General features: G+C 38.0%; 4 protein-coding genes, 2 long non-coding RNA genes and 1 pseudogene across 7 annotated transcripts; 3 read left to right on the forward strand and 4 right to left on the reverse strand.

The window, feature by feature from the left end:
* Positions 1-32,066: 32,066 nt before the first annotated feature.
* Positions 32,067-32,765, forward strand: LOC140877858 (uncharacterized). The gene is made up of 2 exons (XM_073281450.1): positions 32,067-32,274; positions 32,485-32,765. Exons 1-2 carry the CDS (start codon positions 32,067-32,069, stop codon positions 32,763-32,765), a joined length of 489 nt encoding a protein of 162 aa, XP_073137551.1.
* Positions 32,766-53,749: 20,984 nt separating this feature from the next.
* LOC140879929 (uncharacterized) lies at positions 53,750-57,636 on the forward strand. Its single transcript, XM_073283911.1, has 6 exons — positions 53,750-54,487; positions 55,623-55,674; positions 56,420-56,509; positions 56,979-57,043; positions 57,130-57,285; positions 57,365-57,636. The coding sequence occupies exons 1-6, from the start codon at positions 53,867-53,869 to the stop codon at positions 57,413-57,415; spliced, it is 1,035 nt and encodes a 344-aa protein (XP_073140012.1). The 5' UTR covers positions 53,750-53,866; the 3' UTR covers positions 57,416-57,636.
* Positions 57,637-57,744: 108 nt separating this feature from the next.
* LOC140879928 (pyridoxine/pyridoxamine 5'-phosphate oxidase 1, chloroplastic-like) lies at positions 57,745-63,800 on the reverse strand. 2 transcript variants are annotated; one of them, XM_073283910.1, is made up of 14 exons: positions 63,630-63,800; positions 63,356-63,544; positions 63,228-63,266; positions 62,836-63,003; positions 62,656-62,761; positions 61,062-61,225; positions 60,726-60,968; positions 60,516-60,604; positions 59,679-59,729; positions 59,492-59,582; positions 58,706-58,810; positions 58,532-58,602; positions 58,256-58,351; positions 57,745-57,998 (listed from the first exon to the last, which is right to left on the reverse strand). In XM_073283910.1, exons 1-14 carry the CDS (start codon positions 63,768-63,770, stop codon positions 57,932-57,934), a joined length of 1,620 nt encoding a protein of 539 aa, XP_073140011.1. In that variant the 5' UTR covers positions 63,771-63,800; the 3' UTR covers positions 57,745-57,931. The 2 variants fall into 2 exon arrangements, with proteins under 2 accessions (XP_073140011.1, XP_073140010.1); XM_073283909.1 differs by having other exon boundaries at positions 61,062-61,234.
* A 4,990-nt stretch (positions 63,801-68,790) lies between these two features.
* LOC140885177 (uncharacterized) lies at positions 68,791-69,656 on the reverse strand. The gene is made up of 2 exons (XR_012150828.1): positions 69,537-69,656; positions 68,791-69,432 (listed from the first exon to the last, which is right to left on the reverse strand). It is a non-coding gene; the product is annotated as an uncharacterized lncRNA (long non-coding RNA).
* Positions 69,657-75,301: 5,645 nt separating this feature from the next.
* On the reverse strand, positions 75,302-81,048 carry LOC140879555 (aminoaldehyde dehydrogenase 2, peroxisomal-like). Its single transcript, XM_073283314.1, has 15 exons — positions 80,874-81,048; positions 80,423-80,565; positions 79,553-79,633; positions 79,324-79,472; positions 79,002-79,094; positions 78,790-78,913; positions 78,632-78,697; positions 78,482-78,548; positions 78,182-78,258; positions 76,688-76,801; positions 76,248-76,325; positions 76,016-76,167; positions 75,871-75,931; positions 75,574-75,680; positions 75,302-75,493 (listed from the first exon to the last, which is right to left on the reverse strand). Exons 1-15 carry the CDS (start codon positions 80,980-80,982, stop codon positions 75,403-75,405), a joined length of 1,512 nt encoding a protein of 503 aa, XP_073139415.1. The 5' UTR covers positions 80,983-81,048; the 3' UTR covers positions 75,302-75,402.
* A 13,225-nt stretch (positions 81,049-94,273) lies between these two features.
* On the forward strand, positions 94,274-96,287 carry LOC140884159 (uncharacterized). The gene is made up of 2 exons (XR_012150570.1): positions 94,274-94,388; positions 94,581-96,287. It is a non-coding gene; the product is annotated as an uncharacterized lncRNA (long non-coding RNA).
* A 6,382-nt stretch (positions 96,288-102,669) lies between these two features.
* On the reverse strand, positions 102,670-107,471 carry LOC140877859 (alpha-mannosidase I MNS5-like; annotated as a pseudogene).
* Positions 107,472-144,179: the final 36,708 nt, after the last annotated feature.

Consider the following 144,179-nt stretch of genomic DNA (forward strand, 5'->3'; position numbering starts at 1 on the left):
TTAGACAAAATTGTGTGAATCCGACAAGCATACAAAAATTTTAAAAAATGATGAGACAAATTTTCAAAAATAAAATCCCTCATTTTAAATATGATTTAAAATTGATATCAAGATAAATAAAGGAAATTTAAATTTGTTTAAATGTTCCTACCTTCCATCAACGATCAATGTATGAGATGCTACCCGCGGATACGGTCCGACTCATATTATTGGGGGGGCCCGTTCGTCGGAAAGCTGTACATTGGATCGACACATGTTGTAAGTTGGGTGGAACTCCCATGGGATCGGCTCATATTATTGGGGGATCCACATGTCGACCGTCCATCACAACTTAATATTGATGGGTCATCTTGACATGTCACAATAAACGGCGTCATATTATTGGGCCCTTATTGGACATGAGGTAAAAACGTGGAGGTTGCTTTGGAAGCAATTGGGCTCTACCTTTTGAAAATTATGGTTGACTGATATTATTCGGGACCATAAGTTTGTCAATTGGACTCCATGTTCTCATTAAGGAAAGCATTTTCCCGTTTTCACTAGAGGGTAGTGAAATCGTTAAAATAGTGGGAGTGAGATTCATAAAATAAATTTTGCCTATTTTATGTCTTAGTAAATTAATTAAACAATCATCGATAATTGTCTGTTTCATCTCAGTATTTCATTATGATGAATCTTCGTAATCCACATGTCTCAATTCTCCAACAAAACATACTTACTGGCGCAAACAATACGGAATGGTTCCATAAGTTAAGATTGTCCTGAGTTCGGAAAATATTTTCTAAGTGTTAGAAAAGGCTTCTCCGAAAACAGCCCCGGCTGATGTAACTGCCGAAAGGTTGGCCGAACTAGAGAAATGGTTGGACCATGATCTCAAGGCCAAATGTTACATGCAAAATTGGACAAGTCTAAACAAGTTTGTCATCACTGCAAGAAACCCGGTCATTGGAAACGTAACTGCAAGGAATACCTCGAGCAGTTGCGAACTGAAAAGGGTATGTTTTACATTGAAATAAATGTTTTTCTTAATACTACTTCTTGGGTATTGGATACCAGATGTAGATCTCATATTTGCAATGAGTTGCAAATGATGACAAGAAGTAATAAGCTTAGAATGGGTGAGACCCAGCTGAGGCTCGGAAATGGTTCCAGAGTTGAAGCTAAAGCTGTTGGAGATATTTATTTAATTTTGCAGAACGGTTTTAAGTTACTTTTGAGAGATGTTTTATTTGTTCCGGATTTGATTAAAAACATTATTTCTGTTTCTATGCTTGATAGAGATGGCTATTCTTGCAATTTTGTGAATGGGATTTGCAATATTTACAAGAATGAATGTTTGATTGGACATGGACAACTTGAAAATGATCTATATAACTTAAAACTAAAAGACGTTCCAATAAATTATGTTGATAAACCGGCAACAACAAACAAAAGGAAAATCAATAGTCAAAACCCGGCAAACCTTTGGCATGCTAGGCTAGGTCATATTTCCTCAAGGAGGATGAACAAGCTAGTGGGAGAGGGCATGTTTGATATGTCTGATATTAACTCTCTACCTACTTGTGAATCCTGCCTGAAAGGAAAAATGACTAAATCTCCTTTTTAAGGGGAAACCTGAGCGTAGTCAAAATCTGTTGGATTTGATCCATACAGATGTTTGTGGTCCATTTAGAGTTGGTACTCAATATGGCCACACCTACTTCATTACCTTTACTGATGATTATTCTAGGTATGGGTATTTATATTTAATGAAATATAAGTCTGAAGCATTTGAAAAGTTCAAAGAATTCAAGGCTGAAGTAGAAAACAAGCTAGGTAAAAGTATTAAAGCACTTCGATCGGATCGAGGTGGAGAATACTTGAGTACCGAGTTTTTGGACTATCTAAAAGAGAATGGGATTCTCTCTCAGTGGACTTCTCCTATGACACCACAGCTGAATGGTGTATCGGAGCGTCGTAATCGAACTTTGTTGGACATGGTTTGATCCATGATGAGCTTCACTGAGCTTCCACCTTCGTTTTGGGGCTATGCGCTTGAAACGGCGGTATTGTTGTTGAACAACGTCCACACTAAAGCAGTGGACAAAACACCATACGAGTTATGGAATGGCAAAGCTCCTAAGTATTCGTACTTGAGGATTTGGGGATATCCTGCTTACGTGAAGCGGACAGTGGGAGATAAGTTGGATAGTCGATCCAGCTTATGTTATTTTGTAGGGTATCCGAAGAATTCAATCGGATATTATTTCTATTATCCTGCTGAAACAAAGGTGTTTGTTTCAAGGAATGCCACCTTCTTGGAGAAGGAGTTCTTATTGGATAAGAAAGGCGAGATGATGGAACTTGAAGAAATTCGAGAAGAACCCGAAATACAAAATAACGATCCTACACCTCAGGAACCATTGATAGACACGCCTGTACCTAGAAGATCCGAGAGGACTTCTAGACCTCCTATTCGATATGGTCTTCTTCTTGAAGGGGATCAAGATGAACCCGATGTTGGATGTGATCCAAGAAACTTCAAGGAAGCAATTTCTGATGCGGATTCAAATTTATGGCTTGAAGCTATGCAGTCGGAAATAGATTCAATGCATACAAACCAAGTTTGGTCTTTAGTAGATCCTCCCGATGGAATTGTTCCAATAGGGTGTAAATGGATCTACAAGAGAAAGCTTGGGCCTGATGGTAAGGTATTGACCTACAAGGCGCGATTGGTGGCGAAAGGTTATACTCAAAGACAAGGAGTTGACTATGATGAAACCTTTTCACTAGTTGCAATGTTCAAGTCCATAAGAATCCTTATTGCCATAGCTGCTTGGTATGACTATGAGATATGGCAAATGGATGTGAAAACTGCTTTTCTTAATGGAGACATTAAGGAAGAAATCTATATGAAGCAGCCTGAGGGGTACACATCCATGGGAAGCGAGCATAAGGTATGCAAGCTTCAGAGATCAATTTATGGTCTAAAACAAGCATCAAGAAGTTGGAACCAGAAATTTGATGAAACAATAAAGGATTTTGGTTTCATCAAGAACCCGGAGGAACCATGCGTGTACAAGAAAGTAGTTAAGGATGTTGTGACATTCTTAGTACTTTATGTTGATGACATCCTACTCATTGGGAATGACGTAGGGATGTTGCAGTCAACAAAGATATGGTTATCAGGTAGATTCTCGATGAAGGATTTGGGTGAGGCATCCTATATTCTAGGGATACAGATCTATAGAGATAGATCTAAGAGAATGATAGGACTCACTCAATCAACCTACATCGACACCATATTGAAACGGTTTTCAATGGATGGGTCCAAGAGAGGACATCTACCCATGTGTCATGGAGTTTCTCTATCCAAGTCTATGTGTCCCAAGACTGATGAAGAGATAGAGAAAATGACACATGTACCATATGCGTCAGCCATAGGTAGTATCATGTATGGGATGATATCTACCAGACCGGATGTAGCATTTGCTCTGAGTGTCACGAGCAGATATCAAGCTAATCCCGGTCAAATGCATTGGAAAGCCGTGAAGGACATTCTCAAATACTTACGAAGGACTAAGAATATGTTCATGGTATATGGAGGAAGAGAACTAAAATTGGAAGGCTATACCGACTCTAGCTTCCAAAGTGACGTGGATGACTCGAAGTCAACCTCTGGATTTGTGTTCATGCTCAATGGCGGTGCTGTCTCTTGGAAGAGTTCCAAGCAGGACACCACAGCGGATTCCACCACTGAGGCAGAATACATTGCAGCATCAGCTGCTGCTAAAGAGGCCGTTTGGATGAGGAATTTCGTCCAAGAGTTGGGCGTCATTCCTGAAGTTGTTGGTCCAGTCCCGGTGTACTGTGACAACACGGGTGTCGTTGCTCAGGCAAAGGAACCAAGGTCTCATCAAAGATCCAAACACGTACTGAGGAAATACCACATCATCCGGGAGATTGTGGAAAGAGGAGACATCACTGTCGAAAGAGTGGCCTCTGCAGACAATATCGCTGATCCACTTACTAAGCCCTTGCCAGGACCATTATTTGACAAACATCGCGAAGCAATGGGTCTACGTAGTATGACTAGTTGGCTATAGGGAAAGTGGGAGATTGAAAGAGTGGGTGCCCAGTGAGCCAACTTGTGGCTAAGGGCTTTGATGACTCTTTGTATAAACAATCTTTTGTTTAATATAATTTACACTTTTATTAATGGCAATGACTTTATCTTTCTTCATATTGTTATATTGTGATATACTATTGTTGTTTTGATAAAGACCTTGAATATACTATAGTGTATGTAAGATGTGGTAGAACATGGAGATGTCTATCATGAAACACATCTTATAGTCACTGTATATTCTAAACTGTTCCTAGTTGATTGAGCCGTCCGAAAATAAGGATAAGGATCGCTCGAGTTTGAGACTAGCATTTGCGATGCAGAGTACCACGTTTCATTGGTAAGGAACATAGAGATGTTCGAAGCATGCAAATGGATATTCATACGATGAATGATCGAACTACCCTATCCGGACTTTCCAAGTGGTTATCACTTATCGAGTGGATAAAGTCCGCGGTTTTGGTTGTACACCATTAGTCCTTACTACTTGAAACATCATTGAGACTCTATATGCTAGTACTGTGCTTTGACTCGTTTACCGAATCTATTGGGGTCATCAGGTGTCGGGATTGGGTACAGTTACAACACATATAGGATTCGATGCTTTGTTGTCAAGGATTCACCACATACTTGCGAGTGTGGATATCCTATGCGATCTGAGGAGATATTAGTGTGACGAATCTCTGGCCAGAGTACATGATGTGATTTAAGAAATGGTTTCTTAGTAGCACATGCGATGTCACTATTTGATCTTCAAGATGTATTGCATAGTTATCGAATCTCGAACGACTCTCGATATACCAATGGTTGTTGATTCGATCGGGATATATGGATGAAGGGACCGTACTGTACGCTAACCAAAATCTATTGGTTCTTGCAGGCACTATCAGTGATACCTAGGGAATCATGGGGCGATGTTGCTAGGCGCTCTTACCATGATTCGATTGGCAAGTCGGAAATTGTTGTTCCGAGTTACAAGGAGTTGTGAGCCCACGGCTAGCTGTATCCCTGAACCATTGAGGGTCACACAGAGTAATGGATTTTTAATCCCCGTTGAGATAGTTAAATTTAAAGAGTTAAATTTAATGAACGAAGAAGTTGGACTTCTTATTTAAGAGTAGAGGAGTATGATTTCCTAAAATGACATAGGGATGGGCATTTTTGGAAACCACTGAATTCGGATTCAAAAAAATTTATCTTGACTTTAAAAGGTGCAGAAATGGTTTCTGTACACATTGGTGAAATCGGTTTATCAATCGGAGTCATGATGAATTTTATATTAATTTCTGAACATGCGGGCTTTGCTTGTCGGGCTTGAACTTATGACTAATGGGCCCTAAGCTGTTAGCGGCCTACATTATAAATAAGTTATTGCAGTACAGAAATTACATACAGAACAGGTCACAAATTTTCGAAAACTCTAGTATTTTTCTCTAACAGTGGCCGCCCCCCTCCCCTCTGCTCGGTAAAATCCAGTCTGTGAATTTTGAATTACAGTCTGGTTTAAAGGATCAATTTCGTTAATTCTCTTCGTAGAAACTTCTGATAGATTTTCTAGTGCAATCTATCAGAGGGATTAAATATCCGTTCGTGGACCTGATTGAAGAACAGTTCGTCCATCAGTTTCAGGGATATACAACAAGAGCAGAGCAATCTGTTTGTGTCCATAATCTCGCTTCGAGATTGGAGGTAAAAATTTATAATTGTTATTTAATTTTTACACACACAATTTAATCGTTAAGTTTTGATACCCATTATGGAATCGTTCCATATAAAATTTTTAAACTTCCGCTGCACCGGGTATCAATTCTGATTGATCTGATCGCCACGTTCTCCAACAGTAATTCTAATCAAATTTGAATGCATAACGAACTGTGAAAATTCAGTAAACACCTAAACCTCATAATGAAACCGAATTCTATTTCTATCCAGTTTTACACTATGTTGAAAATCAAAGTGATCGAATTCAAACCCTCCTATGTCGACTTGGAATCGATTAACAAGCAAACAAATAACTGGCCAAGAAATTTGTAAGACAAATATAAATTCGATAATCAATAAAATCAATCAAGTCTGAAAATCTTAAATAAACAAACGAGTTTTATACATAAATTGTCTGGCCCAATCACGTGGCCTTGATCGAAAGAGAAAACTACTCAATAAATAAATTCATGATCAAACAAGGTTTTTAATCATGAAAAGTAAAAATAAAATAAAAGAAAGAATAAGAAATCTTCTCCCAAGCGTGTAGCCTGTAGCCGCCTCTGAAAATCTGAAACTGGAACCCTTATTCTGATGCTAAAAAATATATTTATAGGTCCCAAATATTAAAAAGATAAAATCCTTCCCGAGCAAGAATTTTCCAAAAATAAAACTTTGGTCCCGCGGCTCGCTCGAGCGAGCATAGGGTCTCGCTCGAGCGAGCACTCTTCTGCTCCGAGGATTTGAAATCACGTCTCGCTCGCTCGAGCGAGCATCAACTCTCGCTCGAGAAAAACTCACGCACAAACTTCATGCGTGGTTCCCTTCTTCCTCTTGCGCGTTAGCGCTCATTCATGCGCTAAACTCCCTTTCCTTAGTGCGATAGCGCCTCCACCATTTCTTGTTAGCGCCAAACACAAGGGCAAACGCGCTACACACTCACCATCAGCGCAACTTTCAACCTACTCCGAGCGACAATTTTTAAGAATTCATATCTTGAGTTCTAGCCGTCGGATCGAGCTGAAATTTGGACATCAGCTTCAAAAATCTTGAACTTCATTCTGATTGGTAGAGATCGGATTTGGATCTTTCTAAAATTAAATATGATTTTTAGATCAAGGCTGCTCCATAATTAACTCTTCAAAAATCCATTTTCCTACAAAATCAACCCGAGGAGTGAAATACACACACATGCACTTAAAACACATAAAAATACATAAAAACAAAATGAATGCACATAAAATAGACATAAAAATATCACAAATTAATGCATACAAAATGTAGTTATCAACACCCCCATACTTAACTTTTGCTCGCCCTCGAGCAAGACATGCAAAAAAGAATGCAAACAAAAACATAAGTAAGGACGATTCATAAATGTGCAAAGCCTCCAAGAAGTTCAATCACAAAACCAAAAACACAGACATGCTCTCAACTTTTCATAATACACTTTCAATTTAACGTGAACGTGTGTGTGTGAAATATCATTCCAGTTTCATACAACTCAGACCGAATTCGTCTTAAATCTGCTTAGCAACCTATAACAAATCAGTGCAAGTTTCACTTTTCAAGTGCACATTCCTTCCAACGACCTCTAGACATACCCACCTCCCTTGAGATAATGAATTACACACCTCCGGATTTTGCACCCGGTATTGCTTTATCCCCAATAATTACCCGTTGACTTAGCTATAACTGGCTAGGATACGAAAAATTATTCTATTTTTTTCTTTCTAATCCCCTCATCTATAGCCCGGATGGAGCATCAATCCCATTTAATCTGCATACTTAGCCTTAAATTTAATTTTTATAGGATTTTAATCCTATCAAGGCTCGGATGGAATTGTATAAAAAAAAAATTTCTAGGTGAGCCCAAGATCATAAGTGTCTTACTACAACCTCATCAAAATTCATAGAACACAATCAAGATCCACAAACTACCTATTGCCGTGCAATGTGCTGGAAAACCGTGTTCAGATCAATTGAATCGATACCCGGTGCAGCGGAAGTTTAAAAATTTTAATTTTTCTTTGATATGAAACAATTTCATATCATGGGTATCAAAACGTTTAACGATTAAATCACACAAGTAAAATAAATAATAATTAATTAAATATTTTACCTCCAATCTCGAAGCGAGATTATGGACACCAACAGAATTTAATCTGCTCTTCTTGTATATCCCGGGAACCGATGGCGTCACGATCAATCACCGGAATAAGGTCCACGAACAGAAAACAGAAACCCTCTGATTGACTGCACTAGAAATCAATCAGAAGTTTTGCGTAGAGAATAAACAGATATGATCTCTTAATTCAGAATTGTAATTTTTCACAAAAATCACAAGTCTTAATTTTCTCCGGGAGGGACAAGGATTTCGAAAAACCCTTAGAATATTTAGAGTGTAATTTCGAAAATTATAAGACACAAAGTGTTTGATTTTCGAACCCAACACCTCTATTTATAGATAATTTCTAGTTATAATTGTATCAGGACTCTAACTCCTTAAAGCCCACAATCCATAACTTAAGCCCAACAAGCCAAGCCCGTTGTTATAGAAATTAATATAAAATTCATCATGACTCCGATTGATAAACTGATTTCACCAATGTGCACAGAAACCATTTCTGCATCTTTTAGAGTCAAGATAATTTTTCTGAATCCGAATTCAGTGATTTCCAAAAATGCCCATCACTATGTCATTTTAGGAAATTTCACTCCCTTTAGTTGAGAAATCCAATTTCTCTTTCATTAAATTTAACTCTTTAAATTTAACTATCTCTACGGGGTTTTAGTAATCCATTACTTGTGTAACTCTCAATGGTTCAGGAATACAGCTAGCCGTGGGCTCACAACTCCTTGTGACTCGGAACAATAATTTCCGACTTACCCAACGAATCATGGTAAGAGCGTCTAGCAACATCGCCCCATGATTCCATAGGTATTACTGATAGTGCCTGCAAGAACCAGTAGATTTTGGTTAGCGTACAGTACGGTCCCTTCAACCAAATATCCCAATCGAATCAACAACCATTGGTGCATCGAGAGTCGTTCGAGATTCGATAACTATGCACAACATCTTGGAGATCTATTAGTGACATCGCATGTATTACTAGGATAACCATTAACCTAAAACACATCATGTACTCTGGCCAGAGATTCGTCACACTAATATCTCCTCAGATCGCATAGGATATCCACACTCGCAAGTATGTGGTGAATCCTTGACAACAAAGCATTGACTCCTATATGCGTCGTAACTGTACCCAATCCCAACACCTGATGACCCCCATAGAGTCGGTAAACGAGTCAAAGCACAGTACTAGCATATAGAGTCTCAATGATGTTTCAAGTAATAAGGACTAATGGTGTACAACCAAAAACGCGGACTTTATCCACTCGATAAGTGATAACCACTTGGAAAGTCCGAATAGGGTAGTTCGATCATTCATCATATGAATATCCATTTGCATGCTTCGAACATCTCTATGTTCCCTACCAATGAAACGTGGTACTCTGCATCGCAAATGCTAGTCTCAAACTCGAGCGATCCTTATCCTTATTTTCGGACGGCTCAATCGACTAGGAACTGTTTAGAATATACAGTGACTATAAGATGTGTTTCATGATAGTCATCCCCATGTACTACCACATCTTACATACACTATAGTATATTCAAGGTCTTTATGAAAACAACAATAATATATCACAATATAACAATATGAAGAAATATAAAGTCATTGCCATTAATAAAATGTAAATTATATTAAACAAAGATTGTTTACACAAAGAGTCATAAAAACCCTTAGCCACAAGTTGGCTATCCGGGCACCCACTCTTTCACAATGGTCAAACAGACAGAAACTTCATCAAATCTTTCGCTACAATTCACTGGTCTAACACAAGTGCTTATAAATATTCACGATTCAACCTACAGTTTCTCATGTCAAGTCAAGAGCAAAATTTTTCAAAAATAAATTTTTTTCAACATAAACTTCATCATCATTGGCTATTATGACTCATCCCACTCATTCAAGACAATACAAACAAACAAAAATAAACAATATGAAAACAAACATGAAACATGACAAATGCAAAACAAACACACAAATGCAAAACTAGTCTACCCCCTCCCCCCCCCCCCCCCCCCATACTTATCCAAAGCATTGCCCTCAATGCTCCAGAACAATGAACAGAATGCAAACAAACACACAATGCAATGAAAAACAAAAACACAAAGAAAACAAAAATAACACTCCCTGGTTTTCGATTCATTCTCTTCCTTCTTGACAGAATCCTTCGGGACCGTATCAGCATTCTAGAATATCGGCAGGCACGACCAACTGGCATGGGACAAAAAACAAAACTCAAATAAAAACAAAACAAAAACAAAATAAAAAACAAAAGCAAAAACACTTGGTTGCCTCCCACTCAGCGCTAAATTTATAGTCTATAGCCCGACTTTACTCCTCTTTGAGCGGCGAAATTCAAGGTGTTTTATCCACCGTCTGTGACAAACTCAAATCAGTCCTGCACTTGCATGCTACACCATTAAAGAATTTGTGCACTTGACCAATTCCTGCAGACAACTGCACTTGCTGACATGCATCACCAACAACATCAAGCATATCAATCAAACGAATAACAGAACAAGCTTTCAAACTTGGGCTCTCAGTAGCCGACTTAGACATAGTAAAAACTACTTGTTCATCGTTCAGTCTCAACACCAACTCTCCTCTCTCAACATCAATCAACGCACTACTAGCAGCAAGAAAAGGACGTCCTAAAATCAGGGGAACCTCTAAATCCTCTACCATGTCAAGGATAACAAACTCTACAGGATAAATTAAATTATCAATCTTGACTAGGACATTCTCTACAATCCCTCTCGGATATTTAATAGAACCATCAGCAAATTTGAGAGATATAGCAGCAGGTTCAATATTTTCTATTCCTAGTTTTCGAGCAATAGAATATGGCATTAAATTTATGCTCGACCCTAGATCACATAGCACATTATCAAAAGACAGACTTCCAATATGACAGGGTATAGAAAAACTCCCTGGATCTTGAAATTTTGTTGGAAGCTTCTTTTGCAGCACTGCCGAGCACTCCTCATTCACTGTAACCTGCATAAGATCAGTCAATTTTTTCTTATTTTTCAGCAAGTCTTTCAAAAACTTTGCATATCTCGGCATCTGAGCTAATTCATCTGCAAAAGGAATGTTAATATGCAGTTTCTTGAAAATTTCAGGGGGAAAGGTAAAGTAGATAAATCAACATTTTCATTAACTTCAAATTTTAAAGTCTTACCTTTCTTACCTGTCGTGGAGGATTTTTCTGCACGCACCTCCTCTTTTTCTTCATCAATTTTCGGCCCTTCCATAGCCTTCTTTTCTTCCGCTTGCTTCTCAGACTGTTCAGATTGTGATCTCGTCACTACCATAATTGCATTCACGCCTTTGGGATTTGGTTCAGTGTTTCTCGGCAGAACTCCAACAGGACGTGTGGACAATTGGGTTGCAATCTGGCCCATATGAATTTCCAGCTTCTGCAGCATGCTCTTCTGATTCTGCAAGCGAGCCTCAGTACCCGCCACGTACTTCATCATGATCTCCTCAAAACTCGGCTTTTTCTCCTCTTTCTTGGGCTGCCAGTTCTGACTGTATCTGTTGTTGGAGTTGTATGGCTGCCTTCCTTGATTGCCCATAAAATTAACAACCTCTACTTCAAATAATTGCTGGTCTTGTTGCATATTCCCTTGTGCTTGATTGACCGGCGCTATTTTCATGAGTGCCACTTGGTGTGTCAGCGCATCAATCTTTGCATTCAGGGCCATTAAAGCATCGACCTCTAGAACTCCGGATTTCTTTTCTTTCTTCACATCCGGCCACCCAATATTGCTCTCTGCCATATTACCGATGATCTCCCAGGCAGTTGCCGGCGTTTTCCTGAACAAGCATCCATAAGCAGCAGCATCCAGCATAGATCGAACCGACTGATCGGCTCCATTATAGAATGTTTGGGTCTGCTGGCTTTGAGTAAGATTATGCTGAGGACATGTCCTCAACATCTTTTTGAACCTGGTTCATGCTACATGTAGAGATTCTCCCTCCTTTTGCTTGAATGATATAATATCAGAGAACAACTTAGCCATCTTCGTAGGAGGGAAGTATTTCTTTAGGAATTCTTGGACAAGCTCCGTCCAAGTAGTAATAGAACCAGTCGGCAGGTCATCAAGCCACTCCAAGGCTTCGCACTGTAAAGAGAATGGGAATAACCGCAGTCGCACTGCATTAGATGTTACCTCATTCACCTTGAACGTGTCACAGATTGAAAGAAAACGCTCCAGATGAGCGTAGGGGTCTTTAACAGATGTGCCCCCAAATCTAGCTTGCAATTGTATTAGCTGAATAGTAGAGGGTTTCAGCTCAAAATTGTTTGCCTCAACAGCGGGGCAAACGATGCTAGATCCATAGCCTTCAACTGGCGGCCTAATAATATCCCAAACAGTACGGTTGTCCGCCATGTCTTCTTCTGATTCAGATTCTGCTTCAAGTACTAGATTAAGATTCTTCCTTGCTTTCCGGATCTTGCTGAGCGTGCGTTCGATCTCCAAATCAAGTGGTAGAAGTTCCTTAGATCGAATGTTATGCATGCACAACAAGCTAGTACCTGAAAATCATAAAGAATAGAAGAAAATTCAGAATTTTTAATAAAATAAAAAAACAGTCTAATCTCAAGCGAAATAAAAATTCTGATATCAAAACAGTCCCCGGCAACGGCGCCAAAAACTTGACCGGCTAAATCGGTGTGATTAAAAATCAACTGGCAAGCATACCAGGTCAAATTATAGATAGTGAATAAAATTCGAATGTCGAACCCACAGGGACTGTATAATTATGATTACCAGAATATATTTATTTCTACTTAATCTAGACTAATCAAAAGAGCAAATTCAGATTTTTAACTAATAAATAAAATTTCAAATAAAATAAAATTAAATAAAACGCAGCAGAAAACTTTGGATTAATTCAAATATGGGAAAAGTTCGATCAAGGACTCACGTAGGTACCAGACAATTCAGGTAACAAGCAGTAGATATAAGACATCAGACTTAATCTTAATTCACGGGAATTTTCTTAATTTGTTCAAAGGACTATTTCTAGAACAATCAAACCTATTCAAATATTGATGAACTAATCTTTCGTAATTTTAATCAAATTTGAATGCATAACGAACTGTGAAAATTCAGTAAACACCTAAACCGCATAATGAAACCGAATTCTATTTCTAGTCAGTTTTACACTATGTTGAAAATCAAAGTGATCGAATTCGAACCCTCCTCTGTCGACTTGGAATAGATTAACAAGCAAACAAATAACTGGCCAAGAAATTTGTAAGACCAATATAAATTCGATAATCAATAAAATCAATCAAGTCTGAAAATCTCAAATAAACAAACGAGTTTTATACATAAATTGTCTGGCCCAATCACGTGGCCTTGATCGAAAGAAAAAACTACTCAATAATTAAATTCATAATCAAACAAGGTTTTTAATCATGAAAAGTAAAAATAAAATAAAAGAAAGAATAAGAAATCTTCTCCCAAGCGTGTAGCCTGTAGCCGCCTCTGAAAATCTGGAACTGGAACCCTTATTCTGATGCTAAAAATTATATTTATAGGTCCCAAATATTAAAAGATAAAATCCTTCCCGAGAAAGAATTTTCCAAAAATAAAACTCTGGTCCCGCGGCTCGCTCGAGCGAGCATAGGGTCTCGCTCGAGCGAGCACTCTTTTGCTCCAAGGATTTGAAATCACGTCTCGCTCGCTCGAGCGAACATCAACTCTCGCTCGAGAAAAACTCACGCACAGACTTCATGCGCGGTTCCCTTCTTCCTCTTGCGCGTTAGCGCTCATTCATGCGCTAAACTCCATTTCCTTAGCGCGATAGCGCCTCCACCATTTCTTGTTAGCGCCAAACACAAGGGCAAACGCGCTACACACTCACCATAAGCGCAACTTTCAACCTACTCCGAGCGATAATTTTTAAAAATTCATATCTTGAGTTCTAGCCGTCGGATCGAGCTGAAATTTGGACATCAGCTTCAAAACATCTTGAATTTAATAAGATTGGTGGAGATCGGATTTAGATCTTTCTAAAATTAAATATGATTTTTAGATAAAGGCTACTCCATAATTAACTCTTCAAAAATCTATTTTCCTACAAAATCAATTCGAGGAGTGAAATACACACACATGCACTTAAAATACATAAAAACAAAATGAATGCACATAAAATAAACATAAAAATATCACAAATTAATGCATACAAAATGTAATTATCAACACCCCATACTTAACTTTTGCTCGCCCTCAAGCAAGACATGCAAAACAAAATGCAAACAAAAACTTAAAGCCTCCGAGAAGTTCAATCACAAAACCAAAAACACAGACATGCTCTCAACTTTTCATAATACACTTTTGATTTAATGTGAACATGTGTGTGTGAAATGTCATTCCTGTTTCATACAACTCAGATCGAATTCGTCTCAAATCTGCTTAGCGACCTATAACAAATCAGGCACATTCCTTCCAACGACCTCTAGATATACCCACCTCCCTTGAGATAATGAATTACACACCTCCGGATTTTGCACCCGGTATTGCTTTATCCCCAATAATTACCCGCTGACTTAGCTATAACTGGCTAGGATACGAAAAATCATTCTATTTTTTTCTTTCTAATCCCCTCGTCTATAGCCCGGATGGAGCATCAATCCCATTTAATCCGCATACTTAGCCTTAAATTTAATTTTTATAGGATTTTAATCCTATCAAGGCTCGGATGGAATTGTATAAAAAAAAATTTTCTAGGTGCGCCCAAGATCATAAGTGTCTTACTAGAGCCTCATCGAAATTCATAGAACACAATCAAGATCCACAAACCACCTATTGTCGTGTAATGGTCAAAAAGACAGAAATTTCATCAAATCTTTTGCTACAATTCACTGGTCTAACACAAGTGCTTATAAATATTCACGATTCAACCTACAGTTTCTCATGTCAAGTCAAGAGCAAAATTTTTCAAAAATAAATTTTTTTCAACATAACTTCATCATCATTGGCTATTATGACTCATCCCACTCATGCAAGACAACACAAACAAACAAAAATAAACAATATGAAAACAAACATGAAACATGACAGATGCAAAACAAACACAAAAATTCAAAACTATTCTACCCCCCATACTTATCCAAAGCATTGCCCTCAATGCTCCAGAACAATGAACAGAATGCAAACAAACACACAATGCAATGAAAAACAAAAACACAAAGAAAACAAAAATAACACTCCCCTGGTTTTCGATTCATTCTCTTCCTTCTTGACAGAATCCTTCGGGACGGTATCAGTGTAGTGACACTTACCTGGATCACCTACTAAACAGAACTTATGCATGCAATTAACTTAATTAAACAGATATCAGAATAAAACTGCGGAATCCATAAATAAAATATACAATCCCAAGAAAAGGAATCTGTAATTTATCCAATAATATACAACCAAATCGAATAGCTGTATAAACCCAAACAACAGTAATAAAACCTAAGCGAAGCTCCAGCTGGCCAACCACTGACTAGCCCCTCCTGGATCCACCCTCCTCGTCCAATCGCAAACCTGCCCCATGGAATAGGGTGTCCAGAAAATACAGAGTACGAGACGTGAGAATAAAACGCTCAGTGCGAGAGTATGAGTATACATGCATGCAAAGTGAACTCCCTATAGACTCGAGGTCAAGGATCAGATAACAGAGACAGACCGGGCCCTGGTATGTAGCACGCTGTGCCGTCGCTTCAGGAGGTGGCTCCCATACCGAGATAACCGTGGATACGCCGGACCCAAATCGATGGAAGTCCATCCACAACAGAATAGGGTACAACCCTACTAACAGACATCTCGAAAAAGATACAGCAAGATGCAAATGAATGCAGCATAATATCATGGCATATAAATCATGCAGTCACATAATACATGCATACTCAGTCAGGATATCTCGAACAGTACTTTCGTACCTCAAAATAGAGAAGCTCTACCAACTCTAGGTCCACGCCTATAGTCTGCTCTACACTGTCAAATGATACTACTATCATTAAAATGCTCTAAAAGCCTTAACTAAGCTATTGCATACTCCCAAATATTTATAGGAAGCAAAAGCTATACCTTCGTACGTCGTTAGCCCTTTGATGTCGATGCCTCCAGAACTTGGGCACAACTCCGCTACGACTACCGAACGCCTCGCCGACCTCCGGACCAAGCCTAAGAAGACTAAAACAGCTCCAAAAGGCTAGAAAGGAAAGGAGAACTCGGAATTGGCAAATGAAAGTGAAGCCTCGGCCTTCTATTTATAGACAACGATCGGAACTTCCGATCCTTGATCGAAACGTCCGAACCTCGATCGGAACGTCCGATCCTACCATCGGAGCTTCCGAAGATCCTGATCTGCCACGTGTCAAAATATCACTTGTTGACTCCGGATAGGGGTGATCGGAGCTTCCGGTCCTGATCGGAGCTTCCGATCTTGCCACACGTCATGCTTGACGTAATACCGATCGGAGCTTCCGATCCTGTTCGGAGCTTCCGATCCTGATCGGAGCTTCCGAACTCACCTTCGGAGCTTCCGAACTCTACCCAAGTAATTATGATTAATCCCTTAATTACTGATTTTGGTTACGGGCTACTACATTCTCCCCCACTTAAGATATTTCGTCCTCGAAATCAGATCTTAAGTACCGAATGCAAATACAGAAATCAGAAACATTCTTTATTCAAATCAAACGTTTACAGAGTTTGCAACTGAATATAACTTTAAAGAATGAAATCAAAACAACTCAGGATGGTCTTTGCGCATCCTGTCCTCGAGCTCCCAAGTAGCTTCCTCAGTGCCTCGGCGCTGCCACTGAACTAAAACCAAATGAATGACTTTGTTCCGTAAAACCTTATCCTTATAATCCAGGATACGAAGAGGTTTCTCAACATAAGTCAAATCCTTGTCTACCTGAACCTCAGACCGCTGCAGAATATGAGATTTATCCGCCACATTCCTTCTCAACAGAGATACGTGGAACACGTCGTGAATACTGGATAGATGCGGTGGCAAAGCTAATCGATAAGCCAAATCGCCAATGCTCTCCAAGATCTCAAACGGACCGATAAATTTGGGAGACAACTTGCCCTTAAGGCCAAATCTGAGAATCTTGCGGAAAGGTGACACTCTCAGAAACACTTTCTCCCCGACCTCGAACTGCAAGGGCCTACGCTTGATATTAGCATAGCTGGCCTGACGATCCTGTGCAGTCTTAATCCGTTTCTTGATTTGATCAACAATATCTATCGCCTGCTGGATAAACTCCGGTCCCTTAGCCTGTCTCTCCCCCACTTCTTCCCAGAAGAGTGGACTACGACAACGTCGCCCGTACAACGCCTCAAAAGGTGCCATCCCAATACTAGTATGATAGCTATTGTTGTAAGCGAACTCGATCAACGGCAAATGATCCTGCCAGGCTGAACCAAAATCCATGACGCACGCTCTAAGCATATCCTCTAAAGTACGGATAGTGCGCTCTGACTGACCATCAGTCTCCGGATGATAGGCTGTACTCAAACTAAGAGTAGTACCCATCGCACGCTGAACACTCCCCCAGAATCTAGAAGTAAACCTGGGGTCCCGATCGCTGACAATGCTCACAGGCACTCCATGAAGTCGGACGATCTCCTGAATGTACATCCGTGCCATGCGATCCATAGAGTACTCTCGGCTATAGGCAAGGAAATGCGCTGACTTGGTGAGTCGGTCCACCATAACCCAGATAGCATCACAGTTCTTCGGGGATACTGGCAAATGGGTCACAAAGTCCATAGTGATAAACTCCCATTTCCATTCAGGAATAGGCAGACTGTGAAGCAATCCTCTAGGTCGTCGGTGCTCTGCCTTGACCTGTTGACACACCAAACATCTCGAAACAAACTGATAGACACTGCGTTTCATTCCCTTCCACCAGAAACGAGTACGTAGATCCTTGTACATCTTGTTGCTCCCAGGATGAATACTCAACTTAGTGCGATGCGCCTGAGACAAAATCTCCTCTCGCAACTCTTCATCCTGCGGAATCACAAGCCTACCAGACAAACACAGAAATCCATTTGACTGATAATGAAATCCAGACGAGCTACCCTCATTAGCTAGATGATCTAAACGCTGGGTCTTCGAATCAGACATCTGAGCATCTCGGATCCGCGAATACAAGGCTGGCTCAGATAATATCGCAAACATCTGGATACTCTGCATACCTTTCTTATGCTTGAAGGTAAAACCTGAAGTACAACAGTCACTGATCGCACTAGACATCGAACAAGTCTGAAGTGCGGATAGTCGCACCTTGCGACTCAAAGCATCAGCGGTGAGATTAGCAGCTCCCGAATGGTACTTAATCTCGCAATCATAGTCCTTAAGCAAGTCCATCCAACGTATCTGCCTCATGTTCAACTCTGCCTGAGTGAACAAATACTTGAGACTCTTATGGTCGGTGAAGATCTCAAATTTCTCGCCATACAGATAATGACGCCAGATCTTCAAAGCGAACACAATAGCTGTTAACTCCAAATCATGGACTGGGTAGTTTTCCTCGTGAAGCTTCAGCTGTCTAGAATCGTATGCGATCACATGCCCATTCTGAGTCAGGACACAACCCAACCCCTGAAGAGAAGCATCCGTGTAAACTACATACCCTCCAGATCCTGACGGTAATGCCAACACCGACGCAGAAGTCAACCGCCGTCGAAGCTCACGAAAATTCTCCTCGCACTCGGAGGACCACTCGAAATCCACACCCTTGCGGGTAAGCTGCGTCAACGGTCGAGCTAACTGAGAGAAGTTCAGAATGAAGCGACGATAATACCCTGCTAGACCCAGAAAACTACGGATCTCAGCAACTGTCGTCGGACGCGACCAATTAAGTACTGCTTCAATCTTGCTTGGATCAACAGAAATCCTTTCCCTGGATATGATATGGCCAAGAAAGACCACTCTATCCATCCAGAACTCACACTTGCCCAGCTTGGCGTACAACTGCTCATCTCAAAGAGTCTGTAATACCATCCGCAAGTGAGAAACATGCTCTTCCGTATTACGCGAATAAACCAAGATGTCGTCAATGAAGACCACGACAAACTTGTCCAAGTACTCCCTGAAGACACGGTTCATCAACCATGAATATAGCCGGCGCATTAGTCAAACCAAATGGCATCACTAGGAACTCGTAATGCCCATAGCGAGTACGGAATGCAGTCTTGGCTACGTCCTGATCACGGACTCTCAACTGATGATACCCAGATCTCAAGTCAATCTTGGAGTAGACTGACGTGCCCTGCAGCTGATCGAACAAGTCATCAATACGAGGCAAAGGATACTTGTTCTTCACAGTGACTCGATTCAGCTGCCGATAGTCAATGCACAGCCGCATCGACCCATCCTTCTTTTTCACGAAGAGAACGGGAGCTCCCCAAGGAGACACACTAGGACGAATGTACCCCTTGTCCAAAAGATCCTGTAGCTGATTCTTCAACTCACGCATCTCTGACGGAGCCAGACGATACGGTGCTCTAGAAATAGGCGAAGTACCCGGCATCAACTCTATGCCAAACTCGACTTCCCTAGCAGGAGGAAAACCCGGAATCTCATCAGGAAATACATCTGGAAATTCATCCACAACAGGAATGCTCTCTATCCCAAAACTCTCAGCGGACAAATCAACTGCATAGATAAGGTAGCCTTTCCCGCCAGACTCCAGAGCTCGACAGGCTCTCAAAGATGATACCAAAGGCATCGGGGGTCGCGCTCCCTCACCATAGAAAAACCAGCTCTCACTCTCCTTCGGATGAAAGCGTACTAATCTCTGATAGCAGTCCACTGAAGCTCGATAGGTAGTCAACATATCTATTCCCAGAATGCAATCAAAGTCGTCCATCGCCAGGACCATGAGATTCGCTAACAGAATGTTCCCTTCGAACTCTAAAGGGCAACCCATCACTAGACGCTTAGCCAAAGCAGATTGGCCCGTCGGAGTAGAAACAGACATCACTACGTCTAGTGCAATGCATGGTAACTTATGCCTCTTAACAAAACGTGCAGAAATGAAGGAATGAGATGCACCAGTGTCAATAAGTACAAGAGCAGGTATACCATAAAGCAAAAATGTACCTGCGATGACTTTCTCATTCTCCTCCACAGCCTGATCATGTCTCAGGGCAAACACCTGGCCAGAAGCTCGTGGCCTCAAATGAGAACTCCCAGCAGACTGTCCCTGCGACCTCTGCTGAACGGTGGCCTGAGAACCCGATCCTGAACAAGAACCAGAACCGCCTCCCCCAGACAGTGGACAATCCCTCCGGATATGACCAGTTTCTCCACAATGGAAACAAGCTCCAGAAGCTCTACGATACTTGTCGGATGGATGGTTCTTCCCACAGTGATCACACTTGTCCTTCTTACCGTAACGGACAACACCTCCAGAACCAGAGAAAGAAGAAGATCCAGACTTCTTGAAAGTTTGGGCACGGGGACCCAAAGAACTAGCAGGTCTCGACTGAGAGAAAGACTTGTTCCGCCGAATGCTGTCCTCCGCCTGGTGACAACGGCTCACCAAACCCTCGTAGGACATGTCGTCGCCAACCGCCACACGGTCATGGATCTCAGGGTTAAGTCCCTGAAGGAACAGATTATACTTCATCTCTGAGCTATCAGCAATCTCGGGGCAATAGGATAACAGGTCAAAGAACCTCTGCTGATACTCATCGATAGACATGGCTCCCTGTCGCAGACTCAGTAGCTCGCCTGCCTTCGACTGACGGAGTGCCGGAGGAAAATACCGCTTTTGGAAAGCTGTGCGGAACTCGGCCCAGGTGGCCACTCCTCTCGCCGCAACAAAAGGTGCAGAAGTAAACCTCCACCACCTGCGCGCACGCCCATCCAGAAGATAGCCAAGGGTCTCCACCTTCTGCTCCTCGGTGCATTGGAAAGTCTGAAAAGTCGTCTCCATGCGGTCTAACCAGTTCTCCGCATCCTCCGGAGACTCACCTCCAACTAAGGGCTTAGGACCCATAGCCAAGAATCGACGCACAGTGAAATGCTCGTCGTCATGGTGATGATGACGCCGTTCTCGACGAGGCTCCCGGTCGGCATCACCCCAACGCCCACCAACACTGCCATGAGAACTCCGGTCGTCACGATTTGACATCTACAAAAATACCTCAAGATGAGACTAAATCCCAAGAATTTTTTTGCATGCTCTGATACCATAAATGTAGTGACCCTTACCTGGATCACCTACTAAACAGAACTTATGCATGCAATTAACTTAATTAAACAGATATCAGAATAAAACTGCGGAATCCATAAATAAAATATACAATCCCAAGAAAAGGAATCTGTAATTTATCCAATAATATACAACCAAATCGAATAGCTGTATAAACCCAAACAACAGTAATAAAACCTAAGCGAAGCTCCAGCTGGCCAACCACTGACTAGCCCCTCCTGGATCCACCCTCCTCGTCCAATCGCAAACCTGCCCCATGGAATAGGGTGTCTAGAAAATACAGAGTACGAGACGTGAGCATAAAACGCTCAGTGCGAGAGTATGAATATACATGCATGCAAAGTGAACTCCCTATAGACTCGAGGTCAAGGATCAGATAACAGAGACAGACCGGGCCCTGGTATGTAGCACGTTGTGCCATCGCTTCAGGAGGTGGCTCCCATACCGAGATAACCGTGGATACGCCGGACCCAAATCGATGGAAGTCCATCCACAACAGAATAGGGTACAACCCTACTAACAGACATCTCGAAAGAGATACAGCAAGATGCAAATGAATGCAGCATAATATCATGGCATATAAATCATGCAGTCACATAATACATGCATACTCAGTCAGGATATCTCGAACAGTACTTTCGTACCTCAAAATAGAGCAAGCTCTACCAACTCTAGGTCCACGCCTATAGTCTGCTCTACACTGCCAAATGATACTACTATCATTAAAATGCTCTAAAAGCCTTAACTAAGCTATTGCATACTCCCAAATATTTATAGGAAGCAAAAGCTATACCTTCGTCCGTCGTTAGCCCTTTGATGTCGATGCCTCCAGAACTTGGGCACAACTCCGCTACGACTACCGAACGCCTCGCCGACCTCCGGACCAAGCCTAAGAAGACTAAAACAGCTCCAAAAGGACTAGAAAGGAAAGGAGAACTCGGAATTGGCAAATGAAAGTGAAGCCTCGGCCTTCTATTTATAGACAACGATCGGAACTTCCTATCCTTGATCGGAACGTCCGATCCTACCATCGGAGCTTCCGAAGATCCTGATCTGCCACGTGTCAAAATATCACTTGTTGACTCCGGATAGGGGTGATCGGAGCTTCCGATCTTGCCACACGTCATGCCTGACGTAATACCGATCGGAGCTTCCGATCCTGTTCGGAGCTTCCGATCCTGATCGGAGCTTCCGAACTCACCTTCGAAGCTTCCAAACTCTACCCAAGTAATTATGATTAATCCCTTAATTACTGATTTTGGTTACGAGCTACTACAATCAGCATTCTAGAATATCGGCAGGCACGATCAACTGGCATGGGACAAAAAACAAAACTCAAATAAAAACAAAATAAAAAACAAAAGCAAAAATACTGGGTTGCCTCCCACTCAGCGCTAAATTTATAGTCTATAGCCCGACTTTACTCCTCTCTGAGCGACGAAATTCAAGGTGGTTTATCCACCGTCTGTGATAAACTCAAATCAGTCCTGCAGTACTTGCATGCTACACCATTAAAGAATTTGTGCACTTGACCAATTCCTGCAGACAAATGCACTTGCTAACATGCATCACCAACAACATCAAGCATATCAATCAAACGAATAGCAGAACAAGCTTTCAAACTTGGGCTCTCAGTAGCCGACTTAGACATAGTAAAAACTACTTGTTCATCGTTCAGCCTCAACACCAACTCTCCTCTCTCAACATCAACCAACGCACTACTAGCAGCAAGAAAAGAACGTCCTAAAATCATGGGAACCTCTAAATCCTCTACCATGTCAAGGATAACAAACTCTACAGGATAAATTAAATTATCAATCTTGACTAGGACATTCTCTACAATCCCTCTCGGATATTTAATAGAACCATTAACAAATTTGAGAGATATAGCAGCAGGTTCAATATTTTCTATTCCTAGTTTTCGAGCAATAGAATATGGCATTAAATTTATGCTCGACCCTAGATCACACAGCACATTATCAAAATACAGACTTCCAATAAGACAGGGTATAGAAAAACTCCCTGGATCTTGAAATTTTTTTGGAAGCTTCTTTTGCAGCACTGCCGAGCACTCCTCATTCACTGTAACCTGCGTAAGATCAGTCAATTTTTTCTTATTTTTCAGCAAGTCTTTCAAAAACTTTGCATATCTCGGAATCTGAGCTAATGCATCTGCAAAAGGAATGTTAATATGCAGTTTCTTGAAAATTTTAATAAACTTTTTAAATTGAGAATCAAACAGCAGTTGCTTAGATCTATGGGGGAAAGGTAAAGTAGATAAATCAACATTTTCATTAACTTCAAATTTTAAAGTCTTACCTTTCTTACCTGTCGTGGAGGATTTTTCTGCACGCACCTCCTCTTTTTATTCATCAATTTTCGGCCCTTCCATAGCCTTCTCTTCTTCCGCTTGCTTCTCAGACTGTTTAGATTATGATCTCGTCACTACCATAATTGCATTCACGCCTTTGGGATTTGGTTCAGTGTTGCTCGGCAGAACTCCAACAGGACGTGTGGACAATTGGGTTGCAATCTGGCCCATCTGAATTTCCAGCTTCTGCAGCATGCTCTCCTGATTCTGCAAGCGAGCCTTAGTACCCGCCACGTACTTCATCATGATCTCCTCAAAACTCGGCTTTTTCTCCTCTTGCTTGGGCTTCCAGTTCTGACTGTAGCTGTTGTTGGAGTTGTATGGCTTCCTTCCTTGATTGCCCATAAAATTAACAACCTCTTCTTCAAATAACTGTTGGTCTTGTTGCATATTCCCTTGTGCTTGATTGACTGGCGTTGTTTTCATGAGTGCCACTTGGTGTGTCAGCGCATCAATCTTTTCATTCAGGGCCATTAAAGGATCGACCTCTAGAACTCCGAATTTCTTTTCTTTCTTCACATCCGGCCACCCAATATTGCTCTCTGCCATATTACCGATGATCTCCCAGGCATTTGTCGGTGTTTTCCTAAACAAGCATCCATTAGCAGCAGCATCCAGCATAGATCGAACCGACTGATTGGCTCCATTATAGAATGTTTGGGTCTGCTGTCTTTGAGTAAGATTATGCTGAGGACATGTCCTCAACATCTTTTTGAACCTGGTCCATGCCGCATGTAGAGATTCTCCCTCCTTTTGCTTGAATGATATAATATCAGAGAACAACTTAGCCATCTTCGTATGAGGGAAGTATTTCTTTAGGAATTCTTGGACAAGCTCCATCCAAGTAGTAATAGAACCAGTCGGCAGGTCATCAAGCCACTCCAAGGCTTCGCACTGTAAAGAGAATGGGAATAACCGTAGTCGCACTGCATTAGATGTTACCCCATTCACCTTGAACGTGTCACAGATTGAAAGAAAACGCTCCAGATGAGCGTAGGGGTCTTTAACAGATGTGCCCCCAAATCTAGCTTGCAATTGTATTAGCTGAATAGTAGAGGATTTCAGCTCAAAATTGTTTGCCTCAACAGCAGGGCGAACGATGCTAGATCCATAGCCTTCAACTGGCGGCCTAATAATATCCCAAACAGTACGGTTGTCCGCCATGTCTTCTTCTGATTCAGATTCTGTTTCAAGTACTAGATTAAGATTCTTCCTTGCTTTCCGGATCTTGCTGAGCGTGCGTTCGATCTCCAAATCAAGTGGTAGAAGTTCCTTAGATCGAATGTTATGCATGCACAACAAGCTAGTACCTGAAAATCACAAAGAACAGAAGAAAATTCAGAATTTTTAATAAAATAAAAAAAAAACAGTCTAATCTCAAGCGAAATAAAAATTCTGATATCAAAACAGTCCCCGGCAACGGCGCCAAAAACTTGACCGGCTAAATCGGTGTGATTAAAAATCAACTGGCAAGCATACCAGGTCAAATTATAGATAGTGAATAAAATTCGAATGTCGAACCCACAGGGACTGTATAATTATGATTACCAGAATATATTTATTTCTACTTAATCTAGACTAATCAAAAGAGCAAATTCAGATTTTTAACTAATAAATAAAATTGCAAATAAAATAAAATTAATTAAAACGCAGCAGAAAACTTTGGATTAATTCAAATATGGGAAAAGTTCGATCAAGGACTCACGTAGGTACTAGACAATTCATGTAACAAGCAGTAGATATAAGACATCAGACTTAATCTTAATTCACGGGAATTTTTCTAATTTGTTCAAAGGACTATTTCTAGAACAATCAAACCTATTCAAATATTGATGAACTAATCTTTCGTAATTCTAATCAAATTTGAATGCATAACGAACTGTGAAAATTCAGTAAACACCTAAATCGCATAATGAAACCGAATTCTATTTCTAGTCAGTTTTACACTATGTTGAAAATCAAAGTGATCGAATTCAAACCCTCCTCTGTCGACTTGGAATCGATTAACAAACAAACAAATAACTGGCCAAGAAATTTTTAAGACAAATATAAATTCGATAATCAATAAAATCAATCAAGTCTGAAAATCTCAAATAAACAAACGAGTTTTATACATAAATTGTCTGCCCAATCACGTGGCCTTGATCGAAAGAGAAAACTACTCAATAAATAAATTCATGATCAAACAAGGTTTTTAATCATGAAAAGTAAAAATAAAATAAAAGAAAGAATAAGAAATCTTCTCCCAAGTGTGTAGCCTGTAGCCGCCTCTGAAAATCTGGAACTGGAACACTTATTCTGATGCTAAAAAATATATTTATAGGTCCCAAATATTAAAAAGATAAAATCCTTCCCGAGCAAGAATTTTCCAAAAATAAAACTCTGGTCCCGCGGCTCGCTCGAGCGAGCACTTTTCTGCTCCGAGGATTTGAAATCACGTCTTGCTCGCTCGAGCGAGCATCAACTCTCGCTCGAGAAAAACTCACGCACAGACTTCATGCGCGGTTTCCTTCTTCCTCTTGCGCGTTAGCGCTCATTCATGTGCTAAACTCTCTTTCCTTAGCGCGATAGCACCTCCACCATTTCTTGTTAGCGCCAAACACAAGGGCAAATGCGCTACACACTCACCATCAGCGCAACTTTCAACCTGCTCCGAGCGACAAGTTTGAAAAATTCATATCTTGAGTTCTAGCCGTCGGATCGAGCTAAAATTTGGACATCAGCTTCAAAATTTCTTAAACTTTATTGTGATCGGTGGAGATCGGATTTGGATCTTTCTAAAATTAAATATGATTTTTAGATCAAGGCTGCTCCATAATTAACTCTTCAAAAATTCAGTTTCCTACAAAATCAACCCGATGAGTGAAATACAAACACATGCACTTAAAACACATAAAAATACATAAAAACAAAATGAATGCACATAAAATAAACATAAAAATATCACAAATTAATGCATACAAAATGTAGTTATCAGTTGTTCAACATAGATTTTTTCTTTCAACATACCATTTAAGAAATCTTTTTAAAATCTATCTGGAATACTTTAAAATCTTTGTAACCAACATAAGCAAACCAGAGCAAAAGTTTGATCAAAATCTATATCTTCTTCCTGTCTGTAACCTTGAGCAACTAATCTGGTCTTATTTCTAACCACAGTGCCATCTTTATTAAGTTTATTTCTAAATACCCATCTAGTTCCAATAACACACTGATTAGAAGGTTTAGTAACTAAGTGCAATACTTTGCTACGTTCAAACTGGTTTAATTATTCCTACATAGCATCTATCCAATTACTATCAGCCAAATCCTCATCGACTGTAGTAACCCGCACCTCGTTTAATTAGATTAAATGATAAAACATGATTAAGGAACTATAATACTAATTGACCAAGTGTTTAATCGGATCGAAAATGGGAAAATATGACTTTATAACCACCGAGGAGTTCGGATCTCATAAGATCCAAACTAGTTCGGAGGTACTGTTCAAGTTTTGAAGCTAAGGGTGTAATTCGGAAGATCCGAAATATAGTGACCCGTATCCAAAATTAATGATTAATGGATAATTAATCAATTGATCATGTTTAGATTTAGTAAAAAATGATTAAGGGGTCTCCAAAAGGGTCTAAGGAGTTCAAAAATGGGTCTAGAACACTCGAAAATGGTCGATAAGGTTCGGAGGGTTCGGAGGCTCCGAAACAGGTTAGGAGGCTCCGAACGGGTTCAGAGGATCCGAACTTGGATCGGAGGCTCCAAAGATATTACGTCATTGGTGACGTCTCTGATGGGACTTCGAAGTCAGGATCGGAGGCTCCGAAGGCAAGAACGGAGGATCCGAACCGGATCGGAGGCTCCGAAGTCGAGTTCGGAGGCTCCGAACTTCGCCTATAAATGGAGGGTCCTAGAGCTCATTTCACTCGCACCTCTCCTCACTTCTCTCTCTATTCCTAGGCCTTCTAACTCAGATATAGGGAGATCAAGACGTCCTATGGGTAATCCGGAAGCGGCATAGCGATCCAGGCGTCGTAGCGAAGCTATGGCATAGTTTTGAGGCAAGCGGCAGCAAAGGGCTGAAGACGGACGCAGGTATAGCTCTGGTCTCCTAAAATTATTTAGGAATATGGAATAGCTTAGTTAAGGCTTTTAGAGCTTATTTAATGAAGCATGGATGTTTGCATTGTAGACACCTTGGTGTGGACTTGTAGGCGTGGGATCTAGACCAGTGGTGCTAGGATTTGCCTGCAATTGTTAGAGGTACGTAAGTACTGACCGAGATAGCTGGCATGATATATATGCTTATATGTTGCATGAGTATGTGATATGTGTTTTACCATGTTTTATGGCTTTAGCACATGCATGTTTTTATGAAGACTGCATCTGGTATGATGTGAGTCATGACAGTTTCCATCGGTGATGAGTTACTCCGTATGGATTCGTGTCTGGGGACACTCAGCCCCTGGTTTTGCTATCACTAGGAGCGACCACAACGGTGGAGTAGACACTATAGTGGATATGAGAATATACGAGTACCCCGCGGAGTCGCTCTCTTAGCACGGTACAGTATATTCATGGCGCCCTCAGTAGACTGTTTTAACCAGTATTTTAAAGTCATTTGCTTGCAGCATATTAGTCTATATATCATTGCTTTCGTATTGAGCGTTGTCTCTCATGTCCCTGTGTTGGTTTCTTTTTGGATTCCTTGTGGTGGGGCAGGTTTGAGGCTGGACGGTCCAGGTGACTCGCAGCAGGGTTGAGGTTGTCACCTGTTGCAGCGAGGTTTTAGTGGTAGGGTTTGTTACCCTAAGACTTTGATTTGGTTGTATATGAGTATTTATACACTATTTTTGTCGTCGGTTGTATTCTGCCGATTAGATTTGTTGTAGGATTGGAGGCTGCTGAGGCGAGACCCCGGAGGCTGCTGAGGACTGGCTAGAGAGGATGGAGCATTGCTTCAGAGAGTTCCATTTCACAGATGCGGAAAAGATGGAGACTCTTGGTTTTCTGCTAAAGGGTCGAGCGAGGAAGTGGTGGAGATCTACTTCCGCACCGTTTGTATCAGCGAGAGGAGCAGCTACTTGGATTGAGTTTTGTACTGCTTTCCAGATATTGTATTTTCCTTCAGCCCTTAGTCAGACGAAATCTAGTGAGTTGCTTGGACTGCGACAGGGGACGATGACTATTGAGGAGTATCAGCAGAAGTTCTTTGATCTTCTTTCTTATTTCCCGCATATCGCTGAGAGTTCCGTAGCCAAGTATGTTCATTTTCTTTAGGTTCTGAACCCTGAGATTCACCAGATGGTTGCTGTTGGGAGTGACATGACCTATGAAGGTTTGGTGGACCGTTGTCACCAGGCAGAGGAAAGTCTTAGAAGGAACTGGTCTATGATTCCTTCCTTTTCATCTAGACCGACTAGTTATTTGGGTCCGAGGGGCCAGTCTTTTAAGAAGCAAGGTGGTATTTCTTCTTCTTCTTCTGGATCTGGCGGAGTACAGCGTTTCGGTAGCCAGGGGATGAGCCGTTGTCATCAGTGTAGGCGTAAGCATCCACAGGCCCGTGTCCTCGATCGACTGGAGCGTGTTTTCAGTGTGGACAGGAGGGGCACATGAAGAGGGATTCTCCTACTCTTCTGGGAGGAGCTAGTGGTTCTGGAGGATCTCAGGCTTCAGTACAGCAGCACTTTTAGCAGCAGCCTTCTCATCAGCAGCGCCAGCAGTCGCAGCCATCGCAGTGACAGACTTCTTCCCGAGGTCATTCTTCTTTGCGGCCACGTGTTCAGGGGCAGGTCTTCGCACTTAACCAGGAGCAGGCAGAGGCAGACAGTGACCGTATGATTGCAGGTACCTGTAGTTTATGTGGTTTTCCTGCATATGTTTTTATTGATACGGGTGCGTCACACTCATTCATCTCAGCACGTTTTGCTAAGAAGTATAAATTGTCGTTTATTCCTTTAGACGTGTTGTTAGTGGTTTCTACTCCGATGGGTAGCGAGGTCTTAGTTAAGCGTCTAGTGGTTGATTGCTCTTTGGATTTCGAGGGGTATCAGCTTAGTGCTAACCTAATGATCCTAGCTAAGGAGGATTTCGACTGCATTATTGGGATTGATCTCTTTACTACCTGCCAAGCGATAGTGGATTGATCTCAGCGGTTTATTCAGTTTCGTTTTGAGGATGGAGAGGCATGGTACTTCTACGGTGAGAAAGCACGACCCCCGATGCCAGTGGTTTCTGCTCTAAAATTTCGGCGTGCTTTAGAGTCTGGCAGGGAAGGCTACCTTATCTACGCCATCGATGCATCCTTGTAGGGACCAGACATCCAGGAGATACCCGTAGTCCGTGAGTTTCCCGATGTGTTTCCGGAGGAGATTCCAGGCTTGCCACTAGTGAGGGAGATCGAGTTTTGCATTGAGCTAGTGCCAGGGACAACACCGATTTCCAGAGCTCCATATCGATTAGCACCGTCTGAGATGATAGAGTTGCAGAGTCAACTTCAGGATCTTCTTGATAAGGGTTACATTCGGCCGAGTGTTTCTCCATGGGGAGCCCCAGTCCTTTTTGTTAAGAATAAAGATGGGTCGATGCGTCTTTGCATAGACTATCGACAGCTTAACCAAGCGACGGTGAAGAATAAGTATCCTCTTCCGCGGATAGATGATCTGTTCGATCAGTTACATGATACTTATGTTTATTCGAAGATTGATTTGCGGTCGGGATACCATTAGTTGAGGGTTAGAGATGAGGACATCTCTAAAACAAAATTTTGTACGCGGTATGGTCACTACGAGTTCTTAGTGATGCCGTTCGGATTGACGAATGCTCCAGCAGTCTTCATGGATTTGATGAACAGAGTATTTCGTGACTTTCTGGATAATTTCGTGGTAGTGTCCATCGACGATATCCTGGTGTATTCTTGTAGCGTTGACGAGCACGTGTTCCATCTCCATACAGTACTGCAGATCTGAGAGAGAGGCAATTGTACGCTAAGTTGAGAAAGTGTGAATTCTGGATTGATCGAGTTATCTTTCTTGGTCATGTGATTTCACGAGACGCTGTTTTCGTTGATCCTAGTAAGACGGAAGCCATTTTGAATTGGTTGCACCCGACGACAGTTCCGGAGATTCGTAGTTTTCTTGGGATGGCAGGCTACTACTGTAGATTCGTGGAGAACTTTTCTCAGATTGCTAAGCCTTTGACGCAGTTGACGAGAAAGGATGTACCTTTCGTTTGGACGTCGGAGTGCGAGAAGAGTTTTCACAAGTTGCGACGCCGTCTGACTACAGATCCAGTGTTGGCTTTACCGTCTGGATCAGGTGGCTTTATAGTTCACACCGATGCTTCTCTCCAGGGGTTGGGATGTGTGTTATTGCAGAGAGGTGATGTGATTGCCTATTCCTCGAGGCAATTTAAGACTCACGAGGAGAACTATCCCGTACACGATTTAGAGCTTGCAGCCATCGTCTTTGCTCTTAAGATATGGCATCATTATTTGTACGATGAGAAGTTTGAAATCTTCACTGATCATAAAAGTTTGAAGTACTTGTTCACTCAGGCTGAGTTGAACATGAAGTAGCGTCATTGGATGGATTTGCTGAAGGACTACGATTGTGAGATCAAGTACCATCCAGACACTTCTAATCCAGTTGGGGATGCTCTTAGCCACAAAGTATACATGAGTTCACTTCGTACCAGCTCAGTTGCGCGAGTGGTAGAGGAGTGTTGTTCCTTGGGTTTCACTTTTTGACATAAGAAGGAATAGCAGGGAGTTCGCGTTTCATTAGTAGTTGCCAAACAGCCTTGTATACTCGTATACGTGAGTCGTAGGCCGTTGATCTGAGGACGCAAAAGTTAGCCCGTTTGGCTCAGGATGAGAATACTTCTGGTTTTCAATTTCAGAATGATGGTCTGTTGTGTCTTTCTGGACATGTGGTAGTTCCTGATGATTCCACCTTACGAGAGGAGATTCTGTCTCAAGATCACCGTAGTAGATTTTTTGTACATCCTGGTAGCATGAAAATGTACAAGGATCTACGTACGAGGTTCTGGTGGAAAGGAATGACTGTTTACCAGTTTGTATCTCGATGCCTTGTATGCCAGCAGGTCAAGGCAGAGTTTCGACGACCTGGTGGTTTGCTTCACAGCTTAGAGATTCCAGAATGGAAGTGGGAGCATGTGACGATGGATTTTGTCACCCACTTGCCAATGTCTTCCAGGAATTGTGATGCTATCTGGGTTATTGTTGATCGATTTTCGAAGTCCGCGCATTTCTTGCCTTATAATTGGGACTATACTTTCGATCGGATGACACGTCTCTATGTGCAAGAGTTTCTTCGTTTGCATGGAATTCCGTTGAGTATTGTCAGCGACAGATATCCAAGGTTTACCTCTAGGTTTTGGGGTAGCTTCCAGCGAGCTCTTGGCACTACTCTGAGTTTGAGTACAGCTTACCACCCGGAGACCGACAAGCAGAGTGAGAGGACTATCCGTACTCTCGAGGATATGCTTTGAGCTACAGTCATGGATTTTGGTCCAGCATGGCATGACCACTTGGCGTTAGTGGAATTTGCTTATAACAGCAGTTACCATAGCAACATTGGCATGACACCATTCGAGGCTTTATACGGACGCCGCTGTCGTTCACCTTTGTTTTGGGACAAAGTTGGCGAACGTCAAGTTGAAGGTCCACAAATGATTCAGCAGAGGACCGATGCAGTGGAGATGATCCGTAAGAGGATTAAGGCAGCCCAGGATCGACAGGCTAGCTATGCTAACACTCACCGCAGACCGTTACATTTTGAGGTAGGGGAACATGCGTTCCTGCGAGTGTCACCTTTTCGGAAGGTGATGAGATTTGGACTCAAAGTCAAGTTGTCACCAAGATTTATTGGTCCGTTTGAGATTCTTGAGAAAGTTGGAGACGTGGCTTATCGTTTAGCCTTGCCACCATATCTTTCCAGTATCCATGATGTGTTTCACGTGTCTTTGTTGAGGCAGTACGTGGCGGATGAGTCGCACATCTTGCATCTTACTGAGGTGCAATTGGATCAGGATTTGTCCTATGTGGAGAGACCTCTCAGGATTCTTGACAGGAAGGACAAGATGCTTCGCAATAAGAGCATACCTCTAGTGATGGTGCAGTGGCAGCGTAGAGGAACTGAAGAAGCAACTTGGGAGTTAGAGAGCCGGATGCGAGCTGAGCATCCAGAGTTGATTTGATCTTTTGTACTTTTCTTTGTAAAAAAAATATTTGTATATTGTAATGTTCAGTTGTAATAAAGAAAAATTGTTGACTTTTCGTGTTTTTCCTCTAGACTTAAATTTTGAGGACGAAATTTTTTAAGTGGGGGAGAATGCAGTGACCCGTATCCAGAATTAATGATTAATGGGTAATTAATCAAGTGATCATGTTTAGATTTAGTAAAACAAGATTAAGGGGTTTCCAAAAGGGTCTAGGGAGTTCAAAATGGGTCCAGAACACTCGAAAATGGTCGAGAAGGTTCCGAGGGTTCGGAGGCTCCAAACCAGGTTAGGAGGCTCCGAACGGGTTCGGAGGATCCGAACTTGGATCGGAGGCTCTGAAGATATTACGTCATTGGTGACATCTCTGATGGGACTTCGAAGGATCCGAAGTCAGGATCGGAGGCTCCGAAGGCAAGAACGGAGGATCCGAACCGGATCGAAGGCTCCGAAGTCGAGTTTGGAGGCTCCGAACTTTGCCTATAAATGCAGGGTCCGAGAGCTCATTTCACTCGCACCTCTCCTCTCTTCTCTCTCCATTCCTAGGCCTTCTAACTCAGATCTAGGGAGATCTAGACGTCCTATGGGAAATCCGGAAGCGGCATAGCGATCCAGGCGTCGTAGCGAAGCTGTGGCCTAGTTTTGAGGCAAGCGGCAGAAAAGGGCTGACGACGGATGCAGGTATAGATCTGGCCTCCTAAAAATATTTATGAGTATGAAATAGCTTAGATAAAACTTTTAGATCTTATTTAATGAAGCATGGATGTTTGCATTGTAGAGACCTTAGTGTGGACTTGTAGGCGTGGGATCTAGACCAGTGGTGCTAGGATTTGCCTACAATTGTTTGAGGTACGTAAGTACTGACCGAGATAGCCGACATGATATATATGTTTATATGTTGCATGAGTATGTGTTATGTGTTTTACCATGTTTTACGGCTTTAGCACATGCATGTTTTTACGGAGACTGAATCTGGTATGATGTGAGTCATGACAGTTTCCATCGGTGATGAGTTACTCCTTATGGATTCGTGTTTGGGGACACTCAGCCCCTGGTTTTGCTATCACTAGGAGCGACCACGACGGTGGAGTAGACGCTATAGTGGATAGGAGAATAGTACCCCGCGGAGTCGTTCTCTTAGCATTGTACTGTATATTCATGGCGCCCTGAGTAGACTATTTTAACCAGTATTTTAAAGTCATTTGCTTGCTGCATATTAGTCTATATATCATTAATTTCATACTAAGCGTTGTCTCTCACGCCCCTGTGTTGGTTTCTTTTTGGATTCCTTGTGGCGGAGCAGGTTTGAGGCTGGACGGGCCAGGTGACTCGCAGCAGGGTTGAGGTTGTCACCTATTGCAGCGAGGTTTTAGTGGTAGATTTTGTTACCCTAAGACTTCGATTTGGTTGTATAAGAGTATTTATACACTATTTTTGTCGTCGGTTGTATTCTGCTGATTGGATTTGTTGTATTTTAAATATTCCGCTTCTTACGCTTTTAATATTAATGCATGCGCGAATTAAACTCTGATTAGTTAGTGGATCCGGGTAGGGTCGCTACACGAAACATGATCATAACGTCTGATCAGAGTTAGACCATACAAATAGTGAGGTGTCAACCACGCAGTGACACGTTGGAGTTCGGAAGCTTTGAACTAGGGTTCAGAAGGTTCGAACTCAAACCACTTAGGTTTGAAGAGGCTTTAGACACGTTGATACATGCATGGGATCGAAATATCCGAAGTAGAGATCGGAGTTTCCGAAGTGGCCAAGTCGGAACGTGACATGCATGCAAAGATCGGAGTTTTCAATCGGGGATCAGAGCTTCCGATCGTCACCCATAAATAAGCCATTCAAGCCACATTTTCAAGTGCCAATTCACAAATATCTCCTTTCATCTTGGTTTGTTCTTGGGGAATTTCTAGCCATTTAATCAAGATTCGGGCAGTAGCGAGGTGTTTTTGGAGTAGTTGAGGAGCGGTGCTCAGGAGTTTGGGCCTTCGACAGCAAAGGGATGACGACGGACGTAAGTATAGTCTGTGATCCCTAGTAGTATTAGAGAATATCTATTAGCTTAGTTTAGGCTTTTAAACCAGCTTTAGTGATATGATAATTACTGGCTTGTAGGTTTGGACCCTATAATTGAACAGCTAGAACTGCCTTAGAGAGGTACATAAATTACTTATTGAGATATCCAACGAGTATAAATGCTTATATGTTACATTTTATATGTCATTATCCATGTTTTACTGCTTTATATATTATGTTGTCTGTGCATATTCGTGTAGAGCCAAATATCCTTCGAGATAGTCATTTGGGTAAGGTCGCTCAGCTCTACATTCTTGTTATATTATCGGACACTGGGAAACGCCGTGATGACGAAGACTGACGTTATGGTGATCCTGTCGAGTGTGTGGATGTACCCACCGGAATTGACCCCATATGGTACTATACACTCATTGGCGCCTAAACTGAGCAGGACTTGAGAGTTGACCAGTACCCCGTTATTTGCATGCATCATATTAGGTTTGTATACTCGTGATTTACGTTCTGAGCATAGTTTGCTCATGTCCATTATGTTGTGTTTCCTTGGTCACTCTATTCTACAGGGCAGGACTCGGATTAGACAAGACAGGTGGATCGAGGCAGGGCTGAGACCAGGTTTAGTGGTTGCTGCGAGGTGTTTTTCTGTGTTTCAGAAATTTGTTTCAGTGGTCAAATACTGATTTTTGATGTGGTTTTATAACACTATTCTACTTTGGGTTTTAGTCACTGGTTCTATACTGCCGGTTTGGGTTGCAAACTCGTTATCTTTCTGTTGCTTTGATTATTGTATTAGGTTTATCTTATTGTATGCTTAATATTTAATAAGTTAACTAGTAAGTGATCCGGATCGGGCCCCTACATCAACCTTCTTAGGTTCCAACTGAGAAATAAATGTAGCATGCAAGAATTAATTAATCATCTGACCTCTGGTTCTCAAAGGTGCAGATGAGTTACCTATCACCACATTGGGAGGATGATACTTAGTCCACTTGTAATTTGGTCCAAGATGATATGTATCAGCATGTTGCTCTGGAGTCTCGATCTGATCTGGATTGGGAGGATGTTCTTCATTAATTGGAGGTGCATCTGGAATCCCTTGTTCTTGATTTTGATCATTTTCAAACTAAACTGGTTCAACTAGATGTTCTGGTTCACAAGGTACTTTTGTGTTCCTTTTGATCTGAATTATGTATCTAATTTTGAGTCTTCTAACCTGTTGCTTATATCATTGATACTATAAGATTTATCAGCAACAGTTTTCTCCTCAAATACTACATGAATAGACTCCTCAACAGTGAGAGTTTTAGTATTAAGTACTCTATATGCTTTACTTACATATGAGTATCCAATAAACAAACCAGAATTTGATCTAGCAACCAGTGTAGTTAGATGATTCTTACCATTGTTGTAAATGAAACATTTTCAACCGAATACTTTGAAGTATGAAACCACAGGTACTTTGCCATACCAGATCTCATAAGTTGTTTTTCCATGTTTCTTACTAATTATCGATCTGTTCTGAGTATAACATGCAGTGTTTATTTCTTCAGCCCAAAAAGTTTGAAAAATACTAGAATCATCAAGAATTGTTATAGCAGCATTTTTAAACGTTCGATTCTTTTTCTCAGCTACTCCATTTTGCTGAGGTGTTCTGGCTACAGAGAACTCATGCCTGATTCCATGGCTTTTTAGATAGGAAGATAGTGTTTGGTTTGAAAACTCAGTGCCTCTGTCACTCCTTATTTTATCAATCTTTTGAGACTTTTAATTTTGAAAAACTTTGATCAATTGGGTGGCAGTTTGATCTTTGTATTTGAGAAAAATCACCCAAGTAAATCTGAAAATCATCAACAATAACCAAAGAGTACTTCATTCCCCTTAATCTCATTACAAGTATTGGACCAAAAATATCCATATGCAGTAATTCTAAGCTTCTATTATAAGAATTACAACCCTTGTTTTGGAAAGTTGATCTAATATGCTTTCCAAACTTGCAGGCAGTGCAAATCTTATATTTTGAAAAATCAATTTTGGGCGATTAGTAAAAAGATCATGTTTGCTCGGATTGAAAATGTTTTGAAGTTTAGGTGATTGAATCTCTTGTAACACAACCAATTTTTTTTCATGTTCGAGGCAAACAGACAGATAGTATCACTTGGTTGGATAGACTAATTCACTTTATAAGTGTTTCCACTTCTTTCTCTTGTCCTAATTTTCAGTCCAGATTGATCTTTAACCAGATAAGTATGCTTTTTAAATTCCACCAGATAACCATGATCACATAATTGACTTATACTAATCAGACTACATTAAAATTTTCTACTAATAGAACATCTCTAATCACACTATTGCCATGCATAAGTTTACTTATCCCCAGTTTTATACTTTGAGTTATCTCCAAAAAGTGATCTTTGGTCCGGAACCATGTGTGAATTCAGATAGCATCTTGACTTCTCCTGTCATATGTCTAAAGCAGTCACTGTCCAGAATTTGATCTAGCATCCAGTATAGTTAGATGATTCTTAATTACCATTGTTGTGAATGAAGAATATGCAACCGAATACTATGAAGTATAAAACCACAGGAACTTTGCCATACCAGATCTCATAAGTTGTTTTTCCATGTTTCTTACTAATTATTGATCTGTTCTGAATATAACATGCAGTTTTTACTGCTTCAGCCCAAAAAAATGAGAAATACCAGAATCATCAAGAATTGTTCTAGCAGAATTTTTAAAAGTTCGATTCCTTCTCTCACTACTCCATTTCCTGATGTGTTCTAGCTGCAGAGAACTCATGCCTGATTCCATGCCTTTCTAGATAGGAAGATAGTGTTTGGTTGAAAACTCAGTGCCTCTGTCTCTCTTTATTTTATCAATCTTTTGAGACTTTTAATTTTGAAAAACTTTGATCAATTGGATGGCAGTTTGATCTTTGGATTTGAGAAAAATCACCCAAGTGAATCTTGAAAAATCATCAAAAATAACAAAAGTGTACTTCATTCCCCCTAATATCATTACAAGTATTGGACCAAAAAGATCCATATGAAGTAATTCTAAGCTTCTGGAATAAGAATTACAACCCTTGTTTTTGAAAGTTGATCTAACCTGCTTTCCAAACTTTCAAGCAGTGCAAATCTTATATTTTGAAAACTCAATTTTGGGCGATCAGTAAAAAGATCATGTTTACTCGGATTGAAAATTTCTTTGAAGTTTAGGTGGTTGAATCTCTTGTCACACAACCAATTTTCGTTCATGTTCGAGGCAACCAGACATATTGTATCACTTGGTTGGATAGACCAATTCACTTTATAGATGTTGCGGGATTACCTCCAGCCAGAGAGGTTTAGTTTGGAATAGGGTTGGTACCTGGAACCACGCCAGTATCCAAGGCGCCGTACAGGTTAGCACCGACTGAGATGCAATAATTGAAAGATCAGTTACAAGATACTGCTGGATAAGGGATTCATCAGACCGAGTGTGTCACCTTGAGGTACACCGGTGTTGTTTGTACGGAATAAGGATGGGTCAATGAGGTTGTGCATTGACTATAGAGAACTGAATCGAGTTACGGTGAAGAACAGGTATCCACTACCGAGGATAGATGATTTTTTTGATCAGTTGAAAGGGGCAGTGTTGTTCTCTTAAATCGATTTGCGATCAGGCTACCATCAGTTGAATGTGAAAGATGAATATGTGCAAAAAACGGCTTTTAGGACTCGATATGGACACTACGAGTTTTTGGTCATGTCGTTTGGGTTGACCAATGCACCAATTATGTTCATGGATTTGATGAACAGGATGTTCCAGCATTTCTTGGATAAGTTTGTCATAGTCTTCATAGATGACATACTGATCTACTCTCGTAGTTTGGATGGGCATCGTCAGTATTTTACGACGGTTTTACAGATTCTGAAAGAGAAGAATTTATTTGCTAAGTTCAATAAGTGTGATTTTTGGTTGGAGCAGATTACATTTTTGGGCCATCTAGTTTCAACGAGAAGAATCGAAGTTGATATATCTAAGGTAGAAGCGATTCGAAGTTGGTTGCTCCGAAGAATGCTACGAAAATACGGAGTTTCTTGTGTTTAGCGGGTTACTATCGGAGACTCATCCAGGATTTCTCCAATATAGCTCTACCACTGACGTCATTGACCAGAAATCGAGTGAAGTTCGAATGGTCGGAACAGTGTGAGAAGAGTTTTGTTTAGTTGAAGGAAATATTGATGACAACGCCAGTGCTAGTGATTCTAGAAGGCACCGGTCATTTTGTAGTATTTACAGATGCTTCCAAGAGTGGTTTAGGGGTTGTTTTGATGCAAGATGACAAGGTGATAGCTTATGCAACCTGACTGCTGAAAGTTCATGAGAGAAACTACCCGACTCGTGATTTTGATTTGGCAGCAGTTGTGTTTGCCTTGATGTTGTGGAGGCATTATCTGTATGGAGAGAAGTGTCAGATCTTCACCGACCATAAGAGCCTAGAGTAATTATTCACTCAAAATGAGTTAAATATGAGACATAGGAGATGGTTGGAATTAGTGAAGGATTACGACTGTGACATTAGCTACCATCCGGGTAACGCTAATGTAGTAGCATATGTCTTGAGTCACAAGTCCGCAACTTTGAATCGGTTGACAACTCAACAGGAGTTGATTGTAGATTTTGAGCGAGTGAAGTTGGAAGTGGTCGAACTAGAAGAAGAATGCATCTTATCAGCATTAACACTGGTGTCGAGTTTTCTTGATAGAGTTCGGGCAGGCCAAGCTTCGACCAGCAATTAGTAGCGTGGAAGCGAATATATGAGGCCAAAGGTGGTACCTTGTATACAGTGAAAGATGGGATTGTGCATCACAAATTCAGAATGTGGGTTCTAGCAGTGGACTCACTGAGAGTTGATGTGATGACAGAAGCACATACTGCACCATATTTCATTCATCCAGGGAGTAAGAAAATGTTTAAAGATTTGCAATTATTGTTTTGGTGGCCAGACATGAATATGGACATCGTAAGGTTTGTAAACGAATGTCTAACGTGCCAACAGGTGAAATTTGAGCATCAAAGGCCAGCATCCGTTACCAATTCCCACGTGGAAGTGGGAAGATGTCACCATGGACTTCATGGTTGGATTTTCCAGTTACACCACAAAGGATGAATTCCATTTGGTTGATAGTTGATAGATTGATGAAGTCAGCTCATTTCCTACCAGTTAGAACTAACTTCCCGATGAATCAGTATGCAGAACTGTACATTCGGTAGATAGTCAGATTGCATAGAGTTCCAGCAAGGATAGTGTCTGACGGAGATCCTAAGTTTACCGCGGGTTTTTGGGGAAGTTTACACCGTGGAATTAGGTACGAAATTAGCTTTCAGTACCGCATTCCATCCACAAACATATGGACAGTCAGAGCGAGTGATCCAGATACTCGAGGATATGTTGAGGACTTGTATGATCGACTTTGGAGGCAGTTGTAAGTCAAAGTTGTCATCAGTGTAGTTCACTTATAACAATAGTTATCAAACTACTATTGGTATGACTCCTTATGAGGCATTGTATGAGCGGAAGTATAGGACTCCCTTACATTGGGATGAAGTTGGAGAAAGAGCTATGTTGAGACTAGAGGTAGTGACCAGACAGTAAGTTTGATAGCTAAGATCAGAGACAGATTGTTGACATCTTAGAGTCCACAGAAAAACTATGTTGACTAGCGACGTAGAGACTTTGAATTTGAGGTAGGTGACCTGAAACGACCCTAACTCTCTAAATATAAATAAATAAATATGCGGAAAAAAAAAAATTTTTATTACTTACTAAATAAAAATATGTACATACATGCCCATACATATATGCACAGAATAAATAGATTTAAAATAAATAACTTGAATAAAATAATGCAACAATTTGAAAACTTAAACTTTCATAAATTAAATATCTGAGTCATGCGTTTAATAAAATACCGACAAAAACAAAATAAATTAAAGTTTTGCATGCACTGAAAATATTTCAATAAAAACATCTCATAGTGTCAATTACTGAAAATAAATAAAAATGTATAACATGATAAAATATTCGAAACATGCATATAGACTCAGACAACGGTCACGGTCACGGGGTCACTGCATGTCCGCTCATAGGTCCTCGCCGCCGGTGGGTACCACATCCTCCTCTACATACTCACCTGCACCATACCAGTGTAGTGAGCCTAGAGGCCCAACATGCTAACATAACAAGGGTTTAAAAATAATTTAAATCACTTTAGTACTAATACATAACATATACATGAATGAGCATGCTTAAAAATTATCATGAACATAACATAAACTTAAATTAAACTTGAATATCATAATATTACATAAACATTGTTGAGCAAAGTATTTTCTAACATCGAAAAGTCGTCTCCATAGTATAACCATACATATATTAAATACTAATCAGCGTGGTAAACCAACGTACGTGGCGGTGACGAATCACCTCTTAAATTTGCAGTAAAATGCCCTTCAATAGTTCACATATGGGGACGAATCCCCCTCAAATTGTCACACTACTTCAACTTCCAACATAAAATTATTTTCTTTTGCTCAACCTCAAACATTAAATCATGCATAAAAATTATTTCATGAATGCATGTACTTAAATAAAATGTGTGTCCTTCATATATATTTAATTTAATTTCATACTAACATATAAATATTAAAAATAACTTCCATGCATAAAAAAATAATTAAATATATATTCAGGACACATGCAATTTCTCATGGGTTGTACTGAACTGCTGGCCCTAACACTCAAGCCTCTTTTTCTTAAATTCTGGCCCATTAACACTGAGACTGGCCCATTAATACACTTAAACCCAAAAATACAATTCTAGGCCCAATTAATAAATTAAAGCCCATTAAAACATTCCTGGCCCAATAACAACCTATTCTGGCCCAATGGGCCCAAAAGCCCAAAGACTGGCCCAATAATTTTCATGGGCTTCCAAGCCCATAAAATTTATTAGGCTAACTTAAAATAATTATTCAAGTCCATTAATAAATTTAAATGTAGCCCATTAATTTAATTAATCTATTTAGCCCAACTAAAACACTTTAACTTAATAATTAACTTAAAAATAAAATACCCGAGCCCGACTAACTTAACCCAGACCCGGACCCAACTAACATGACCCAAGACCCACTGACTTGACCCGGACCACCAACCCGACCCGGACCCACCCCTGAAACCCTAAAACCCGTCGCCCCTTCCTAGTTCATGCTGCGGCCGTGAGCAGCAGCCACTCCTTGGCTGCTGCTGGCCTGCTCCGGCCGCCCCTGGCCGGAGCGCCACCGCCCAGATGTAGCCCACGTCTGGGCGGTTCGAACCTGCCCTAGCTCGGCCTCGACCCTTCACCCTAGCCCAAGGCCGAACCCTCCTTCCGGAAACCCTAACCTGCGCACCCCATGGCTACTTCTTGCACCAGCTCGCCCAAGCCTCTATCTAGCCCATGACCGACCAAGCCAAGCTAGCCTAAGGACCCCTACGAACCCTTGACAGCCCTGACCAACAGCCATGCATGCCCCTTAACCAAAAACGTGAACATGATTCCCAAAAACGTGAACAAGTGCATACATTCAACCCTTCTCGATTTTTTTTTTTTGAAATTTCTTGAATTAAAAAAAACGATACATACACACACACACACGCATAAGCACTGATATGGCACAAAAATTTGAGAAAGAATCATGCCTTGCACCGTAGGTTGAAGAGAAGAAGGCGCGTGGAACGATTCCAGGACGACGAGGCGACGATGACACAACTTGGATGCTTCAAAATCCTGGCTATGGAATCCTTAGAGATGCTAGCCGATGAAGAAGATGAAGAACAAGGGAGGGGGTGGCGGCTAGAAGATTCAACGTAGGATTTTGGGGAAGGTTTAGGGTAATTAGAATAAAATAAAGTTTAGGATAATTAAAATATTAATAAGGGTTTTAAATATACAATATATATAACTTAAAAACTCTAAATAATATTTAAAATCTGATAACTTTAATAAAATCCAAAAATATATAATTAAGGGAATTTTAAAGATAGTAAAAAGTCATTATTTTGGCTAAATTTGGATAAAAATGGACTCCTAAAATTATATAAAATTAAATACTAAAAATTTTGAGGAAATAAAACTCAAAATAATATTTTTGGGCTCTAAAAATGCTCATGAAATAAATTGGATAGAAAGTTGTCATCTCGTCCGTCCACGGTCCCGTCTACGCGATAAAATAATTAAATTTCCATAAATCATGAAAAATCACTAATTATGAGTTAAATGCTTTAAAATAACTTATAACATGCACCAATAATTTCACATAATTATTTAACCCATAATCTAAAATTTTAAATAAATAAATTCTCTAATTATGCATGCAAATTTACGTACTAAAAATACTGGGTGTTACAATTCTCCCCCCCCCCCCCCCCCTTAATTTGAATTTCGTCCTCGAAATTAAAGTACTTAACCGAACAACTCCGGGTAGCGAGTCCTCATGTCTGCCTCGATCTCCCAAGTAGCTTCCTCCTCCGAATGATTCAGCCACTGGACTCTGACCATCGGTATGACCCGCGTCCTCAATCTGCGCTCCTCCCTAGCCAAGATCCGTATAAGCCTTTCCTCAAATGCTAACTCCGGTGTCAACTGAAGAGGCTCAAAATCCAACACATGTGACGGGTTCGAGATGTATCTCTGAAGCATGGATACATGGAATACATTGTGCACTGCCGCTAGCCCTGGTGGTAGAGCTAAACGGTAGGCCAACGTGCCAACTCTCTCCAAGATCTCGAATGGCCCTATATATCTAGGGTTAATCTTGCCTCTCCGGCCAAATCGCACTACTCCCTTCATAGGTGACACTTTCAGGAATACGTGATCACCTACAGCGAACTCCAAATCTCGTCGTCGAGTATCTGCATAACTCTTCTGACGACTCTGAGCAGTCCTCATGCGATCCCGAATCTGGGTCACAATTTCAGCAGTCTGCTGCACTATCTCAGGACCCAATAGGATTCTCTCTCCAACCTCATCCCAATGAAGAGGAGATCTGCATCTCCTCCCATACAAAGCTGCATAAGGAGCCATACCTATAGACGCCTGAAAGCTATTGTTATAGGTAAACTCCACTAACGGCAATCTCGTCTCCCATGAGCCCTGAAAATCGATGACACAGGCTCTCAGTAAATCCTCAAGAACCTGTATCACCCTCTCAGACTGACCATCTGTCTGGTGATGAAAAGCTGTGCTGAACAGTAATCTTGTCCCCAATGATGTATGCAGACTCTTCCAAAATGCGTATGTGAATCTCGGATCTCTATCGGATACGATAGACACTGGTATGCCATGCAGTCTAACAATCTCCTTGATGTAAAGCTCTGCATACTGTGTCAAGGAGTAGGTAGTCCTCACCGGCAAGAAATGAGCTGACTTGGTGAGTCTATCCATGATCACCCAAATAGCTGTGCAACCTCTGGCACTCCTCGGTAAGCCAACTACAAAGTCCATCGTAATATTCTTCCATTTCCATTCCGGAATAGGAAGAGGTCTAAGAAGTCCTGCTGGACGCTGATGCTCAGTCTTGACCTGCTGACAAGTCAAGCACTCTGACACAACTCTCCCGATGTCTCTCTTCATTCCGGGCCACCAATACAATAGCTGAAAATCTCGGTACATCTTCGTACTTCCGGGGTGAATGGAGTACGGAGATGTGTGAGCCTCTGCTAGAATCTCAGCTCTCAACTGATCGACGTTCGGTACCCATATCCTACCACGGTACTGAACAATGCCATCCACAACTGTATACAGAAGACCACCCTTGGCCTCATCTCTCTGTCTCCAATGCTGCAACTCCTCATCAGTAGATTGTCCATCCCTGATCCGATCTCGCAGAACTGGCTGCAACGTCAATACTGACAATCTCGGTGCATGACCACCCGAGTAAAACTCCAAATCAAACCTCTGAATCTCCCTCTGCAGTGGTAACTGCACTGACAAACACGATACCACTGACGACTTCCGACTCAAAGCATCGGCCACTACATTAGCTTTACCCGGATGGTAGCTAATGTCACAGTCGTAATCCTTCACCAACTCCAACCATCTCCGTTGCCTCATGTTCAACTCCTTCTGAGTGAAGAAGTACTTGAGGCTCTTGTGATCAGTGAAAATCTTGCAATTCTCTCCATACAGATAGTGCCTCCAGATTTTCAAAGCAAAGACCACTGCCGCTAACTCCAAATCATGTGTCGGGTAGTTCTGCTCATGAATCTTCAACTGCCTCGACGCATAAGCAATAACCTTACCATACTGCATAAGTAATGCGCCTAAACCTAGCTTAGACGCGTCGGTGTACACCACTAACTCCTCGTGTGGTACTGTCATCGCTAAAATCGGTGCGGTAGTGAGTGCTTCCTTCAGCTGATCGAAGCTCCTCTGACAGTCTGGACTCCAAAAAAACTTCGCATTCTTCTTGGTTAAGGAAGTCAAGGGTACTGCAATAGAGGAAAAACCCTTGATGAACTTCCTATAGTATCCTGCCAAACCCAAGAAACTGCGAATCTCCGAAGCATTCTTCGGAATACCCCATTTCTGCACTGCCTCAACCTTCGACTGATCCACTGCAATCCCATCTCTAGAAATAATGTGGCCAAGAAATGCCACATGCTCAAGCCAAAACTCGCACTTGCTGAACTTGCCATACAAACGATGCTCCCTCAAAGTCTGCAAGGCTGTCTGTAGATGCTGTCTATGCTCCTCAACGCTCCTAGAGTAGATCAAGATATCATCAATGAAGACTATGATGAACTGATCAAGATACGGCCGAAAAACTCGGTTCATGAGATCCATGAAAATCGCTGGAGCATTGGTCATCCCAAATGGCATCACTAAGAACTCGTAATGCCCATAACGTGTCCGAAAAGCAGTCTTGGACACATCTGCATCTCTAACTCGCAGCTGATGATAACCAGATCGCAGGTCGATCTTGGAGAACACCGAAGCTCCCTGCAACTGATCAAATAAGTCCTCTATCCTCGGCAGTGGGTACTTATTCTTCACTGTGACCCTATTGAGCTCTCGATAATCGATGCACAGTCTCATACTGCCATCCTTCTTCTTCACAAATAACGCTGGAGCTCCCCCTGGAGAAAAGCTAGGACGAACAAAGCCTTTTTCTAATAACTCCTGTATCTGCTCCTTCAACTCTTTCATCTCGGTAGGAGCAAGTCTGTATGGTGCCTTAGAGATAGGCACGGTGTCTGGCACTAAGTCGATGTTGAACTCCACATCTCTCACTGGTGGAATTCCTGCAACATCCTCCGGAAAGACGTCCAGAAAGTCACGAACAACCTCTATCTCGGATAATGATCTGCTAGATGGTTCTGAGGCCGTGACAATACTTGCTAGAAAACCTTGGCAACCCCGTTTCAACAGCTTCCTCGCCTGAATAAGAGATATCACCTGAGGAATATCACTGCTCTGAGATGCATGAAAAGTAAACGGGTCGCCTCCCGGCGGTTTCACTGACACTGTCCTCCGACGAAAATCAATCGAAGCTCCATTGACTGTCAACCAGTCCATACCCAATATCAAATCAAATCCACTCAACGGCAAAACCACCACATCTGCGCGAATGGAGTGCCCCTGAAGCTCCAACTCCAGTTCTCGAATGACACTAGAGGTAGAAATAATCTGTCCTGACGGCATAGTGACATCATAACCACTGTCAACAATCTCGGGTGTGATGCCTATCCGTCTGATAAACTCCAGGGAGATAAACGAATGCGTAGCCCCTGAATCTAGCAACGCAAACGTGGAGTTGTCTCCAACTAAAATTCTCCCTGCACGCAAAAGAATCCCAACAATTTCATACCACTACTAAACTTTCCCCCAAAGATAAGTCACTAATAACCCTTAATTCTAGTCACAAGTAAATCATGCTTCTTATTCTAACATGCAGATAGAAAAATCCCAAATACAAATTATTTCACAAAGAAAAATCGAAATTCTTAACCAAAGGAAGAAATTATAAAATACTAGGGGTAAGATATACCGGTGATCAAGGAGGTGTCTGGGTCTGCCTCCTCTGCCTGCATAACGAACACTCTACCAGCAGTGTTCTTCTTCCTCGGGCAATTAGCTATCTGGTGTCCTGGCTCTCTACAGTGGAAACAAACTCCTGCTCCCAAAAGACAAGGTCCCAAATGCATCTTCTGACACTTCGGGCAAGTAGGAAAATCTCCAGTATTAGGGGCCCTGCCCCTAGGCTGCTGTGGCCTCTGCTGCTGGTTCGGGCCCTTAGACGGCCCAGTATACTGCTTCTTCGCAGGAGGCTGCGAAGATGGTCGCTGAAATCCAGACTGATTCTGTCTCTTCCCCTGCAGCTCTCACTGTATCTCTCTCCTACCCTCCTCTGACCTCAGTGCTCTACTAACTGCCGCCTCATATGTAGCGACGTCCATCATACGTACGTCATGCTTAATATCCGCCTTCAGTCCCTCCACAAACTGCCTCATCTTCTCCGGTGGACTGTCTGCAATCAGAGGCACAAAATGACAGCCCCTCTCGAACTGTCTCACATACTCAACCACTGACCTGTCCCCCTGTCGGAGACTCATAAACTCTTGGATCATGCGACTGCGCACATCCTCCGTGAAATACTTGGCGTAGAAGATACGCCTAAACTCCGCCCAAGTCAATGTAGGAAGATGTACTCCCCTGGCAGCACCCTCCCACCAAAGAGCTGCATCTCCCCTCATCATATATGTCGCACAGTTCACCCTGTCGGCGTCAGTAATCCCCATGTATGCAAAGATGGACTCCAAAGAACGAATCCACCCCTCAGCCACCAATGGATCGGTGGTACCAGTGAACTCCTTTGGCCCCTTCTTCTGGAACCGCTCAGCTACGTCCTCCTCGTGGGACAGTCTAGGACGTGTAGTCTGCTGCTCCAGCAGAGCAGTAATCCCTGCCATCATATTAGCATTGGCCTGCTCCAATGCTGCAAGTGGGTTCTGTGGAGGTGGAGATTCCCCACGTCTGTTCATAGGTCTCGGAGGCATTCTGCACCACCACATATTTCTTTACGTAAATCGCCATGCATAACTAAGTGTTTTAACATTAATGCTAACTTAAATTCTTAAAAGTAAATCATGCTATAAACACTTAAAACTTACAGACCGGTAGCGTGGATTTCTGAGCTCGCACAGCAGTAATGACCCCTCCAAGGATCGTGCTCTGATACCACCTGAAACGACCCTAACTCTCTAAATATAAATAAATAAATATGCGGAAATTTTTTTTTTTTTATTACTTACTAAATAAAAATATGTACATACATGCCCATACATATATGCACAGAATAAATAGATTTAAAATAAATAACTTGAATAAAATAATGCAACAATTTGAAAACTTAAAATTTCATAAATTAAATATCTGAGTCATGCGTTTAATAAAATACCGACAAAAACAAAATAAATTAAAGTTTTGCATGCACTGAAAATATTTCAATAAAAACATTCCATAGTGTCAATTACTGAAAATAAATAAAAATGTATAACATGATAAAATATTCGAAACATGCATATAGACTCAGACAACGGTCACGGTCACGGGGTCACTGCATGTCCGCTCATAGGTCCTCACCGCCGGTGGGTACCACATCCTCCTCTACGTACTCACCTGCACCATACCAGTGTAGTGAGCCTAGAGGCCCAACATGCTAACATAACAAGGGTTTAAAAATAATTTAAATCACTTTAGTACTAATACATAACATATACATGAATGAGCATGCTTAAAAATTATCATGAACATAACATAAACTTAAATTAAACTTGAATATCATAATATTACATAAACATTGTTGAGCAAAGTATTTTCTAACATCGAAAGGTCGTCTCCATAGTGTAACCATACATACATTAAATACTGATCAGCGTGGTAAACCAACGTACGTGGCGGTGACGAATCACCTCTTAAATTGGCAGTAAACTGCCCTTCAATAGTTCACATATGGGGACGAATCCCCCTCAAATTGTCACACTATTTCAACTTCCAACATAAAATTATTTTCTTTTGCTCAACCTCAAACATTAAATCATGCATAAAAATTATTTCATGAATGCATGTACTTAAATAAAATGTGTGTCCTTCATATATATTTAATTTAATTTCATACTAACATATAAATATTAAAAATAACTTCCATGCATAAAAAAATAATTAAATATATATTCAGGACACATGCAATTTCTCATGGGTTGTTCTGAACTGCTGGCCCTAACACTCAAGCCCCTTTTTCTTAAATTCTGGCCCATTAACACTGAGACTGGCCCATTAATACACTTAAACCCAAAAATAAAATTCTAGGCCCAATTAATAAATTAAAGCCCATTAAAACATTCCTGGCCCAATAACAACCTATTCTGGCCCAATGGGCCCAAAAGCCCAAAGACTGGCCCAATAATTTTCATGGGCTTCCAAGCCCATAAAAATTATTAGGCTAACTTAAAATAATTATTCAAGCCCATTAATAAATTTAAATGTAGCCCATTAATTTAATTAATCTATTTAGCCCAACTAAAACACTTTAACTTAATAATTAACTTAAAAATAAAATACCCGAGCCCGACTAACTTAACCCAGACCCGGACCCAACTAACATGACCCAAGACCCACTGACTTGACCCGGACCACCAACCCAACCCGGACCCACCCCTGAAACCCTAAAACCTGCCGCCCCTTCCTAGTTCATGCTGCGGCCGTGAGCAGCAGCCACTCCTTGGCTGCTGCCGGCCTGCTCCGGCCGCACCTGGCCGGAGAGCCGCCGCCCAGAAGTAGCCCACGTCTGGGCGGTTCGAACCTGCCCTAGCTCGGCCTCGACCCTTCACCCTAGCCCAAGGCCGAACCCTCCTTCCGGAAACCCTAACCTGCGCACCCCATGGCTACTTCTTGCACCAGCTCGCCCAAGCCTCTATCTAGCCCATGACCGACCAAGCCAAGCTAGCCTAAGGACCCCGACGAACCCCTTGACAGCCCTGACCAGCAGCCATGCACTCCCCTTAACCAAAAACGTGAACATGATTCCCAAAAACGTGAACAAGTGCATACATTCAACCCTTCTCGATTTTTTTTTTTCTGAAATTTCTTGAATTAAAAAAAATGATACATACACACACACACGCATAAGCACTGATATGGCACAAAAATTAGAGAAAGAATCATGCCTTGCACCGTAGGTTGAAGAGAAGAAGGCGCGTGGAACGATTCCGGAACGACGAGACGACGATGACACAACTTGGATGCTTCAAAATCGTGGCTATGGAATCCTTAGAGATGCTAGCCGATGAAGAAGATGAAGAACAAGGGAGGGGGTGGCGGCTAGAAGATTCAACGTAGGATTTTGGGGTAGGTTTAGGGTAATTAGAATAAAATAAAGTTTAGGATAATTAAAATATTAATAAGGGTTTTAAATATACAATATATATAACTTAAAAACTCTAAATAATATTTAAAATCTGATAACTTTAATAAAATCCAGAAATATATAATTAAGGGAATTTTAAAGATAGTAAAAAGTCATTATTTTGGCTAAATTTGGATAAAAATGGACTCCTAAAATTATATAAAATTAAATACTGAAAATTTTGAGGAAATAAAACTCAAAATAATATTTTTGGGCTCTAAAAATGCTCATGAAATAAATTGGATAGAAAGTTGTCATCTCGTCCGTCCACGGTCCCGTCTATGCGATAAAATAATTAAATTTCCATAAATCATGAAAAATCACTAATTATGGGTTAAATGCTTAAAAATAACTTAAAACATGCACCAATAATTTCACATAATTATTTAACCCATAATCTAAAATTTTAAATAAATAAATTCCCTAATTATGCATGCGAATTTACGTACTAAAAATACTGGGTGTTACAACGTATTCTTGAAGATGTCACGTTGGAAGGGAGTGATGAGGTTTGAAAAGAAGGGGGAATGGAGTCCATGGTACATAGGAACTTTCGAGATCCTAAAAAATGTTGGGGCTCGAGCTTATCGAGTAGCGTTGCCTCCAAATTTGGAAGATGTACACAATGTCTTTCATATCTTCATATTGAAGAAGTACGTTGCGAATACTTCCCATGTGATTCACCACGAGCCAGTGGATTGGACACCAAACTTGTCCTACGAGGAGATACTCGTTCAAATCTTGGACAGTCACGTCCGAAGATTGAGAAACAGAGAGATAAAGATGGTAAAAGTTCTGTGGCGTAACCAACTGGTAGAGGAAGCTATGTGAGAGACTGAGCAGGATATGTATGGTCGCTATCCTGAGCTGTTTGGTAAGTCAAATTTTGAGGATGAAATTCTTTTAAGGATGATAGAGTTGAATGTAACGACCCACGTCCTTCCACCGCATCCCTCCCCAACCTATAACATGGGCTTGGACCGCATGGTTCGACGGGCATCGCACTCATGACCTCCCCACTCCTGGCAGTGGGTTTTTGCCCTCTCCAGGAATCGAACCTTGTACCTCCAGGCTTAAGTACAAACCAGGAATCATAAAACTTTGTACTTAAGCCTGGAGGTACAAGGTTCGATTCCTGCGGAGGGCAAAAACCCACTGTCAGGAGTGGGGAGGTCATGAGTACGATGCCCGTCGAACCATGCGGTCTGAGCCCATGCTATAGGCTGGGGAGGGATGCGGTGGAAGGACGTGAGTCGTTACAAAAAAAGGGCGCCCTTTTTTGTAATCGACTGGGCTGGCCCAGCCATTCTTGCACTCATGGTCTTCTCCCCCCTGGTGGGGAGTTTTTTCCCTCTCCAGGAATCGAACCTTGTACCCCAGACTTAAATACAAAGTTTTATGATTCCTGGTACCATTGAGCTAGCCCAGCCCAGTCCATTACAAAAAAAAAGGCGCCATTTTTTGTATTGGACTGGGCTGGCCCAGCCATTCTTGCACTCATGGTCTTCTCCCCCCTGGTGGGGAGTTTTTGCCCTCCCTAGAAATCGAACTTTGTACCCCAGGCTTAAATACAAAGTTTTATGACAGGAATAATGATGTGTGCTCATGGTTTAGACGTTTTATATATGGAGGCTAATTATGTAAATTTATGTATTTTTTTACCTGTATTAAATTTGTCACACTAAATCAAAAGGATGCCTACTCCACCTGTAGAAGCATCTATCACATGCTCATTGAATTATCATGGGCTTTTTAAAAATATACCAAGCATCGGATGTAGGAGCATAATTTATGAATCATTCATTTATCAAGTGTACTAAACTACACCTTAAGGTATTATACACAACAAACACAATAATCATGAAAGTTAGAAATATACGAAACAATATATACTGTATGACCGATCGTTTTACCAAAAGTTATAGCTGGTGGTAACTGATAACGATGCAACTCAAATCTTTTAAACATATGGCAGCCCAAGACATTGTTTGATTACTCTACCAGCAGAACAATTATTACACGCCAACATTTATTAATACATTATTCATTTCTGTCTTATCTCACTTATATTTATTCCTTTCTAATCATTTCATCAATAGCACAGAAACGACATCTTAAAGTATTTGAAAGACACAAAAACTCTTATAATCTCACGATCAATTTTATGAGATGCAAATCTGATCTAACCCAACACATAAAAAAATATTATTTTTATATAAAAAAAATTACTTTTAACATATATACTTAATTATATGATCTATATTATCAGCTTAACAGATATGCTTAATTCTATTATCTATATTAGAGCCCAACCTCCAAGTTCGATTTCGATGTGATGTAGAAAAAAAGTTAATATGCTACACAAGTCATGATTACTATATAAATGATATTTAATTTATATTAATCTTTAAATTAGTCAAAATCCTATGTATTAAAATTTAAATTTATAGCCAAAATCAAATGGCTTGATATCAGAATATGTGATAGAAGTCATGTAAGGTGGTAGTTCTCTCGATCCATTTGGCGCTGGGCCGGTTGTAATATATGATCTAAAAAATTATATGAGAAATATATTTATGAAATTTCAAAAAATATTTCACCAATAATTATTTAAAATAAGGAATTTATTTTTTTTGTTTTATATCATGAGTAGTGGTGTATATAAAATGAATCGAGCCAAAAATAAGTAACAAATTTAAGACTAGATCCAATTTGAATTACGTATATTTGAGTTTAAACTCAAATGGAAGATCAAAAGTTTTAAATTTTTTTGCTCAAGTTCAGTGTAAAATGTTCGAAACTATACATACCCTCAAACTCTTCGGACATCAAGGTTCAAGAATGAAAGTTCAAAATGACTGAAAACTCGAATGTGTGTGTATATATAATACAATTATATCATATTATAAAATATTAAATCTCATGAACGGCTTGCGAATTATCGAACAAATTAATTTTAACTCAAGTTTAGCTCGAAAAAAATTCGAGCATGTCTGAACTCGATAACTGCCCATTAAAATCAATTATTTATCGAGTGAGGTTGAAAATATCTAGCTCCACTCCTTTACAATAATAATCACGAGATTTTAATCTAAATCATGGTTGGTATAAATTAATTAATCATATTAATGAACTGACTTTCAATTAATCGATAAAAATTAATTTAATTTTTAATAAAACCAAATTATTAGACAAATTAATTATTTTATATTATTTCTTTTTTTCTAGTCATTAAATATTTTATTGTTTTACCAAAATAAACCCTCTTTTGTGTCCTTTGATAATTTGTTATAAACGAAAATGTCACTCGCTTTGTAAAATTGATATATTATTGAGTTTTTGTGACTTTTTGTTTAAAAAACTATATATTTGTTTTAAAAATCATTTTAAATAAATTTTTTATTTTCAAAGTTTACAAACACACACAACGATTACGCCCTTGGCCTTAAAGAATGTGAAAATTTTAGTTTGAATAAATAATTTATTATCTACTATTCCTTGAATTTCAGCAATCGTTTCCATTTGATTTTGATAATATTTGGGGATGGAGGACGAGAAATTGGCGGCATACTACGATGAACTGACTCGTAAAGGAGGCGGCGCCGCCCGATTCAAGCAAGGGCTCGGCTTTACCTCTTCCGCAAACGACGACGTTCCGTCCAGGGGCTCCGCGCTACCTACTGGCGGCTCATCCTTTCTCAGTGGCTTTGTCAAAGCTTCGAGCCCTTCTAAATCCTCCCAACTCGAAAAGCAAGCTCAGCTTCAATCCATCCAGAACAAGCTCAACAAAAAGCCTACAGAAAATATCCGAAACCGAGAATTGAGCCGCCGGAGCCGGAGTCCTGTTCGAGACAGAAGTAGAGATCGGCATTCACGACGCCGAAGTAAGAGCCGCAGCGGTAGCAGGGATAGACATCCAAGGCGCCGAAGTAGTAGCCGGAGCCGGGATAGGCACTCAAGGCGCAGAAGTAGGAGTCGGAGCCGGGATAGGTATTCAAGGCGTAGGAGCTCGAGCCTTGATAGAGTGTCAAGACAAAGGAGTGGAGAAAGGAGCAAGAGGAGTGGATCACCTGAAAAGGGTAAAAAACAGAAAGAGGTGAGGAATGGTGGCAGAAAAGAAGGTGGAATTGATTTTGCAAAATTGATTGAAGGTTACGACCGCATGGTAAGTAAGCAAGTAGTACTGTATAGAATTTATTGCTATGTTGGTTTCATGTCCAGAACATATGTTTTCTGCAAGTATTTTTTTTTCTTCCGTTATATTGCATGCATGTGATGTGATTTATGTCTACTTTTGGTTTATTATGTAAAGGATGATATTTCTGTCGATTGTATGCCATACAACTATACAAGAATGCTATCGGTGTTTATTCGTACATTAGATTAAGAAACATGCATCAAATGTCAATGGAATTGAATCTCCTTAGGTAAGTAGCTGCGGGTGGGTGCTTTTCAAGTTATAAATCACTTGGACTTTCAAAAGCCAATTGTGGTGCTCACTCATGTATTAAATTAGCATTGAGTTTCGATTTCTGTTATGCCAAAGTCTAATTATGCTTCTGGAAATGAGGAATTATGCTTCTGGAAATGAGGAATGGTTGAAGCTACGAACCAGTCCTTTTGTTACCTGTGGTGAAGAAAGTTCAGTAGTTCAGACTCTGGTTTCCTTTTTGCATATTATGCCTTGTGCTCATATGGGAAGGATATGTTCAGTTTCAGTCTTCCATATGATGCCACTCTGTGGTGAGTGGATAAATGAATTCTTAGGACCCTGATCAAGGTCATACCACTTTTGAATTTGATTGCAGGTTTACTTGTGTGTGAATCATGCTCTCAGCTCTATATTTTGCTGAATTCCAAGACCCAGGATATTTGACTAGTTGCAGTTGAGACTTCATTGAACTATGGATTATGACCTCAAGAATCTGCATGTAGTCATCATTATTCACTTTATTGGTTGTGTACAAAATAAGAAAAATTAGTTTGAACCTGTAGCCAGTGTTAGCCTAAGATTAAAATCTTTGTCGTTATCATCTAGTCAAAATTTTTTTTACATGATCAATGCATGCAGTGTTGTGACTGCTTTTCTCTGTCATTTTTTTCCTCAAGTCAATGTTGAGTTTACTAAGGCCAAGAAGAAATTTGCAGAATATGTATCATAGAGGTTTAAATACATTTTCAGGACTTTGCCTTTTAGATGAAAGCACAGTATGTGTTCCACTTAAATTGCTTAAGTTTCCTCAATCTTAATTGTCCAGCTATGTCGCAGCCTGGTAATGGTTCTTTTTTCATTTGAATAGACTCCAGCCGAAAGAGTCAAAGCCAAGATGAAACTTCAACTATTGAAAACTGGTAATGATATCCTCCTCCCTCGACTTAGCGCTTCTGATGTGCAAATCCATGTCCATTTGTTGCATCATTGCTTCAACAAATTTGCTTCTGGTGTTGTTAGTGATAGTTGCCTGTCAATTATTCCGACATTAGTTTTTGCTAGATTTTATTGCAACTACCTTAAATTTGGTCTCTTATTAATATATCTTATCTGTATTACATGGGTTTTTTTTTTTTTTTGGGAATATGCCATCTGTTTAGTATAAAGATCAACAGAAGTGAAATGATTGAAGAATCTTAAGTTAAAGACGTTGATGCAATAAAATCAATAGAACACCCCGAAAAATCTACAGGCTTTCCTGAAGTTGTGATTTGCGCAATTTTCCTACATACAGGGAAAAAAAAGTTCAACATTTGCCTTTGTGCTTTTGGTACTGTTCTATCCGTCGGGGATGACTGTAGACAAGTATCCAATCTCATACATGTCATGTTTTGAGACAAACATTAATAACTGTTCAATTGATACTAGCTTCCAGAAACTTCTCGGATCTTTAAGCAGATTCATAGAATTTCCAGGCTGTGGTTTGTTTGGCACATTTTGCTTTTGGTTGCTCCAAAGTTAATATGGGTTTGACTTTATATTTTTGGAACTACTCTCTCGGTGTTGATTGATTTTGTAAAATTGTGGAATTCTGAATAAGCGGTATTGAGCTTATGTTTTATTTCCTTGTCTGGTTTCTGATGTTAAGATGGTTACTGGTTGTAGCTGAAAATGATGAAACGATGGGAAAGGGCTCAGGATGGGAACGATTTGACTTCAACATGGATGCCCCTCTAGACGATGAGGAAATCGAAGGTTAAGACATACCTTTATTTGATTTTCGGTGGTTTCATCACTCGAGAGCCATGTGTCTGTTTGTTATTATTCATTTTCAAATAAATTTTCGTTAGTGAGTTCATATCTCCACTCATTCCTTGTGTGCGAACATATTTTAAAATTTTCACACTAGCTCACTTGCTATTTAGAAAGAAAAATATTAAACCAAGCACAATCTCAATGACAAAATATTACATCAACTTAAGAAATGATCTATTAGTGAGCACAATTTTGTAACTGTTGAGTTGAAATTAATTGAATCTTCACTTTTTATGAGATGATCGTTCTCTGTGATTGTAAATTGGATTTGATTTAGTTTAGTTTCGATATTTCTCTAGTTATGTTACCTTGATTATGCTTTGTACTTGTTGATGTCAGAGATCTTTCCTGAACAACTTATCTTTCAACTCAACCTTTTTCTTTGTTGTGCCACCTTACCTATTTGCAGCTGGGGAGGATGACGCTGTGTTAGTCAAGCACATAGGACAGAGCTTTCGTTTTTCTGCGGTTGAGGTAACCTGCAACCTTTTATACTTATATATGTGTATCTATATTTTTTTCTTAAGAAAAAATCTTACTGATTTATTTTGTTTAATTAGAGGCGCAAAGAGGAAGAAATCAAGGCTGCTCATGATGAAGCTATGTTTGGAGCCTCTTCATTTCCACAACCAGAGGAAACCGACGATGAAAGTGAAGATTGTCCTCGAAAAGAAAATGTTGAAACTCCTCCAGCGAGTGACCTTCTCAGCGACCAGGTGCAGGAAATAACACAATTTTGAATGAGATTGTTTTTAGTTTGTAATGCTGTGAGTTTATAAATTTTGGTTGCGGCAGGTTCTTACTATGCAGAGAGGCTCTTGGCGTGATCGAGCCCGTAAAACATGACTTATATGGCAACAATGTTGTATGACACAAGCGAGACCTGGCAGAGAGATCCAATTTTTACGAGTAATTTATTTTCTTTTTGTGCTTTTTGTTTAAAATATAAATTGTAACCCTCCCTCACAAGATGATTGATCTTTATAAGCTCTGCCAACATCCTGGGTCCATCGTGATTTGTAATGATGTAGTGATTTTTTGACTTGCGCAATTAGAACAAACACTAATTTTGCCTCTTCTTTACTACCAGAAGGAACCAAGTAGTTATAAAGAAGAATGGATTATATTGGGATGCCAAAACAAAAAAGTATTCTACTTTCTGGGCAATATTCCGAAACTGTTAATTTTGTCGTCCCATTCTGTGTGTTTCGCCTGCTTGACTTAAATCTTGCGTCCTTCCCCAATTGTATGCGTGCTCATATATATGTACACAATACATATGCAAACTCGTTCACGAATGAAGCAAGAAGCCAAAGGTGGCAAGAAGCAAGAATAACTCTGCGAGGATGCCAAGAATGCCGTTCATGGAGCCAATCTCTCTATTTTCCATGCTCTCTTTCCATCGACATCCTCCGGAGAGTAACGCAACCTGTCAATGTCGTAGTACAAGATCACATTAGTCGAAAGAGTCTATGGGCCAGCCGAGCCATGTTGCTTGCGAATGGCTCAATCGACCCTGTCAAATCTCAGCTCGAAGGAGTCCAAATATAATGGACGGCTGACTGAAATATTGAAGGATGAATGGAGCTATAAAACCTCGATGATCCTGAAGTGTTCACCACATAGTGATTTATGCAATATTAGTATTTGCAATGTCTACACATCAATGGTTGGACAATATCTTACCTATCATGCAAGTTCAATGGCTGCCCTTGCCAAAACTCGAAAAGCTCCGGTTTGAGTCTGTATCCTCCCCAGTATTTGGGTCTTGGAATCAGGCTTCTGGATACCATGTTCAGATGTTGCAGTTAGTTTCAGACGCAACTAGTGAAATAAGGATGGCTCGCCTCGTGGATGATAATAAGGTCAAATGTTACTGTACTATACAATCTGCTGAAACAGTGCATCCGGAGTAGATGCATAGTTAGCATTCAGTGGTTGAGATAAAAAAAAATAACAAACCCGTCAGAGAATCGAGCTTTGAGTTCTTCTTGTTGCTGGTGGAGAATCTCCCGTCCAGAGATCACAGTGCTCTGAAGAAAAAACAACCGACACAACTTGGTTAAACATTTGAAAAATGGAGAAATTAACAAGATATAAGAGGTCAAATTCAACATAGAAATTGGAAAAGGGAACCTGTTTGCTAAAGATTGCTCCGATCTGTCTCTCTTTGGGACGGCTTTGGAAGTATTGCTCAGATTCTTCATCTGAAACTTTTTCCACTGATCCTTCAACTATTACCTAGAGCAACAACACAGAATGAACCTTTGGATTCATTTAAGAGAGACATTATGCTATTGAAACATATATTCTTCATGATGGTATGAACTTTATGGGAATCCTACTGATTTTGTAACTAATAGGAAGCACAAGCTACCATGTGTTTTTGGCTCCTTGTGATGGATCGAGTTGTGGCTCTGTTGAAGGTAAGGTCGTTTCGATCAGCTGGGATTCCTTGCTTCCTCATTTCCTGCCCTTACTACCTATTTTGTTGTAATATTCTTGAGGCCTTCTTTCTCAAGAACTATAATTCAAGATGGCCTTCTATTCATAAAGCGCCTAATTTAAATTCAAGAAACGTTCTTATCCCTACTAAGGGACGAATTCCAACAGTTACCCCAAAGGGATAATCATTTATTGACAGAATTGCTGAGAATGAAATCCATGTCTTTTAGAAAAATGGTGGCTAGAATCCTTCTTTTCCTTGAACTTCCCATGGGTAGAAAGGATGGTTTAGGGATGCTGGAGACTAGAGGGTAATCTTCACATATATTAGTACCTCGAGCTTCATGTTTTACACCTCCATATTTTTTAATTGTGACAGGAAATCCAAGATATTACCTTGTCTAAAGAAAGTTGAGAAAAAGTACTGATGACTTTACTTCTACATCACCTGGTATATAATGGGAATGTATGAGATACCTGACGGAACAAAGCACCCCAATAAAACACGAGTGCTCCACGAGGATTTTCTGATATCTCATGAGCCTTTGGACTTTCATAATTTGTATACCTACTCAGAAGATAAGGGGTAGAGATTTCACAAAAGGAAAAAAAGAAGATAAAAAGTTTATCAAGGGTATCATAAGTGTGATAAAGCTGAACTCACCAGACAAAACCATTTTTGTCAAATCCCTTCAGCAACATCATTCTTACCGAGCTAGGGCAAAACAAGAAGATTCGTGTGACTAGTTATTGAAAAATAAAAGCAAAACTAACCAACTGACTCTTTAAGTCCCAACAGACTGCAAAATCTAGTTTCTTCACTCGTATTCTTTTCCAGCATATACCGATAAATGCATTGATCTCGGATTAATACTTGGTTTAGTAGACCTCCATGAGTTTACAAATGCTGTTATGAAAAACACAATCACCACCACCTCCATCATCACCGCCTTAGTCTAAAACTATTTGGAACTTCTGCTTGGATCCTGGTTTCCTTCAAATTACAGCCTCAAATATTATCTTCAATTATTTAAATACAGCTTACTCTGCCCGGTCAATGCTAACTATCTTCTCCTTTTCTCAACTCTACTTAATATTCAATTTCTGCTATTTAAAATTTTTCTGTAATACACTCGTTTCTAATTTGATCCCTGCTCGTGATATAACTTATTCACCTAAACACTTGGATCTAGGCTGCATTTCCTAGCAAAAACTCAATACATATTGCTCTCTAGCCAATAACTAACCCATAGAACTTCATGTTATTGCAACTTAATAATAGATAAAAATCTTCAATAATCAAGAGGCCCAAAAAAAGAAAGAAAGAAAAGAAAAACAACTAAAATTTAAAAACAAAAAGCACCAAAAAACACAAAAAGTAAAACTATAGAAACTGAAGAACATTTCTATCCAAACATCCCTACTAATTCATAGACAATAGTCATGGTGTTTAACTTGCAAGCATATCTCTGGCAACTGATAACATAGGCGCGGTACTTACGGTTTCCCTTCTTTTCCAGCTGTGGACAGTGCCATAGCATTTGGTTCCTTGATCCCTGATGTGATCGCATCATCCAACCATTTTTGGAACTAGTTAAATAGAAAATGCTTCAGCCGATAAAGAAGAAAATTTTGCATACTACAGAGCAAGTCTTCATCTCAAACTACATGCAATTTAGCCAAGTCGACTCAGGTTGACATAAAGTAATACCTGAGTGAAGGGATCGACCTCAGCTCGGTCCTCAGAGAACTCTGGAGCGATATAATTCTCTCTAATAGCTGATATGTCGACTTGTGGAGGCTTTCCGATTCTGATACAAATAGAAGTCCCAGGATATGTTGGCAGTTGCAGCTTGAAATTTTCTGCAACTGATGGGGGAACAAATCTGCCACCTAGAAAGTGGTGTCGACCAGAAAATTTTTTGGCACACATCTTAGGAGCAGTCAATGAAACCTATACACAGTGGTAGCAGCATTTTTTGTTCCCATCAATAGCAAGACAAAGTAAACGGATGAGGTGAACAATAAATTTTTTTTGACAGCATACCAGCATGTCTGGTTCGATGCCTTTGCCATTAAGATCACCTTCTTCAACATGCCAACCGGATGGAATATCCACAGATACTATGGCAGATAATTTCTCATTCTGATTGAGATTTCTTAATGCTGCCAACCTTTGTATCAGATTATCAAAAGGAGGCCTTGGGATACCTGGATGATCTGAGTAAAATTGTAAGGCACAAAGTTGGATAAAAGTAAAATGAAGGCTACTACAATAGCAGATGACAGAAAACTGATGAAAGTGCCCTTATCTTGAGCTCAATGGAGTTAATGAGACTTGAAATGTACATGAATAAAATTACACGTTTAAAGCTAACCACTGGAATCTGCAGCTCTTTTGATTTAATTTGTTTTTTTTTTTTTGTTAATATAAACCAGAATCAAATTTGAAGACAAACACCAAATGTGATGATGTATAATTTATGAGCGACAGATGAACAAAGAGCACCCTAAAAAGTAAGCACACATTTTTCTAGAAGAGAAGCAGTTCTTTGACATAATTCTCCGAGGCAGCCATGCAATACGTTTATGCTTAATCTTATAACCGTCGCCCTCTCCATCTGTAATGCAGTACTATTTGGTCCAGTTCCGATGATGCTGCGGGAACAAGGAGAAGCCAGGGATGGTGAGGTTGGCAAAAATGCTTTCCTCTTGTCCCTAATTGTGAATCTCTTTCTTAGAGTAGGAAAATGTGCTGCATTTCTTTATTCAGAAATATTGAATTATCCATTGAAGGAATTTAGACTTGTTATTGCGTCCAGAATAATTTCATAAGTTTTCCAAGACATGGGAGAGTTGGATGTCTAAAGAAAACTATAGCAATGAAAACTTCAGAACAGAATTGTTTTCAGAAAGTAATATGCCGAGAAAATCTAGTCAACTACTTTGTATTGTTGTTCGCATGCGTACTAAACATAAACCATTTATTTTTGAAAATCATATAAACCATTTTTCTTGTATATAAAAATGTCTTCTCCTTTATGATTGCATTTGCCCGCAAGATGATAGACGATAAGTCATGCTAGACAGTTAATGCAATGTATTTTGTTACTCTGGCAGAAGCTTTATACTATCTCAGCCTAGAGTTAAGGATTAAATTCATAACAGAACTGGATGATTCCCTGCAATGCCCTCCAAATGGGAGCTAAATAAGGAACTTTCAAAATGCACGTGTTTTGGCTAGAGAAACCTTTGACTTTTTTTATCTATTCGAATAACTAATCCAGGACGGAAATGCCAACCAAACAAGGTATAAAGGAACTAAATCATTCTCTCCATTTCTTAATAACACACATTGCTCTCCATTTCTTAATAAATAACACACATCGCTCAACGAATTTGCCTAAACAAGACATGGAATTCAAGAAAGCAGGTTAGCTAAGGATTTGGCTAAAAACATGTCATAGGAATGATCAACAACTTAACTTTCACAATAACTCCATAAGTTTGTAACCATGAACAAATAATTTCAAGGAGTTTAGAAACACAGCATCCTGCAGCAGAAATCCGCCGAAGAACTCACACAAATATTTTCATGCATGAGTTTACAGAAAGACAAAATCTAACGAATGTACAAGTACCATGATCCCAGGACCCAAATATTGCATCCACTACAATATCATAGCTTTTTGCCAAATCCAACGGCAGATCTTCCACTGACAGGAATGGAATGGGCAATGACTCTAACTACAAAAACTCGTTCATAAGCAACATTTATAATTGAAATATGAATCCTAGTTAACTCGATATATATGTTATACCTGTGTTACCAGTCCATTGTAAAGAGCCTTAGCAGTACGTATAGGATAACAGACTACTGGTTTGTATCCAAAATGAAGCATGTGGCGAGCCACAATAAGACCCTCACCTCCATTATTCCCCGGGCCACATATAGCAAGAACACGATTAAATTCAGACGGTTTATAGACCTACAGAACAATATCATTTTTTAAACCTCGATGTTCATGGAAACTCAAAATTTGAGATAATTTCACGCAGAAACAGATGAGAATCTCTGTGGAACAGGGGAGAAAAATATCAAGTGCAGAAGATATTAGCTTTCCAAACGGATTTTAGCTCATTGACTCTTTAATTGCTTTTTTAGCCCCATAAAGAAACTAATTGCAAAACAAAATACAGCCAAAATTTTTACCTCAGCAATTGAAGTAGCCACACTCAGACCTGCCAATTCCTACATTCAAAACATTCCAAATTTCAACCCAACAAATAAACACACAAAACCACAGCTGAAAAACTTAAACTTTAACACAAGAAAATGACCATTAACTGATCAACGCTGAACCCAAATGGACCCATGAGAATTTCATCGATTTCCCTTGCTTCCCGCTGGCTTAGATACGATACGCACTCTGGGTCCCGCACAACTTTGCCCGACGACATTGCTCTCACTCCAGCAACAAAACCGGAACAGTATCCACGGGAACCACTTGAACCCACTAATCCTTTAATCTGGAATCGACAGAAAAAGATTGAAATCAGTGTAAGTATTCTTACTTTGAAAGCAACACTCATAAAGCGCAGGTTGGTCTGTTACATGGGAAAGAGGAGGCCCGAGGATTTGATCATTGCTACGAGCAGAAACATGAAGATTCAGTGCAGCCATTGGCATCGAGAGAAGAGAAAATTTGGTGAGAAGAGATTGCATGGACTTGCCTTTTACTTTACGCAGCAACATTTTTTCGCTTGGATAGAAGAAGAAGAAGAAGAAGAAGAAGGTGTGGACAGTTGAATGGATATTCGGGGAAAATTGATATATTGGTCATATAAGTTTACCATTTTTGGATTTTGATCCGATATTTTTGTCATCTTTAATTTATGTTCACTATCTTTAAATTGTTTAGAAATTTGGTCCTTTTTTAAACAATTTGCTGAAGTGGCATGTTTTTTCCGTGACAATGAAGATTTGAGTTGGTGTTTTAGCCACATCACATACACATGTGGAATTTAATATACACAATAATTAATTATGCCAGAAAAACTTAAAACCCTTTCATATCTTATATGCATAGAACGTAAGCAATCCATTTTGTTTTCCACTCTCGACAAATCCTAAAGGTTTAAGAAGAAGAGAAGTAATTCTACACGATAAGATAATTTGTTTTACAAAAATGCGGATTCGAGCTGTAGCCGATCTTCATCTACCACCACCGAAATATGGTATGAAATGTTTAATCTTTATGTGTTTTTATTTTTTGTGTTTTTTCGCTTTCATTTGCATCGATCCTTATTTTGAATTTAATCATTCTCTCGTTCATCTACATGATTCTTGTTTGTTATATGGAAATTATTTTTTGTTTTTTCTTTAATATAATATTCATTGTTTTAATGTGTATGCAGATCCAAAAACAATGCTATTTACTGTGGTTATTCACTATGGAGGCGAGTTCCACGTGGGAGATCTTCCAGCCTATGTAGGTGGTCATATAAATAAGTTTGATTACTATGATTTCAATATGTTAATGTTGCAGTACTTTAAAATGGTTGCTGAACATGGGGGTGTAAAGCATCCAATGAGATGTTATACAAATGATGATATTGATTTTATAGTGATCGAAAATGACAAGTATTTGAAGATAATCTGTGAAAAGAGATTGAAAACTTCTAGAGAAGTGGACATATACATTGAGGAGGGGGAACATGATATTATTTTCAATAGATTTGCTGCCATTAAGGATTCATGTTTCGGTGAGCAAGGGAACACAAATAAAAGTGATGAAAATGGAAGTGATTGGGCAGAGGTTGAAGATGAAAATGTTCGAGAAAGTGAAAGTGATGAATTTAGTGACAGTTGTTATGACGACGAAGATGATGATACATTGTTCAATACAAATGTTGATATTGGAGTAGAATCAATTGGAGATCAGCAATTAAGCATCGGGATATTAGACGATTCCATGATTGGTGAGTCAGGTGACGAGAATTTGAATAGTAGTGAGGATGATTTGAAAAGTAACAATGGTTCGGATAGTGAAACAGAGTCACAGAGATTTCCAGTCTTCAACCATTTGGAGAAATATGATCCTACTTTTAAACTTGGAATGGTGTTTTGCACAAAAAAAATAGTTGAGGAGTTCCATACACTCACAAACTATTAAAGAAAAAAGGAACATAAATATTACGAAAAATGACAAGACTAGAGTTCATGCAAAGTGTGCAGACAAAGAGTGTGGTTGGAAGCTCCATGCATTGAAAATTCTAGGTGAATTTCAGATTAAAAAGTATGTACCTATGCATACTTGTGGGTCGAGTTTCTTTGTGAAAAATTTGAAATCTAGTTGGTTGTCTAAAAAATATGCAAACAAATTCAGCTCTGATCCAAAAAGAAATGTCAAGGGATTCAGATTTGATGCAATTGCAGATTTGAGATGCAATGTTTCTTACTATCAAGCTTATATTGCCAAAAGAAAAGCTGTTGACCAAGTACAAGGCCCGGCTGATGAACAATATTCTCTTGTATGGGATTTTGCAGATGAGGTGAAAAGAGCTAACCCTGGTAGTACTGTTGTTGTAGGCACGGATGACTCCACCGGGCTAAGTAGATTTGATAGATTATATTTGTGCTTAAATACCTTGAGAGAAGGATTTTTGGCAGGTTGTAGACCTTTCATAGGGATTGATGGATGTCATTTGAGAGGGTCAAGTGCTGGAGTTCTTTTGACAGCTGTAGGTGTTGACCCAAACAACAACATTTTTCCCATTGCATATGCTGTGGTTATGAAAGAGACTGGAGAAACTTGGGGTTGGTTTTTGTCTTTGCTAAAGTTGGAATTCAAAATCGAGAGGGATTATGAATGGACCTTCATGTCAGATAAACAGAAAGGCCTTATCCAAGCAATGCGAGAAGTCTTTCCCAATGCTGAACACAGGTTTTGTGTTAGGCATATGCATGCCAACTTCCGAAACGCTGGTTTTAGGGGACAAGCATTCAAACATGCTGTGTGGGAGTGTGCTAGGGCATCAACTATTAATGAATTTGATAGAAAAATGAAAGAACTCAGAGAACTCGATGAAAATGCCTACCAATGGTTCAATGATAAGACACCTACTCAGTGGAGTAGATCACACTTTCAAGAATTTCCTAAATGTGACATGCTACTTAATAATGGATGTGAGTCTTTCAACAGTGTCATTTTGGAAGCAAGGGAGAAACCATTAATTTCTATGTTGGAATGGATACTGGAGTATTTAATGCAAAGAATGCAAACTAATAGAGATAGAGCTCAAGAGAAGTGGAAAGGGATACTTTGTCCCAAGATTGAAAAAATCATAGAAAAGACAAGTAAAAAAGTTGGAGATTGTCTTCCTATTAAAGCTGATGCATTTCATTATCAAATTTCATGCTTTGATGCACTTGGAACCAAATATAGTGTAGATTTGAAAAATCATACCTGTGGATGTAGGAAATGAGAATTGTCTGTAATTCCATGCAATCATGCTTTATGTGCTATCTACACACAAAGGCTGGATTACCATGACTTCACACATCCATATTACAGTGTTGAGACCTATAAAAAAGTGTATGCTCCTGTTATTATACCTATAAATGGTAGGCGTGAGTGGCAAGCTTCTAACTATATTTCTCCACTTCCACCAATATTTGAAAAAAGTGTTGGTAGGCCTAAGAAAGCAAGAAGAAGGGAAAGTGATGAACAACCACAAAAGAGAAGAAAGAGAAATAAGGGTAAACCGCAGTTGATTGAAAATGCCAATAAGATGAAACGACAACAACATACACTCAAGTGTAGTCGGTGTGGGGCCGAAGGCCATAACAAGAGAACTTGTCCTCCCACTGGTGTAGTAAAAAATCTGACATATGTGGAAACAGGACTTGATGAAGAGGAACAAATTCAAAGTCAATTTACACAAGATATATCACCAGTTGGGCCAAAAAAATTGCAGGTATGAATATTATTAAATTATCATTGATATATTATCATGATTAATAGTCCATCATGTTTCCTAAGTGTTACACATGAACTTGATGATCTAGGTGAGGAGGAAATCGTCTCTCCATAAGGATGTACTTATTGGACAATCCTCAAGTTCTTTTGATATGTTAAATGTAAGTAAATATGATAAAATTTTGTTTATAAATTTCAGTTTAATAGTAATTTTAATTTTCAACATACTATCATGGTATTTTTAATTAGAATTTTATCTTATCGACACTTGCAGGTGTTTGGTGATGCATCTACGGCTGTAACTATGAACAAAACAAGCATATCATCTCAAATTGAAACTGAAATCATGAACGCTGTAATTAATTAGTAATCTGATATTCATCTATATATTTTTAAATTAATTGTGTTAACACTATCTTTTTATTTGTTATTGAATAGGTTAAAAATAATGCCAGTACACTCCAAACAACTTTAGCTTCAGGGCGACACTCAAATTCCGCTAATGATGTTGTCCCACCACCTTCAATGTATGCTCAGTTCCAGCAATGCCAGAATCCAGCAAATAAAATTAATATACGAGCACCTGCACATTTTATTGGAGGTCCAATACCAAGAAACAATATGCATCCATTCAAAAGCTCCAATTTAAATGTTGCTGAAGGAGGAAAACATTTCGGGGAACTATCAAACTCACCTTCGTTACAGTTAAGAAACAAAAATGCATCCGGAGTTGGAAAAGACAAAGGGAAGAAGAAGATGCTTTGATTAGGTTGTTTATGGTCACCTAATATTCGGTTTTACTTTTGTTATTTTGAGCATTAGATCAAAATTATGTTTGAACAATCTTTTGTCATGGGTGAACAATATCTTGTAATGGATTTAATCTTTTTTGCTTATGAATCTAATTTTTGAATCCATTATGTTTGAATGAATCCGAGCAGTTTGAATTTACCTTTAGAAAAGCCTGTTGTAGTTTGTGTTGATGTTTTGGGCTGCCATTTTGCATCATTTATTTAGTTTTAGTTTCTTTTATAAGTCCAAATCGATGTTTTCTTTGTCATTGATTTCTTTGTGTTGATATAAAATGATTCAGACTTCAGTTTACTTTAGTTCTGAATCTGCATATGTAGTGTAAAAATGGCATAAAGCAACATTTGAACTGTGAATTTTTTTGTTCTTGGAGTGATCTAAAATTTACTTAGGTTGTAGACTGTTAGGTGTTTTTTTTTGTTTTTCTTTTTTAAAAGATGCAAGCCGTGGGAAAACTAGGTAGCTATATAATATGGTGTTATTAGGAAATAATCTATTAGACAGAATCTTTGGTGTTATTAGGACAAAATATTTGGAGAGTGCAGATTGAAACTGGTTCAAAGTAATGAAGATGTGCCACATAAGTATATTTGGAGGGATACTGAACATGGCTCCATTCATATCACTGCAACTTTGACCGGTGAAATCCCAGTTATTGATTTGAGCCATTTGATTTCAGCAGCAGCAGCTACCATGGATATTCCAGAACTTAACAAGCTTTAGTCTGCTCTTATTACATAGGGCTGCTTCCAGGTTTCAGTTTTTGTTTTATATAATATACAGTTAACTAGTGTGCTTTAGATTCTTTATTTGATTTGTTTGTTTCATTGACTTTATGACTAAGAATTTGATCTTTTTAAAAAGTAAAATTTCAAAAAGTAAAAGGAGTGCTATTTTGCGGTCATAAGTTTCACGCCAAAAATTGTATTAAAAATGAGAATCAATAGCACCAAAGAAAAAAAGTGTATAAAATGAAACAATAAATTAAATCTCAATACTCATTCTCATTTGAATCACGGCCATCAATAATCGATGTAATGATACAAGTTTATCCATCCACTCAAGATCACTCAAATTTACAGAGTATAAAATCGATTGCCCCAATGCTAAGCATTTCACTACTTTGACATCAAAGTTTTTGACCAATACAAGAGATTTGCATAAAAAAAACATTGACAATAGAAAACCAAGCTCCATAAAAATATTTGTAATATTTCTTGAGCCCTGTATCAAAGTTCAGTTCTTCAACTTCTGGAACTGCTTAAACTGATTTCCTAACCAACTTTGGTGAGGTTACTGGCAAGTTCTTCAACTTCTGAAACTGCTTAAACTGATTTCCTGACCAACTTTGGTGAGATTACTGGCAAGTTTATTCATAATTATTTCCCACTCCTACAGCTGCAGCAATGCTATCGTTTTGATCTCATGATGTCGTCTCCACATCCTCTGAATTCGAGGAAAAAAAAGATACTAAAAACCCAATAAACAATAACTCAATTTCATTTTCAAGATATTGAATCAAGTTCTGGTGTAGTTCCAAAGCTCACTCTTGGTTAACCTTCTCCAGTAATGCATCTCTCGCATACCAAATTCTCAGAAAAAGACTATTAAAATCAGAGGAGAAACCTATTAAAATCAAAACGAGATTGGACCAAAAAAATCAGAACAAGACAATTAAAATAAATACAAGAGAAACCTATAATCAAAGAATTGAAAAACAAGAACATCACCCTCCAATTTCGGCAACCATGGAACCGGAGTAATCTCGTGTAAAATTTCTTCTCTTCCTCTTAGAAATTTAGGGATTTGTGGAGAGAAAGAAGGGATTTTCTTATGTGGATGTGTATGAGAGAGTCGGGAGGGTTTTAAGTTTTTCTGCCTAATTTATATGACTTGTATATTAAATTCCACGTGTGGTTGTGACGTGGCCAGAACACCTATTCAAATCTTCATTGTCAATGTCAACTCAACAATCTTTATAGAAAAAGGACCAAATTTCTAAATAAATTAAAGATAGTGGACTTAAATAAAAAATGACAAAGATAGCGGACCAAAATCCAAACATGGTAAATTTATAGGACCAATTTATCAATTTTCCCTGGATATTCGTATATATATATATTGGTCAGAATAATTGTTATTTAGTCAAAATGCATTAGCTTGTTTTGACACTCTAATCATTATACAATCAAAATTAATTTTGAACTTAATTAAAATTTAATTAATTACCCGATTTTGATATGATATATTTAGGTATTGTTTGGTTTGATGTATTATTAATCTATGTATAATTTATCCCAATTAATTTCGCTTTATTTTCGCCATATTATTTATCTATTTATTAATTAATAATTTTACATCAATTAAATCAAATAAATTACAATCTATCCATCAAATCAAATAATGTATTAACTATTTTTTCTTATTTATTTTTAATTTACATTATATTACTTATCTATGGATTATTTATCCTATCACTCAAACCAAACGGTACTTTTATTATAACATAAACTTTTTAATTCACTAACTTTTAATTAATCGGTGATGTTGGGTTAAGATTACGGTTATAATCTTAGTTAATTCACAATAATATCAAAATTATCAGGCAATTTAGTCATATATGACCTTATCTTTTCTTAGCCACTGTATATTTTCTTATTTATCAAATAACATAATTAACTTTGTGGCATTTGATGTCTTTTTATTTACGAAAAAATCATCCACCTGTAAAATTGATGTATTTGTTACGTTTTGGTCTATTTATTTATGAAAACACTGTATTTTTTAATTTTACAATTTATTTTTTTTCGTATTTTTTCTTTTTTCTTAAAAAAAACACGGACTTTACAAGAATACAACGCTTGCACGAGAGTAATAGTTTATTATTAAACAATACCATACAATTTCATATTTTAAGTTATTGATTTTATATAATTTAAAATTTTATACATTAAAAACAAAGAATATTAAACTAATTAATACTCAAATAAATATATGTACTTGCTTAGTCATATCTTATGTTACTATATCTTACTATATTATTAAAGAAGAGCACCATTTAGTAAGCGAATTAAAACTAATTTAGTGTCAAAGACGAAATATTTAAAATATCCTTAAAAAAAATAAAATCTCTATCTCTATCTCTATTTTAAACTTTATTTGTCCATGATTTTCTCCATTTTTGTGTCTTCATCTTATTTTAAAATTTAAATTGATTTGAAACAAAAAAGTACTATATATATAAAATAAATAATATTCACATTCTAATCACACGCAACGCGTGTGCACGCGACTAATATTTAATTAAAATTGATATGATATATTAACTAGTTTTCAATTAATTTAAAAAATCTAAATAAAAATTATAAATATATCATCATCTATAAAATATTAACGATTTTAAAAATTATAATTTTATCTTCATCTATAAACATTAATAATGTTAAAAAAATATATAGTAATTAATTTATATATAATTTATCTATAATTATCATATTTTATTTGCTTTTAATTTTTTTAATCATTATATTATCTTTTAAACTTTTTAATATTTAAATTAGCATGTCAATACTAAAAACAACACAAAAAATAATTAACTATACATGCATCGTGATATAGTAGGCGCTAGTATTTATTCGAATTGTCATATATAACTTAAATATTTTGAAATTCATTTTAAAAAAAAAAAACATTTTTGGTCTATTGATGAGAGCTTCTGTCAGTGTTGGGAGGCATATGTTCAAAACTTGGTGGTGAACGAATTATGAAAAAAGTAGTCATTGAACAAGATAAAATCGAAGCTTCGTTTTTATTAAAAATATATATATTTTTATATTCATAAAAAAATTATTTGTGATTTTTAATATTTAAAATTAAAATTTAATTAATAGTGTTTATTAAAAAAAAATTTTGTTTTACAAGTATTGTAAATAGGTCTTTTGAGAACACTGGTGATTTGTCAATTGGATTCAAGTGCTCATTAAACCTAAAACATCTGTCTCATCTTACCTACCTTATTAAAATATTTCATATTTAACAATATATATTTTAATTTTATTATTTATAACAAAACATAATGGTTTGTAACATTTGGTGTCAAAGTTATTTCACATAAAATTAATGGCTAATATTATCTATACTCCATATTTTACTAATCGTACTCTACAATTAAAATTAATTACTACAATTGATAGGATCAAAATGCGTGTGTAGAGGGGGGTAAATACACACTTTTAAAAAGTTTTGAGCTGCAATAGCTCTTTCTTAAAATGTTCAAAAATAAACCAAGCACCGATAAATTATATCGAGTTTGGTTAGAAAATCAAGCGGAAGACACTCAACATAATCCTTTAAAAAGCCGATTAAGCATTTTGGAAATCGTTTGAAAAGATTGCAATTTAAGATAATAAAAATAGTTTAGTTGAATCATTTTAATTATCAAACACTTTGTATGAAACATTTTGGTACTTTAAAAAATATATAAAATGCTTCAACAAATCATCCAAAAACAACAACAATAAGTAAATGCAATAAAGTAGAGATGCACGAATTTGTTTATGGATGTTCGGGGCTCAATCTCCTACGTCACCCCTTCTTCCTCCTCGAAAAGATCCACTAGAACACTTTGATTAGTACACAACTTTGTACAAACCCATTTCGAATTAGGACTTATCACTTGTCTAATCGAAACTCCTAGCACACTCTCGATTGTAGGCTTCAACCTCACAATCCGCATAATGTTTAACGTCTCTTATGTCAAGACTACAAGCACAATATTTAATATCTTTGTGTAAAGACTCTCGCTCAACTAATCTTTACAAATCATCTCTCATATGTGTGTGAGTGAGTTGAAGTGTGAAGAACTTGATTGTGAAGGCTCAAGAAATCTGTTGTGTTTTTCACATTAAGGGCAAGCCCTCAACTAGTTGATGAATCTATTTAGATGCCCTTCTTCTTTCTTTTTTTTCTGAATGATGTTGTATTTATAGCCTCTAAGAGAGATATACATGTTAGACACAAGAATATGACCATTAGTAAAGGTCTTGTACTGTTTCTGTCATTTAAACAATCATATTTGTGCTTCTAGCCACTTTCTTCATCTTCTGCTGATTTTGGGCTCTACTGGTGCAGTAGCTACTGGTCGTCTACTGGTTTCATCCGCTACTGGTCGCCTCGGCTACTGATTTTGATTGGCTACTGGTTCGAACTCTGCTGCATTTCGGAGTCTACTGCTTTTTTGTACTTCTGTTTTCCGCAATGTTGTTTTCAATAGCAGGTTATCTTGCTTATATCTCTTGATTCATTAATTTATTGGGCAAAGTGATGAACATGAAAGTTGTAGTTCTTTGTCTTTCCTTTTCATAAAATCAAGAATCATTTGATTTCAAGTTTTTACGAGAGAGATATGCTCAAAACACTCAGCTGTGTAAGAAATTCTGCTCTGCAGAATTTCAGTGCAGAACCAGATTCTTTAGTGCAGTTTATCAGCTCCTTATACTCCGATTCAGACTTTTCCTTCTGAATATGATTTGTAGATAATTGTTGTATCTTCGTAATGCATGCTGAATCATTTCATTTGGATAATCGAGCTGCAAGATATGGCCCAAATACCAAAACTGCTCAATGGCTACTGGTTTCTGTTTTAAGCTCATCCGGTTCAGTTTCAATAGCATCTTTAGAAAGCAGTTTGATCTAGATAACATCCGATTTTGTCCAACTGGTCTGAGATATGACTTGAAGTTTTTTGAGTTGGTTGTTCAGTAGTTTTGACCGCTGGTCATTTGGATCATCGAGCTATGATATATCATCAAAATAATTTAGCTCGCCAGAAACTAAAGTGTGCTGGAATTTTGTTTCACAAGCTTATCACTTCCAAAATGTGATGTATGAACTGCACACTTAAGTAACTATATTAAAAACATAATAACAAGTTTTGTTATCATCAAAATCAAGATTGTTTGTATTTCCGGACTCAACAACAATCATAAAAAATACTAATAACATATATTTTTTCATAACTAAGAATTACAATATCCATTTTAAAATTACCGTTATGGCTTCACTACAATAAAAAAATTTGATCGATATAGTTTTTTGCTTAAACTAGTATTGATTTTAATATATATATAATCTGCTACTTATTTGCATCTGAAACTAATTTTTATGTATTATTCAGATGATAAAAATCAAAATGATATTTAAAATAACATAAAAGAACTTGTTAGATCTCATAGTTTTGGTGATTTTATTGGATAGATTTAGCTGTCTTGTATTGAAATTGTAATACAGGTACTCGATCGCTCATTTTGAAGATTCGTCACCCGGTCTCAAACAGCTTCAGTTCTCTCGCCCGCTCAAGACCTTTACAAGATCTATTCGCCCACCCTGGTAGTAGATAGCTCACTCGACCGGTCATTCTACTTAAGATTATTTGTAAACGGTCAAAAAGATTTCTTGTGATTCAAGCTTCACAACTTATAGTGTCCATTACACTATCAGAAAAGTTGGTTGTCAAGACATGCACAACTAACAAAGTATCAGAAAATCAGAATCTTTTTTCGAAATGCATACTGCAACATTTGCACACAGGAGTTGTGTGGGACCGTTGCCTTCTATATTTGGAGAGATCTAAATCTCGCATTTATTGAAGTGTACCTTAGCTTATATCAATAAATGACGACAACAACAATGTTTTTGCATTAATGCAAAAGACACTATAAATAGAGAATGCATAAGGTATATCCAACTATCAAGAACTGAATTTGACAGACTCTCTCTCTCTCTCTCTCTCTCTCTTGCATTCTTAGATACTTTGAGTACACAAAAAACGATATCATTATTTGCTAAAAGTAACCCTCGCTTATCAGACATATATCAGATATTCAAAGATCAACCAAATGTTTACTTAAGTCACTCGACCGCTCAAGTCAGAAGGCTTTTGTACAAAGAGTTCGATAGTTTGGATCTAAGGATTCAAACATTTGTTACTGTGTTTGTTATGTATTAGGAGTTTCGATTTAAGCAGTGTATAAGTCCTAAGATTGAAGTGAGTTGTTACAAAGAGTTGTAAAAGCAAATTTTTATAGTGAATTCCTTCTTTTAAGTGAAAGAAAAAGAGAAGTAGAAGAATCCATCCTTCGAACTTTCATATCTCTTGTGTCCTTTACTCTTTGCATCTTATGTTATCTTGTTGATATCTTCTCGAATTGAGTATAAATATTAATTGAAAATTATCGAATTGTTTCTACACTTTCTGTGGTTCGGGTATTTTCAAAAGTTGAGAACTTGGGTTAGTTGGCTAACACCTACTCGATCATTAAAATTTTTTAGAACTTGGGTCTAGTTGGCTAACACCTACTCGATTGTTAAAATTTTTTTTAGATTTTTTTTTAAATGTCTAGCACTAAAAGAATCTTGACTGTTGCTCCATCATCCAAAACTTTCGTAAGGTTTTTAAGTTTCAAGGAAAAAAGAGATTTTCACAAAATAAGAACAGTTAACCCAACACAAACAAGAAGGGATTTTATTCAGAATGTTCTGCACGAGTTTTTTTTTTTTTTTTTAAATCCAGAACAGTAATACAAAGAAGTGGAATTCTCATAGCTTGGAAGGGGATTGATACCAACCCCAAGCATCACTAGAAACATACTGTGTCACCTGCTTTATGTTCAAGTAGATTTCCAGTCCCCTGCGAAAACGACCAACCAAAGTTCATCATATATGAACACACACTGAGAAATAAAAAATAAAGAATCCGTTTAGAATTACCATTCCCCGAGTTCACGCCCAAAACCACTACGCTTTCTGCCTCCCCATGGAGCTTGTGCGAAGCATGGCTGTGAGCAGTTGACCCAGACGATTCCCGATTGAAACGCCTACCAGAAATAAAGATATTTATTGCATCTCCCTTCCTTTATGGATCAAACTTGTTCAATGGAGGTTTATATGGTATAGTTTAGGTCGCATCAAGTAAACGTTCTAATACATCCACGTTTTAAGAGCGGATGCTACACACTGGTTATCTTTCTTTGTGTAAGCTAAATAGTAAACGCAAGATATTATTACCTGGGTCAATCGCTCACATCTTTCAGAATCCTGTGATAACACAGCAGAACCCAGCCCATATCTGTAAACGATAAGTTTAGATATCATATCATAACCAAAGGCTACAGAATATGTAAGAATCTATTCCCAATGAAAGTTAACCCACTGGGTGTCGTTTGCTAGTTCGATGGCCTCCTCTTCAGTTGAGAAAGTTTTAACACAGAGAACTGGTCCAAATACTTCCTCTCTCCAGATTTGCATAGAGGTCTTTACGTCGGTGATTATAGTAGGTTCAACAAAGTAGCCCTTCTTCAAATGCTGCAAGCCGATAAAAAAGCTTGGGTAAGTATCATCATAAGCAGATTTAGTAGTCATAGGCACTGATTCGGAGAATTTACCTCAGGTCGTGTGCCACCAGTCAAGATAGTAGCACCTTCCTCTTTGGCCGTTGAGATGAACTTCATCACCTTCTCATACTGCAGCACACAACATAAAAGTAATGAATAATACCATCTCTTTAATCTAGACAGAAGTTTCGTTTTGTTCAACTATGCATACGAGGATGAGTAATTTATAAAGAAGCTGAGAGCATATTCCTGGATCTTTTCCAGGACACATCAACTATGCATACGAGGATGAGTAATTGATAAAGAAGCTGAGAGCGTATTCCTGGATTTTTTTCAGGACACATCAACAAAGAAACTGAATGTTGGTTCCCATTCCTAGAGTTCTAACCAACAAAGTTGTTTCAAGCAGAAGGAGACCTAACACACGTATAACATATTTTTAAGGAACACCACAAGTGATAACAACTCCAAAAGGAAACAATCTTTCTTACCTGTCCTTTGTTAACAACGGGGCCAAGCCTGCAACCTTCCTCCAAGGGGTCTGAAATCTTAATGTTTTCACACCATTTTACAAGCTTGCCTAAGAACGGCACTGCTATACTTTCCTGAAAAAAATTCTAATGTCATTGGAAAATTTGTCGAACACACCAAGCATTCAAGACATGATTTCCATCAAGGGCGAGAAGACAAACTTCCAGGTGTGCATCAGCATAGAAACTGTTTCAGCAAGAGATACTTAAAGGCGCTAAGCCGCCTATTTGTGACTGTTTCAGCATAGAAACTGTTTCTCCATGCCAGAAAGTGAGTTTCAACTTGTTATATTTGGTCAGGTGAAACAAACATTTTTTTCACCCTAAAACAGACGAGTGAACATAGAATCCTACTTTTTACACGTCCTTTTGATCAAATTAATTTGTTCCAGGCTAAATGAAGAAGAGTCAATCAGTTGGTTAGCTAATCATCTTCGATCAGCCTTGTTTCTACAATTTGTATCCAGTGTTGTAAATGGCGGGAGGCGGTGCGGTCCTGACCGCCTACCGCCTACCGCCTAGGCGGTTGAATTTTTTTAAAGCATTTTTATGGGTGGCGGGCAGCGGCTGAGGTGTGTGGTGGAGGGTGGGAGAGCAAAAATGAAAAAAAAAGTGGCTAGTGTTTTTGAAATGAGTCAAGATCTAGGGTTTTAAAATAGATAAACTTTGACTAGGATTTTAAAATGTATTGACTTTTGACTAGAATTTAAAATTAGTTGACTATGGACCTTGACTCAATTTAAAAAGCCTTGGCCGCCTCAACCGCCCGGGCACCCGCCTCGACCGCCTCGCCGTCCGCCTCGACCGCCTCGCAGCTTGGGCCGCCTGAAACGACCGCCTCGACCGCCATTTAGAACACTGTTTGTATCCTATAAACGTTCATCAAGTGTTTCATCGCAGTAAACTCATACCATGTGCATAAAATTGTTCACAACATGATATTGCAAATTAAGAAACAGTTAACCATTAAACCGAAGAGATCGTGAAGATTATTTTTGTGTTCTCTTCAGATTCTACAATAAATAAATGGAGAGAATTTAATCTCTCTCATGTGATTAACAATGAGTCTTTTAAGTTCTAATCCGAACTTATGTCATCTTTACCATTAAAAAGAAACCTAATTGGTCTTATCTGTGTGACACCAAAATATTGAGTGCCTAAACACCTAAAAGATTTGTATACCAGCAAAACACTATTTTGACTTGTAGTGAGGATAACTATTTCGACACTCAATCATAACAAAATTAATTTTCCAAACACCCCTGCCATACATTTTATTACCAGTTGCCTGTGTGTGTGTAATCCCCTCCTAACTATTTGATAATTCACAGAATACAATTCTTTACACAAATATCTCCTATACCTGCACGCAACGCGCACACTAGACACTAATAATGAGAGAGGAAACTCCTTACACTCACAGAAGCTTAGTTCCATGCCTCATGTTATACTTACATGCACTATGAGTCGAGAAGTAGCACTGCATATTTGGCCATTTGTCCAAAAGCAGCCAAAGAGAGTCCACTCAGCAGCTGTTTGAACAGTAAACAGTGTTAGCAAATTTTACATTCGAACACTGAAATCACAAATTCTGCTGGAAAAGTTTGGTTGCCACCCATTCAATCTGGCAGTCGTAGGTAAATAATTCCCTTTTTTAACCACAGGTCAACGGAATCAGAACGTAAATACAGGACATTTTATTCAAAATATGTGAAATGTAGAGAAAACTATCACTTCAGTTTGGAATTCTCAAACCTTTATCAAGATCAACATCTTCAAACACAACAATTGGACTTTTTCCACCAAGCTCAAGTGTTACTGGCTGGAAGAAGAGACGAAAGTTCAGAGTACAATGATTGCACATTAAAGAAAATAAAGTGACTGCACTGCAATACTAAAACATACTTTTACAAGTTGGGCAGCAGCAGTCATAATTTTGCTCCCTGTAGCACTACTCCCGGTGAAAGCAATCTGTTGATCAAATATGAAATCGTTGTTATGACACTAGTCAAATAACAAATGGACCAAAATGAAAAGCAAGCATAGACTGCCAGAAACATTACCTTATCAACATGCGGATGAGAAGCCAAAGGGGCACCAGCTTCTGGCCCCAATCCAGTCAAAATGTTGAGGACACCTGGCGGAAGGCCCACCTCTCTACACACTTCTCCCAACTCCAAACAAGTGCTGCAGTTGAAATAATCGTGGTTAAACTATACACCTATACAAGGCACCAAAACACAGAAACCAAACCGTGAATCTAATATATACTCACATAGATGCTAATTCAGATGGCTTAAGAATAGCGGTACATCCAGCTGCCAGGGCAGGGGCGACTTTCCAAGTCGCCATCAAGAGAGGGTAGTTCCTATGAAATTATCAAAAATTAAATTCACAACAATCGGAACTGCTGAACAAGGTAGTTTAAAAAAAACCTGAAAAACATCTTCCACATCAACATGACTAAGAAGCATAATCAGGAAACATCTCTTGGTAATCAATCTTTCCAAAAACTCTCCTAAACACTACCTAAGAGACTTATCCTAGCAAACCAGATTCGGAAATACAATTCAGCCAACCAAAGAGTGCACACTCACCATGGTGTAATCAAGCCAACCACACCAATAGGTTCTTTCAAAACATGGCACTTGAATGTTTCCATTGGAACAGAAACAGGTATTTTTTTCTTTGAATCCAATGCTTCAGCAATATCAGCATAATATTCAAAACATCCAACAACATCATCCTGGAGAAGAGAGATAATAAAAAGCATATGTAGCTTGACACACAGATCAGATTTTATGTTCAAAGACATCAAAGACATACTATATCCCAGGCGGCTTCATCCAATGGTTTTCCGCAATCAATTGCTTCAAGTTTGGCTAGTTCTGACTTCCTTTCTGTAATCTATACATGTTACGGGAATGGAAAAGAATTTAGAAATCTAAAGCCTGAAAGCTGGATTCAAGACCCCACCATAAGTGAATAAGAACATCTCACTAATTAATTGTCTGTCGGAAACCGTACAAAGGAAGGCCAAATCTAATACCACAGTTAAAAGCAAGGAAGAAACGTGATCTAAAAACATTTAAAGATATTATTACTCCATTGAGAGCATCAAAACTAAAAACAAGTGAAAATAGCCTAAAGCAAAAAAATTTCACTATCTTTAAATTTTATTTATTTTGAGAATATGAAAATCGCAATTGTAGTAAAATGGGAAGATCACAATTCATATGAGTCACCACACAACATTTCAGAAAGTAGAATTAGGATGGCACATTGTTAAAGTACGCTGATTTAACATCACATAAGTCCATGTATTCAACATAAACCTGTTGACAGACTTTCCTATGTATCCTCAGCTATTCAAAGTATCAAGCTGATTCCTTTTCTTCAGTTTATTGAAATTTCCTTGTTTTCTACAATATAAAATCTAAGTCTCTTGAATTTTCTAAGCCAAAAGGCTAAAAATAAGTATAGCCACGATCCTGAACTGCCAAGGACAAGAAGCAGGTAAGATTTCAGTCATTTAGAAAACCCGGGCTAAAAAAAAACACCGCAACAAAGCAACGAAATGATGCGAATGAAATATCAATTCAATAATATGCACTTTGAAACAGAAGCTCGATATTTTGATTATCCATCTCTTCAAATTTTAACAGAATCCCAGATCACGAGACACCCCCCGCATACCTTCGCAGCAATGGCTCGCAAATACTTAGCACGATGGGCCCCAGTTGCTGATGCCCAATCTTTGCCCCCGTTTCTTAAGAGTGCCCTGCGAGCAGCCTCCACTGCAATATTTACATCTTCCGCAGTGGCTGCCGGAATAACGCCTGAAACACCAAAAAATAAAAAACCATCAGTCCCATAAGCCTTGCGCCATTCTAGTTTATCAATTTCAAATGGAAGATTCTCCGCCCAAAAATCTGGTCCAGTTTCAAATTTAACTTGCACAATTCATTTCCACCTACTTTAAAAAAAAAATTAAGTCGCCAATAAACAAACGAAAGTAACATCTGCACTAACTTAACACCCAAAAGATCCGAAAAACACACCCAAAAAAAAAAAACTTGGACTGCTACCAAACAGTCACGAAATAGAAAAATGAAAAAAACCCACGAGAAAAGTTGAAGGGATGCACCGATGGTTTCTTCAGTGGCGGGATTGATGATCGGTAAGCGGTTCTTGTTGACGGGCTCCCTCCACTCGCCGTCGATGAAAAGTTGCCGACTGGGTATTGGGATCGCCATTATCGCTGTGCTGTCTGACTCACAACTGCACGGTTTCGACTTTCAAAAATGATTATATAAAATCATTTCATGCCATCTCTCCCTAAAAAAAAATGCATTTTACAATCAATGTAATTAGTTTATTAATTTAAATCAATAAATCATATTAAGATCTTTTTCAGAGTGCTTGATTAATTATTGGAAGCACGTGTCTCTTTCGGCCTCATTCATTTACCAATGTTAGTTTTCTTAAATTAATGCGATTTTGACAGGACCGTACCGGCTTTTTAGGCAATTAATTTAAAATCGACTACGAAATTAAGAAAATAAAATATGAAATATTTAAGTTATGTCTAAATTTTTTTTAAACCTAAAACATATAACACACACTGATTTCATTAATCCAATAGATGGAAATATTTTATATCCCAACTTCATTATTCTTATTATATGTTTTTGTATTTCTTACGGTGTCATGTAGAAATAATTACTTGATATTTGTTAAGTTTTATAATTACAAAATAAAATTTAATTGCAACATATATTTACTTCATACAAATAATGTAATTATATTACTTTAAAATCGAACACTTTGGTCGTCAACATTTTTCATAATTTGTTAATATAGAAATGATTAATCGAGTATGTTCTATAATTTTTTTGTAGAACATTTTTCTCTTTCTTATATTTTTAGCAACTCAATGATATTACTTTTAGTATGTAACAATAAGTGTATATTTTTTATTTTAAAAAAAGAACAATAAGTGTAGATTTAATTATTTTAGAAAAAAAATATCCAAAATTTAGTTTAATCATAAATTATATTTAATGTCAAGTTTTTTTATTGGATTCTCTAAAATACATTTAATAAATTCAAGTATTATTTATAACTCGTATATACATACATATCTATATCTATTTATTAAGTAAGAAAACCTTAGAGAAACTAACATGGTCTCTTGGTATGACACCTTAATTTTGAAATTTCAAATTATTTGAAAAAAAGAGTAGGAAATAACTAATATAATCAATTATCTTTTAACTACTGAAACGACCTTAACTCTATAATAAATAAATATGCGGAAAATTTTTCTTTTTTTTTTATATACTACTAAATAAAATATGTACATATATGCCCATACATATATGCACAGGATAAAATATTTAAAATAAATACATGACTAAATAAATAAACAATTAAATACTTAAGAAAAAATGCATTCTTTAAAATAATTAAACATCTGAGTCAACCCTAGAATTAAAAATATACTGCATAAATAAAATAATTAAAATATGTGCATGCACTAAAACATTTAATAAAATATTCCCATAAACCTCAATCACTAAAAATATAATAAAATGTTTCACATGACATCATGCACGGTGACTCAGAAGCTGTCATGGTCACGGGGCTACTGCAGCGCTGCTCATACGTCCTCACCACCGGTAGGAGTAACCTGCTCCTCTACGTACTCACCTGCACCATATCAGTGTAGTGAGCCTAGAGGCCCAACATGCATACTAACAAGGGTTCAAAATAATTTAAAACAATTTAATACTAATACATACATATACATGAATGAGCATGCTTAAAAATTACATAACATAACTTACTTAAATAAACATAAATACATAATACATAACATACATACTTGAGTTGTTGAGCATTTATTTTCTTAACATCGAATGATCTTATCCGTAAGTGTGACCCATAGTGCGACTGATCAGTCTAAGAAACCATCGTACGAGGCTGGTGGCGAACCACCCATACATAAATGGCAGAAAACTGCCCATACATAAATGGCAGAAACTGCCCATACATAAATGGCTACACTACTTCAATTTCCACCTAAAATATTTTATTTGCTCAACCATAGAAATTAAATCATAGCATAAAAATTGATTTCATGAATGCATGTACTTAAATAAATTGTGTGTCCTTCATATATATTTAATTTAATTTTCTTACTAACATATAAATATTAAAATAACTTAAATGCATAAAAATAATTAAATATATAATCAGGACACATGCAATTTTCTCATGGATGGTTCTGGACTGCTGGCCCTACACTCAAGCCCATTAACTTAAACTTTAAGCCCAATTAATTAATCTAAGCCCAATTAAATTAATTAAGCCCATTAAAATTACACTAAGCCCAATAACACTTAAACTGGCCCATTGGGCCCAAAAACCCAAAGACTGGCCCATTAACTTTTATGGGCCCAAAAGCCCATAAAATTAATGTACTAATTTAATTAAAATTTTAAAAGTTCAAATAAAATTATTTGGGAGTCCAAATAATTTTATTTTAATTTAGTTGACTCAATAACCCATTAATTCATAAAATATTTTAAAAATAAAAAGACTCGAGCCCGGCCCACCAAACCCGGACCCGGACCCACATAACCCGACCCACTAACTTACTGACCCGACCCGAGCCCCTGACCCGACCCGGAACATGCCAAAACCCTAGCCCGATCCCCCCTTCCCAAAACTGTTCGGCCACAGTGAGCAGCCACCGAAAATCCCGGCGGCCGCCTTGCTCCGACCACCCACCGGCTGGAGGGCCACCCCTAGGACTTAGCTCACATCCAGACCTTTCCAACAAGCCAAGAACCAGCCCAAACCGTTGACTATGGAGTGAGAACGAAGCTCTGCAACCCGGCCCTTCTGCACTGTCGCGTAGACCCGAGCAGCTGCGGGAAAACCATTCGTCCTCGAAGCTCCGACCACGAAAGCCCATGAAACCTTCTGCAAAAACTTAGAAAACTCAAAGGGGGTTCTAACCCAACCGACCTTACCCAAAATAGTGGCCTGAGGAAAAAGATCTCAGCCTTCTTCCCCAGAACCCTAAACCTGCGCGACAGAAGCTTCAGAAAGGAAAGGCTTCGTTTCCTTTCTTCCTTAGCCTCAAGCCCCGACCTGAATCGACCCAAGGGACCTTGATACATGTATCCAACTAAGGAGCAGCAGCCATGACCTATCCATGCAAGAAAACGTGAGTATGAAACCCAAAACAATGCAAGAACAAGGTGCAACATTCAAAATTGAAACTTTCTGAAAAATATTCTTGGAAAATCTGATGTATACACGACCACACATGCATATACTAATATGGAGAAGAAAAGAGAATGAAGAATCATGCCTTTCACCGTAAATATGGATTTAACACGCGTAGGAAGGACTTCAGGACGACGGGGCGACCTTGGGTTGCTTGGAACCTTGAAACCGACCTTCTATGGAGTTCCTAGGGTTGAAGATCGATGAAGAAGAAGGTGGGATGAAAGTGACGGCTGATGGGGGAGAAAACAATCGGCTAGAAGGGTTTGGTAGATTAGGGTTGATTTATTTTTGTGTTAAATAGAATATAGGTTAAATAATTAAATAAAAAGGTTTTAAATAATTAATATACAACTTAAACTCTTAATTAAACTTTAGAAATCTGATAACATAAAATAAATCTCGAAATAATAATTTAGGGGAATTTTAAAAATACTAAAAAGTCAATATTTTGACTAATTTTTGGATAAAAATGACCCCTAAAATTAAATAAAATTAAATACTTAAAATTTTGAGATAATAAAACTCAAAATAATATTTTAAGGCTCCAAAAAGGCTCATAAAATAATTTGGCTAGAAAGTTGTCATCTCGTCCGTCCACGGTCCCGTCTACGCGATTAAATAATAAAAATACTAAAAATCATAAAAATCACTAATTATGGGTTAAATGCTTAGAAATAAATTAAATCATGCATAAATAATTCACATAATTATTTAACCCATAAATCATAAATTTAATTAATTAAATATCCTAATTATGCAGGCGGATTTATGTAATTAAAAATACCGGGTGTTACAATTCTCCCCCCCTTAAATTGAATTTCGTCCTCGAAATTAAAGTACTTACCCGAACAACTCCGGGTAGCGAGTCCTCATATCCTCCTCGGTCTCCCAAGTAGCTTCCTCCTCCGAGTGATTCAGCCACTGGACTCTGACTATCGGTATGACCCGCGTCCTAAGCCTCCGCTCCTCTCTAGCCAAGATCCGCACTGGTCTCTCCTCGTAAACAAGATCTGGTGGCAACTGTAAGGGCTCGAAATCCAATACATGCGACGGATTGGAGACATATCTCCGAAGCATGGATACATGGAAAACGTTGTGCACTGCCGCTAGCCCTGGTGGTAGAGCTAAACGATAGGCCAACGTGCCAACTCGCTCCAAGATCTCGAATGGCCCTATGTATCTCGGATTAAGCTTGCCTCTCCGCCCAAAACGCGCTACTCCCTTCATAGGTGACACCTTCAAGAATACGTGATCACCTACCGCGAACTCCAAATCGCGTCGTCTGGCATCCGCATAACTCTTCTGCCGACTCTGCGCTGTCCTCATCCTGTCTCGAATCTGCGTCACAATGTCAGCTGTCTGCTGCACAATCTCTGGACCCAACAAAATCCGCTCACCAACCTCATCCCAATGCACCGGAGATCTGTATCTCCTCCCATACAGTGCTGCATATGGAGCCATACCTATAGACGACTGAAAGCTGTTGTTATAGGTAAACTCCACTAATGGCAGTCTAGTCTCCCAAGATCCTCGAAAATCGATGATACAAGCTCTCAAAAGATCCTCGAGAACCTGGATCACTCTCTCGGACTGACCATCTGTCTGTGGATGAAAAGCTGTACTGAACAAGAGTCTAGTCCCCAAAGCTGTGTGCAGACTCTTCCAAAACGCTGAGGTGAACCTCGGATCTCTGTCTGATACAATAGACACTGGTATGCCATGCAGTCTAACAATCTCTCTGATGTAAAGCTCTGCATACTGTGTCAAAGTGTAAGTAGTCCTTACCGGCAAGAAATGAGCTGACTTGGTGAGTCTATCCACAATCACCCAAATCGCTGTACACCCTCTGGTACTCCTCGGTAAGCCAACCACAAAGTCCATCGTAATATTCTCCCACTTTCATTCCGGAATAGGGAGAGGTCTAAGAAGTCCTGCTGGACGCTGATGCTCTGCTTTGACTTGCTGACAAGTCAAGCACTCTGACACCACTCTCCCGATGTCTCTCTTCATCCCAGGCCACCAATACAATAACTGTAAGTCTCGGTACATCTTCGTACTTCCGGGGTGAATGGAGTACGGAGATGCATGAGCCTCTGCTAGAATCTCGGCTCTCAACTGATCAACGTTCGATACCCACATCCTCCCACGGTACTGAACGATGCCATCCTCCACTGTATACAAGAGACTACCTCTGGCCTCATCTCTCTGTCTCCATCGCTGTAGCTCCTCATCAGTGGACTGTCCCTCTCTAATCCGATCTCTCAAAACGGGCTGCACCGTCAACACTGACAAGCTCGGTGCATGGCCGCTCGGATAGCACTCCAACCCAAACCTCTGAATCTCGGTCTGTAGTGGTAACTGTACAGTCAAACATGATACCACTGACGACTTTCGACTCAAAGCATCTGCCACTACATTAGCCTTACCCGGATGATAGCTAATGTCACAGTCATAGTCCTTAACAAGCTCAAGCCATCTGCGCTGCCTCATGTTCAACTCCTTCTGGGTGAAGAAGTACTTGAGGCTCTTGTGGTCGGTGAAAATCTTGCACTTCTCGCCGTAAAGATAGTGCCTCCAGATTTTCAACGCAAAAACCACTGCTGCAAGCTCCAAATCATGCGTCGGATAGTTCTGCTCATGAATCTTCAACTGTCGCGACGCATAAGCGATGACTCTGCCACTCTGCATAAGTACTGCGCCCAAACCAAACTTAGACGCGTCGGTGTACACCACTAACTCCTCATGTGGCACTGTCATAGCTAACACCGGTGCTGAAGTAAGTGCATCCTTCAGCTGATCAAAGCTCCTCTGACAATCTGGACTCCAACTATACTTCGCGTTCTTCTTGGTCAAGGAAGTCAAGGGTACTGCAATAGAGGAAAAACCCTTGATGAACTTCCTATAGTATCCTGCTAAACCCAAGAAGCTACGAATCTCCGAAGCATTCTTTGGAATCCCCAAATCCCTCACTGCCTGCACCTTGGACTGATCCACTGCAATCCCATCCCTAGAAATAATGTGGCCTAGAAACGCCACCTGCTCCAACCAAAACTCACACTTACTGAACTTTGCAAACAGTCGATGCTCCCTCAAAGTCTGCAAGGCTGTATGCAAATGCTGTGTATGCTCCTCAATGCTTCTCGAGTAGATCAATATGTCATCAATGAATACAATGACAAACTGATCTAGATACGGCTGGAAGACACGATGCATGAGATCCATAAAAACTGCTGGAGCATTGGTCAACCCAAAGGGCATCACCAAGAACTCATAGTGCCCATATCGTGTCCTAAAGGAAGTCTTAGACACGTCTGAATCTCTGACTCTCAGCTGATGGTAACCAGATCGCAGATCGATCTTGGAGAATACCGAAGCTCCCTGCAACTGATCGAATAAATCCTCTATCCTCGGTAGCGGATACTTATTCTTCACTGTGACTCTGTTGAGCTCTCGGTAGTCAATGCACAATCTCATGCTGCCGTCCTTCTTCTTCACAAACAACACTGGAGCTCCCCATGGAGAAAAGCTAGGACGAACAAAGCCCTTCTCCAACAGCTCCTGAATCTGCTCCTTCAACTCTCTCATCTCTGTAGGAGCAAGTCGATACGGTGCCTTAGAGATAGGCACAGTATCCGGCAACAACTCAATACTGAACTCCACCTCCCTCACTGGTGGAACTCCTGCAACATCGTCAGGAAAAACATCTGGATAGTCACGTACCACCTCTATATCTGATAAAGATCTGCTAGAAACGTCTGAGGTAGTGACCACACTAGCAAGAAAACCCTGACATCCATTGCGCAACAGTTTCCTCGCACGAACAAGTGATATCATCTGAGGAATACTGCTAGACTGAGATGCAAAGAAAGTAAACATCTCACCTCCTGCTGGCTTCACTGACACTGTCCTACGTCGGAAATCAATCGAAGCTCCATTAACTGATAGCCAGTCCATACCCAAAATCAAGTCAAACCCAGTCAATGGAAGAACCACTAGATCTGCTCGAATGGAGTGTCCCTGCAACTCCAATGCCAGATCCCTGATGACACTAGTGGTAGTGATAATCTGTCCGGATGGCATGGTAACATCGTAACCACTGTCTACAACCTTCGGTGAAATGCCTATCCGTCTGATAAAATCTCGGGAGATAAACGAATGCGTGGCTCCTGAATCTAGCAACGCAAACGTGGAGTTGCCTCCAACTAGAATTCTCCCTGCACGCAGAAGATTCCCAACAATTCATACCACTATGCTCCCAAGGTTAAAACACTAAAATCCTTAATTCTAATCACAAAGAAACAAAATTCTTATTCTAGCATGCTGATAATTAAACTCATGTAACAGGCATTCAGATATAATCGCAATTAAACAAAAGCAAAGAATTGAAAAAGTTCTAGGGGTTAGGTATATCGGTGATCAAGGAGGTATCTGGGTCTGCCTCCTCAGCCTGCATCACATAAACTCGCCCACTGACATTCTGCCTCTGCGGGCAGTTGGCAATCTGATGCCCTGGCTCCTTGCAACGATAGCAGACTCCTGCTCCCAATAGACACTGCCCGAAATGCATCTTCTGGCACTTCGGACACACTGGATATCTCCCTGGAGTAGGGGCCCCGCCCCTAGTCTGCTGATGTGGCTTCCCCTGAGGCCTCTGCTGATTCGGGCCCTTAGATGGCCCTGTAGACTGTTTCTTCGCAGGTGGCTGCGAAGATGGTCGCTGATACCCTGTCTGCACAAACTGCCTCTTACCCTGCTGCTCTCTCTGTATCTCCCTCCGTCCCTCCTCGGAACGCAAGGCCCTGCTGACTGCAGACTCATATGTAAAGACGTCTGCCATATGTACGTCATGCCTGATCTCAGCCTTCAGGCCCTCCACAAACTGCCGCAGCTTCTCCTGCGGACTATCAGCAATCATGGGCACAAAGTGACAGCCCCTCTCATACTGGCTCACGTACTCCACCACAGATCTGTCCCCCTGACGGAGACTCATGAACTCTCGGATCATGCGACTGCGCACATCCTCAGTGAAATATTTGGCGTAGAAGATACGCCTGAACTCAGCCCACGTCAGTGTAGGTAGATGGACTCCTCTGACTGCACCCTCCCACCAAAGGGCTGCATCGCCTCGCATCATATACGTAGCACAGCTCACCCTGTCGGCGTCTGTGATCCCCATATAGTCGAAAATGGACTCAAGAGAGCGAATCCATCCCTCAGCCACCAACGGATCGGTGGTCCCCACAAACTCCTTAGGCCCCTTCTTCTGGAACCTCTCTGCGACGTCCTCCTCGTGGGACAGTCTGGGACGGGCAGCCTGCTGCTCCAGCAAGGCAGTAATACCCGCCATCATCGTGGCACTGGCCTGCTCCAGTGCTGTCATGGGGTGCTGCTGAGGTGGCGGTGGAGGTGGAGGTGGATGTGGAGGTCTCCCACGTCGATTCGCCTGTCTGGGAGGCATTCTGCACCACCACATATTTATTTACGTAAATCGCCTTGCATAACTAAGTGTTTAAAATTTAAGGCTAACTTAAATTATAGAAATTAAATCATACTATAAACATTTAAAACTTACAGACCGGTAGCGTGAATTTCTGAGCTCGCAAAGCAGTAGTGACCCCTCCAAGGACCGTGCTCTGATACCAACTGAAACGACCCTAACTCTATAATAAATAAATATGCGGAAAATTTTTTTTTTTTTTTTTTTATATACTACTAAATAAAATATGTACATATATGCCCATACATATATGCACAGGATAAAATATTTAAAATAAATACATGACTAAATAAATAAACAATTAAATACTTAAGAAAAAATGCATTCTTTAAAATAATTAAACATCTGAGTCAACCCTAGAATTAAAAATATACTGCATAAATAAAATAATTAAAATATGTGCATGCACTAAAACATTTAATAAAATATTCCCATAAACCTCAACCACTAAAAATATAATAAAATGTTTCACATGACATCATGCACGGTGACTCAGAAGCTGTCACGGTCACGGGGCTACTGCAGCGCTGCTCATACGTCCTCACCACCGGTAGGAGTAACCTGCTCCTCTACGTACTCACCTGCACCATATCAGTGTAGTGAGCCTAGAGGCCCAACATGCATACTAACAAGGGTTCAAAATAATTTAAAACAATTTAATACTAATACATACATATACATGAATGAGCATGCTTAAAAATTACATAACATAACTTACTTAAATAAACATAAATACATAATACATAACATACATACTTGAGTTGTTGAGCATTTATTTTCTTAACATCGAATGGTCCTATCCGTAAGTGTGACCCATAGTGCGACTGATCAGTCTAAGAAACCATCGTACGAGGCTGGTGGCGAACCACCCATACATAAATGGCAGAAAACTGCCCATACATAAATGGCAGAAACTGCCCATACATAAATGACCACACTACTTCAATTTCCACCTAAAATATTTTATTTGCTCAACCATAGAAATTAAATCATAGCATAAAAATTGATTTCATGAATGCATGTACTTAAATAAATTGTGTGTCCTTCATATATATTTAATTTAATTTTCTTACTAACATATAAATATTAAAATAACTTAAATGCATAAAAATAATTAAATATATAATCAGGACACATGCAATTTTTTCATGGATGGTTCTGGACTGCTGGCCCTACACTCAAGCCCATTAACTTAAACTTTAAGCCCAATTAATTAATCTAAGCCCAATTAAATTAATTAAGCCCATTAAAATTACACTAAGCCCAATAATACTTAAACTGGCCCATTGGGCCCAAAAACCCAAAGACTGGCCCATTAACTTTTATGGGCCCAAAAGCCCATAAAATTAATGGACTAACTTAATTAAAATTTTAAAAGTTCAAATAAAATTATTTGGGAGTCCAAATAATTTTATTTTAATTTAGTTGACTCAATAACCCATTAATTCATAAAATATTTTAAAAATAAAAAGACTCGAGCCCGGCCCACCAAACCCGGACCCGGACCCACATAACCCGACCCACTAACTTACTGACCCGACCCGAGCCCCTGACCCGACCCGGAACATGCCAAAACCCTAGCCCGATCCCCCCTTCCCAAAACTGTTCGGCCACAGTGAGCAGCCACCGAAAATCCCGACGACCGCCTTGCTCCGACCACCCACCGGCTGGAGGGCCACCCCTAGGACTTAGCTCACATCCAGAACTTTCCAACAAGCCAATAACCAGCCCAAACCGTCGACTATGGAGTGAGAACGAAGCTCTGCAACCCGGCCCTTCTGCACTATCGCGCAGACCCGAGCAGCTGCGGGAAAACCATTCGTCCTCGAAGCTCCGACCACGAAAGCCCATGAAACCTTCTGCAAAAACTTAGAAAACTCAAAGGGGGTTCTAACCCAACCAACCTTACCCAAAATAGTGGCCTGAGGAAAAAGATCTCAGCCTTCTTCCCCAGAACCCTAAACCTGCGTGACAGAAGCTTCAGAAAGGAAAGGCTTCGTTTCCTTTCTTCCTTAGCCTCAAGCCCCGACCTGACTCGACCCAAGGGACCTTGATACATGTATCCAACTAAGGAGCAGCAGCCATGATCTATCCATGCAAGAAAACGTGAGTATGAAACCCAAAACAATGCAAGAACAAGGTGCAACATTCAAAATTGAAACTTTCTGAAAATATTCTTGGAAAATCTGATGTATACACGACCACACATGCATATACTAATATGGAGAAGAAAAGAGAATGAAGAATCATGCCTTTCACCGTAAATATGGATTTAACACGCGTAGGAAGGACTTCAGGATGACGGGGCGACCTTGGGTTGCTTGGAACCTTGAAACCGACCTTCTATGGAGTTCCTAGGGTTGAAGATCGATGAAGAAGAAGGTGGGATGAAAGTGACGGCTGATGGGGGAGAAAACAATCGGCTAGAAGGGTTTGGTAGATTAGGGTTGATTTATTTTTGTGTTAAATAGAATATAGGTTAAATAATTAAATAAAAAGGTTTTAAATAATTAATATACAACTTAAACTCTTAATTAAACTTTAGAAATCTGATAACATAAAATAAATCTCGAAATAATAATTTAGGGGAATTTTAAAAATACTAAAAAGTCAATATTTTGACTAATTTTTGGATAAAAATGACCCCTAAAATTAAATAAAATTAAATACTTAAAATTTTGAGATAATAAAACTCAAAATAATATTTTAAGGCTCCAAAAAGGCTCATAAAATAATTTGGCTAGAAAGTTGTCATCTCGTCCGTCCACGATCCCGTCTACGCGATTAAATAATAAAAATACTAAAAATCATAAAAATCACTAATTATGGGTTAAATGCTTAGAAATAAATTAAATCATGCATAAATAATTCACATAATTATTTAACCCATAAATCATAAATTTAATTAATTAAATATCCTAATTATGCAGGCGGATTTATGTAATTAAAAATACCGGGTGTTACAACTACTCCTTATTGTTAATATTTTAACCCAAAAAACATTCATTTTTTGTTCCCATAAATTTATTAGATTTTTTTGAAATTAATATTAATAAAAAATTAACTTTTTTGTCACACACAACGATATGTGCAAATACCTAGTACTTCATGATGTTAGAGACCATAATCTTTTAGTACTTGTATTTTTCAGTATATCATTAAAAACACATTGATAATTCTTATTTATGACAAAAACTCTTGTGAGACGATCTCACGGGTTAAATTTTATGAGATGGATCTCTTATTTGGGTTACCCATAAAAAAATATTAATTTTCATGCCAAAAATATTAATTTTTATTATAAATATGGATAGAGTTGACACATCTCACGGATAAAGATCCGTGAGACCGTCTCACAAAAGATCTACTCATTTTTTATTTAAATATAAATTGATTTTTTCACCATATATTTTTTAATATATGATTTTAGTCAAATATTATCTTGTATATTTCAATATCCACGTATTAATTATTTATATCGAGTGTTTTTTTTTCAACAAAACTCGTAACTTCATTAGCGAAATGAGAGGATTACAAGTTGTCCACCCATGGTGGAAAAGACCCAGTCACCCAAACATAGGGGGAAGGGGACAAAGAATCAAATTAAGCAATTTATGAGCCACCGTATTCGCCTTACGATTAACATGATGTAACGAAATGACTTGTGACTCCACCAAAAGAGAACGAATTTGTGAAATTATAAATCCGAAATAAGTTAAATCTTCATCATCACCCGTGACTGCTCGCACCGAAGTGATTGAATCAGAAACCACCGAAAATCTGCTAAATCCCTTATCATGAGCATCTCTCAAATCCTCATAAATTGCCCTGATCTCTCCCTATTCAATTTACTAAGGTTCGTCAATACGCATTCCAAATACAATTAGGGGTGGAATCGGGTCGGAACCCGTCCCGTAACCCCCTTACCCGATTCCTGTCCCGATATGAATTGAGATATTTTTTTTCTCCCGATCCCGCACCCGAGATGTGTCGGGACCCGAATATTCGGGATCCCGTCGGATCGGGAGAGGTTAATCCCGAATAATATTTTTTTTTAAAAAAAATTCTATGAAAATATTTTTTTGAAAAAAATTTATGAAAAAAATCAAACAATTTCTTAATACATTACAAATAAATTAAAACTTCTTTATATATAACAATTAAAAAACTAAAATATTTTTTTAGTACATTACAAATAAACTAAAACAACTACTTGATTAATAAAAAAACATATAATTATTCATAATAATAAAAAAAACAAAATAAAAAATTATAACTCAATGTTAATATTAAAAAATATAAATATAAAAAAAATTATATGGTATATAATTATAAAACATTAATATTAAAACATAAAATTAAAAAAAAAAATTTTAATTAAAAAATATTATTAAAAAATATTTTTTTTATATTCGGGTCGGGTCGGGAATCCGTCGGGAAGGGTTGCCTATCCCGATCCCGATCCCGACATTGATCGGGTCGGGAAAATCCCGAACACTCGGCTCGGGAAAAGTTTGGGACGGAAAAAATTCGGGACGAGAACGGGTTGGGAATCGGGATGGGTCGAAATTTTTTAAAAATTTGCCACCCCTAAATACCATTAGGGTCCGCCTGGGACAAGAGATTTGGGCTGATTTGAATTTCAATCCTTAGCCCAAATCTCTTGTGCTTGCTTGAAAACCCAATGGATTTGGGTTTGAAAATCCATAGATTTATACGTTTGGATTTAAGCTTTATTTTTCCCAAATCTGAAATCCACTCGTTACTTAGGTGATTTCAGATTTCTCGTTCTGCACCGCTCCTCCATGCACGCCGGCGACATCTCATCGATCAAACTATCGTCTTCCTCTATTGTGCGCCACCGTGAGTCACTTCATCCTTAACCTATTTGGATCATTTTCATAAATAATATGTCTGTAATATCAAAATCAAATGAAATCTTAATATTGATCGAATGAATCAAAATTTTTGCTATTCTTCTTCTTCTCCTTTTTTTTTTTTTTTTGGGTTTGATTCTGATTAGTGATTTGATTTATGTATTCGTGTGTGTTGAAGGTGACCTAGGAAAGCGACGAGGAGTATTGTGCAGAATTCTCACGACTGGTACTTTTTCTACAATCTCACAAGGATTTTGTTCTGATTTATTCTTTCATTAAATTCTGAAAAAATGGTAGCAAAATTATGAAAATTATTTTGTTTCTTGACTATGACAAAGAAAAGCAACGAGTGTTATTTTCTTAGAACTTTTTAGCAATTAACATCCTGGGTTATACTCATAGCCTTATAGAGTGATGTTTGATTAATTTTGGTTGGCTTGTTGTCAACTGATCGATGATGGGAATTCTTTGAACATGTTAGAATACAATTGCAATATTGTTCTTTTTTGGTCTTTGTGGTACCCACTCTTGTTGTCGCCATCTTACCATTGTTGTGATCTAAGAAAATGAATGGAACCAATTATTTTTTAACGTTGATTTTCAGCTGCCTGCAGATTGTTTACACAGATTGACTGAAAATTGCTATTTGAGGTCATGCTTTACTTAGATACAAGTGGTTACTCTGTTATTATCGGTCATGTTTGCTTTTATGGACTTGAATACGATAATATTGGTGTAGTGTTTCTATGAAGCTGGTGCATTAGGATTTTTTAGGGGTGGCATGGATGACTGATATAAAATTTTCATCAACTTTAACTTCTGGGATTTTGGATGTGACATAATTCAATTGACAGACTCCATAGGAACTTAAAAATACATTTTTTGTGATTTCATTTGTCATAGGCTTACTTTAAAAATGCAATATGATTTTTTTCTTTTTTAGTAATGTAGAATCCTTAGACGTTCCAAGATTTCGGTTATTTTGAATATTTGAGAATGGTCCTAGTTTTCGGTATATATGCATATATCGCAACATTTAGGACACAGATTTTGATATTCGATAAACATCAAACGTGGTTGAAGTCATGAGTGCTCAGAAGTCACAAATGTCATCCTATTATGTTATCCATGGTAATCTCCTGTAGTTTTAAGAGGTTGCATTATATGACATTCTGCTTGAATTTACTAGATCTTTTGGGTTTTGCTCTTGTATTTATGATTTAAGGCCATTAGTCCTAGAAAACCACAAATAAACCGAAAATGCTAATCTAAAATACTAGTGTCTTGGGAGAAAACAGATCCTACATGTCGTTCTTCTACATTTTATTGGTTTATATTTTGTTATAATGAGGAAATATTTCTTGCATAATTAACAATATGAAAAGAGAAATATCAACTATTCATGGGCTTGATGATTTTTCTATGGAAACTCATTGGATTCATCATCCAATAAAAGGAAGAAAGCGAAAAAATATGATTTGGTAGAGGTTGTTGGCATGATCATCACATATTTTCAAGAGTTCATGGCGAGCAAGAAGAAGGAAGAAAGACCAAGCGGTATTAAAATACACGAGGTTGTCTCTAGCATAACTGGACTTACAGACACAGAAAGATTTAAGGCGATCCAAAAATTGATGAATGATGACGATGAAAATTTTAGATTATTAAAAGCACTTTCGGATGACAAGAAAATAAAATGGGTGCATTTTCTCATTAACTCGTGATTATTGTATTTTTTTAGAAACTAACAAGTTATATATTAGATGTTTTTTTGTTGATGTTTTGGTGTTACGACCCATGACTATTCTAGAATTTGGATTTGATATTTTGGCTTATGAGGATGAATGATATATCTATTTTATATGTTTGCTTTGTGAAAAAAATATTAATATTTTGTTAAATGTTTATTTATATACATGTTCTTGTCTACTTAAATAAATAAGACATGAACTTTATTTTATTTTGAGTTGCATATGGTTATTGTGTTAATATAATAATTATTTTAATTTAAAAATATATTTTTTGAATATTGTATATGTGTTAATATAATTTTTTTGATTAATATATATTACTAAATTTGAATTTATTGTAGAATTATTGCACGAAAAATATTTTTTCATGTTACTAGTATGATGAAAAAGAAACTGAAGCTTAATATTATAATAAGTTATATATTTGTATTTTTGAAAAACATAAATATTTTGTTTAAAGTTTATTATGTAAATTTAGTATTTAATCCAATGAAAATAAATAAGGTTTAAATTTATATTGTTTTAAATTGAACATGGTTATTTTGTAATAATAATACTTGTTTTAATTTCAAAATATATAAAAAATAATATAGTATGTTTTTCTAAGATTTGAAATTTTTAAATTTTTTTAGCCAAGCAAGATATTTCTAATCAATGGATTTAAAATTCACTTTGAAATTCTATGTTTATCCAAGCAAGGGATTTAATTAAAAGGAGGATTCAAATCAATGATTTTCAAATCCATTAATTTGAAATCCTCTTTCAAATCCAAATACCTCCATCCAAGCACAACCTTGTATTATTTCCCGAGTTGCTCCTAAGTGAGCCACCCACTCCATATTGATGTAATCTGTCATTAACACATGCATCCACCTCTAGTTGCATCGTTCCCGGTGGCGGAGGGCACCAAGTATCTTGTGGATTTCTGCTGAAAACGGGTATACATGGTTTCATTTTCAATAAGTTTCCTCTAAATTCCTTCAGAAAGGTATCACACCATCCTAAATGACCACCCATAGCTTGTAACTCCTTTCCGTAAATCAGTTTCATTCTCATTTTCCACAGCCGCCATGAAAGCGTAGTCATTCTCTCAAATTTCTTCCTATCCAGATTCAATTGTAGCCAAATGCACACGTATCCACATCTCTCACATTGGAAATAATCAGCCAAATATCTGTCTGTTTCCAAACATCTCGAGATTTTTGACATAAAAATAAAGCATGTACAAAGTTGTCTCGATGGAAACCACATACCTGGCAGTAAGCAGCGCATGGAACGTGGTGGCGTCTCAGATTTTCTGATGCTGGAATAATGTCATGTGATAATCGCCACCAAAAAAAAAATTCTAATCTTTGGAGGGACAACGATATTCCAAATAAACTTCCACCATTTAGGTAGTGAGTATTATGACTGAGATTACGGTGTCAAAAGCGCATGAGAAGCTGCTTGATATCCACTTCGAACCATGTAAAGACCCTTCTTATCGAAATTCCAGAATCTCGAGTCCTCTGAATCTGTTGAGTTGAGTGGTATATTCAAAATACGAGTGGATATATAAGGTGCAAATATGGAAGTAAAAACATTTACATCCCAATGACCCTCCATTATCAAATCGCTGACCTTCATCCCCATATGCATTGGCACTGACTGATTGGCTTGAGTTAAACATTGGGAACCCGGAATCCATCTATCTAGAAAATCTCGTATATTATGGCCATTTTCAACACGCCAATGTAAGTATGCCCGCAAAAGCTCTCGACCCCACAAGAGCGATCGCCAAACATAAGATGGATTATTCTCAAAATTAGCATCCATGATATCCACATGTTTAAAATATATATCCTTGAGAACACGAGATAGCAGTGCTTGTGGATTCCGAATAATTCTCCAAATTTTTTTACCAAGTAGTGCTTGATTAAAAGCAACTAAATTCCAAAAGCCCAATCCATCCTTGCATGTATGTTTTCTGCCATTCTCGGTGCCCCACAAAAATTGGCGCATTCCATTTCGACTTCTTCATAGATTGAGACTGGTAAACGGAAGCATGACATGGCGTACGATGGTATTGCTTGAAACACCGATTTAACTAAGACTTCTTTCCCGCCGGCCGAAAACATTTTGTTTCCCCATCCCCAAATCTTTTTTAACGTCCGCTCCTTAAGATAGGCAAACTGAACTCTTTTGCTTCGCATCGAGAAAGTCGGGAGTCCCAGATACACCTCATGGCCTTGAACTACATGTATAGAGAACAATTCTTTTATTGCATCGATATCCGCCTGGGGAGTATTTGGGCTAAATGATAGTGCAAATTTCTCAAAGTTGATTAGCTGACCCGATGCATACTCGTATTGCCTCAAGTACTCCCGAATGTTGAAACTGTCAGCTACGTTAGTGATAAGTGCATTTTGTATGCATTAGTTCGTGATATTTTTATGTTTATTTTGTATGCATTCATACTATTTTGTGTTTTATTGCATTTGTGTGAATTTCATTCTCCGAGTTCTATTTGTAGGAAAAATGAAATTTAAAAGAGTTTTGAAGAGAGGAGAAGAGAAAAGAGAAAAAGAGAAAATAGAAGAAAAGAAAAGAAATAGAAAAAGAAAAAAAAAAGAAGATTGAAGCGCGTTCTTGTGCAAACGAAATTGTTTGCACAACATGTTGTGCAAACGGGAGGGAAAAGCGCGTTAGCGCTAGTGTTTGTGCAAACGAAATTGTTTGCACAACAATTTGGTGCAAACAAACATGGAGAAGCGCAATCGCACTGAGGAGATGAGGTTAGCGCTAAACGTTCGCGCAAGGAAGCTGTGCATTAGTTTCTCGGGGCAGAAAGTGTCTCGCTCGAGCAAGAAATACGGGCAAGAAATTTTACGGAACAGAGAGTCTCTCGCTCGAGCGAGAGGTTGTGCTTGCTCGAGCGAGGCGTCGGGAATCAGAAAAAAAATCAGAATTTCGGAAATTAAAAAGTCTTATTTTACGGGCTATCTTTCATGGGCTTTTTATACGCATATTTAAGGCACTCATTCAGACGTGAGAAAGGGTTTCGGATCGCAGCAGAGAGAACACAATGCAGAGGCGGTGGCTACTGCTACTTCTTGGGAGATTTTCTTATTCTTTTCTTTTATTTTATTTTTACTTTTCATGATTAAAAACCTTGTTTGATCATGAATTTATTTATTGAGTAGTTTTCTTTTTCGATCAAGGCCACGTGATTGGGCCAGACAATTTATGTATAAAACTCGTTAGTTTATTTGAGATTTTTAGACTTGATTTGATTTTATTGATTATCGAATTTATATTTGTCTTGCAAATTTCTTGGCCAGTTATTTGCTTGCATGTTAATCGACTCCAAGTCGATAAAGGAGGTTTCGATTTTGGTCACTTTGATATTCAACATAGTGTAAAACTGACTAGAAATAGAATTCGGTTTCATTATGCGGTTTGTGTGTAAACTGAATTTTTATAGTTATTCATGCATTCAAATTTGGTTAGAATTACGAAAGATTAGTTCATCAATATTTGAATAGGTTTGATTGTTCTAGAAATAGTCCTTCGAACAAATTAGAAAAATTCCCGTGAATTAAGATTAGGTCTGATGTCTTAGATCGACTGCTTGTTACATGAATTGTCTGGTACCTACGTGAGTCCTTGATCGAACTTTTCCCATATTTGAATTAAATCAAATTTATGCTGCGTTTTAATTAAGTTTATTTTATTTGCAATTTTAATTATTAGTTTAAAAATCTGAATCACTCTTTTTTATTAGTCTAGATTAAGTAGAAATAAATATATTTTGGTATTCATATATATACCGTCCCTGTGGGTTCGACATCTGGACCTTTGTCCACTATATTATAATTTGACCCGGTGCGCTTGCCAGTTGATTTTTAATCATACCGATTCAACCGGTCAAGTTTTTGGCGCCGTTGCCAGGGACTGTGTTGATATCAGAATTTTTATTTCGCTTGAGATTAGACTGTTTTTTTTATTTTATTAAAAATTCAGAATTTTCTTCTGTTCTTTGTGATTTTCAGGTACTAGCTTGTTGTCCATGCATAAAATTCGATCTAAGGAGCTTCTACCACTTGATTTGGAGATCGAACGCACGCTCAGCAAGATCTGGAAAGCAAGGAAGAATCTTAATCTAGTACTTGAAACAAAATCAGAATCAGAAGAAGACATGGCGGACAACCGTACTGTTTGGGATATTATTAGGCCGCCAGTTGAAGGATATGGATCTAGCATAGTTCGCCCCGCTGTTGAGGCGAACAATTTTGAGCTGAAACCCTCTACTATTCAGCTGATCCAATTGCAAGCTAGATTTGGGGGCACATCTGTGGAAGACCCCTACGCTCATCTGGAGCGCTTTATGTCAATCTGCGACACATTCAAATTTAATGGGGTAACATCTGATGCAGCACGACTGCGGTTATTCCCATTCTCTCTTCAAGGCGAAGCTGTTGAGTGGCTAGATGATTTGCCTGCGGGTTCCATCACTACATGGAACCAACTTGTTTAGACTTTTTTGAACAAGTATTTTCCTCCTACGAAGATGACAAAGTTATTTTCAGATATTATCTCATTCAAGCAAAAGGAGGGTGAATCTTTACATGCGGCATGGACCAGATTCAAGAAGATGTTGAGGATGTGTCCTCAGCATAACTTATCTCAAAGCCAGCAGACTCAGACGTTCTACAATGGAGCCGATCAGTCGGTTCGATCTATGCTGGATGCTGTGGCTAATGGATGTTTATTCAGGAAGACGCCAGCTGAAGCCTGGGAGATCATTGGCAACATGGCAGAGAGTAACATTGGGTGGCCGGATGTAAAGAGAGAGAAGAAGGCTGGAGTTTTAGAGTTCGATGCTTTAATGGCCCTGAATGCGAAGATTGACGCGCTGACACACCAAGTGGCACTCATGAAAACAGCGTCGATCAATCGAGAACAAGGGAATATGCAACAAGGCCAGCAGTTGTTTGAAGTTGAGGCTGTGAAATTTATGGGCAATCAAGGAAGGCAGACATACAACTCAAACAACAACTACAGTCAGAACTGGCAGGCCAAGCAAGAGGAGAAAAAACCGAGTTTTGAGGAGATCATGATGAAGTACGTGGCGGGTACTGAGGCTCGCTTGCAGAATCAGAAGAGCATGCTGCAGAAGCTGGAAATTCAGATGAGTCAGATCGCAACCCAATTATCAACCCGGCCTGCTGGAGCTTTACCAAGTAACACTGAACCAAATCCCAGAGGCGTGAACGCTATCATGGTCGTGACTCAAGCACAGTCAGAGGAGCAGCAGATGGACGAAAAGAATAGGATGGAGGGGCCAAAAATTGGAGAGTTCAAGGAGGATGCGCGGACTGAAAAATCCTCCAAGGCAGGTAATAAAGGTAAAACTTCAAATTTTGAAGTTAATGATAATGTTGATATTTCTACCTTACCTTTCCCCCATAGAGCTAAGCAATTGTTATTTGATTCTCAATTTAAAAAGTTTCTTGAAATCTTCAAGAAACTGCATATTAACATACCTTTTGCAGATGCTTTAGCTCAGATGCCGAATTATGCAAGATTTCTGAAGGACTTGCTGAAAAACAAGAAAAAATTGGATGATATTACGCAAGTCACGATGAAGGAGGAGTTCTCGGCGGTGTTGAACAAGAAGCTTCCACCAAAAGTGCAAGATCCATGGAGTTTTTCTATACCCTGTCAAATTGGAAGTCTGTCTTTTGATAATGTTTTGTGTGATCTAGGGTCGAGCATAAATTTAATGCCATATTTTATTGCTCAAAAATTAGGTGTAGAGAATATTGAACCTGCTGCTATATCTCTCAAATTTGCTGATGTTTCTATTAAATATCCGAGAAGAGTAGTAGAGAATGTCCTAGTCAAGATAGACAAGTTGATTTATCCTGTAGATGTTGTTATTCTTGACATGGATGAGGATGTTGAGGTGCCTATGATTTTAGGGCGTCCTTTTCTTGCTGCTAGTAGAGCGTTAGTTGATGTTGAGAGAGGAGAGTTAGTTTTGAGACTGAACGATGAGCAAGTTATATTTAATACTGTTGTAAAAAACATGGTCATTAAAAAACGCGCTTAAAGATAACGGTTTAAAACCGTTGTCGTAAGTCTCAAAAGACAACGGATTTAAACTGTTGTAAAACCATTGTCGTAAATTCCAAAAGATAACAGATTTAAACTGTTGCATAACCGTTGTCGTATGCCTTCAAAGACAACGGATATAAACCGTTGTCGTAGGGTATACTTTCGACAACACAGAAAAGTACAACGGTTTTTGAACCCATACGACAACGGATTATATCCATTGTCGTTTGCCTTTTTTCTTGTAGTGGTACCAAAGGTAATCACCCTAAAAGTGTACCACACAAGCTTTTATTAGATTTTTATTGCTGCAGTCATATGCTTAAAATTTATGTAGCAGTTGAACTTCTTCTCGTATAATGGCGAGAAGATCACGTATATCTTATGCAGTTATGCTTGGCAAATGAAATATAATATATGCTAACCTTTCAGCGATAAAGAAGCTATGCGGATGATCTTCCATCTCCATAGTTGTGATATCTCAAATGCCAGCAAAGCCACCTTCGATTGAGTGTGAAAATTAAGAGAATCAAAAATTGACTCGCGTACTTCTAGATACCAAGGAATATCTGATGACAACAAAAAATTATATCATGAAATGCAGCAACATACCATGTGGTAGCATGACGACAACAAAATTTGAAACTGAGAAAAATATTACGAATGTTAATATAGTGAAGAGACTTCAGAATGCTTTAAAAATACATTTGGTTATTAGTCGTCTGCGACACATCTAAAATGGTCAATACACGTTGTACTCTTACCGAGTGCAGGCCTTCTTGAAAAATATAGCATAAGGGTTGTGGACCAGTGACCACTACTAGTTAAATGCGTGAAAGCTAAGGGAATTAAATTTGGTTGTAACCAAGTCTTAAAAAATGGAGAAAAAAAGTAGTAATATCAATTTGATCCAACTCTCTCAACATATCACCCAAATTTTATGTTCCAGGGTCAATCCAACATGTGTGCAAGCCATCACTCCTGATATGTGGTGAAAAGAAAAATTATAATATAATTTAAGACAACAGAATAAACCATTCATTGCTTGACATAGATAAAATGTTTATTCTGCGAAGTCTGGGCAAAAATGATAGTATTTCTCAATAGGAATGCAACATTTGATGATCTAATAGGTACCTAAATTGACATGAATACATCAAACAAATTTATCATCCACCTTGCAACCTTAAGAACTATAGATAATATTAAAATAAAACATGGTGATTGATACCTTTCTGGAAGTACTCCAAACTTTTGCCATACATACAAAAATTTAGTGTAATGAGTTAACAGCTGCAACGTCCCCAATAAGAACCTGTAATCACCATCATAGAAAGCATTTTATGTTCTTGTAGGAATTGATGATTGAATATGTGGTGGATGGAGCTAGAAGACCTGGAGACCAGGCCAAAATGCTTGAAGGCTTGTGAGTTGCCAGTATGTTGCTCTTCCTGTCCTCAAGTCAGCTTCATGGTACCTAAGGAGAATTAAATGTTTTACATGATATCTGATCTGGTAATCCTTAAAGTTAGGAATTAAGCGTAAAATATCATTGGAACAAATAAAATTGTGCCTTGAAAACTAGGGAAAATGGTTAGTTTATACCTTAGTACCTACCTTACACAGTGAAGGGATATGTTTTAGACATGAAAAATATACATGTTTTAAGATTGGAAAGTTGATTGACTATAGTACCATGGACCATGTCTAAAATATTTAAGCACAGCCAGGTAAGCAGACTGAAACATCTTCCACAATTCTTTCTCCCAAATAAAATGTGGGATTTAAGCAAATACTCGTAAAATGAATCAAACGCGCGCGGGCAAAGAATACATGTGTGGCGTAAGATAATGGATTTATAATATCGACCTATTGAATCTACATGAAAAACCTAAACCAAGTGGTGGAGTGAAAAGATATATAGGCTCTAACAATTGATATATATAGAAAGGTTGGAAAAAAATTACAGAAATCAGTAATAAACTACACCAGCACCAATTCCAGATGAGTACTCTCCCCAGTTTCTACATCAAGTGTATTTCCCAAAGATTTAAAGAGCTCCTCATGCTCCATAACTTACGAAGAGCACGTAAAGAAACAGATTCAAATTTTGTGTCCCCAGGTAAAAGCGATAATGCTCCCATTTCAAGAATGAGAGAACCTAAATCAAGACATGAAATAGATCTCATACAACAGAAAATGTCAATGTATTCGCCAGTATGCATTTAAATTTGTGAGAGACAAAAGGAGAGGGAGGACGAGGCTATACCACAACCAGATGTACTTGTTTCATAATTTCATTCTCCATCGCACCATACTGAAAACGGAATTTTTCATGGACAATGTGTCATAAGCAGTGTTCTAAATGGCGGTCCAGGTGCCTAGACGGTAAGCGGTCCTCGACCTCACCGCCTTGGCATTAAGCGGCCTCTTCAGGCGGACCTAAGTTGTCCGATGGGTTAGGCGGCCAATTACGGTCAACAATTTTTACATTCCAGTCAAATCTAGTCAAAGTCAACCAATTTAAAATTTTTTGTTTTCACTTTTGGTTCCAAGTGTTCTCACCATCAACCATTAGGCCCACACACCTCAAACCACCAGCCGTCGTCTGCCGTGGATTGAAACTTTGAATTTTAAACTTAGTTTTATGGTAAAAGTAATTATATTACTTTGTTAGTATTAATATGATGATGAGTTTTTATTAATTATCTTGTTAGTTTGTATTTATATATTTATATGCACCTTGTCTAGATGTATTATATTTATGAAACTTTTTTATACATAAACATTATTTAATTACACATCTTACCTAAAAAATTATGATTATTTGTGATTACATTACATGACTATATATGATTATCTATAAAGAATTGCTAAAAAAAATCCAACAGCCTAGGCGGTAGGTGGTCACTGACCGCCCCGCCATTTACAAGACTGGTCATAAGCCTGAATAAATCCATCCACATCATATTAATATTCTCAATATGATAATAGTTAAATTAACAATAAGCTTAAATAACTCCAAAAACCAAAATTATCACCGATAGCAAGAATATTGTTTCTCTGGCAACTCGCCCAAAGGTTCTACCGAGAAATGCTAACAAACGACTAAAATTTCAACCAATAGGAACAACATAATTTTCGAATCACTAGACATGTGCCAGATTAGCGTACTTGTGCTTTCAGTTTGAATGCAAATATGCAATCATTGTTAGATATAAGCAATGTTGAAGAACTCACCTATAAAATCACTTTTTCTGCTTTCAAACTATTTTTTGCTCCATAGAAATACATTTGGCACAAGAGGTGGCAGAAGTTAACCACAAGCGTCTCCTATCCATATTTTACCTTTGGCTAGGGACAGAGGCTTTGATTTCAAGCCACTGATAAATGATTACTAGCTAGCTACACCATGTTAAAATTTCAGGCTCGTGAAGGGAAAAAATTTATACAGCTGCTATAAATGTCAAATTTAACTTTTCCAAAAAGGATCAAGGGTGCACATGAACAACAATGTTTCAAAACTAAACGAATAGCTGAGCGAGTTTGAAACATTTAAGTTAGTTATCTTTTCGAGTGTTAAAAAATGAAGAAGAAAATAAATATAATAGTGTTTTCTTAACAATTTTCAGAATATGCCATTTTCAACTTTAGAATTTTGAGAACTCTAATATCACAGTGATTTCATGAATAGCCAGCAATATAAGGAGCATCCATACCACAAAACATCAGCCAATTAAGTGTTTAAACTGTCCATTTACAAATACATGAGATTTTATCTCATAAATTTCTCACAAGGTTTTTCAACCTTCACAGTATTACACAGAATGTCCATATGCAATTTATTCCGATTCTCAAATTCATATTTCTAGAAGTATTTTCAAATTGATCCACACATATGTTAACCATGTAGGGGTGTCAAAAGCAGGTAAGAAGCCATATAAACAAAATGATCTCAAATTAATGTCTACATCTCCAAACTCGGAGAAATTGGCTTGTCGAACGAACCTTGATAATGATTCAATAAGGGCAGGTGATCAAGGACGTTCATTGGTTGGTTCGGTTCGATTTTCGATTTTTATTTTGGTTTTTTCGATTTTTGGTTTTTAAAATATATAATCCGATATCCGAATCGTTTTACTTCAGTTTAGTTTGGTTTTTTACTAAATCGGTTTGGTTATTTCGGTTTTGATATAATTATTTTAATTAATATTATAAATATATTTTAAAATATAATATCTTATCTTTTAAATGATTTTTTTGTAAAATATTTAAATTCAAAGTTATTAAACAAACAACAATCAACTAAAAATTATTAAAAATGATAATATAAACAATTATATATATATAATTATTAATTTAATAAAATTTCAGTTTTTTCGATCGTTTCGGTTTTGAGATACATGATCCAAAACCGAATCAAATAAATTTCGATTTTAACATTTATATTTGAATTTTAAATTTCGGTTTTCTATTCGGTATTTGGTTTTTTTGATTTTTTTCGATTTTATCCGAAGTTTGAACGCACATATCGATGCTGATCCATTGTACCCTTGTGGTAGGCGTTCAAGATAAATTTGACCAAATATAGTTAATTTACTCAATCTTAATACATTCCAGTACAGGTGAATTGCTCGCCGCCTCGAGGTTTTTTTAACAACACAACAGTGTTACATGGGGCCGGGCCTCCAAATATGTTACCAGTAATCCCCACAGGAGATAGATCCATCTCTAAAATGGTGGAACCGGTTAACATCTCTGATAATAATTTCTCTTGAAGCAATTTTACAGATGAATTTGAATGTCGTATGGCAGTGCAAACAGATTCGAAGGACGTTTTTTTTCACCCCGATTGGTGCTCCATCTGGGGTGGAAATCAGCCCAAAAGCAACTGCAAGCTTTTCACTATGATCATATGAAAGAAGAACTTCCTTTTCTTTCTTTTCGACATCGTGGAGATCAATCTCTACCAAAGGAACATAACCAGCTTTGGCCAATATTAGTTGTCCCAGTTCCTCAAGTTTTACATATATCTCTTTGCTTCTAGAATGGATTCTATCTCCAACTATATATCTATTTGCATACATGTCAACTAGTGCGTTCAATGAGAATGGATCATCCTCATATCCGAGCTTGATGAGATATCTCCTAGCCCTGTCGTAGCATTTAATATATATAGTTGACAAACTAAACTCGTCAGGCCTAACTTCACTAGCAACCATTTCTTGAAACAACGCGAGTGCTTCCCAAAAAGAATCACTTTGCGTGTGACACCATAATTTGTTTGATAAATTCACTATCAATTTGTTTGATTTGAAAATACATAAAAAAATACATATATATATATATATATATATATATATTTCCCAACTTAATTCACCAATAACTTGGGTAGTATTTTTTTTCAACCTACCCAATTATCTTATTTTTCTTCTCTTATTATTTCTCTAAAATTCATGTTTTATAAAGGGCAATGATTTTTTTTTTGTGACGTAGAAACTCGCAGCCGCTAGTTTCGATGCGCACTGGGTAAACCCTCGGACTAACTCAATAACCTGTAAACTACATTAGCTAGGTAAACCACACTAGGCAAACCATGTATGACAAACTAGTCCAAAAAGATGTTGATAGGGAGAATCAAACTCCCGACCTTTTCTATATTAATCTATTTTGTAACCAAGACTTTATAGTTCACGCCAAATCACATCAGATATTTTTCTTCTGCTTCACTCTTTTTCTATTCCACCCACCCCCCACCCACCAAAGTCCAATGGATAAATTTTTTTTCTTCATATTAATTTATGGGGCTAATTGCATCAACACCCCCTATGAAAAGTCAAAAATACATAAAACACCCTATGTAAAATTAATAGCATGTTAGACCTTATATTTTAAAAAAAATAGCGTAAAAACCCTTATGAGAGGGTATAAATGTGCCCGAGTTTTAATAACATAGAGGTGAAATGTGCTACATTTTACAAAACTGATGGATGCATTAACCTATTAATATTTCTTAGGGGGTTTTATGACTTTTAGACTTTTCACAATTAAGGATATTAATGCAATTAGCCCTTAATTTATGTCAAAACAAAAATCAATTTTTAGTTCCAACTATGTTTTCCCACTTCGTTCGTGACCGGGTTTTAGTGGTTTTTTTTTTTACATCATTAAAACCCATGGTCGCGAACGAAATAGAAAAACATAGTTGAACAATTGAAAATTTATATATATATATATATATACGATTTTGTTCCCTTGCACCCTACTTGGGCGCCAGCTAATTAGCTGGTGCACCATGTGTCTTTGTTTTTTTTCTAATTTTTTTTAAAAGTTTTTACGTGGATTTTTTGTAAATGAAATTGGGATTTTAAGGAATGCACATCTTCTTTCATCTTCTCCAAGCCGAGGGTGTATGTCTGCCGGAAAGCTTCGTGCGACGACGTTCTCCGCGGCCAGCTCAAGCCCTTCGTCCACCGACCGACCACCCATTCCGATCACTCCATCACCCACCACCCTATCCATGGAAACAGAGGGACGGTGATGGCTTTCCCAGATCTGGAGTTGCAGTCAAAGGGAGGTGATGGTTGAGCGGTCGTCCAGATCTGAAATTTTTGGGAGACGACCAGAGTTGGTCCAACGGGTGTGGTCGGGCGTGGGATGAGGGGGTCGGGCGTGGGGTGGCCGGGCTTGGAATGGTCGGCGGAGGCTGCGGATTTAAAGATTTGGAATGGGGAGTATTTGACGAAGGGAATAAGAAAATAAGACGATTGCTTCGTCTTCATAAATTGGGCCAAATTTTGGGCCCAATTTTTTTAAATAAAAATTTAAAAAATACAAAAAAAAAAAAAGAAATGATGTGGGCGCCAGGTATGCCGGCAGATCAGCTGGCGCCCAAGTTAGGGTGCAGAGGAACATTCCTCGTTCTTTTATTGTGCTCAACTTTTATGTCCAACTTCATGCCCACCATGTACAATATGTCAGTTGACCAACACAATTGATGAGTTGACTTATCACATATTGTATATGGTGGGCATGGAGTTGGGCATTGGAGTTGGGCACCATAAAATAACTCTCTCTATATATATATATATATATAAATTTTCATCTGTCCAACCAATGATGTCCAACTCGTCCCCGACCACTAAAACCCGGTACCATGTTTTAGTTATGCGAAAAATAAAATAAAAAAAAACTAAAACCCGGTAACGATCGAGGAGGAGGTGAAAAAATATTGTAGCTGTTAAATGGCCCCCCAATGGCTACATCACTATTGGGCTTCTAGCTCTTTAATTAAGCATTTGGGCTGAAGCTTGTGATCCACTTCCTTGGCCACTAAGAGATGAATTAGACAAGTCCAGCCCAAGTCCTACTTCTTTGTAATAGCCTTTTGTTCTCTTTGCAAGAGGCCCAATCACCAGCCCAGCTTTTATAGACACTTGTTCAACAAATCTCCACCTTGTCTATCAAAGATGGCTCCCCTTCCACTTCCAAACTCCTGTCAAGTCCTTGCCACCATCCCAACCAAATTCAAACACAACTTAAACTTGGATTGAGGCAGTGTTTTAGTCAATGCCTCAGCTAGATTATCTTCTGTCCCAATCTTATCTACCTTCACTTCACCTTTGGCTATTATGTCTCTGATAAAATGAAGCTTGATATCTATATGTTTGGAATGCTCATGGAAGACCTGATACTTGAAAAGATGAATGACACTTTGGTTGTCACAATGAAGTGTGACTTGGTCTTGTTGTATCCCAAGCTCAGATGCCAATCCCTTCAACCAAATTGACTCCTTAACTCCTTCTGTCACATATATATATTCAACCTCTGTGGTTGATAGTGCCACCACCGACTGTAATATTTCTTCCAGCTCACAGCTATTCCAAACATGGTGAAGATGAAACCGGTTAAGGATTTCCTTGTGTCCAAGTTTCCTGCAAAGTCAGAGTCTACAAACACCTCTATAGCTCTTTTTTCATCCTCTTGTTTCTTGAACATAAGTCCAAAGCTAACTGATCCTTTCAAGTATCTTAAGATCCATTTAAGTGCATCCCAATTATCTCTACCTAGATTTGCCATGAACCTTGAGACCACGCTTATGGCATGAGCTAAATTAGACCTGCTACATACCATTCCGTACATTATGCTCCCCACTGCACTGGTATAAGACACTTTTTCCATGTCCTCCTTATAATCTTCATTTATTGGAGATTGATCTTGTGATAGTTTATGATGCTGTGCCAAAGGGGGTAGCTGTAGCTTTGGACTCATCCATATTGAATCTCTTTAGAACTTTGATAAAAATATGGCTCTTGGTTTAAGAACAAAGTCTTTTCCTTTCTGTTTCTCTTAATTTCCATTCCTAGAATCCTCCAGGCCTCCCCCAAATCTTTCATTTCAAACTTGGAGTTTAGCTCTTCCTTTAGCCTTTCAATGGTTTGTTTGAATACCAGGCCTATCCCTGATTGCTATATATTAACATGTCATCGACATAGAGCAAGAGATATGTCTTCGAATGATCCTTCTCTGATTTATAGTATACACAGCTATCAAAACTACTCATTTTGAATCTGATTTTCTCCATAAATTCATCAATACCACTGTCTAGGACTTTGTTTTAGTCCATACAAAGATCTCTGTATAGACACACCTTGTTCTTGACATTGGTGTAAGAATGTCCTTTTGGTAATTCCATCAGAATATTCTCCTCAAGATCACCATGAAGGAAAGCCATTTTGACATCAAGTTGTTGCAACACCAGATCTAGCTGTGTAACTAATGCAAGAATCAGCCTAATGGATGAGTGTTTGACCACTGGAGAATATATTTCATTGGAGTCTAACCTTTCAATTTGTGAGTAACCCTTTGCCACCAATCTGGCTTTAAACTTCACCTTCTGTTTTGCTGCGGCGTCTTCTTTAAGTTTGAATATCCATCACAGCCCAATATTCTGTCATCCTTCCTTATATTCTGTCATCCTTCCTTTTATCTACTAATTTCCAAGTATCATTCTTCAACAGTGAATCCAGTTCTTCTTTCATGGCCTGTTGCCATTGTATCTTGTCCTTCCTAGACATTGCATTTTCATAAGAGGTAGGTTTGGAGTGCTCCACCTATTTTGTTGTATTAAGAGTATATGAGATCATATCAGCCTCTGCAAATCTCTGAGGAGGCTTTACTCTCACCTCTATCTATCCCTAGCCAACTTATATTGTTGAGACTGCCTCTTGTTTGAGAAGTGGATCTTTCATGAGTTTGTTCCTGATTTTCTTTATTCTTTAGATTAGGATCAGGAGGTATGTTCTTATTAGTAGGCTCCACCTCAAATTCTAGCTCCTGTTATTCTCACTGTCACTTTGAATATCATATTTCTTTTGATTATGAGGCATCCTGGACTCATCAAAGGTAACATCTCTTGTATTAAAATATTTTGGTCCCGTTGCCTCCAAATTCCAGACCTTATATCCCTTCACCCCCTCAAGGTAACCAATAAAGATGCATTTAAGGGCTCTTGGTTCTAGCTTATCTTGTTTGGCATTAGCATAAGCTAGACATCCAAACACTCTCAACTTTGAGTAGTCAGCAGGTTCTCCTTTCCATTTCTTTAAGGAGGTATTGAAGTTCAAATTAAAGCATATGAATGGCACCTTTTTATCATGTAGGTGGCTGTTGATAATGCTTCACCCCAGAATGTCTTTGGTAGCCCATGCATTTAGGATTAAGCATCTCATTCTTTCCAATAAAGTTGGATTCATTCTTTCTGCTACCCCATTCAGCTGTGGGGTTCTTGGTACGGAGAAATGTCTGATTATTCCCTTTTGTTTGCAAAGATCCTTAAAATTTTTTGACAAAAACTCCAGTCCCTTGTCAGTCCTAAAGTATTTGACCTTTAGTCCTGATTTGTTTTTTGTGGCGAGTAACCATTTTTTGAAATTCTCAATGGTCTCATCCTTTGACTTCATGAGTAGGTATGTCCAGAATTTTCTAGTGAAGTCATCAACTATGGACAAGAAATATCTCTCTCCTCCATGAGTATGTGGTTTAGAGGGACCCCAAAGATCAGCATGAATGTATTCAAGGGGCTTTGTTGATGTATCACTACAAAAAAAAAAAAAAAATCCAAAAGACAACATTTTTTTTCAATTGTCGTAGCCTACTTAAAACTGTTGTAGAATCCCCTGTTGTAAAAAAAAAAAACACGCTCAATGACAACAGTTTTTAACTGTTGTCTTTGAGCGATAGACAACAGTTCCGCAACATTTTTAAAATGTTGTCTTTTAACATTAAAGACAACAATTTCAAAACAGTTAAAAACTGTTGTCTTTTCTTGAACTATACAACAAAAAAAAGCTTTAGGAGAACCGCTCCTAAAGCCCTTATTTTAATTCAAAAAATTTAAAATTAATATACAATATTTTTATCATTAAATCACTCGATATTCAAAATTCAAGTATTAGAAAAATAATATCAACATACATTTTATTTTATTATGGTAATAAAATTAATAGCTAAATTGATGTATCTTATCAAAACATACAAGAAAAATAATACAAGGCATAAAAAGAATAAATCCAACGCGAACAAGATCGTGACAGCCTTCTGCTCAACAAGTTTGTAAAATCTTCAGCTGTGTTATTGTGATGAAAATTGGCACCAGTTGTTGCTAAGAGGATTACAAGGACAGAACCATAGTTTAGCTCTACAACCACCTTTTTTTCCATTTACCGCCACATCTGTAAATTGAGTAATTAACTGTTGATTTTTCTAGAGAAAACAAAACCACACAACACAAAATAAACCTGAAGAAAGCTGTAAAGTGCTATAAAAACTGCGTTCAACCTATCATCTTCCACATGACCTTCCCCAAACCTGTTGGAATTTTTGCCTTCCTCGAGTCACCTTGAAGAATTGATGTCTGAATAAGGATATAAGTTAAATGATCCAGGAATGAATATGGAAGTACTGAATGCTGGGAAAACACCTAATAAAACCATAGAAAGCATATAATAAGATGTATTGTCAACAAAAAATTGTTATTCAATACTACAACATTTCATATTCTCCCTTTTACCTGCCAAAACTTGCTCTAAGTACCTGTATTTTGGATATAAGGATCAAAGAAAGTATCTCCACATTTCCGGAAGAACACAACAGAAAAAGAAATGGTGTCGAAATAAGATGGATAGAAAGCTTACCGCTGGGTGAAGATTGAGCTATGAAGAATCTGTGAACTGTTTAAGTGTGCATCTTGTAGTCGATGATCATATAGCAAGGATGAAAGGTCTACGAGCTACTCCTCCAGGCTCTAATGTATAGTAAAACATTTAAAATTAAAAACATTTAAATTTTAGTAAGTATTATGACAATACACACACACACACACAAACACACACAGAGAGATTTATATTCAAATACTTTTCTAATATGTCAACTAATTCATGAGGGAATGGTTCAGGTAGATTATTCGTATTTTGTAGAATTTCTCCAGCCAAAGCTTGGCGCTGGACTTGTTCTTTTTACCCTTGACTGGTTCCCCAAGAGGTGTTTTCAGGCGCTCGGCAGCAAATTCTTGGACAAACTGGCAATAGAACACAACAATGTTTAAAACAAAAGGCAGGGTTTAGAAGGAAAAAAGTGAGACTGAATAATCGTAAAATCACCTCTGACGTATCTCGAAATCCATGAAGGGCAGAATCAACACGAGCATATATAATGTTCTTCTGAAGAAAAATTCAGGTTCTTAGAAATACTCGGACTCCAGTCAAAATTTTCTAACAAAGCAATGTTCAAGACAAAATGCAGGGTTTTTAACCAATGCCGCATTCTGAAGCAATTGACTAATCTGAGACGTGTTTGAAAATGGCCCAAATGGATGGCAACCAGCTGCCAAGAGCCAATTCACCACAGGCCTCTCGTGCACATGAGAAGCTTTTTCATATGGTGCACATGAATCCACGCACAAGAATGGTTTTTATCATGACCCTTGTTTTGGTAATAATAGATAGTGGTGTAAGGCATAAACATATTTCAAGATTTATTATCAGGAGAATGGGAACAGGTTATTTTAGTGGAGTAAACATGGATAAATGGAGTTAAGAGAAGATAATTTGGATTTGATGTTTGTTATTCAGAAAACCAGCTTGATCTCCTGCTACTATACCTGAATTAGTTTCTTATAATTGTCGTTTTTTAATGGCACTTATTCCCTTAATCAGTGAACTGCGAGGGAGTGCCGGGGTTGCAAGACTATTTGATTAAACCCATCTAGATGGTCATAGAATAAGGTTGCACGGGGTTGTCACCAGTATATTGGCCAAATTTGTTGCATTTTATTATGCCATTATTTTATATGATATGTCAAAGTATGATTGATTGTAAGGCATAATATTGTTGTTGCCTCGGTGATGGGACCTTGACAATTGCTTGATCAGGATATGGAAGAAAATTAATAAGCATTAACGGTAAAGTAAGGATTAATGTATATCATTTAATTTTAAACGTATATCAATTATATTTTGAGATGACGGTTGATAAGAATTGTTTTAGGTATGTTTGGATAAATGATGGTTTATTTCTCATTTGATATTGTATTCAATCATTTGAATTATCTATTATTCACTTTACTTGTTTATTGTTTTATTTTACTTATGCAAGTATTTAAATTGTATTTGCAAGTAATAAGCAATGAAAATTTGATTTTTAGTGTGCTATTTTTACATTGAATAATTAATATTAAACAATGATAATATGGTAACATATTTTGGTTGTTTGTGGTAGTATAGTACTAATTAAGTCTTTTGTCTCTGTATTAGTATCGTTGGTTTTTGTACTTTTTATGTTTAATTTTTACTCTCTCATTTTTATCTTGTTGTTATCAGTAATGATTTTTTATGAATTTTGATTTCCAGATTGACATATCAGGAAGGATTCACATTTGACAATGCTATAAATTAAAAAAATAGAGCAAATCACAGATAAAGTTTCTTGATTACTATAAACATTCATTTACATTTTTTATGTACGATGTAGAACATCGTATTATAGTAGGGTGAATTGGTGTTCAGTCCCTAAATCCAAAAATAAATTAAGAATCAGTCCCTTGTCAGAAAAAATTTGTTTGCACTCCTTGGACCCACATTATTTTTTTCGGATAAAATTAAGTACAAAACATTGAAAATATGGTACAAATACAAGATATTTGAGCACTAATTGTTCAAGATCGAGTATAAAAAATACAATTTTGAGTATAAAATCTAAACATCTTTATTAATGTGAACTTGCAACATGTGTTTGAGTACTCAAAAATCATATATTTGTACCAGATCTAACACATTGGGTACTCAAAAATCACATATGCGTACCTTATTTTCAATATTTTGTATCTATTTTCATCCAGATAAGATAAATGTGTTATTAATATCAATATTTTTTAGTACTCGAAAATCATATATTTATACTAGATCTAACACATTTGATACTCAAATATCATGTATTTGTACCATATTTTTCATATTTTCTATCAAATTTCATCCGAAACAAAACATGTGGGCCCAGGGAGTTTAAACAAAGTTTTTTTCTGACAGGGACTCATTATCAATTTAAGTTTAGATTTGAGGACTGAATTATAAATTACCGATTGTAGTATCTATTGTTGATTTTTATTTTATCATGTTATCATTCTTCATGTTGTCACTTGAGTTTGTGCTTCTAGAAATATTGTTAACATATTATAGTCAATTAACGGTCTTCCTCCTCAAGTTCCATGCTTGCAGGAACAAGTTGATTAGGCAAAGTAGCACTCAACATTACGAGATTTAGAGCAGGGTCACGAAGTAATTTAAGGACAACAGCTCTATCAAGACATAGATCAGCAGAAAGATTTTTTTATCTACAATCTAAGTCTATAAATATATAATATAAAACAATAAAAATTCCAATGCAAATTTTTTTATTCCTAATTTATGAAAATGATTGATAAAGTTGCATGTCGAAAATTGGAAGTTTGTTCTAGTGCGACAGATTTAAGAGAAGCTAAAACTATCCACATATTCAGAAAATCATTGTGAAACAAAAACATATACGCATCCAAAAATTCAGCAGAGAAAATTGGATAGCACAGAAAAGTGCATTTTTTCTGGTAAGAAGAGCAACTAAAAGGTCCGGTCCATCGCTTCGACAAGTTCTCCAGCTATATAGACTACTATTAGCTATAATAATTAATGCATTTCGAACAAAACAATAACCATTCTATAAAGTTTATGATAATGTACTAAGAACTAGTGACATGATGCGAGCAAGACTGGGACTTACACTAGTCTTCCACCGACCAGTTTTCAGAGCATAGGCCAATCTTCGGGATTGCCAGTTCTTGAGCTTTGTCAAGATTTCCTCCTCTTCGTCATTCGCTTCCTCATCATCCATATTATCGGATTATTCTTAGATATCTTCATTATCGTTGTTTCCCTAGGCCATGGAGACTAATTCCCCATGTTTCCATAAACCAATAATAACAGTAACTCCTCAAGTGATTATAACAATCAACTTCCTCGCCAAAAAGTTTATTCACCAGACTGAAACCCAAAGTGTTGTGCCAGGAATTCATCGAGAAGCCCCCAGTTTGGGGGATCCAATTTACTCAAATTATCAGAAGGCAAAGATCTGATTCACCCAAGTATATGTTGGATGTCGTACTCAACTCTGCCACATGATAATGCAAATGATTATTATCATTATAATGACACATCCCATATGAATTTATGAAGTATAAAAGGACATCAATAATATTAGCATCTATTATTTTTTCCATAGTTTCGTTTCATAAAAAACAAATGAAACTATGGACAAGATATATACTTTGATAATTAAAATTTAAAGCTTGATCGGGGGTGTCAGAAGAAATGAAACTATGTGTAAGGGAATGGAGGTTGCACATAAACAGATTTAGGTGTTGTCACAAGGTGTTGACAACACCTCCAAAAACACTTTGAGTAATATGCAGCGGAAAATAATTAAAGCGTGAATAAAATAAACTAGCAACCACTAAAATAGACTCAGATTTTTAAGAAAGAGTATAAAATACTCTTGCAGCGCCTCAGGGCAAAACTTTCATTAGAAAACGATCAAAGAGATTTACAAACCCTAAAACTAGTGATTATTGTAAATATCAATTTTCTCAAAACAAGTGAGAAATAAAGAATAAAAACAACTCCTAAAATTCTATGCAAGATAGAATAAAGAAAACGGAGCAAGGAGTTGAAATTCTTGATGCCAAAACACGAGCCATGAGAGCAACACAATTCTCCGATCTTCAATTCTCTCAAATCTTCAAGGCAATCAAGTAGACATCTAAGCAACCATGGCTGAAAAACCGGGCTTCAAATCATTATTGAGATCTCTCAATTTTCTTCTACGCTTAAGCTCTCTATCTCAGTCTCTCTATCTCACGGGGTGTTTTTTCTTGTGCACGCCTTCTTCAATATATAGGCAAGAATCCTTCTCATATTAGTTTCCTTATATGCGTAGGATTCCTTAGATTTGATCATATCCTTAGATTTGATCATATGAAATCTACAAAGATTGAGAAATAAATCAATTACATATGTTTATAATAAACTCAATAATATCTCAATCTACCTAAAGTAGGAAATAAATAATCTTATCTGTAGAAAAATTTGAGTCCAAGAAAGGCAAAATACACAAATAAATCTTTGACAAAATCTAAGGAATTTTAGGAATAAAAGATTCCCTTCACTATGGACAAAAAATAGCTGCTTCAAGAAACGATTTCAACACAAAGCAAAAATCTAACTCAAAACCAATAAATTCCATGAAAATCCAGACACATTCCTAGAGCATTAATCGCATATTTACACCTACATAACACATCAGAATCCATGAAACGTCCAACACCTAAACTCTATACTATTAAATGTTGTACCTTTGAGTTGCTTGAATGTCGCGGAGCTAGCAAAGGGATGGTCATAAGTGCAGTTGAGAAGAAGCTAAAACTCGGGAAGATGCTCTCGAAGGATGGCACCGCCGCCGCCTACGTCGAACCCACCGGAGAGAAGAAGAAGAAGAAGAAGAAGAAGAAGAAGAAGAAGAAGAGATGGATGATGAAATCCGGGGCTTAGGTGAAATTATGTTGGGATCCCTTTGTATCGATTGTTTTGTATAAAAGAATTATTATTTATATTTTTATATAAAAAATTAATTTTAATTGAAAAACATCATTTTTATGAAACAGTTTTTTTAAAAATGTTGTCTTTAAATTCAAAAAACACTCTCATTAACAACACTATACAAAAACTGTTGTCGGTTGTAAAAAAAATGTTGTCGTACCACAAAAAAAGATAAAAGACAACAGTTTTTAAAAAAAGGTTGTCGTTGATAATGAAAAACATTCAACAACAACATTTTTTAATAAAAATGTTGTCAAAAGGTAGAAGACAATAGTTTTGCCTTTAAAATATTGTCTATTGATTGTTGTGGATTGATGATTTTCTTGTAGTGTTATATGTTTGCCTGGGCCAAATTCTACTCTCTTGGCCTTTCCATGTACACAATAATCTCAAAATTCCACCCCTCTTACTTTGTCTCCGCAGAGAAAACCTTGTTTATACAGAGTTCCATCAAGTCTCTTTGTCCCACATGTCCAAGTCTCATATGCCAAAGATTGGACTTATCCCTTTCTTCTTGAACAGTGGCTAATCACCTATTATTGTGTTCGCCCGCAAAATGTATAGAGAGTTGATCCTATTTCCCTTCATTACTACCAAAGATCCTCTAGACACCTTCATAACTGCATTCTCACATTTGAAAGTACATCAATTTGATTTCAGAGTCCCAAATGAAATTAGATTCCTCTTTAACTCAGGGACATACATCACCTCTTTGATTAGCCTTTCAACACCATCATGCATTTGAAGTCTGATACTTTCTATCTCTTTTACTTTGCATGATCTTTCATTTCCCAATAGTACCACTCCTTGATCAGATTCACTCAGCTCTTGGAACCATGACTTGATTGTGCACATGTGAAAGGTGCAACAGAGTCTAGGATCCACTCACTTTTCATGCTACTTTATGTCACCATAAGAACCTCAGCAGACTCATATCCATCTAAGACTGTTGCTGCCTCTCCTGAATCTTTGGCTTTCTCATGAGGTTTCCTTTTCCTATTTTATGGACAGACCTCTTGAAGTAGCCTTCCTTGTGACATATGAAGCACTTAAATCTTGTTTTACTCTTTGATCGAGACTTGTTCCTGTTAGGATTCTGAGTTCTTTTCTCTGATCTACCCCTAGCAGTCAGTCCTTCTCTAAATACTTCCCCACTAGCTTGTAGTTTTTTTTGTAGTTCCTTAGATTGAATTGCCGATTGTACTTCATCCAGTGAAATTGATTGATCTCTCCCATATAGCATAACATCCTTGAAGTTTCCATATGATTTAGGGAGAGCATTCAGTAATATAAGTGTCTTGTCTTATTCATCAAGTTTTACTTCCACATTCTCAAGATCATCTAGAATCTTGATAAAGTCATCGATCTAGTCCTGGATACTCATGCCATCTTGGATCTTGAAGGAATACAATCTCTGTTTCAGATATAATCGGTTTGCTAGAGACTTTGTCATATATATGCTTCCCAGTTTTATCCACATAGTAGCAGCTGCCTTTCTCTACACACTTCTCTCAAAGGCTTGTCTCCTAGACAGGATTATAGCACACTGAACTTTGTCCAAGATCTCATCCTTCTACTTATCTTCCAAAGAGCTCAACATTTCCTCCTTTTTCATCAATGCCTCAACACAACCCTGCTGTACGAGAATTGCCCTCATCTTGATCCTCCATAGGGAAAAATCATTCTTTTCAGTGAACTTTTCTATGTCAAACTTCATCGATCCCATCATGTCTATGATTCCCATGAATAGAACCACTGTTAAGCAATCAATCTAATAACACGGAGAATTCACCAAGAATACACAAAGAACAATCGCAGCAGCAGAACTCAATGACATGATCGGCCACCTATCTAACAATTAACATGACAATAAGAAAGAATATAATCGAGACAAAGATTATGTGGTTCGACAAAGATGTGCCTACATACACGGGAAAGAGAACCAACTTTATTATTCCAATTCAATATCCGAATACAAAAAATCAGTATTGTAATGACCCGGTTCCATTTTTACAAGATTAATTGAATAAAAAGGTTAAACATAGATTAGAGGCTTAATTTGGAATTAACTGGACAAATTTTGGAATTTTGGCCAAGGGAAGTTCGGAGCGTCCGAACTCGGGATCGGAGGGTCCGAACCCTTCGGAGGCATGAATCAAAGGATCGGAGTGTCCGATCTCAGTTAGGCCATGCAAGTATCGAGGTGTCAAGGTTGAACAGACACACATAAGTTCGGAGCCTCCGAAGTAGGGATCGGAGCGTCCGAACTGTGCATGCAGTGACATGTTGCAGTTTTATCTGAGCCAGCTTTGTATTCTCGGATTCGAGATGTTCAGATGTCTGACCAGAAGACCCAGCATTTGGCTCGTTTAGCCAGAGACAATAGTACATCTGGATTTCATTATCAGACAGATGGTTTCCTTTGTTTGTCTGGTAGTATTGTGTTTCTGGAGGATGATACTCTGATGGAGGAGATTTTATCACAGGCTCATCGTACTAAGTTGAGTATTCATTCAGGAAGCAACAAGATGTACAAAGATTTGCGTACTAAGTTCTAATGGAAGGGAATGAAGAGAAGTATGTATCAGTATGTTTCGAAATTTCTGATGTTTCAGCAGGTGAAGGCAGATCATCGATGACCTAGAGGATTGCTTCATAGTCTATCTATTACTGAGTGGAAATGAGAGTTGATCACGATGAATTTCGTGACCCATTTGACGATATCCTCAAGGAATTGTGATGCTATCTGGGTTGTGGTGGACCGACTCACCAAGTCAGCATATTTCATTACTTATAAACGGGAATATAGTTTTGACAGGATGAATCGCTTGTACATCCAGGAGATTTTTCGATTGCACGGAGTGCCTGTGAGCATAGTCAGCGATCAAGACCCCAGGTTTACTTTCAGATTCTAGGGGAGTCTTCAGCATGCTTTGGGGTACTACTCTTAGTTTGAGTACTGCTTATCACCCGAATACTGATGGGCAGTCAGAGCGCACGATTCGTACTCTTGAGGATATGCTACGTGCCTGTTCTTTGGATTTGGGTCCAGCTTGTCAAGATCAGTTGCCATTGATTGAGTTCGCGTACAACAACAGCTACCATCTTAGTATTGGGATGGCTCCGTTTGAGGCGTCATACGGGCGACGATGTCGTACTCCACTATTCAGGGAAAAAGTGGGGTAGTGACAGGTAGAAGGACCAGAGTTATTCCAGGAAGATCAAGAAACAAATTAAGACTGCACAGGATCGTCAGGATAGTTATGCAAATGTTAAACGCAGGCCTTTGTAATTTGAAGTGGGCGAGAAGGTTTTCTTGAAATTTTAACCATTTCACGGGATTTTGTGATTCGGGCTCAAGGGTAAGCTATCTCCTGGGTTCATTGGTCCATTTGAAATCTTGGAAAGTGTTGGAGATTTGGCTTACAGATTTACATTAATGTCGTATTTGTCAAGTATCCATCATGTATTTCATGTATCATTGTTACGAGGAATGTGGCAGATGAGTCTCATATCTTACAACCGTCTGAATTACAGTTGGATACAGATTTAACATATGTGGAGAGACCTTTGCGTATCATAAGTCATAAGGATAAGGTCTTACGTAACAAGATCATTCCTCTTGTTCTAGTTCAGTGGCAACGCCGAGGCACTGAAGAAGCCACTTGAGAACTTGAGAGTCGTATGCATACAGATTATCCATAATTGTTCTGATTGAGTTGTATTTTAGTTGTATATTGTAAAATGTTCAATTTGAATAAAAGATGTTTATTCAGTATTAACTGCATTCAATACTTAAGATTTGTTTCGAGGACAAAAATATATTAAGTGGGGGAGAATGTAATGACCCGGTTCCATTTTTACAAGATTAGAGGCTTAATTTGGAATTAATTGGACAATTTTCGAAATTTTGTCCAAGGGAAGTTCGGAGCGCCCGAACTCGGGATCGAAGGGTCCGAACCCTTCGGAGCCATGAATCAGAGGATCGGAGTGTCCGATCTCAGTTAGGCCATGCAAGTGTTTTGGTTTCAAGGTTGAACGGGCACTCAGCAGTTCGGAGCCTCCGAAGTAGGGATCTGAGCGTCCAAACTGTGCATGCAGTGATTCTCTATATAAATAGGCCATCCGAGCTCTCATTTTCTCACACCAAATCCAACCTCATCTCTTGGTATTTGTGTTTTGGGATGTTTCCATCCTTCTTAGGCTTGGTCCGAAAGTTGGAGAGGCGCTCCGGGGTTGCAGCGGAGAGGTGCCCAAGTTTTGGGGCAGTCGTCATCAGCGGGCTAACGACGGACGCAAGTATAGCTCTAGCTTCTTATAGTAAATAGGGACTATGCTATAGATTAATTAAGACTTTTAGAATAAGATTATAATACATGAGTACTTTGCATTGTAGTGCGGAATGTAGGCTTGGACTTAGAGCTGCTGGTTTAGCTTGCCTTAGTATATGAGGTACGAAAGTATTATTCGAGATATCCAGATTGAGTATGCATGTATTATGTGATTGCATGATTTATATGATACAACATGTCATGACTGTATGTTGCATACATGAGCATATTGATCTCATATCTTTGAGATATCCTGTAGTAGGGCGCTCACCCTACGAGTTGTGGATGGTTGGATACGTAAGTCTTGTGTAAGGTCACCGTTATGGTTGGACACTTGTACTAGTATTAGGTCACCATTATCCACTGGATATAGGACCCACCTCTTGATGCGACGGCACAACATGCTATATACCTTGGGCCCGGTCTATAATCTTGTTTTTTGACCTGAGTGTCTTGGTATCCAGTTCACTTGCATGCATGCACGTATAATACCGTATACTCATACTCTCGTACTGAGCATTTTATACTCACGTCCCGTACTTTGTTTCTGGATACCATATTCCATGGGACAGGTTTGCGGTTGGATGCGGCGGGTGTTTTCAGGAGGGCTTAGGCTACTGATGACCAGCGGAGTTGTTTGTCTAAGCTTTTGGATTTAATGTATTTGGGTTAATACATTTGATTCGATATGGTTGTATAATAATTATGTTTTCTTAAGGATTTTATTTATGGTTTCCGCTGTTATTTTTTATTAGTATTTTATTAAGTTAAATGCATGCTTAAACTTCTGTTTAGTAGGTGATCACGGTGCGGGTCACTACAAGTATTATCAAGAATTTCCCAGTATACAATCAAATGCATAAACCAGAAGATTTTCCAGCTAACCCTACTTGATCTTCTTCTCTATTGATTTATACTCTCCTTGAATCTTTGATTCTCCCTTTCTTCAGATCGATTGTCTCTCCAAGATGTTCTTCGAGTGTTTCTTTAAGTCTATTAATCGTGAATTGCCTTTTAACTAACTCTCCCCCTATGCAAGATTATAACTGAAGCTGTTAAATGCGCGCACCCCCCCCCCCCAAACGGCTACATAACTATTGGGCTTCTAGCTCTTTAAGTAAGAATTTGGGCTGGAGCTTGTGATCCAATCTCTTGGCCACTGAGAGATGAATTAGATAAGTCTAGCCCAAGTTTACTTCCTTGTAATAGCCTTTTGTTCTCCTTGCAAGAGGCCCAGTCACCAGCCCACCTTTTATAGACACTTGTTCAACATATATATATATATATATTATCCATTTTTCTTGCCTGCATTTTACTTTTAAATTCATATATGTTAAAAATAAAAATATAATAACAATAACAATAAATATTCATATTTTAACAACACACGCAATGCATGTATGGATGCGACTAGTTATTATTAAAGTTGAATCTTTTATTGGTATGTTTGTGAAGCTTTTTAAAAGTTTCAAAAATATCTCTTTAACTTCTCTCACAATTCATGTGAGACTCGAGTCCCACATGAAAAAAAACAAGGATTTAAAATTAGTTTATAATGGGCTATAATGGACTTCTAAAGCAACTTTGGTTAATTATTTTTGTAAAGCGCGGACGAATACGAAGTTGTTGCTATAGGGGCCCATTGTGCAGTCTCGCAGGAGCGGACCTGGGCTTGGGACGTGACATAATAATATCATAGACGGTCACCAACAGGAACCCCGAAAAATAAGTGTTATGCGTGACAACGTGCTACGTGCGTGAGAGTCATCTCTTGAACCTATGGGACAAAGTGCTACATGATGGGAGCCACCTCTTGAACCTGTAGGAGCCACCTTTAGATTCTCGGTGCTATTGGATCGAAGGTCATGTCGCGACGAGGACTTCGCGTTCTGAATGAGGGGTGATTGTGAGACCCCAGTCCCACATGGGAAAAAATCAAGAATTTAAAATGAGTTTATAATGGGCTACAATGGACTTCTATAGCAACTTAAGTTAATCATTTTCGTAAAGTAATGACGAATACCAAGTATTTGCTATAAGGACCCATTGTGCAGTCGCGCAGGTGCGGTCCTGGGCCCGGGGTGTGACAAAAAAATTGTAACGTCTGCAAAATCCATAAATTCTTTTACGAGTATTAAAGGGATTTTAAATGAAATTTAAATTATTTTATTTATTTATGATTAAAAAGTTATGTTTAATTAAATGCTTTTATGTGATGTATTAAGGATTTAAAAGTCGTGTTTAAAAGATTTCGTGTTATGTATATTGTATGAGATTTTATGTTTCAAATTTGAATTTTCAGGTGTTAAAATATATGTTTAAATGTTGTATTAAATTGTATTAAATTATTTAATATTATGTAATTTATCTTATGTTTAACGGTTGCAAAGTTAGCTTTTGATATTTTTCAGATATGGGTTAAATTTCGGTAACGAATGGAAACGAGAGTAGACCATGAGCAAAGTTTAAGAAAATTTATATCAAGTATGTTTTATGAATATCTTTATTTTAAAAATGGTGCACGATATTCAATTTTTAAGTTTAGGGAGAGATATTTTAAAAGTTGTATTTTTAAGTTGTCGGAAAAATTTAGGCCTAAGAAACTTACTACATATTGTACGTCAAGCTTTCTCCCCCAAATATCTCTCTCTCTCTCTCTCTCTCTCTCTCTCTCTCTCTCTCCTTCCTATTGCAGCCGCCTCACCCCACCCTAGGTTTTAGATATTCCCTCTTAAGCTTTCAAAGATTCTCGCATCGTTTGATCGTGAGAAAGCTAGGATCGTGTTTTCGGAGTCCGAAATTCCATACCAAGCAAGAGAAAGACAATTTTTAAATGCTTTTGAAACCACCAATCGAGAATATATGTATTTTGATATGAAAAAAATGTATGTTAATGTGTATGTAATGTATATTTCATGATTTTAAGATTAAGCGCATGATATAGAACTGTGAAATGTTAATCGTTCTTGATGTTTTGGTTAAACATTTTTGAGAAAGATGTTAATGATTTTATAGAAAAAATGTTTGAATATGAGTATTTTTTATGTATGCATTTTTAGTTTAAAGCTTTTGAATTTGTGGTGTTTTTGATTGAATCCTTTCAAGTTTTGAATATTTTTCATGTGGAAAATGAAAGTTCCAATGAGTGAATGTTTTGTTTAAATATTTTTTAGATTTGATGGAAAAGTTGTTTGAATCTGAGAATTTTTTATGTTGAGTTATGTTGACGCATTTTTGGTTCAAAAATTTGAGGAAGAATAATTTTATGAGTTTTATGTCATGTTTTTAATCCGGTCCTTGTTAGAAATTGATGTTTAAATGTTGTTAGGATCGGTTGAAAGTCTATAGGGCGTGAATATACTTTCAAACAGTTTTAGTAGGAAATTTTGAACTCAATCAGTTTAAGGAATGAGTTCGAGGCTTATCTTAGAGTCAAATGCAGCTTGGCAAACAAAATATGTGCGGAAATATGTCAAACTGCAGATTTAAAACACTTAGTGAATATCAGTTTAGGGTGTGTGTTGGTGATGAGTAAACTGAAATGACATGAGTAGTTGTTTATGGATGTTCGGAGATTTCAAACACTCCTACGTCACCCATTCTTCCACCTCGGAAGGATGTCACTAGAAGACTTTGAATTATACAAGCAGTTTGCACAAACCCAATCTAGTTTAGGACTTAAACACTGCCTAAACAAGAACTCCTAGTATAACACCTTAGTTTCAGTGCAAGACTGATATACCAATAGAGTAAATATAACTCAAAATTCTTAGCACAAAGATCGATCCTTCAATAATCAGAATAATGCTTTTGAACGTTTGTGCTTCGAGTTTGGTAGCGCTTAGTCGTGTCGCACCCAAATTTACCCAACTCAGATTAACTAAATAAACATGTAGTAGCGAGAGTAAGGATCGTTCCCACGAGGAAAGTGAAATTTATTTGTGTTCTTAAAAATACTGAAAATAATTAAAAAGGGGGTGGTTTTTGGATTCTATTAACTACTATGCAAGAATTAAAAATAAGAAAGATCAATAAATTAACGATATTTGGTATCGGTCGACTACACCCTTGAATCATTCACTCGATCATCGATTCTCTAAAAATAATTAATTTTTATTGAATATTCACCATTGAAAATCTAATTCCTGTTCCACCTTAATCTTAGTTAATTAGACACCAGCGTTTTAGATTAACCCTTACCAATAAATCAACCCAAATACCAGCGAACTAGATTTAAATCTAAGGTAGCATTCATATGAGTTAAACTGATGAATCTAGACAACACATGCATCATCGGATGTATTTAGCCTAGTCAATTGTTGTTCCTACGATTTAACAAATTCAACAGCAGAAAATATTAAACGCAGTTGCTTCACAAATTAGATGATTCAAACAATTACGAATTTGAATTCTAATTTAGCGGTAGATTGTACGAAAGAATTATCAGGTGATCAATCTAATAATCAAACATACAAGCATGAAATAAATCAGAACAACTCTTGATACTCAAATAAAATCAAAAATAAAAATCTGAATCTCACAAGATAAATAAATTCAAGGGTTCGTCTTTCTCAACCAAGAATAAAAACTAGAAAGATTAAAATCTAAGAAAAGAGAAGATAAAACTTAGCCGCCAGATGAATTCTCTGTATTCTTCAGCCGTCCAGACTCTCTCTGCGTTCTCTTGCGTCTAAAGATCATATTTATATGGTCTTGAAAGCCCACGAAATAAATCCCGCAAAATAAGAGTTTAAAATCTCGAAATTCTATTTTTTTCTCTGCACGACTCGCGTGCTCGATCTCGGAAGTTGGTAGGATTGAGCGAGCAAATTTTTCAAACTTTCTGTCCAGTTTTTCTTTCTGCGCGCGCTCGATCTTATGAACTCGCGCGCTCTAGCGCGCACCTTTTTTTTCCAACGAGCAGCGATTTTGAAATATTCATATCCGGAGATCTAACCGTCGAATTGAGCTGAAATTTGGACAGTTGCTTTAAAACATCTTGAATTCATTTTGAACGGTAAAGATTGGATTTGGTTTTCTCTAAAATAAAATATAATTTTCTGATCATTGCTGCTTCGTAATTTTTCTCTTATCTCGACTCTTTCTTCCATCTTTAGCTCCATTTCTTCTCTTTTCCTATATCAAATCACATACAATGATTAGGAACTGTAACATGAATTTAGCCAATAAAAATACACCTAATCATCATAAATTAACTCAATAAAACATAGGAAAATATCATCACATCAAACTCCCCCCTACTTAAACCTTGCTCGCCCTCGAGCAACACAAAACATAAACACAAAATAATGAAATCACAGCCTCAAAGAAGTTTTCAAATACAAAACAAAATTATGAATACTCTCGATTTTCCATAATACACCATCAGTTAAGTGTGAACGTGTGTGTGTGTCATGTTATTCCAGCTACATGCAACTTCAAAAGAGTCAGTTTTAAGACTGTTCACCGACCTATGACAAATCAGTGTGAGTATCCCCATCAAGAGCCCTTTCCTCCCAACAATCTTCAAACAAAAACACAACTCTCTTGAGATAAAATTACACACATCCGGATTTTGCACCCGGTATTGCTTTAGCCCCAATAATTACCCGCTAACTTAGCTATAACTAAGACAGGATTAGAATTTTAATCCCCTTGTTTATAGCCCGGATGGAGCATCAACCCCATTTAATCCGCATACTTAGCCTTGAATTTAATCTTTTAGGATTAGGATTTCAATCCTTTCTAGGCCTGGATGGAGTTGTAAAAAAAAAAAATTTCTAGGTGCGCCCAAGATCGTTTATGTCAAGTCAAAAAGATCATCAGGGTTCAACAAAAAACTATCAAGCTCCGCAAACACCTATTGCCGTGCAATGGTCCAATAGACACAAACATCATCTAATACATCACTACAGTTCACTGGTTTAACATGTGTGCTTAAAATATTCACTACTCAACCTACGGTTTCTCATATCCAATCAAGAGCAAATTTTCATGAAAAATAATTTTACAAAACTTCATCATCATAGGCTAGTGAATTTCAACAGTTATATTCATTGCTAGCTAAATTTTCAAAAATATGGCCATATGCTCTAACTGACTGGCTTAAGTCCTCTCCCCCATACTTAAAATCTTACATTGTCCCCAATGTAAGTAAAAATGCAAAATAAAAACAAAAACTAAAGAAAAAAAAGATATGGAAGAAAATACTCCCCTTGGGTTGCATCCCAAGCAGCGCTTGATTTTCAGTCTTCAGCTTGACCCTCAGAAGCACTGCTCAAAGAGCAGCTGGCGCCCAAAATAAGTGTCATATGACACCACAAATGGGTCTTTGTTCCATGTGCCCTCAAGATTGGCTAGATGTATACAGTTCAAGCTCGTCACCTCAACAACACTCCAAAGTAGCTGGTAAACATGGGAAGAGAGCATCTCTGCGGGCTCTTGGAAGCTAACATCTTTTGAAACTGGTACTGATGGAAGGGAAAGATCTTGGGGATGTGTGTATGATAATACTATCGATGAGCTCATATCAATAGACTCTTGAACTCCATCATCCTCAAACTCGAGTGACAATATATTTCCATCATACCCTAATTTTTCCATAACATCTTCCGAATGCGGTTCAATAAGAAGAGAAAACTCAAACGCCCCTAAATCTTCAGCATGATTTGATTCGCACTCCAAATCCTGGTTCTCTGAGTCATCATCATCGAACCAAATCGGGTTGGTCACTGCTTGAGTATCTTACTTCACTTCTTGTTTTTGGTGTTCCTGGGGAATTGATCTCTTGATATTCTCCATGTGCTCCACAAGGTGACATCTAGAATTTTTTAGATCTTCTATAGTTTTCACAGTCGATGCCACAAGCTTGCTCATTATATCCTCTAGAGGATGTAAGATCAACTTCGAACAAATTCCCTCCTCCTTTTGAAGCTCAAATGGTTGGACTGTAAAATCCGGGTATTGACATTGCGAATACCGGTAATAGTCAAACTCTGCCATATCATCCAACAGGTGTCTCATGGTATCAGCATCTCGGCAAAATATTGATATACCGGTTGTGAAAGCTCCATCAATTACCCATCTTCTTGTCACTGCATCCAAACCATTAAGAAAATATGCAAAGAGAGAATAGTTAGAAAAATCATGATACAGAAAGATGGTTTCCAAATATTTGAATCTCTTCCATGCTACGTAGAATGGCCATGTTGTTGGGTAAAACTTGCTAATACTTGTCGATTTGACATCTCGAAGTATTACACCATCAGAATCCTCCTTCTCCTATGCAAAAATCTTTCTATCTCTGGGTCGTATGGAAATTCTTCTTCTTCCGAAGATTCACCTGCACGCACGAACAAACCAAAGTAGCACTAAAAGGAATAATAATAAAAAAAACAAATAAACAAATAAAATGAAACGCCTTTCCTCGGCAACGGCGCCAAAATTTAGTAGCGCTTAGTCGTGTCGCGCCCAAATTAACCCAACTCAGATTAACTAAATAAACATGTAGTAGCGAGAGTAAGGATCGTTCCCACGAGAAAAGTAAAATTTATTTGTATTCTTAAAAATACTGAAAATAATTAAAAAGGGGGTTTTTGGATTCTATTAACCAATATGCAAGAATTAAAAATAAAAAAATCAATAAATTAACGAGACTTGGTATCGGTCGACTACACCCTTGAATCATTCACTCGATCATCGATTCTCTAAAAATAATTAATTTTTATTGAATATTCACCATTAAAAATCTAATTCCTGTTCCACCTTAATCTTAGTTAATTAGACACCAGCGTTCTAGATTAACCCTTACCAATAAATCAACCCAAATACCAGCGATATAGATTTAAATCTAAGGTAGCATTCATATGAGTGAAACTGATGAATCTAGACAACACATGTACCAGCGGATGTATTTAGCCTAGTCAATTGTTGTTCCTACGATTTAACAAATTCAACAGCAGAAAATATTAAACGCAGTTGCTTCACAAATTAGATGATTCAAACAATTACGGATTTGAATTCTAATTTAGCGGTAGATTATACAAAAGAATTATCAGGTGATCAATCTAATAATCAAACACACAAGCATGAAATAAATCAGAACAACTCTTGATACTCAAATAAAATCAACAATGAAAATCTGAATCTCACAAGATAAATAAATTCAAGGGTTCGTCTTCCTCAACCAAGAATAAAAACTAGAAAGATTAAAATCTAAGAAAAGAGAAGATAAAACTTAGCCGCCAGATGAATTCTCTGTATTCTTCAGCTGTCCAGACTCTCTCTGCATTCTCTTGCGTCTAAAGATCATATTTATATGGTCTTGAAAGCCCACGAAATAAAGCCCGCAAAATAAGAGTTTAAAATATCTAAATTCTATTTTTTCTCTGCACGACTCGCGTGCTTGATCTCGGGAGTTGGCAGGATCGAGCGAGCAAATTTTTCAAACTTTCTGTCCAGTTTTTCTTTATGCGCGCGCTCTAGCGCGCACCTTTTTTTCAGCGAGCAAATTTTTCAAAAATTCATATTTGGAGATCTAACCGTCGGATTGAGCTGAAATTTTAACAGCTGCTTTAAAACATCTTGAACGTCATTCTGAACGGTGAAGATTGGATTTGGACTTTCCCAAAAAAAGTTATAATTTTCTGATCATTACTGCTTCGTAATTCTTCTCTTATCTCGGCTCTTTCTTCCATCTTGAGCTCCATTTCTTTTTTTTTTTCCTATATCAAATCACATAAAATGATTATGAACTATAACATGAATTTAGCCAATAAAAATACACCTAATCCTCACAAATTAACTCAATAAAACATAGGAAAATACCATCACATCAGAGTTCCTTGATCGGATCTTGATCGTAAAGAGCTTTTCATGTTCTCGTAAGAATGACAGAGTTTTCAGTGCGTATTTCACCACCCCTTCTAATGTTGATCAAGATCTCTATTTATACCATTTGGATTGCCAACGGTCATAAGTTTGAATTGTCCTTCTGATAAGATTTAAATTATTCCCGTTGGATTTGTCACTATCATCAACGATTTCTGGAGCCGACATTCCCTTAGTAACGCGGCACTACCTTCTGCAGAGATGTCAGAGTACGGATGATCTTATCCGAAAATAGCTCGGTAGTAAACTGTTGTGTGCGTTTGGCAAGGGTAAACTGATGAATTCAGTTTAGAGAGGTAAACTGATTTGTATCCCTTTAGCGTGGTCGTTGATGGTTCAGTTTAGTGTTTTAGTTTAGCAATGTAAACTGTATTTGTAGGTCATAATGACGTCATCATTTCCGATTATCAGTTTAGCCCTTTTGTAGTTGCTCAAGTAGTTTTGCTTTCTTTTGTAAGTACCAAAACTAAATTTCCCAACAATTTCCCCCTTTTTGGTGTTTATCAAAACATTGCAATTTATTATATGATAAACTGATATATATTGTCATCATGATAAGCTGATATTCATTGTTATGCAAAGTCAGTTTCAATCACGAACTCTTCCCCTTTTTTGATAAACTGAAAAGTATAGATCCGGAAGGAGAGATACAAGAGTAGATAACATAATAATCTTGATGTGACAAAAGATAAACTATCTTTGATCGGAAGAAGATCTGTGAAATGATGAACTACGAGATTGTTGATGAGCTGCTGAGGTATTACACTGTAGAGCTTGAGCTTCATGTTGATTTCGCAAGATATTCTGAGATAAGCTTGCCAGAGTGTTGAGTTGCCGAGAAATTCCTTGAAAATTGCATTGAACTGAATTGTGAAAGGATTGAAAAAATACATTAAAGTTGTCAACTTTTGTCTCCAAGGACTGATGAGAGTTTTGTAGTTGAGATAGTGAGCTAATTAGTTGATTTGAATCTACAAGGATTTTATCCAGTAGTGCAAGCTTTTCTTGAAGTTTACCAAGCTCAGCATTCATTGATTGTCTCATAAAAGATATGTTGCTGTTGGTTTTTTGTTGATTCTCTTTGAGACTAGTGACAGTCTTGGATATGGCATAGACTGAGTTCTCAATCTGAGAAAGTGTTTGATACCAATCATCATCAGTCGTGTAAGTTGGAGATGGGAGTCCTTTGTCAGTGAATGAGAGATATTCTTTGGTAAAATCTTTCTTCTGTCCTTTAAGAGGTGATGGAGGTGTAGCTGCGATTATTTCAACCTTTTCTTTTCCTTTGTCCTGATGAGTCGATGATTCAGGAGCTGTATGAACAATCATTGCCAGAGTTTGAGATAGAGTCTCAGTCTCAATAGCTTTGTCATGAGGAGATGAATCATTGATGATTTGTACATGTGGGGATGATTCATGTACTGGTTCTTGCAGCTATTTATCTTCAAGAAGAATTGGTGTGACTACTGAATCATCAGTTGAGTTGGTTGTCCGAAGTGCTTCTTCATTACTAGGATTGGTTGGAGCAGGTGTGTCATCAAGTTGGGATGGGATTTCCAACGTGTGAGAGACTTCCTTGGATTCTGTTAGAACTTGTTCGTTGGGAGTTGAGAAGGGTGACTCAACTGCTTGAGACAAGAATGGTTCTGTGATTTCCTTCTGAGAAAAGATGAGTGTCTCGTCTGTGTGGTCAAGAATTTGAGATGATGGTACTTCCATAGTGATCGGTTGAGGTTCTTCAAGTTCCTCCTGGAGAGATATTTATGGAACACTTTCTTCCACGGATGATGTTGTTAATAAAGGAGTTGAACGATCTTCAGTTTCAATATGAGAGATGACTTCATCAACATTCATAAGTTGAAGCTCAGGTAGTGTATTTTCAGTTTTTGAAATATGCAGCTGCTGCTCAATGGATGTATCTGTTGTATTGGGGGCAACTGAAGTTTCTCTTTAAGTTCTTCAAACACCTGATCAATTGAATGGTTGGAGGATTCAGTGGAAGTATGACTTTTCTTGCTTTTCTTGTGTTTGGATTTGGAAGTGGAGTGTGATTTGTGTTTCTTCGAAACAAAGACCTCTGGAGTTTCCAACGTTTGATCAGTCTCCCAGAATTTTACTTCTGTTTGTATATTAATGAGATCAGTTTGCAGTTGAGTGAATATGGCTCTGTCTTCATAAGAAGTTCTGGCACATGGATCGTAATTGCTTTGAAATTCATCAACAATTTCTCCCAGTTTCTTTATCCTTAAGAGATCATAGAAGTACTTTCTTCTTATCAATGCATCTTGAATGTTGGCAGTCTTGACAACTCTCAGTACAATTTCTTCAAGTTTGACAAATTTTGACAGCTCATTCTTTTTGGTGAGATGTCTGGCCAATGTAGAGGTCCTGTATTGGTGCCAATTATCAAAGATTTCAGCAGTACGCTTCTCAGCATATTCAAGTACCTCATCCATGGTTAAGTCAATTTGTAGTTGAATAACATTGGATGGTCTGTCAGGATCTGAGGAGGATGCTATTTGAGAGCTTCCTGCTACTAAGTCCAAACCTGAGTGAGTATATTCAACAATTTGTTTTGAAGATAAACCACCAATTAGGATTGCTGGAGGCAGAACTACAATTTGTGAGATAACTTGTAGAGGAGCTTTTTGAGTTTTAACCTCCTTTCCCAAGTCTTCATGTGCTGGAGTTTCTAGAGATGGTTGAAGACTCTGGAGTTGTTCAACCATCATAGGTTGCTTTCCCTTTGGACCAGTTTTGGTTTTTAACTCCTCATCTCTTTTATCAGCGAGATGTGCATCTTCAGTTGAGATTATATTAGCTGGTTTAGGAACCACAGAAATGATTAGTTTGGATGGGGATGTGATAGCCTTTGCTTGTAGATTTCTTGTACGCTTGGTTTGAGGCAGTTTAACCACTTTTTCACTATCAGTGTCATCACTGTCATATATCACAGAATTTCTCTTCTTGTTGACTTGTCTCTTCATTGGTGTTTTTTGTGTCTTTGCAGTAGTTAAGTCAGTTGATTCTCTGGACTGTAAATTTGCCAGATACTCAACATTCAGAACTCTAAGCTTGTACAATTGAGAAGATGCTTGAAGATTAATTCCAAGAGTTTCAAGAAGTTGACTAGCTTGTAGAATATATCCAGAAGATTGCTTTGTTGGTGTCATCATTTGAACAAAAATATTAAAGAGGATATTACTCCAATTTATCTTCACACCTTTCATGATGACAGTCATTACTTTGAACTTTTCAACGGTCAGTTTGGCGAAGGACCCTCCTTTTGCCAAAATACTCTTGGCAACAATATCAGTCAGTATTTGATATTCATGTTTTAGGTCTCTTTTGAATCCAGACAAAGAAATTGGTTGACTTGATCCAGAAAACATGCTTTGCATTTTAGTGATATCAGTAGTTGATATAATATTGAAGTCAGTATTACCTGAAGTAGGTAAACTGAAGGTGTTGGCAAAAACTTCTTCACTGATTTGAATGGTGTGTCCGCCGAGAGAGAGTAACAGTATGCCATCATCCTTAAGTGTGCAGTTGTGATATAATGACAGCAAGTCCGTTTGATAGATATTCAAGTTTTTGATATCCAGAAAAGGCCGAAGTCCAGATTGTTCCAGAGCAGTGCAAACCTTGGATATCCCTGGTTTATCCATTCCGTACAGTGATTCAAAATCGACGACAAGAGCATTGAGAATGTAAACTACGGATGAAGTAGCCATTGAGATTGTTCCCAGTGAATCAATAGAGTAATCGTAAGAGAAGTTAGAATGAACTTAGGGTTATTGATGAACTTAGTTGTTGTAAAATGAATGACTTGGTCAATACGACACAAGAATGACGTGGCTCACAAAGTAATTTAAAATTCAAATCACATCGTACAGCAAGGCAGGAGATAGTACACATATTTCTCTCTATAAATACTATGTGTTGCAACTAAAAAATAGTGAAATATAACAGTATATCTGATTAATTTAAGCTAAGACATATGAGTAACATTGTGCCCTTGTTTGGTTTTGGTCAAAATCCGTTTGTGGCATGTGAGGCATGTCGAGAAGAGTTACTTTGAAATTGAAAAGAAAAAGATCGAGGAGAGGGTGTTTGAAAAGGTGATGAAGGTCTGGTTGAAGCTAAAGGAGCTCCAAATGTATCATCATGCTCAGTTGCCTCCCAAGAAATTTGAGGATGCAAAGGAAATATCTCAGAGAGCGATGTACTACATGATAGCACTGAATACATTTGAGCCCAGAGACATTTTTAAGGAGAAAAATGTTCTCTATATGATGCTCAGTAAAGAGTATATCACATTGGTTCGTATTGCAACCGATGAGCTAATGGATCCTTCAGTTTCTCCTCTACGAGCTTGGGTTACTAACTGGAGCTATGAGATATTCCTCAAGATGAGGGAAATAAAAAGTGTATGATTGTATCCTATCAATTTCAAGTATTAATAACTGAATTTTTACTTAAAACTGAGTTTTGTGCATAAACTGTTTCACTTAAACTGTGTCGATGTAACTACAAAGTAAACAAAGGTAAACTAAAATATTAAGCACGAAAATTCATGTTATCAGATAATGATTACATGCAATCAAATTTCAGAGATTTTTTGTCATAAACAGTGCCTTATTGTATGAAAGTTATATGTAAGAAACTCTTGATATTCTTAATATTTTAAATGTAATAATGATAGAAACTCTTCGATATCTGAGCTGTTAGTCTATATATAAAAAAATGAAGATGTGCAAGTAAACATTAAATTAAGTAAAAGGAATGGAGAATTGGAGAGTTGCTCATGAAGATTTCATCGAGGAGAAGCTTGCTAATTTACGAGCAAAGCTGATTCAGATGCAGTTTAGGGGTCCAGATGCACTTGATCCTGAGAAGGTGTGTCGTCTGGAGAAATACAAACAAGTTCTCGGAATAAACGACCCTGCGTATGTCCTTGGCCGTGAGGGCATACGACTCCTGCTCTTGAAAAAGGAGTTAAGGGCGGTGACCCTTTTCCATGGCCTGGAAGAGGTGGAAGATGGCCCACTGGAGGAGCATCTTCGCCTTTGGAAAATGGCTGTGGAAAATGAAATAGATATTGTAAATGAAGTTTATTAATAAAATATCCTATTTTGTTTGAATATGTTATTATTTATATTTTTTATGTCTGTTACAAGCCTAAAATATAAACTGCAAAAGAATTATTAGTATTCCCCTTTAATGTATGCTTATATCTTTTTAGGCAGAAAAGAGGAATTTTATCGTAACTTAAACAATTATAATAAAATATCAATGGAGAGTCAGTTTAGTAGCTTTGCGAAGAATTCAGTTTAGGTCATGCTAAACTGTTTAGACATTTTGCAATGGATAAACTAATTCTAATTTAATTCAATAAGTTCTAAAATATTTCGAAAGTAAAAAAACTTAGACTCTGGGAGTGGTTTGGTGAAGATGTCTGCAGTTTGTTGCTCTGTTGATATGTGCTCCAGTCGGATATTCTTCTTGAGTGCATGATCTCGGATAAAATGATGTCTAACTTCAATATGCTTTGTTCTTGAATGAAGAATGGAGTTGTAAGTAATTGCAATTGTGCTGGTGTTATCACAGAAGATTGGTGAATCCTGTTCTTCAATTCCATAATCTCTCAACTGTTGTTGAACCCAAAGCAGTTGAGCACAGCAACTTCTAGCAGCTAAGTATTCAGCTTCTGTTGTAGAGGTTGCAATGGATGTTTGTTTCTTACTGCACCATGAGATCAGTCTATCTCCAAGGAATTGACATGATCCACTTGTACTTTTTCTATCCAGTTTACATCCAGCATAATCAGCATCTGAGTAGCCAACTAGATTGAAGGAGTTATGCTTAGCATACCACAGACCAGCATTCTGAGTCCCTTTAAGGTACCTTAGTATCCTTTTGCCAGCTACGAAGTGGGACTGCTTAGGATTTGACTGAAATCTAGCACATAAGCAAACTGCAAAAAACAATGTCAGGTCTACTGGCTGTTAAATAAAGTAATGACCCTATTAGACCTCGATACATTGTTGCATCAACTGATATTCCCCATTAGTCTTTGTCAAGCTTAATCAATACGCCCATGGGAGTTGTTGCAACTATGCAGTTCTCCATACCAAACTTTTTGATTAATTCTTTGGTGTACTTAGTTTGCTTATGAATGTCCCATTTTCCATTTGACAAACTTGTAATCCAAGAAAGAAATTCAGTTCACCCATCATGCTCATCTCGAATTTTTCCTGCATTAGCTTCGAAAATCTTGTGCACAGTTTAGGGATAGTTGACCCGAAGATAATATCATCAACATATATTTGAACTAATAAAGTGTGATCACCTTTCGTGAATTTGAACAAAGTTTTATCAACTGTGTCTATTGTAAACTCATGTTCAAGAAGAAATTTAGTTAAGGTTTCATACCAAGCTCGAGGAGCTTGTTTCAGTCCATAAAGAGCTTTGTTTAAGTGATACACATAGTCTGGAAATTGATGATTTGTGAACCCCGGTGGTTGTTCAACGAAGACTTCTTCTTGAAGTTTTCCATTCAAGAAAGCACTTTTAACGTCCATTTGATAAACTTTGAAATTTTTGAAGGAGGCATACGCAAGAAATATTTTTATGGCTTTTAGTCTAGCTACTGGTGCATAAGTTTCATCATAGCCAATTCCTTCTTCTTGCCTGTATACTTGAGCTACTAATCTTGCCTTATTTCTAATTACAGTTCCTTTTTCATTAAGATTGTTTCTGAAGACCCATCGATTGACAATAACTAATTGATGTGTTGGTCTAGGAACAAGATCCCAGACTAATTTTCTAGTAAACTGATTTAATTCTTCTTGCATTGCTTCTATCCAACAGCCGTCAGCCAATGCATCTTCAATTTTCTTTGGCTCTTCTTGGGATATAAAAGCTGCATGAAGAAGTTCTTTAATCATTTGTCCTCGAGTCCTTAGTGGTGTCGTAGGGTTACCTATTACTGAACTGGGTGGATGCTTTTTGGACCATTTGATTCTAGTATTAGACTGATTTCCACTGATCACTTGTGCTTCCAGATCTTGATTAGTCATGTTGTCTTGACCAAGCTCTGTGTCTTCAAAATGACTGTGGTGATCTCGAGTCTCATGATGTTGTTCTTCAATATTCTCAACTGTGTGGGTTTGATGAATATCAATTGGTTGATCAATGTTACGATCCTCAACTACTGAGTCCACTAGTTCAGGTTCAGGAGATTGAAGTGTTCTTATAGGTGGTGAAACTTCGTTTTCACTTTCATCGTGACTATCATTTTCTAACTGTATTTCCTGAAATAGATCTGAGAGTTGATGAGTGTTAGTTGCAATATCATCAGTTAAATCTTCATCAAAAATAACATGAATTGATTCTTCAACATTTAGAGTTATTTTGTTGAAAACTCTATATGCTTTGCTAATTGAGGAGTATCCTAGAAATATTTCCTCATCTTACTTTGCATCAAATGCAGTCAGATGACTTTTACCATTGTTGTGAATGTAGCATTTGCTCCCAAAATTTTTGAAGTATGATACATTGGGTTGTCTGCCATTCCAGATCTCATATGGGGTTTTAAAAAATTTCTTGCATATCATTGATCTGTTCTGAGTATAGCAAGCAGTGTTCACAGCTTCTGCCCAAAATCTTTGAGAAACTTCGGAATCAGCTAACATGGTTCTCGCAGCTTCTTTAAGAGTACGATTTCTCCTTTCTGCAACACCATTTTGTTGTGGTGTTCTAGCTGCTGAGAGTTCATGTTTGATTCCATAATGTTCTAAAAAAGATGATAAAGTTTGATTGACAAATTCAGTTCCTCTATCACTTCTGATTCTGTCAATCTTACTTGATTTTTCGTTAAAAAGTCTTTTAAAAATCTTGGTTAGTTGAGAAGCAGTTTGGTCTTTTGATTTTAAGAAAATGACCCAGGTAAAACGTGAGTAGTCATCAATGATGACAAGAGTATACTTCATTCCCCCTAAACTTGTTACTAGAATTGGACCAAATAAGTCCATGTGCAATAGTTCCAAGCATCGGGAGGATGAGTTATAGCCCTTATTTTTAAAAGATGACCTAACTTGCTTCCCAAATTGACAGGCTGAGCAAACTTTGTCTTTGATAAACTCAATTTTAGGCAGTACTGTTACTAGCTCGAGCTTACTCAGACTGGCAATAGTTTTGAAGTTAAGGTGATTCAATCGCTTGTGCCAAATCCAGTTGCGCTTAGAATTGGAAGCTACGAGGCAAACTGGTTTGCTAGACTGAATGTTCCAGCATACTTTATATGTGTTTCCATATCTGTTTCCTGTCAAAATAATGTTACCAGAGGCATCTTTAACAATGCAGTTTAGCTTTTGAAATTCAACGGAATGCCCATAATCACACATTTGACTAATGCTGATTAAATTATATTTCAGATTATAAATCAATAGAACATCTTGAATGATAATGTTATCGTGGATAATCTTACCCTTAACCACGGTCTTATCCTTTGAGTTGTCACCAAAGGTGATAGTGGGACCATGGTATTTAACAAGTTCAAATAGTAGTTTATTATTTCCAGTCATGTGTCTTGAACATCCACTGTCTAAGTACCATGATTCCTCCTCCTTTTCCTTGGTACCTGCTACCTGCATTCACAAGGTTGAATAACTTTTGTTACCACATCTATTTGGGTCCACGAGGGATTAATCCTTTAGGAACCCAAACCTGGAATACTTTAACCAGTTTACCAGTTTCTGTGTTCCTATAGGTGCGTACTAAATTAGATGCTCTAGATAGTGGAGTGTGATGTGCTTGTGAAACTATATGTTGTTTGCCTTTTCCAGTGTCTTTGAAGTTTCTATATCGATTTTGAACTGGACGTTGATTATGGTATTGACTTCTATTTCCTCTCATGGGATTAGGTTGATATGCATCAGTTTGTTTAGGACTTTTAGCAATCTCTACCTTAGTTTCATGAGGATTGAAGCCAATACAAATTTTTTTTTTGTTCATCTGCTCTATTTGCTGCCAAGTCATCAGGATAGGTTTTTCATTTTCATTTTCCCTAACTGCTCGTACAAAAGTTTATATATTTTCCCTTGCACATGTTCAGTTTGGGTAGAGTACTTGATTCACCAGTTTCCACCGTCTTTCCATATCCAAGACCAGTTTTGTCATGGAGAGGTCTTTGTGAATCATTCATTTATGTCAACAGGCTCGAAGATTTATTCCATGATCTTAATAATTCATCCATGTTATGTTTTTCTCTTTTAAGATTCATGATATCGATATTGAGTTGTTCATTCTTAGTTCGGAGCACAGCAATCTCTGTTTCAAGACAGTTTATCTCAACTGATTGTTCCCAGGAGGGTTCAGTTGAGGTATCTTGCAGATCCTTTTTCTTGGCTCTGACTTCATCGAATGCTAAGGACAGTTGATGATACTCATTTGCCATATCATGAAGAGGTTTGATCAGTTCCTCTCTGGTAAATTCCTCAGAGCTGAAATCAAATACCTGTTCACTAGTGGATGGAATCTCACGATCATTTGCCATAAGACACTTGACCTCTTCTTCATCATCACTGAAACTAGATGAGCAATTTGATTCCTCTGAATCACTATCTGTTTCTGCCCACTTGGTTTTGCTGTCTTTTGCAACCAATGCTTCATGTTTCTGTCTTGAGGTGTGTCTATCATTCCTTGAACTTTTCCTTTTGTCAAAGTTCTTTGGTTTGGGACAATCAGCAATGAAATGTCCTGTTTTCCCACAGTTGAAGCAACTTCTTGGTTCTTCAACTGTCTATTTCTTTTGGAAATTTCTTCTATGGGATCCTTCTTGGTTTCTTCTGATGAATTTGCCGAAATTCTCCAAAAAAAAAAAAAAGACATGGCATCACTGCTTAGTTGTTCTGCTGATTTTTATGATTTAGCTGGTGACTCTATTTTTACTGCAGTCAAGGCCTTGGTCAATTGTGAGGTAGACTGATCTTCTTCTCGAGTCTGCAACTCGAATTCATAGGCTTTTAAATCTGCAAACAGGTCATGCAGCTCTATTTTATTCAAGTCCTTAGATTCTCTCATGGCCATTGTCTTTACATCCCATTCTTTAGGAAGACCTCGAATTACCTTGAGAATAACTTCTTTGTTGGGATATGTTTTTCCCAATCCATTAAGCTCAATAACAATGTTGCTTACTCTCTCATCAAATTATGTCATTGATTCACCTGGTTTCATCTTGATGTTGTCCAATTTTTGAGTGGCGACAGACAGTTTGTTTTCTTTCGTCTGTTCATTTCCTTCACAGAGTTGAATCAACTTCTCCCAAATTTCTTTCCCAGTTTTGCATGTCTTGATTTTTCTAAAGGTGTTCTTGTCAAGTGTTTTATACAAGATATCTTTAGCCACATTATCAAGATTTGCCTTCTTTTTGTCTTCAGCAGTCCATTCAATTCTTGGTTTCTCAATGTACTGTGGACCACCTCCAGAAAGAGCTATAGCAGTATTGACTTTTGTGATTGCAAGAGATCCATCAGTGATGACAAACCACATGTCATCGTCTAGTGCTGATAGGTGTGCTTGCATACGAATTTTCCAGTCATCAAAGTCTTCTTTGGAGAACATAGGAATTTTGCTGAATGATGTCATTTTGGTTCAGTGCTTTAAGAGTAAGATAATAACCTCTCTGATACCACTTGTTAGGATCGGTTGAAAGTCTAGAGGAGGGGTGAATATACTTTCAAACAGTTTTATTAGGAAATTTTGAACTCAATCAGTTTAAGGAACGAGTTCGAGGCTTATTTTAGTGTCAAATGCAGTTTGGCAAACAAAATATGTGCGAAAATATGTCAAACTGCAGATTTAAAACACTGAGTGAATATCAGTTTAGGGTGTGTGTTGGTGATGAGTAAACTGAAATGACACGAGTAATTGTTTATGGATGTTCGGAGATTTCAAACACTCCTACGTCACTCCTTCTTCCACCTCGGAAGGATATCACTAGAAGACTTTGATTTATACAAGTAGTTTGCACAAACCCAATCTAGTTTAGGACTTAAACACTGCCTAAACAAGAACTCCTAGTATAACACCTTAGTTTCAGTGCAAGACTGATATACCAATAGAGTAAATATAACTCGAAATTCTTAGCACAAAGATCGATCCTTCAATAATCAAAATAATGCTTTTGAACGTTTGTGCTTCGAGTTCCTTGATCGGATCTTGATCGTAAAGAGCTTTTCGTGTTCTCGTAAGAATGACAGAGTTTTCAGTGCGTATTTCACCACCCCTTCTGATGTTGATCAAGATCTCTATTTATACCCTGTGGATTGCCAACGGTCATAAGTTTGAATTGTGTGAGGACCTCGGGTTACTAATCTCGTCTTAGGGCCATTAATGATTAATAAAAAAATTAATCAACAATAGAAAATAATACAAACCAAAAGATAAATTTTTTTTTTTTTTAAACTTTCCAGAGCCTCGCTCAATCCGGAAAAGTTAGCCGATCGAGCGAGCTATGAATTAATACTCTCGGGTCTGCACACCAAAGCCTCGCTCGATCCGGCAAAAATCGCCGATCGAGCGAGCATGAATTTTTCTCGTTTCTGCCCATAACAACAGGCATTGCTCGATCCGACAAAACTCGCCGATCGAGCGAGCATGATTTCCAGAAAAAGTTCAGAACACACTATACTGTCAAAACTTAGAACAATGGCAAGAATCTTCAATACAAATCGATCATAAGCATGTTATAATATCTCAGAACATGCATATATACATATAGTCATGCTCAAGCATCAAAGCTTAAGATTATTACATCAAATAGATAGCATAGAGGCATGAAACAATAAGCTACACTAAATCTTCACATGTGAGCTTCTAAATCTCAAGTTTCATATCAAAATCAAGGCTATCAAACTACCATTCTTTCTCTTAAAACCCGAGTCCACACTTGCTAAGTCTCACTCACGAGCTGTCCATATCATCTCAGACTAGCTCCTGCCCCACCTGTTGTGATGCACACATACAAAAAAAAACAACAGCCGGATAAACTCCGGTGAGAAAACAATCTCAGTATAAGCAACATATATAAAGCGTTAAATAAATCATATCGACTCTATTTCAACTCGACTCAACAAATAGAGTAACTAACACTTCTGTCGATTAAGAATTGATTCATAAAAACATCGTTGCCATCAAGATTCGTATCCGATCTTGACATGGATATCCATCTATCGTAGACATTCTGGGCTAGAAAATAAGGTCACCCTCCGACCTTGGCATAGAATCAATTCATATCATCGTCGTATCAAACTCATATCGACTCAAAATCAAAGATCCACTACCTGGGATGGATCGAAAACATCAAAATCAAATCAAAATAGTAAATACGTATGTGGTTTTGGCGGGACAACTCAAGAAGAATCGATCCTGAGTTTCAAAATCCCTGACTCTCGATGTCGTCATTATACCTTCGTAATTCTTGATTCTGAATGCTTCAATCTGAAATATAATCATCGAAACATAT

Source organism: Henckelia pumila, chromosome 2, assembly GCF_033568475.1.
Source record: "Henckelia pumila isolate YLH828 chromosome 2, ASM3356847v2, whole genome shotgun sequence".
NCBI lineage: Eukaryota > Viridiplantae > Streptophyta > Magnoliopsida > Lamiales > Gesneriaceae > Henckelia > Henckelia pumila.

Bases quoted from the DNA above. Each gene is read 5' to 3' on its own strand.
- LOC140879555 (XM_073283314.1), bottom strand. From the start codon at position 80,982: ATGGCGATCCCAATACCCAGTCGGCAACTTTTCATCGACGGCGAGTGG. The intron at 78,259-78,481 runs GTTTGAGAATTC...CTGTTCAAACAG, and splicing joins AGATGTTGATCTTGATAAAG to CTGCTGAGTGGACTCTCTTT. The intron at 76,802-78,181 runs GTAAGTATAACA...AATTTTTTTCAG, and splicing joins CTTCTCGACTCATAGTGCAT to GAAAGTATAGCAGTGCCGTT.
- LOC140879928 (XM_073283909.1), bottom strand. From the start codon at position 63,770: ATGTTGCTGCGTAAAGTAAAAGGCAAGTCCATGCAATCTCTTCTCACC. The intron at 63,004-63,227 runs GTAAAAATTTTG...ATTGTTCTGTAG, and splicing joins TGGCTACTTCAATTGCTGAG to GTCTATAAACCGTCTGAATT. The intron at 60,969-61,061 runs GTATGCTGTCAA...CACTGTGTATAG, and splicing joins GCATCGAACCAGACATGCTG to GTTTCATTGACTGCTCCTAA.
- LOC140877858 (XM_073281450.1), top strand. From the start codon at position 32,067: ATGGATTTTGGTCCAGCATGGCATGACCACTTGGCGTTAGTGGAATTT. The intron at 32,275-32,484 runs GTAAGAGGATTA...CTTATCGTTTAG, and splicing joins CGATGCAGTGGAGATGATCC to CCTTGCCACCATATCTTTCC.
- LOC140879929 (XM_073283911.1), top strand. From the start codon at position 53,867: ATGGAGGACGAGAAATTGGCGGCATACTACGATGAACTGACTCGTAAA. The intron at 55,675-56,419 runs GTAATGATATCC...TACTGGTTGTAG, and splicing joins ACTTCAACTATTGAAAACTG to CTGAAAATGATGAAACGATG. The intron at 56,510-56,978 runs GTTAAGACATAC...ACCTATTTGCAG, and splicing joins AGACGATGAGGAAATCGAAG to CTGGGGAGGATGACGCTGTG.